Raw genomic sequence first — 144,179 nt, 5'->3', positions numbered from 1 at the left:
CACACACACACCAGGGCTGCCCCTAAGGAGGTCCGGGGCCCTGGACAAATCAGCCAGTATGGGCTCCCCGCTAACCCCCAGGCTGGCCTGGTCCCTCAAATCCCTAACCCCATCCCCTGGGCCAGCCTGATCCCCGGCATGACACACGTACACTGAAGCACAGGGTCCTCCAAAGCGCAGGGCCCAGACCGGTCACCCCAATTCACCATACCCAAGGGACGGCTCTGCATACCTTCCACACACACACCCTTGTTGTTTCAAAAATAGCCACCAGCTGATTCTTCTTGCCTCATTCCTGTCTAAAACACTCCTATGAATCTGGACCCTGCTTCAAGAAACGCTGGTTTAAAATGCTGCGTGCAGACATGGCACTTGGGCTTTGACACTCTAGTCAGCAGCTCCAGTTCAAGCCTATAGAGGAGCCTGAGGTTAAAGGCAAGCTGCCAACCCCAGTTAAAAGCCAAGTGGCTATTGGTATGTCTACACTGAAATAAAAACCTGAGTCTCAGAGCCTCAGTCAATTGACCCGGGACTGGGCCACTCCAGCCAGAGCCCAAATGGCTACACTGCATTTCTGAGCTCCGCAGCCCAAGACCTGTGAGTCTGGATCATTTGCAGCTGTACTGCAGGTCTCTCATTGTAGTATAGATGTACCCTATGTCTTCACTGTGGATTTAACCCGAGTTAGCTAACCAGAGTTAAGCACTTTTTCTTTTTTTCATTGAAGACATACCCTGAGTTTAGCAAAGCTCTTCAGGGCAGGCCCATCTCTTAATAGCCATGTATGTTCAGCGCCTGGCACAATGGGGCTCTGATCTAAGTTGCCGCGTGTATGTACAGCGCCTGGCACAATGGGGCCCTGATCTCAGTTGCCATGTGTATGTACGGTGCCTGGCACAATGGGGCTCCGATCTCAGTTGCCACATGTACGTACAGCGCCTGGCACAATGAGGCTCTGATCTCAGTTGCCATGTGTATGTACAGCACCTGGCACAATGGGGCTGTGGTAAGCATGCCAATTAATGCCAGCTGTGCTGCAAGTATAGTCAGGAGGATGCCTGTCTCCCTGGAACTGACAAGGGCCGAGTCGCTTCTGAGATGATCTCCCCCTTCCCTGAGCAGATGATGTCACTTCCCTCTTCTGTCTTTCCACTGGCTCCTCCTTGCCCTCAGTTATGACTCTAACCTTCTCATCCTTAGGATTCCTTCTCCTTGAGGTCCCGCACAGCCCCAGATCTTGTGTCCCCTGCTCCCCCTTTGCTCTGCCAATAAGACCAGCCTCAATGCTGCATCGTTTCCTCGGTGCTTAACGTGCTTACTCTCACCTTCCCCCTTGGCACGGAAGAGCTTCCCAAACCCAGTGTGCCAAGCTCCTCATCCTCTATTCTTTCCTAAAGACACACTCCTTTCACAATGCCCACCCCCACTTACCCATGCCAGAGGAAGACAGCCTCCACCCCCTTATACAAGAGGCAATGAAGTGACAAGGAATAAATAGAGCGGGGAAGGATGGCTTTATGCTTATGACACTGGCCTGCGATTCAGGGCAGAAGGGCTCAATTATCAGCTCTACTATAGACTCTGTGGTACTTTGTGCAAGTTACTCCACCCCTCTGTGCCTCAATTTCCCCCCTCTGCAAAAATGGGGCTTATTCCCTAACTCTCAGGATAAATTCGCTAACCTGTGAGATGTTCAGGTACTATGGTGATGGGGGCTGTAGGAACACAAGGATGTAATCAACATTCCAAGCAAACTCCTTCCCCTGGGCCTCCCAGTGGGCCCTATCTGTGGTTTGATCACATGGGGAAATTGACTGGCATTGCTTTATTGGAATAACTCCTCAGATAGGCACTAATCTGGAATTTATGCCTCAAGGCTGGCATTTATTCCAGGAGTGGAGTAATTATTCCAGAATAGTGTCCACCAGGGGAGTTATTCCAGCATAGCTGGAGCAGAATAATGTATCCTACTATAGCTAAGCGGGTCCCTTCCCCAGGTAGACAAGCTGTCAAACTGGGTTGGAGCAGAGACGGTCTTGTCACTCACGTTCTGCACACGCCTGAGTATGTTCTTGGTGCTTAAGAAATAGATCATTTCCCTCTCTCTGCTAGAGTCCGCTGCAGCACGTTCCCAGTAGGCAGGAGTGACACAGACGGACCCTCACCACTCTCCTCTGCTCCAGCCCAAAGATAATGGCAGCACCACGCCTTGGTCCAGCCAAAGCTCAAGAGCATCATGGGAGGTGCTGACACACAGATTCCAAGGGACCTCGCAGAGTACATCGCTGCCTGCGAGAAAAGAGTGCCGGGCACTGCCATGGCTGGCCCGGCTCTGCTGACTCGGACTCAAAGTTGGAATGTAGACATTTGGCCTCAGATGAAGTACGAACCCAAACGTCTACACAGCAACGTTGAGTCCCGCAGCCCAAGCCTTGCATGCCCGAATCAATTGACTCTGGCTCTGAGATGCAGTGCTGGAAGTTTTTATTGCTGTGTGGGATAGGAGAAGGGCCTTTTGTGGTGGTGGAGGAGGGGAGGGGGGGCAGAACACCTAGAAGAGCCAGAATATAGACAACTACACTGAACTAACACCGAGGACTTCACAGGAGCTGTTGCATCTCCTGTGCCGCAGGTGATCTCTCATGCTGTACCACATGCTCTGCAAATCCCAAGCCCCTGGGCTTCTGCAATCTAGTCTGGCTTTAGGATTTAGTCAGCCGTGGAGGGTCAGATGCTGATCTCTGTTACGCTGGGAGAAACCCTGAGGTACTCAGCTACGACAGCGAGGAGGGCCAGATAGACTCAACTGACGTGAATGGAGTGACTCTGGCTTTATTCTTTTTATTAGTACTAGAGTAACCCCTAAAGCCCCCCAACTGCGATTAGGGCCCCTTTGTGCTAGGTGCTGTACATACACACAGTAATGGACAGTCTCTCCCTGAAGAGCTTACAATCTAAATAGACAAGACCCATAAAAAGTAGGAAACAGAAGTCAGGCCAAAGTCAGACAGCAGGTCAGTTGCCAAACCGGGATAAGGACCGGGGTTACCTGCTTCCCAACCCTGTGTCCCATAATGGACCATACTTCATCAGGCTTTACATGGGGGGTAGTGGAGATTAGTGGTACTTTAACAACAATCTTTCAAGAAGGTAAGAGATTTCCTATTGAAAGGGTTCTTTAATGCTTTTCAAATGGCAGGGGCCATTTCCTTGTTCTGTGTTTGTACAAGGGGGTCTCGGCCCTTAACAGAAGCTCTTAAGCAATACAAATGTTAAATAAATAAAAATAATATTTCTTAATGAATGCTCACTCTTTTCCTTAGTGGCAAGAACATCTCATATCACTTGGGCTGACTCACAGCCCCTTAAACAGCATTATGCTCACAAAAGTGGTGATGGGGGGCGGGGGAAGATGAGGTTTCATATTTATTCTCCTTGAGAGATTTCCAGATCTGAGCTGTTCGTTTTGCAATTCAAGAGAAGATTTGGCTGCGAAGTCTCAGACAATCCAGCTGTGTTTCTCTCTCTCTCTTCTGTGACCACCTCCTATGGAGATGCTTAGAATCAGATCTGAGCCAGCAGTTCTGCAGAGGAAGCGTGAGGCACAACAGAATCTAGCTCACCTTCTAATGTCACATTGGCAATGCTGACCATATAAAACTCTTGTTTTGGTCAGTAAGCAAAGTGGAGATGACTTGATTGCATTCAAGCAAGAGAGAGGGCCCCAGAGCCTCAGTGGGTGTAACAGTATTGAAGGCATATGGATCTATGCCAATTTATTCCAGATAAGGAACTGGATTCTAAGCCGTTAACATGAGACCCTTTTCACATAACGTTTCTGATTAGAGCTGAGTGAAACCAGCACATTTTCTTATTTTTCCCCACTAAATTTGCTGACAAAATACTTGCAGTTTTGTCCTTATTCCAGGATATTTCACAACCCCTAAAGTTTTATGCTGGATGTAGTTTTGTTTCTTTTTTTTTTAATTTTATATGTTTTTTTTTTTAAGGAGTCAGGGGAAGAGATGAGAAGGGGAGTTGTGTGAAGTGGTGGGTTGTGCATTAAAAAGAAAAGGAACATTTCAAAATCTCATGCTCTTACTTTTGAATTTTTACTCAAACCAGTTGCACCTGCAAGCAAAGAAATGAAAAGAAAATTCACTTTTTTTTTTTCATGGAATTGCATGAGTTTTGCAAAATTGAAAGAAAAAACACACTAATCTCACAGGTTCTGAAGCATTCATACTTTCTGGGCAATGTGTTGCGAATCTCTGAGCAGAACCACGCTATACTGAGAAGCTCTTTCAAAATACCACCACCTCTAATTTTATTTAAATACCAATTCATTCTTGGTCGGCTGGGCACCACACCTAATATACATCACACTTCATCTGATTCTCCCCAGCCTGCCTCTTGTGCAGTCATTTACTGCCCCAATGGGTGCAAAATATTACCACTGTCATCTGATAGCATTTTACATGCACTTTGTGCTAATATAAATGAGTCAGCAAAGTGCCTGGAAATGGGAAATCCAGTCCATTTTGACGGCTCAGCTAAACCAAAGGAGAGAGCGCCTACGGTCTGGGATTGGAAGTAGATGGTTGAAATGCCAGAAGGTTTTTGCAGCCAGACGCCAGCACATGAATAAGCAAAAAAGGGCTTCTTGTAGCTGAAGTCTCTTTGCTTCCCAGCTTATCCCAGACTTGCAGCTACAAATATGGTATTAGGGTGTGTGGTTTTAAGGGCTGAGCTTCCAAGACAGGGAGGCACTGTGGGGAATTGTGAAGCTCTTGTTGTTATGAAGAGCCATTTGGGACAAGACGCTGATTAGAGCAGAGTTCTTGCAAGGGGCTTAAGCGCTGAGTGATCACTGAACACTTCAGCAACCCTATAAGACAAGCTCAGAGGGACACTAGAATGCAAATGCATGAGTCCTGCTGGCATATGAAGGGAGCCATCATCAGGGGACTAAAACACTGGTGATGGCAGAGACACGTCCTCCTTATCCCAGCACAATAGCTGCATCTGTAATCGGACAGAGTAACTCCCTACAGCTTCTCTCTTCTCGCAGTCACTCCTGATGCAGATGCTGGGCCCCATGCTGGTCTCACCGCTGTCGTATACGGGTGTAACTCCTTTGACATCAACGCCCGATTGAGGCCAGGGTAACAAAGCAGAATCATGTGTGTTCTTTCCGCCCATTCCTGCACAACCACTACCTATAACTGGGTCCCTTGGCTAGCAGACACCTATTGGAGAGTCTCTACTTAGGGAAGAATTAGCAGGGCAAAGCTTTGAGCTATCACACATGTCCTAGAGAAGGGACAGCTCACAGTTCCAATCACTGAGCTAAGGGATAACCGGGGGAGGGAGCGTGTGTTTGTTTGTTTCTTTCATTTTAAATAAATTTAACACTGGTGAAAGGTGATGGATTGACAGGCAGCCGTAGAGGTCCCCTAGATAGATCACGGGCAGTGGCAGTTTCCCTATATACTATATGTGGCTCACAGCAGGCCAGGTGGGCCCCCGTATTAAGGTCAGAGAAGTCAGTCGGTGTGGCTCAGTCAGTCCTTAGCCTCTCTGCTGGAATGGCCCAGAGAGCACACTAGACATGTGCTCTGTTTGCAGAGTTATTAATCTGTGAATGGTTAACGTGTGTTTCAATATGATCAAAACTATAGTCTCTACAGAGCAGCCCTCTGGTGCTAGCTACTGGAAATGGCTTCTGCGGTTCATCCTGCAGGGAGCCGAGCGCTCCCGTGAGTTGATGAGCATTCCTCAGTCCTCTCTGGCTTTGCTGAGAGTCAAGGGCAGTTGGTACCTTGCAGGACTGAGCCCGTCTAGGGTGAGTATGTGGAGCCATACCCTAGCTGTAAAAAAGTCATGTGACCAGGAGACACCTGGCCAGGGAGTTCTAGGGGGTCAAATGACGGATGTTACAATGCAGGTGCATGGGGGTGGAGAGTGGGTAGAAGAGATCCTTACATCCCCCCCCCCTCCCCACCACAACACTCCTGTGGAGCAGACAGCCATAATTTGGCTGCTTGTGCTCCAGAAGCTACACCCTGCAAGATGTCCCCAGAGACCCCAGCAAGAGATCAGGGCACTCAGCACATCCTGGGATGGTGCCCTGGAAGTAGAAGGTGGTGGATGACCCGGCAGCACTTATCAGCCCACAGTGCCTGCGTGTGGCCTTGCCCATATTCCCCCTGAGCACAAGCTGGTAGCTATGGGGGAGCATAGACAGTAGAACTGGCTGGAAAACCACATTTCCATCCCATGGAAAAGGTTGAGGTTTTGTAAAGAAAATACTCCTGATTCAGGGTGAAAAATAAAAACCTCAACGTTTTTCATGGGACAAAAATTTTGATGGATTCCATTTAGGGTGAATTGAAACCAATTTTTTTTTGGCTTGCCAGCTGCTCACCTGGAAAGCTCTTGTCAATTTCACCTTTGCCAGGCAGTCCAAAAATGAAATTGACAAGAGCCTTCCAGGAGGCAGTCAAGGGCAGAGCACCCCAACTCCCAGCCTCCCTGCTGCTCTAGGCAGGGAGAAAGTGAAACTGAGAGGAGCCTTCTAACTGAGCAGCCAGGGAGCCATCATTTCATTTTTCCCAATGGAAAAATCAACATTTTTCAGCACAATCAAAATTTTCCCATGTAAAATTTCCAATGTGCTAAAAGGGCGTTTTCCAGTTGAAAATCATTCCAATGGGAATGTCCTGACTTGTTCTAGTAGACTGAACCTGTCCCACAGGGCAGGCAGATGCTGCCACAAACACTGTGACCCTAGAGACATCATGCCCATCTCTGGCCTTCCCAGATATGACTCCAGCCCTGCTCAGGTGCTGGGCCTGAAACTTGGCTTTCACTGGATTCAAAGAACAAAGCAAATGGTTAAACTTTCTCTTCTCCCAACACTTTGAACTATACAGCTCAAACTAAAAATGCTGGGAGCCGGACGCAGCCTGAAAGGGGATTTGGGTTGCAGGTCTTGGAAGGAGCAAGAAGAACCAAGAGTGACAGTTAAAGGCGGAGTGCAGCCCGCGTATGCTCCTTGTTCCATGATGCACGGCAGGACTGAGGGGCAAGGTGCTGGAGGGGGAATTGTTGGAAGCAAAGGGATCCACTGAAACCAGTAGCCGGAGCAACATTTCTAAGGAACAAGATATTTTGCACATCTGGGCAATAAGGCTCTGCTCCCCACCAGCCACAGTCTGGATTCAAGCCCCTGACCTAGAGGAGAAAGTCTCTAGAACCTCTGACAGCTCCCCACTGCTGGCCTTTAACAGAACCATCAGGAGCTTTTTGCAGGGGTTTGTTTAGGACTGCCCAAGGCCCACGGTGAATCAGAGGGAGCAACTGATGGGTGGTACAGCCAATGTCTTTGGACTGGATTCAGCACCATCTTGGTCTTTCCATTGACTTAAATGGGGGTTGCATCAGGCCTTTTGTCTAGCAAACCAATAGAGCTGCCTGAGAAGATTGTGGTCTAGCACACTGCCCAGCTAGGGCAAGGTACTTTCTATTGCAACCAGTTCACCCACTCCTGTACTTCCTATACAGCTGGGGGGAGAGTGTCAGCAGCCTGCAAACTACCACTGAAAGGGGTGTGAACACAACTGAAAGGGAGGAGTAAGACAGAAGATGTTGCTGCAGCTGTGTACGTCCAGGCCATGTGGCCTAGTGGACAGGGCACTAATCGGGAAAGCTGGGCTCAATTCCTGGTCCTGCCACTGGTTTCTTGGGTGACTTTGGGCAAATCAGATCTCCCATGCCTCAGTTTCCCCATCTATTAGCTGGAAAGGATGTGACCGCCTTTGCAAGGTGGATCCTTTGGATATTTATGCGAGTGCTGGGTAGTATTAGTGTTATCGTCTTACATCCGCTCTCTTTTTGTTTTTCCTGCTTCGCCCTCAGCACATACATAAGTTATTAACTTGAAATTTATATCACCCTTCACAGCCCCTCTGGAGTCGACCCTGCTCGCGTAGGCAACTAATATACTGGAGTGGCTTGGAACAGGCGATTGGATTATTCCACTTAATTACCTACATTATATGCTTTAGAAAATTAAACATATTTGTATATTTGCCTAAGAAAAGAGAACAGTTTATAACAGGGCCATATGCAATAGCTGCTCTTCCTAAGGATTGAGGCTATGCATTATTAATTCACACAGTGCTTGTTCTAAGCATGTATATTTACCCGACATCCCAGAACAGATCTCTTGGAGCTCTCATGGCTTTGTGGAACATCAACTTTTCATGCTGAACAGCAGGTGATGTTCAACAGAACGCCTAGCAATAAATGCCTAATATCTGTTACACTCCTACATATCTACGTGTTGTGCCGATATGAGCCCATAGACAACAGGGCTGCATCCAGGAGATATGGAGTCATGGGTGAGAAGGAGTTCACTCCAAGTACAATACACACTACGTATTAATAAAGAGAGAGAAAGACACACAGGGAGCTGTACGGAAAGCAGAATTTCCATTTCGCAGGACATGATGAAATGTCCAATTTTGAAATTTCCCATGAAACAAAGTTTTCAGGGGAAAACATTAATTTCAGGCTAATAAAAAAAACATTTTGATTTCTACTTTTTTAAAATAATTATTTTATCATATAAAGTAAAATACATTGCTAAATGAAAAGTGGTTTCAAAAGAAAACATCCAAATGTTCTGGTCCAAAAAATCTTGAACATTATCAAACATTTTAACCTTACCGAAATACTTTGTTTCATTTTTTTTTTAAATGAAACTTCATCAAAAATCAACACAGGTCTGCAGAAAGCTTTGATTTTGACAAAAAGGCATTTTCCAATGATCAATCTTCCTGCCAGTAACGTGTTGACCGCCTCTACATATACACATGTATAGAATTATTTTTTGTATCACGGTCGTGCGATGACCCTCCAAGGCTAGGCTAACTGTGAGAAAAGGCAAAGGCAAACCAGGACAAAAGGGATCATTTTAAATTTTTCGAAGTTTATAAGGGAAAACCCCCAAATCGTACCAGGACCATAAATAATATAGAAAATTACCAAATACTTACTACTTATCATAATAAACTATAGGTAGTGCTGCGTGTTTGTCGCAGAGGTCGCGGAAGTAACGGATTCCACACTTCTGTACCGGCCAGCGTGGCTGACCCCAGGGCTGCCCAAGCAGCTGGCTCCGGGGATAGCCACTCTGGCCGCTGCTGGAGCAGCCCTGGGGCCAGCCTCACCGGCTGCTGCTTGGGCGGTCCCCAGGCAGCTGGCCCCAGTGCCAGAGTGAGGGTTACTACAGTAGCACCTATGGGTCCAAGCAAGGATCAAGGCCCCATCATGCCAAGTGTTTTGGATACATAGAGGATAGTCCCTCCCAGAAGTACTTACAATCTATATAGACAAGATAGACAATGTGTGGGAGAACAAGGAGGTTATCTCCCATTTTACAGATGGTGAAACAGAGGCTGAGAATTAGGGTATGTCTACAGTCCACACTGAGCCTGGGCTCTACCTCAGGTTTGACCCCAAACCCTAGTTCCGTCCACACACGAATCAGTCTGACACAGGTCAGCAAGCACTCAGGACCCTTTGTGACTTGGCTCCAAAGCCTGTCCTTTTGCAGTGTGGACGCAGCTCAACCCGAAGACCTGAGTCAGAAGATCTGCGTAGTGCTGTATGGACACATTAGCACGTCTGTGAGACTTGGGCCCAGCAACTGTAAACCCAGGTGTACAATGCAGTGTGGCTACTCAACCACGGGCTTGGAAACCAGGAGTCCATAATGCCAGGTTCCACAGACCCAGGTTTACAATGCAGTATAACCATACCCTGAGTGACTTGCTCAAAGTCACATGGGGAATCCAGGGCAGAGCCAGGAATTAAACCCAGATCTCTGGAGTCCCAGTCCAGTGCCTTGGGAACTGTTGTCTGGCTTCCAGAACAACAGATCTGGCTCCTGTATAGAGCACAACTCTACACTGTTTCTCCTAATGGTGGCTTGCACCCTCTTATTGCATGAGTAATGGACAAGCGGCAGCACTCTGCTTTGTGAAAAGCCTTATTCAGGTGCCAGCTCCTGGAAGGGAGTGAGAAGCAAGGCAGGAGTGGGGAGAAGGGTAGTTCATCCTGCTCTTTATTGTGGTTCAGTATGATGAGTGCAAACACCCAGCCCCCTTTCCCTGCGCCGTGAAGACCCCCGCTGCACTACATGGCTGAATGAGACAAAATTAGAGCTGGGCAAAAATTATTCCAGTGGAGCCTTTTTTCTGTTGGCAAATGCCGTCTGTTGAAATTGAAGCTCCCTGCTGGAACACGTCAACTTCAATGGCATTTTGTTTAGAAAATTTAGAACAAAGCATTTCGAGGAGGTCAAAAACTTCCTTCGTTTCCAAACAACTTCTCATTTCACCATTTGTTTTATGTTGTAATGTACAATAAAAAGCCAAATTGCAATGAAACATTGAGATCTGAGCCAAACAGAACATCTCAAAGGGCCCGAAAAATGCAATATTTTTAAAACTGGAATGAAAACACATTTCCCAGAGTGTTGGAAATTTCCAAGTTCCCACCACCTCTATGCAAGATAGAAGGAAAACAGCAGGCAACCAGTTCAGCAGAAAATACGGGGATGAAATCATGAGTGAGACCCAATAGGCTAAGCACACCGAGTGCGGGGGGATGGAGAGAACCATATGCACCAGAGCGATATCCACTATGTTGTATGGTCAGATTAACAAAAGGGGTGAGCTCCCAGCACTTCCCGCTGAGACTTCCCACCCTTGTCCCCACTGAAAACCAGGGGAGCAGTTGGGTGCTGAGTTCTTTTGTAGCTCTGGTCTTTGCCACCCTTCCACACACACCCCTGTGATGTTGGGTGAGTCATTTCGTTTCCCAACTGGGAATTAGGGATAATCGCACAGCCCTACCTTACAGGGGTGCTGTGAGGATAAAGATTGTGAGGTGCTCAGATACTACAGTAGTGCCGGCCAGATAAGTACCTAAGTCAGACAGCCGAATGTCATGCATACTGCCACACAAACGTGTATGCATACACAAACACACCTATGCATCCAAAAATCTGCACACCTTTGAATGCACGCATTCCTGCGCACAAACATGCAACTACAGGTACAAATACACACCCGATTGCATGCACAAAAGCACGTGCATATCAGGACACACTGACAAAAGCACACAGGTACACACGGCCAAACACAATGTACACGGACGCCGGGTTTTGTTCTTTTAATGACGCCTCCTACAAATCAGAAAGATAAGCCCAAATGGAGTGACTGCATGAAGGAAGGAAGCCTATAAGTTATTCATAAGTTCAGGCTCAAGCTCCTCTCTTGCCTTCACGCCATGACTCCTTCAAAACATATTATTCATCTTTTTTTTCCCCTCCTTTGGGAAGAGAGCTGGTAATTGTAGTAAATACATCACTGCCAAGGCATTCTCGCAGCCACAGAGCCTGCACTGTCCTGTGGGTAGCAAATGAACGCAGCAGCTGCTCTCGAGGTGCGTCATGATGGAATGACGTGCTCAGGCACGGTGATGAAGAGATTGTGATAGCTCCTCATACCACAGAGACACGGGAGGCATCGAACCCTGGGTATCATGCTAGGGCTGGGCAAACTCTACCATACGGACTGTTCAGAACCTCCGGGTGACATTCCGACCAATCCAGGCACCATGCTCAGAAAAGTTCATAGGTTTCACAGATTCATAGATTCCAAGGCCAGAAGGGACCACTGCAATCATCTAGTCTGACCTCCTACATAGCATAGGCCAGACAACTTCCTGAAATAATCCCTAGAGCAGCGCTTTTACAAAAACATCCACTCTTGATTGAAAAATTGTCAGTGACAGAAAATCCACCACAACCCTGGATAAATTATTCCAATGGTTAATTACTCTCACCATTAAAAATGTATGCCCTTTTTCTAGTCTGAGTTTATCTAGCTTCAACTCGCGTTATACCTTTCTCTGCTAAATTGAAAAGCCCATTATTAAATATTTGTTCCCCATCAAGTTGCCCCTCCGCCTTCTCTTTGTTAAGCTAAATAGATTGAACTCCTTGAGTTTATCACAATAAGGCAGGTTTTCTAATCCTTTGATCATTTCTGGAGCTCTTCTCTGAACCCTCCCCAATTTAGCAACATCCTTCTTGAATTGCGGGCACCAGACGTGGCCACAGGATTCCAGCAGCCATCACACCAGTGCCAGATAGAGGGAAAATAACCTCTCTACTCCTGCTTTTGTTTCCCGTTTACACATCCCAGGATTACATTAGCTCTTTTGGCCCAAAGCATCGCACTGGGATCTCACGTTCAGCTGATCATTCACCCTCACCCCCAATTTTTGCTTCCTAGGATATAGTCCCTCAGCCTATAAGTATGGCCTACATTCTTTGCTCCTAGATGTATACATTTAGTCATATTAAAACACATATTGTTTGCTTACATCTAGTTTACCAAGCGATTCAGATCATTCTGTATCAGTGACCTGTCCTCTTCATGATTTACCACTCCTCCTAATTTTTGCCTCATCTGCAAACTTTATCAGTGATGATTTTATGTTTTCTTCCAGGTCATTGATAAAAATGTCAAATAGCAACAGGCCAAGAACTGATCCCTGCGGGACTCCTCTAAAAACACATCCGCTTGAGGATGATTCCCCATTTATAATTGCATTTTGAGACCTAGCAGTTAGCCAGCTTTTTAAGCCATTTAATGTGTGCCATGTTAATTGTAGATCATTCGAGGTTTTTTTTAGTCAAAATGTCACACAGTACTAAGTCAAACACCTTACAGAAGTCTAAGTGTATTACATCCCCACTATTACTTTTATCAACCAAATTGTAATCTCATAAAAAATAAAATAATAATAAAAAAAAAGATATCAAGTTAATTTGACAGGATCTATTTTCCATAAAACCATGTTGATTGGCATTAATTACATCACCCTCTTTTAATTCTTCATAAATTGAGTCCCAAATCACCCGCTCCATTATCTTGCCGGGATCAATGTCAGACTAACAGGCCTATAATTACCCAGGTCACCCCATTTACCCTTTTTAAACAGTGGTACAACATGAGCTTTGTTCCAGTCCTCCAGAACTTCCCTGATGTTCCAAGACTTATTGAAAATCACCGTTCTGTGAATGTTACTGTTCCATCTCTCAGGGAGCCCAGTCCTGAGCAGTTTGCAGCCCAGAACTAAGGGTATGTCTACTCTGCAACCATGATTGTGATTGCAGCTTGAGGAGACATACCCAGTCTAGCTTTAATCTAGCCAGGTCAGGTATCAAAGCCGTGAAGCCCGGGCAGTAGACACTTCAGCATGGGTTAGCCCTGTGAGTAATTATGCATGCAGTCGCGGCTTCACTGCTATAGGTACGCGAGATAGGCAGATGACATCTAGCTTGGGTATGTTTACACGTGCTGCCATCACACCCCGTAACTGCACTGTAGACATACTCCAACATGCAGCGTTGGGTGCCAACCTGCACTGGGAACTTTTGCTGCCTCATCCAAGCACCTCTGAGCTTTTTGAAGGGGAAAGTTGGAATCTGAACCCAGATCCAGACCTTCATTTTGCAAGGGCCTTCATCTCTCCAATGGGTTAAACCAGCCCCCTTACTCTTCCCCAAATCCACATACTGTTGGGCATTCCAACTCCCAATCTGAGAGGCAGTTTAGGCCTATCTTGGTGTTAGCACAGAGATACTCACATCAGCTGCTGTTTCCTGGTTCCATTGCAACCCACTGGCATTTGGGCCATGATGGGCAGTTCATGGAGTGCTAGCCTTAGAGGGCATGGATCAAGGAGCCAGTCCCCTCCTCTGTACCAGAAACAGCTTTGAAAGGAGGCTGGTTACTGGGTCTTCTGAAAAATCTGACCATAATTATACTTAATTCTTCATCCTGAATGCTGCCTCAGCACCGGGGGATGGTCTAGAATGGCCTCTTGAGGTCCCTTCCAGCCCTACATTTCTAGGATCAGCACAATGGGCGCTCTCCTGGGAGCTTTTGAAAATCTGGTCCTGATTGTGGGTGCTGAGTCCTTCAAAAATTTGCTCTACAGAGCCTGGTTTTTAAGAGCTGCTAATCACCCACAGCCCCAGCTGATGTCCACAGGAGCTGCAGCCTTTGAAAACCAGACCCATAATGGACTAGGTTTTAGGTTACGACTGAGTATGATGTTGCTCTCCCGTGGCTGCCACACAGAGAGATAAAGGACCATGTACTACAGTTAGCTATGACCAAGGCCTGTGTTTTGGAGCAGAACAACCAGGGTTCGAGTCCCAGCTCTCCATGTGTGTTATTTATACAAAAGTTAGTTTGTCCCCTACAGGACATCTAATGTTCTATGCAAGTGCAATGGGTCGTATGAAAGGAAGAGCATGCACTGGTAGAGGAGAATGGAAGACTAATGAGGGGGTAGGGAGGAACACAGGGAAAGAGAAATGGAGCTGGGGCTTCCATTTAATTTGCCCTTAAACGCCAGGAAGGTCATTTGCCACAAAGCCCATGGCACTTCCCCAGCCGTTTCCAACAGGATTTCTGAGTGTTTGCTGAATCCTGTCTCCCTTCTTGGTTATTGCTTCCCCAGCTCAAAGTCAGCAAAATCACTTCTGTTTACAGAGTGATTAGAGCCAAGCACATTAAACACAATCAGGCCATGTACTAAAGGACACTGGGTCAGCAACCTCACTCTGGCTATAGATTTATACCTTCTTGGAATGGGTCTCTCTCTCTCTCTGTGTCCTTAACACACAACTCTGCAATGCATTATGCATGCAGGCCAGGACTGCAGGCTCTCTTAAGGAGGAGCCCCAGTGGAATGCGCTGTAAGGAATGCTTCAGAGATTAAAAAAAAAAAAAAAAACCCAGGAACTAGCAGCTGTAGCACTGAGCACATATCATTATATTCCATTAAAATTTAACTGATGATGAATCAAGTGTTCAGGGACATGATGATCTTTGAAGCACCAGAGGCTGAAAGAGAGGGCGCACAGAGTATGGGCTGGGAAGGCCTCTTCAGTATGGGCTGGCAAGGCCTCTTCTCCATTGCTGACTTATAAGAAGCAAGTGACATGACTGGAGCACCAATTTGGAGCAGGGTTCTCAACGTGTCTCAGAGACTGGTGGGTTGGCTGCCTAACCTCCCTGGCAGAGTGTCCCCCTTGTGTAGAGCACTACACGGTCTCTGTGCCACCTAGTCCCATTTACATTTTATTTTGATGACCTTAAGAGATGTAGGAGCGCTATGCAAGCTGTTGTTGGTTTTGGGAGGAGTGGGGGGGGAGACAAGTTTTGTCCATCAAAAAATGCTTCTTTCATTGGAACCAAAATGTTTAATGGAAATGTCTCAATTTGGACCAAAAAACTCAAACACACACACACTGGGGGAGGTTTCTCAGGTCCAGGGTGGAATTACTTGTCAAAACCAGAGACCCCCACCCCCGGGGGGACAGGAAGGTGTGCGAGAGAAACCAAAACACACACGCACACCAGAATAGCCAATAGGCTGGTGGATAAGGCACTGATGTCAGAGACTGATGTCATCCTTCCTCCAAATTAGGTAGGGCAGGGACTTGGACCTGGCTTCCCACATCTCAGATGAGTGCCCTGACCATTATTAGCTATTCTGGGGGTGGGATGAGGGGGAGGAGATCTCTGCGTCCCTCTCCACATTTTTTGGCAAGGTCTCAGTTTCATTCTACATCAGACTGCAAAACCAGTTTTGAATCCTCAAAATTGCTTGCAAAACAGAATTGTTTTCTGGCCAGCCCTAGGGCTAACCCTCGGGGGCGAAGGAATTTCACTTGCCTCTTACCACCATCCTTCCCGTAGGTGAAATGGGAATGATAATACTTCCCAACCTGCCTCCCAGGATGGGATATGAGGTTGAATAAGGGAGTATTTGTAGAGCCCTTGGGGGAGCTGAACTCTCCCAAAGTTTGGGGCAGTTTTGATCCGGGGTGACGTCCTGGCCCCAGTGACATCAATGGGAGTTTTGCTATGGACATCGCCGGTGCCAGGTCTATAGGGCTTGTTCTGGCAAAACGCTGAGCAGCTCCTGAGAGCCCACAGCCCTGTTGACTCCACAAGGCCCTTCGTTTTGTCGGTTGTCTTAAAGAGGCTTGGCTTCAGCTCTGAAGTGCAGGAGTGCTGGGATCCAGGGTCCATCTTTCAGCATCGTTATAGAGGTAAGGACAGGGATCACCACCGACACCTTCTGTCTGGCAGCCCACCTTGCCCTGCAGGGCATGACGCTGAGAGGATGGCAAATTTTGATGGCTAATCCCAAGAGAGTTCTCTATTGTTGTTTGCTGCTTCTGTTTCATGCTTTCCAGTTGATTAGATGTATATTTATTCAGGGATTACATAGAAGCAACAAGCCCACAGGGAGTGGACGTGTGAGGAAGGATCTGGCCCATGGCCAAGGAAACTGCAGAGAAAGGGGCTGAGGAGATAGAGTGATATTTACTGCTCTGTGCATACTCCACCGCTTGGTGGTGAGATGTGCCAGGCACTCTTTCTCCCTGTATATTTATACCCCTTTCTAGGGAACACAGCACCTGTGGTCTCCTAGCCCTTGGAGAGAATGGTGGTCAAAGTAAGGAGAAGGAAAGAAAGGTCTCATCCCCCTATGTTTATTACTCGCTTCCTAGTGTGGATCGCCACATAGACCTCTTGCCTCAGTTTCCCTATCTGGAAACTGGAATGATGATACTTGCCCTCCTTTGTAAAGCTCTATAAATTATGAGCAAGCGCTTCAGCTGGTGAGGACTGCCATCGCTCGAGTGAGGAACTGCCCTGAGAAGCGCTATGGAAGTTGCCTCCAGAGCTATTTGTAATATTATGATTTTTTTTTTAATCCTTAGAAACCTGATTTCAGAAGGCACCAGCACTCTGCCAACAACAGAACAGATCCCCAGATGGTGTAAATCAGCACTATTGAACTCAATGGAATCATATACTCAGCTGGGGTTAATTAGTGTAGCTCCATGGATGTTGATGACTCCCAGCTGGGAGTCTATATTAGTAGACTATTTGCATCGTGCCTTTCATCCCAAATGAAATGCATCCTGAACACAAGGATCGCTTCATCACCACCAAAATGCAGCCACCTCTGGAGCAGGAGATGGCAACAGATTATCAGCAGCAATGGCCTAATGTGTTTGGCTGTTGACTGGCCCTCAACATTAAGCTGAAGAATTCTACACCCCAGTCCAATGGCTTGAAAGTCAAAGGATGGGGATACCTTGGGGTGGCAGTCAGAAGGCACATGACCAGGATTCATGCCTGCAGCATGATCCAAACCTGGTTTACCTTGGTGTGACATCGGCTAGGTCATTAACGTGCCGCACCCACTTGAGGAAGACAGGAGTCAAAGTCAGCGCTCAGAACAACCTGCTCGGAAAATTGGCTGGTTCAACCTGGGGTGCGAGTGCCCGGATGCTTAGAACATCAGCCCTTGCCCTCTGCTATTCAACAGCAAAGTACTGTGCTCCTGTCTGGGGTCACTCGTCTCACATGAGGCTGGTTGATGTAGATCTGAACAAAGCCATGTGTATTCTTACTGGGACTTTATGGGAAACTCTGTTGCCACGGCTACCGATACTTAGTAATATGGCACCGCCCCGTATTTGCCATGAGAAGGCTTTTGTCATGCTGCTGGCCAAGATCTGCGAGACCAGCGACCCGCCTTTGTACTTCAACCACCCGCCTGCTCGTCTGTCTTCTAGACGCCTTTTATGGTAATTTGTGCCACACGACATGACAGTGGAATGTGCTTGATGCAACCACTGGTCAGCGATGACAGGCATTGATCACTCTTTCATCATTGACCCAACTATCTGTCCACCAGGTTTTGATCTGCCAAGGCACCTGTGGCCATCCCTGAACCGATTTCAAACTGGACAGGGCAACTGTGTGGCCAATCTCTTTAAATGGGGTTTTTATATTGACCCGTGATGCATCTGCAATCAACTTCAGACTACGTCGCATCTCCTTGATGAGTTCCCACTGACTTATTTGGTTGTTGGCTACCGGCTCTCCACCTGGCTGATGACGACGCCATGAAATGGCTGGGCGCATTGCACAAATGTTGATATATAACAGCAACGATGAGCGATGGTTTAGGGCAGGAAGCAAAGGAAGCCATCACTACCAATCCAAACCACAGCGGGAAATACCTAACCAGAAAGTAATGGTCCAAGCTAGGATTGTGGAAGATCTCTGTGGCTAACACTGCTCTTATCCAAGGTGTCACAGCAGAAGGCTGGTCAAAAGATTTCAAGCCAAACCTGTTCCCCATATCCGAAAATGAGGTTTCATCAAAATTGATGTTTTCCATGTGGGGGGTGGGGGTGGGGGTGGGGATAGATTTGGGGGAAATTTTCCCATCAGGAAAAATGGAAGCAAAACATTTCATGTCAGGTTGACGGTCTGAGTCTGCCTGAGCTACCATGTGTCTTATAGGAGTTGTAGTTCCAGGTCTCCCATTACCCCATTCTCCCCTACATGCTCTTCTCCTCAGCCAGGCTGCATCTCCCATGATGCATCACAGTCTCTCCGCGTGGTTGAGCTGCTGCTGTCTCCAGTAAAGCAATGGGGCAACTCAGGCAGACAAAAATGATCATTCACCCATAATGAAGCATTTTGGTGCAGGAATGTTCTGACATCGATGTTTCCGAATCAAATTTTTATGGAACTTTTCGTTCCTCAATAACATTTTTCTATTTCAAACTTCTCATCCCAAATGGGGACGAAAACAACTTTGGAAATATTAAAATCTCTGCAGGTCAGAAATTCCATTATTTGATCAGTTCTGCATGACTGACGACTTAGTCTACGTCTCATCCAAACTGCAGCACAGTGGCCCTGATCTTTTGCTGGGAAAATAAGTTCAACACTCAGAGGGAAGAGTGCCCCATGCTAATACTCCAATAACCTAGCTATAAGAAGTTCTTGGAGGTCTCTCATCCAGCTATTGCTCCCTTCGATTGGGAGAGATGATAGAAACATAACAGAAGAGGATAAAACTGCAACATAAAATCCTCTTCCTTTATGGCAGCTAGTTTAAAATATGGAGAGAAGAGAAGATCTGGCACTATTTCTGTACCTAGATGGTGCAGTCCCCATAGCAAGACTAACTCTTGGGTCATCTTTGGCCCCATATATGACACTGTGGCATTTAAAAAGCCTGTGGGCAAAATGACACTGAGATATTTGTGTTTATCTGAATAATGCAATTTGGGGCTGTATTCAGGTTTCCATGGGACCTAAATGTACAGCTCTAATTGTAATATAAATATTAATTAGAAAACTAACTGGCTATTGTATGTGCAATTATATATACACATTCTCCCTCTCACATATAGTGTCACTGTCCTCTACTGAATGGAATCAGAAGATGCTGACCTGTGTGTCATAGGCTTTATACTGCTCAAAGAGAGTTTCTTTTAGCTCAAGGGGCAGGGGTCTGTGCTTTTACAGTAGGACGATCCAAGTTCTAGCCTTACTATTGCAAGGACGTTCCAAGTGGCCATGGTGTGCAGCAGAGGGACCGCTCTGAAGTCTTAGATGCTACATTTCTGTAGTCATCCTCATCCCATCTCCAAAGGATGTAAAAATAGCTAGTTAGGTGTTCTTTCCTGGTCCGTCAGAGCCTAGGATTCAGATACTGACCTCGCTTGAGTGGTGAAATTGGGAGCTCAGAACCTGCTGGCTTCACTGTGATCAGCTTGGCTGTTATGGGGTCAAGAGAAACTTATTTAATAAAGATTACTCAGTACTGGGAGTGAAAGCCTTAAGAGGGCGTTGAGAACGTATTTACTCTGATGCTAGAAAAGTGGAGATAAAAACAAACAAACAAACAAAACAAAAACTAAAAGATCGCCACCACCAAAACTCAGGACCCAGTTATGCCCTGGAAATCCACAGGGGTTGCACCAGCTTTTACGCCAGGTCTGATTATGGCCCATCTTCTAATTATCAGAAAATCTTTAGTAGTTTCCAGCTACAGGATTCTTTGAGCTTTGCAGAAGGCAGAGAAAAAAAAATATTACAAAGCACTTTCTGTGCCGAAGATGCAGTTCAAGGGCTTGCGATGCATCTGTAGATTTTTTTAAATCCACAGCTCCCAGCCTTTAGCTGCCGAAAGGAGAACAACGGAGGCCCTGGGAGGCGCAGGATTCATTGGCGGGGGGAATTCCAGTGCTTTAGGACTATGCATATGGCTCCTTGCTTCCCTCCATCATCCTACTGTCCCAAGCTAATTGCATTCGCTGCATGTTCCTTCTCCCTCTCTCCTGTCTCCCCACCCCCATGTCTTTAATGGCTGGTTGTGTTATACAGCAGGCTCAAAGTGCGTGAGAGATTAGTTCTGTAACCTGTCCACTGAAGTCAGGAGAAAACTGAATGCAGTAGACGGAGGGAAAAACACAGCTCTTGTCAAGAGCGCAGGAGTACAAGCAAGTAATTTTTCTCTCCCTATTTCAGTTGGACGTTGTTGTTTACGTTAGCACAAGATGCTGTAGCCTGTCTTCCCTGCCGTGCGGCTGTATCATCAGCAAAATGGAGAGGGGAGACGCCAGGGGAAGGCGAGAGCAATTTAAATGGGATCCTATTGAACTTTCAGTAGGATACCGACATCTATAAGTTAATGGGGGAGTTGGGACTAGTCTGTTTCAAATAATTCCAGTGGGGCAGGGAGGAACAACACTGGAATAATTAGCAGCTGCTATCAGAACAGTCAGTGAATGAAATGCCAACTTCTCCTGCCTATTGAGCAGCACTTTATTTTCAGTCTAGGGTGTTTGGGATGGAATTGGATGGCAAGCACACTGCATCGAGTGATTCAAAATAAAAAAACCCTACAAAACCTAGGATTCATTTAAATGTTATCAGTTCCCTCTCACTTTTTATTTACCTCGATTTCTCCCCCCCCCATGCCTTTTCTCTTTCTGCCTTTCCTCTTCCATTTCTCTTTCGTTCTCCTTTCCCCTTTATTCTGTTCTCTTTCTTCTGTATTAGTTGCATTGTGGTAGCACCTCTAGAGCCCCAGTCACAGACCAGGACCCACTGTGCTAGGCGCTGTACAAACACAGAACAAAAAGACAGTTTCCACCTCAGAGAGTTTACAGTCTAAGGGATGATATTATTTGCATTACAGTAGTGCTTGAGGGGCCTAACCTAGGGCCAGGGCCCACGGTGCCAGGCACTGCACAAACACAAAGTAAGAGGCAATCCCTGCTTAAAGTCTCAACAGGCAAGGGATGGGAGGGGAACCAGGCCCAGAGAAGTGCGTTGCCCAAGATTGCACAAATCAGTGGCAAAGCCAGGATTAAAACTCAGGTTTCCTGACACACAGTCCTCTGCCCTCTCCACTAGGATGAAATGGAGGCAGGCACAAGGCAAATAGTGTGTCTCTGTTCAAACCTTACATACCCAGATCATGAAGTTATCCTGCTAACATGAAGAGCCCAAGGACTGGTCTACAGCTCATTGAAGTTGGTGGAAAGTCTCCCACTGACTGCAATGGGCTTTGGAACAAGCCACAAGAGCAAAAGTTAGCGTGGTGGCAGATCACCACACTTGGTATCCAACGCATGCACGTATGACGCAAATTATGAACCCAGTGTTCTACGGCACACGTTTCCAAATAACGGAGAGAGAAAAAAGGAAGGAGTTTGGGGGCATTAGCTGAGAAGTGCAACCTTTGCAACGTGCACTCAAGCCACTGATAGGCGCTTGCAAGCTTAGGGTCAGATTGGGATACCTTTTATGTTGAAAGTCCCAATAAAATCAGTGGGGATACTTATGGAGTAAGGGTATCACAGTCTGGTTATTAACAAGACTCTCCTTGTATTTTAAGTACCAATGTGAGGCAAAAATGAAACACTTACAAAGAGAACATACAGGAGGTAGGGGAAAAATTTTGCCCTGAAAGAGAAGGGCTCTGTATAGAAATGCTTATGAACCTAAAAGTGAAAAACAGTCTCTGAGATCTCAGGACTTTTCAGTTGTGAGGAAATATTATTTTCTTTGCCTGATAGTCAGGATTTCTTGAGGGTGACAGATGCTTCCTTCCGGCCCTCGTACAAAAAAAGGTTGATGATACCTTTAAAGCCTTTTCAGAGTGTGAGGTCTGCATTTGAACTAGTGCTGTAGAGTCAGATTTCACTCGACCCTGAAAGGCAGTTGTTCTATGCTCCCCAATTAGCCCTAACGGCTGGATGAAAAATGGGCAATAAAAGGCAAAGAGGGTTTTAATGAGTGGTAGATCTATTCTAGGAATTACAAAGGATTTCATATATTACTTCCAGTAATTTAGGCAGCAAAAGGTAAGCAAAAACCAGGATAGGCTCCAGATATACTAAGCTTGAAACAAACCCTTCTTCCTGTTTGAAGGTCTCTCTAGAAGAGCTTTGAAATCTGGATGGAATATGGCTACCTAAATGGTGATTTTGTTAGGTCAGCTGAAGTCACTATACAGATATCCTCTGCACCACACGAATGTTTAAAGCATAACGCAGGAAGTCTTTTTAAACATACTGCATAAAGAACTGATTTCCACGCCTTTAAATCAACATATACAGTCATACGTGCTATTGTACCTGGGAGATGGGATCTTGCGCAGAAGATAAGGAAAACTCAGGCAACCCAGGCAAAAGAACTGGCATATCCACAGGTCCAGTGAGTCCAGCCTAAAAGATGTGAAGAGGACATTAGTTCTGAATATGGTTTGTTATTTGTATGACTATAGTCATGGAACAGGACCCCATTGAGTTAAGTGTTGTACAAAACAGATGGTCCCTGCTTGAACTAAGGTTGAGAGAGTTTATTGACTGCTAGTGGTTCTGGTAACCACTTCTGAGTGAGGTCAGCACGGAGAAAAGATTTAACCTTCCAGCCTCTGGAGGGCAAGTTCTCTACCCACCGAGCTGGTACAGTACAGGTAGTTGCAATGAAAGCTTCCCCCATATCCTCAGTGCTAATGCCCCTCAGTCCTGAGCTGGAGGATGAGAGGAGTTTGGGGTCTAGGGCCCGTTGAATCCTTGGCCCCTCTGCTGAGATGGCCAGCAAGCAGGCCAGTTGCAGCGACGGTTGTTACAACGTGAACATCTTGATTTAGAGTCGAATTTTCAGAAACGGTTTGTGACTCCAGGTGCCTTGATTTTGAGCCTGGTTTTTAGAGGTGCTGAGCACCTTAAGCTCCCACTGAAATTGACCTGAGTGATAGCCGCCCAACTCTTAGAAAACCAGGCCAAAGCTGGGCAGCCAAACATGGAAGCTAAATCCGAGGGTAGTACTGAGAAACGCAGCCTTGCTCTTTATACTAGAGATGGGCCGAAAGTAACTCCCACCCACCGAGGGCTGAACAGGGCTGAACTTTGAGGCAAGCTGATTTGATGCCGAGCAGAAGAGAAGCTTGAGAGAACCTGGAGGATTGTGCCCTTGTGTGTGCCTAGACTTGGTAGTGTGGGGATGACTAAGAAACAGTGAAGTGAGTTTAATGTACAATAGACAGGCACTGCCCTATAATGAGCTGTGGCCATAGGGACCCAGAAAGAGCTATTACAATGTTTCATCCTAGGTTACTGGGAGCTCCTTAAATCAAGGCACTGACACGCCATAATACATGAGTTTTATCGTCCGTTTCTTTGCCACGCGGGTATCCACATGTCATTGACTAGACTCTCAAAGTCCTGTGCCTGCATGCATGGGGCATAGAGTGAATCCAGCATGGATTCTCTGTCGTTGGCTCCAGTGAAGGTTTGCAAGATCGGATGCATTTGTATTATTCTTGCCAAATGTTATTTCCTCCTCTCCAGCAAGTGGCGGAGGTTCTCTTTAGATGGGTGTCCCAATCCACTTTCCAAAATTGCACACACACCTTTGTATGCACACAACCCTGTTCTGTATGCAGACACACACACACACACACACACACACACACACACACAGGACACACACACACACACACACAGGCCTGCACACTTTGGGACACATGGGGCTGCATCTCTTTGCACAGCCCCAGATTTGCAATCACCATCTGCACGAAGAGCACCATGGAAATAATTCAGAAACTACCCACGATATATATTCACTAACAAAATATAAGCTAAAAATACCAAGCAACCGAACAAAACCCAGTAGAAAGAAAGGAAAGTTATAGCTGCTACTGCGTTTTCCAAGGCGCTATTTAAACACAGAAAGAGGGAGGTGCACCAGCACAGCAGTTCAGCCCTCTGGTCTGCAGAAGAACTGCCAGCACACAAGCAACAAGGGGAACTGGGATAATTACACCTTTTGTCTTCACCTGCCATGCAGTGTGCATTGACTCAGCCTGCTTGTTGGGGTTATGCTCTATCGCAGTCTATCCATCTCAGCATATGGGGTTTTATTCCCTAACACGTGCGATGCTGGAGGAGGGTTTCTTCGGAATAACCAGCAGAATTGTCATCTCAGTTTCTTTTCAAAAAGCAAACTCTATATGTTTGTTTGGGTTTTTTAATAAATGTTATCAAAGTTGCGTGGATTTAGGGCTCATAAAAGGAGATGAGGATATTTGTGTTACAGCAGCACCAACCAAAACTGGCTTGGCTTTGTGCTAGGCATTGTACAAACACACCACAAGGAGTTTACAAAGGGTGGGAGGGGAAACTGAGGCACAAATCGGCATAGTGATTTGCCGAAGGTGACACAGTAGCAGAGCCAGGAATAGAGCCCACAGCTCTGGACTCTCAGCCCAGTGTTCTAGTCACTAGTTCAGAATAAAGGTACAATACAAGTAACGCCACCTAGCTCTGCCAATGCATCGCAGCAGCATCCCCTGCTATTTCAGATCTGGGCACCCCCCCAGCTCTTCCAATAGCTTTAAATCCCACCCTACGGCACCCCTCTGCTATTCCTGGCCTAGGAGTTACACAAAATACTTACAAATAACATATTTATTATAAATGCTGTCGGATTTCTCCTCTACCCAAATATGCAAGTGCCATTCTCTCAAAGGAGCCCAGTGTCTATGGCCCAGTGACTCCACTCACAATGGAAGAGTCATTCAACTCTACACCCTTACTTTGTAGGAGGTCATAGTGTCCTTTTGATTGCCTGACTGCATGCAAGTCAGCCAGTACATCACACAGAGTTCCAAACAGCCCCATAATTTCAGTCCTTTGCTTCAGAGCGGGGTTTATTTCTTAAAACAGCCCAACATAAATCGAACACATAGAGCAGGTCCTTTCTCTTAAGGCAAGGCCTCCTACAAACACCTACTTATTTCCTGCCAGCGTTGCTCTCTAACCAAGTTGACTGCTGGCTCTTTTATCTGACTCAACCTTCAGGTCACCTGATCCTCATTCATCTTTTCCTTGGCTTCAGACCCATCATCTGGGAAGCAGCTGATTAGTCCCAAGGAAGGCTAAACCCAACTCCCTTAGAGGGCCATCCCACACGGTGACACTGATGTTCAATCAAATAGACTTCAACTTTACAGTCCTAATCAAGCTTGAGCCACTTGGGATCATTAATGATCCTTTAACACTTATCAAGTGAGCAAGGGGTATCTTCTCTAGGGGCTCAGTCAATATCCAGTTAATCTAATCCTCCCCCCAACACACACACTTCACCACCACCTGCAGTTTCAATTAAAGACAATGTCACAGTTCCAGGGTTTACTGCATCTTTGACACTGCCCCCGCATCTTCCTTGAGGACGCCTGCTTAAGATTTTAGGCTTCCCAGCCTTCACCTACCTCTCTTGGGACAGAAACCTGCAATTCTTTCCCTTCAGTCCAGGGGTTGCACACCCTCTGCATCACACTGTGATTTCCCTAGCAGTTCTGACCAGGGTCCAACACCTGTGGTTAACTCTTTCTCCAGGGGTTATAACAGTGTACACTAGTTACCAGCCGCCCTTCACAAAGAAAACTGCATTTCTTCTTCAGGCAAAAGCATTACAGGGAAGACGTATACAAAATGAACAATCAAAGAATCTATATGCATGCTACAAGCTTACCAGAGGTCACCCCGACTCCAACACAGAGCTCCCGTAGGTATCAGTCTTTCAAACCCCACAGCTGGCTTTGTCCCCTTGGTTACAAGTTAACGTCAATTTTTATACCAGGAACCAGACACCAACTGGACAGTTCAGCTGTTTCTTTATACAACTTGGGCCTTTAACCTCCAATCTCTAGGAACAATCATGGGCCTCGCCTTAGAGCATAGCATCAAAAGGATGGTTTTTTTGCATAAAAGGGATTCCCCAGGAAATCCACTTAACACTTATTGTCCTAAAAGCCCATGCGCCTCTGGCACATTTCAGTATAGTCGTCTGAACTCCTTGCTCTTCCCAGGTCTCATGTCTGTCGTCTTCACCTCCTGTCCCACACAGTTGTTGCTGCTTTGTTGTACACGGATAAATGGGTGCCACCCCAGAGTGATTCTGGTTTGTGAAGTGATTCTTGCCTGTGTACAAGGCTTGAGGTGCTCTTAGTGTGGCAATGGGACCCTGGCGGTACATCTGCTTGAGCTGGGGGACGTATCAATGTTCTTTTCCATATGGAGCCCCACAGCTAGCTGGGGCCTCTGAACTAACCCAGAAGGGACGGGGTCAGCTTGGCCAGAAGATACACTGATTCAAGACAGACAGGGCCAGCGTTCGCTTGCAAATGAAAACCCACTCTGGCCCCAGCTTACAAAGTGTTTTGGGATCCTCCAGGAGGAAAACTACTCTGGAAATCGACGATACTCTGTTATTATTATTATTAATCTATTGGGGCACGTGAAACTGGAGCACCTGGAGGACACCATAAACCACAGTTGCTTTGATGCTGTCAATGAATGCAGCTTCCATCTTTAGCTGATTTCATCTAATGGGATAACACTCATAATAATAAATATTGTTAAAAATAAAAATCTCTCTAGCGATTTGAAATCTTGGGCACAGGTGTTCAGGCTGCACAGTGCGCGATAATTGGGTGACTCATTCATTAAAGAAAATGCAATTTAAATTCTATTACATTTTTAAAAACACAATGCTCCATTTTTCACTTTAGCACCAGCATTAGCTAGACTCCCTCTGTATTTAGCAGTAGGATTTTTAGAGCGGTGGCCCAGGATACAGGCCTCCTCTCATCTGAACTCTGCTGGGGGGTTGAAATCCAAACTCAGAGCTGCAGTTTGCAAATCAGAGGCCTCTCCAATTTTTCCCCAATATCCACATTTTTAAAGAAAGGATCTTGGGAAAAACTGGAGAGGGTGTAGAAAAGAGCCACAAAAATGGTTTAAGGGCTAGGGGAAAATGTATTACAGTGAGACACTTAAGGAGCTCAATCTGTTTAGCTTATCAAAAAGAAGATTAAGAGGTGACTTTATGACTGTGTGTAAGTAATTTCATGGGACGAAAACACTAGGGCTTTTAAGCTAGTGGAGAAAGGCATAATAGTGGCTAGAAGTTAAAGGCAGACAAATTCCAAATAGAAACAATTACTGATTTTTAACAGCGAGGTGGATCAACACAGGGCTAACTGGGTGACATTCCAAGCCTATGATACATGCAAGCCCCCTCCTGGCCTTAAAACTATGAAAATAGCCCCTGGATTGATCATGGGAAGCACAATCCCAGAGCTAAACACTCTGGATCACTCACACATTTGAATTATTGATCTGAATTTTGCAACTTGAGCCCCTCATTAGGGATTTGCAGTACAAACACCAGGTTTCTGAAATTCAACTGAACCAAAGTCCCTGAAATCAGGAAAAACTCAGTTGACTCCCTTCCCCTAACGCCCCGCTCCATTCTTTTATCATTTTCTTCTGCATTTGCAGATTCCAGGTGTGACTGAAAGAAGGACCATCGGCAGCACAATGGGAAAGACTGTCCTTGAAAGGTTCTTGCTACTAGCCCCAGTCCTGAAAAAAACAAAAAGTGATCTCCGGTTTTGCGTGTGCAGTTGCTGTGACTGCAAAAAAACCAAATCCACCAGAATTGGGTACTTAGGTGCTCTGAGCCCCAGCTTGTGCAAATGCTTGTTTGCTGATGTGGTTATTGACCGCAGTTAATGAAAACACACAAAGCTGCTTGTACACAGTTTTTATGTGGCAATTTACTAGCTGGTTTGAAGCCATTTGAAAAATGTGGCCCTCCAGCCAGCTCACGATTTAAGTCCACCCCTTCCAGGACAACAGACAGTCCAAAAGAAAATGGCCTTCGTCCGCAGTTCTGGGCCCCATGGTCCTGGAGCCCTCTTGTCTCAGGGCTTTGAAGATCCTTATCTCTTTCTCAGGACCCTTCACCCCACAGTACCAGTGACTGGTAGGGGAACCCAGGCCCTCCCACTACACCGGGTTCCAGCCCAGGGACCCTGTAACAGCAGCCAAGGTCTGCTCCATTTATCTTCTTGCTGCTGTTTCCCTGGGCTTCCTCCTACCCAGCCTGTCTCAGACCTTCTCCCCCACAACCTCTCTAGGTTAACCTGTCCCAGGGCTAGGACTCCAGGACCCTCCCTTGGAATCCCCTAACAGACTCAACCCATGCATGACAAATATACACCCACGTCTGCCCTCCTTGGGCTTGACCTCTCAGTTCTTCCTGCTCTGCTCCTCACTGAATACCAGTTCTTGCCTTTCTGTCAGGACTTCCCATCAGACCCTGCTCCATCCCAGTGGTTGCTCTGGGTCTCCCCTGGCCTCCTGCCAGACTCCTCATAGATTCATAGACGTTTAAGGCCAGAAGAGACCATCATGATCGTTAGTCTAACCTCCTGTACATTGCTGGCCACAGAACCTCACTCACCCACTCCTGTAACAGACCCCTAACCTCTGGCTGAGTTACTATAGTCCTCAAACCGTGGTTTAAAGACCTCAAGTTACAGAGAATTCACCAGTTACACTAGTTTAAAGCTGTAAGTGACCCATGCCCCATGCTGCAGAGGAAGGCGAAAAACCCTCAGGGTCTCTGCCAGTCTGACACGGGGGGATATTGCTTCCTGATGCCAAATATGGTGATCAGTTAGACTCTGAGCATGTGGGCAAGACCCACCAGCCAGACACCTGGGAAAGAATTCTCTGTAATAACTCAGAGCCCTCCCCATCTAGTTTCCCTTCTCCAGCCGTTGGGGATTTTTGCTACAGGTAGTTGCAGATTGGCTACACGCCATCGTAGGCAGTCCCATCGTCCATCCCCTCCATAAACTTATCAAGCTCTTGAAGCCAGTTCAGTTTTTTGCCCCCACTGCTCCCCTTGGGAGGCTGCTCCAGAACTTTGCTCCTCTGATGGTTAGAAACCTTCATCTTATTTCAAGCCTAAACTTGTTGATGGCCAGCACTTCCTCTGCCCCATGTCTCACTACGCTAATCCCAGAAAGTGACTGCAGAGTTCCTCATTCTCTGCCTACTGTCCCCTTCTGTTCTCAACTTCCTCTGTGCACCCAGCCGGATTTCACCCTCTGCTAAGCCTTGCCCATGCTCCAGGTGCGGCGTGGTGTGTTAATTGGCCTCTCAAGCCCACATTGTCCCATTGAGATCCCATGTGGGGTACACACAGATGCTTTGCAGAGCCCAATGAATGGAATTATATCGGTGTAAGTCATGTCAGAACCAAGGCCCCAATCAGTTTTGGAAGTTTGTCAGTCAGGATTTCGACTGTCCTGTGCTGTACCTGAACCTCTTGGCATACAGTTGCCTCGCTCCGAAGTCGGTGGCTGTGTGTGCGTGGTCACAAAATCCAACTAACTGGCGTCCACTCTTGCTCTGGAGTCCTTCTGCCTCTCTTGATGTGATTATGTATTACGGCCCTGCAGAGTTGCTGGAAAGGAGGCCAATAGAAAAGAGGCAGGTTGGGTTTTACTTTGACTATTGATTCATCATGCGCCCGCTGATGTTTGCTGTCTCGCAGGCAGGCAGGTCTGATGGAGGAAAATCGCTGCTCAACCCAATCTGGAAGCTGCACCCGCTTTGGTCCGGTGCCTTTGCTCTCTGAATGGAATTCAGGCAGCTTCCTGGCGCCGAAAGGTCTGGCAAGAACTTTGTTGTTTTGCCTCTGTGTCACACTGCCAGGATGGGAAGGGGAAAACAACAACTCGCATCAGCTCCCCACTCCCTAGCAGGTCCAGGTGGGTAATAGACAAGATGCCCCTGGAAACAGACAAAGCATGAGCCATCAAAAAGCTCTCAGTCTAAACTTGGCAGCCTCCTCGCTTGAGAGACACAACCACTGAGCCAGGAGATGGAGCAGTTCACAGGCACGGGGCCTTCTGAATGGCTGCCGAATATTCCAAAGGGGTAAATTAAATACATTCATCTCAGTGAAAGTCACAATTGAAACGTTTTCACTCCGCACAGAAGTTTCCGACAATCAACCTAATTTACTTCAATAATAAATGAAAAGGAATTTTCTTTTAGAATAGCAATCAGGGATGAGCTGTTGGGTGTCTGTGGTTCCCCCCCGCCGCCCCATGTTTTTTTTTTTTAAAGCAAACTCCATTCAACTCATTCTCTTTAAATAAAGTGATTCCTTTATCTATTATTCATTTGAAATACGGAAAGAGGACGGCGGAGCATGTAGAATTGTGTAGTTTATTTCTCACTGCTCTGGGGCGGATTCAAATAAAAAAGCAAAATACTCTCTCTTTAAAGATTCGGTATGCATGGCATTTCTAGCTCACAGTTTCAGACTGTTGCCCCTTACTGTAGTGTCTGAGCAGAATCCTTTTCTGCTCTTAGCTTTTTTAAATTGGTTGGCAAGTCTTGAAGAATGCCAGCAGATTAAGGGCTAGCAGTTCTGTTTGGTGTTTAAGGGGGGTATCTGTGTAATACACCCGTTTAGCCCATTCTTGTAGGGCCTCTACGTGGATTCTCAGTATATTCCATTTCATGTTGTAAGCTGATGATCCTGGCATAGCCATGAAATAGACATGACCAAAAGTCCAAGAGAAACTCCAGCCTTTGCCACATGACTTCTCTTGGGGGACAAGCAATTTAGTTTGGAGAAACACTCAGAGGGGATGCTCTTAGGGATGCAAATTGCGCAAGAACAGGCATTTGCGTAAGACTTCTGCTACTTTCCTATTTAGATATAGCCCAGCCGCAACTCCCAAGTCCAAACAGCCCTGAACTTCTGGATCCAAGCTTTAGGGTCATCGCTGTTTTTCAAACTCAGGTCAGCAGGGATTTTAATTTCCTGCTGGCTTGATTCCCAAGCGCTTCTGCCAGACAGCAACTCTGCATCAGAGCAGGAAACCAGCCGAAAGACTCTCTGCACCTTTCCTTCTACTCCAGCCCCAGCTGCAACAGCTTCTAATGCACTATGCTCCCCACATGATCAAGCTCGTCTAAAAGAAGGATAAACCTAAATCTTCACCCAAACTTGAATGAAACATTTTTCTAAAAAAATTGAAACCATTCAGTTAGTGTGTGTTGTTGCGGCTCTTTTTTAAACCATACATCATTTCATCAGTAGATCGCGACATGCTTTACAAAGGAGTTAAGGTATCCTTATCCCCATTTTACAGATGAGGAAACTGAGGCACCGAGCGGGGATAGGACTTGCCCACGGTCACCCAGCAGGCCAGTGGCAGAGTGAGGAATAGAACATAGGTCTTCAGAGTATTAGCGCAGTGCATGATCTTCTAGGCCATGCATAAACCTCAAGTACCCTGGTGCCACCAAAGGCCTCAATTCTGCATGCCTGTAAACATGCAGGCACTCAATAGGGCCCTGTGTGGCTTCAGGGACCTGCCTCCATGGATGGTATTCCAAGATCAAGGCCTCTGATTGGCATCAGAGTGCAGAGTAACAGTCCAAGACACCAGAGAAGCTGTAGCACATCTGGAACAGTCTTTCAACCCTCCCTAAACTCTGGGGTGCTCAGAGCTTGGGGTTCTGCTGAAGTGCCCTGTAAAGGAATAACCCTTGTAAATTCTGCATTCCTCCCACTGAATACCAGGTGAAACTTCAAATAAATACCCACGATGGTCAGCCCACTGGTCCTTTGCTGAGCTCGAACTCAGCAACGTATATGCTCCAGGAGGGTGGTGTTTTAGTAACTGCTGAAAATAGAATGGCTTTTGTAGCCTATAGACTGGGTTTGATCAAGAAATAAGTAGAAATTAGGTTCTGGCTTAGCGTGGGAAACAGAAGTTGCTAGTGGAAGAAAGTTACAGACAAGCGAGAGACAGTACCATGGGAAAACTGAAGTCAGCAAGGACATGACCTGAGGTTATGTTGCCATTCTGTTTTGGTTATAACTGCTTTGAGCAAGGTTTTTAGGAATTTTCGAGAGGTTTATTAACATGCGATCTACACTGATAGTATGGGAAGGACTTTGGGGCAGATGTTAATTTAAATACTGCGTAATGTAAAGAGGTGGTGGAAATAGAATTATGGCAAGGGGCAGTTGAATGTTAATTAGTATTTTAATAAATTATAAAAGAAGCTGCCTTGCTAATTTCAGGAGATCTTCAATTAACATCCCCAGGGTACCGTTAGGTTCCAGGATTCTAAGGCTGTACTTCACTCTGGTGTCAGTGGACCGATCACCCACTGATAGGCTCTTTGAATGTAAGTATAGCTGTATTATCCTGTAAGCAGCCATTGCAGGCCTGTTTGCTTTACTGATCATTTTCCTTTTGATTATCGTTTGGTTGTAGCATTTGAAGTGTCACCTAGCAGTCCTCCGCTAAATAATTTTTCTGTAACCGGCCTAGCGTCTCGAACCTGAAAACGAAGGTGAGTTTTATTGCATCCTTAATATTAATTGGGAGCATTTCAACGTAAAGGTTACACTTTGCCCCCCAGAGAATGGGCTCTGGTATTGGCATGGATCCACTCATGCTACCCAGGCCTCTGGGGTGGGGCATCCCCATCTGGCTGCTAAATCTGCAAGGGGGCGATGGCATTAGCTGCTTTCTTTGCCTGGAAATTCCAGGCTGCTGCATTCTCAGCATCTCCGAGCAGGTTGCCAGCCCTTCCATCACATTGCTTAATGCACTGTTGGAATGTGCTCAGATTCTACAGTGACGGGCCTGGTACAAAACCCTATAGAAAAATGAGAAGAGACGAGAAAATCGGTGTCTTATCCATTTTGCATGTCATCTTGCAGGATGACTGCTGGTTCCTAATTAGGTTTGTGTCTTAGGTGGCCTCACTCTGCGCATGTTGGCATATTTCAAGCTGTCTCCTGTGGCCTTAGTGAAATGAATCCAGCTCTTTGCTAGTGTCTTTTTTTTTTTGTTAATTGCAGCTATTTCAGAGGCACAATGGACGGCTTTTTATTTTCCTTGCTTTGTCTGGTAGCAGGTGGATCCCATTATGTGCACGCTGGATACACCAGCAGAACAGTCTCTTCGCTATGCTTATGCGGCAACAGAATCCGTGACAAATGAAAGGTGCCGAATGCAAGCGGGGAGAGAGGCAAGCCTGAAAAGTGAAGCGGTTTGGCTCAGAGGTAAAGCATCCAAACCTCCGTGGTCTGCCAGGAGCTTCTCCCGCGTTTTCCACAGTAAGAACCACATCTTCATAGACAGATTGTCTCGTGGATACCTCTCCTTGCAGTCCCCAGCCCAGGGATCCCACTTCCCCTCCCATCTGCAATTGGATATTATACCTGTGGCAGTCAGAGTGACAGTTTACGGGGATGGGAACTTATTGAAGTTATACTTGGCACAGAATTAGCCAGCAGTACTCCTTGCCACAAGGAATGGTGGAGACCAAGCGGTTAGTAGGATTCAAAACCAGGACTGGCCATCGCTCAACCCACTAACTTGTGTGAAAATGGCAAATGGTTTTGTCTTCCATAGGATTTTACCTCAAGTTGAGAGCACGCTTTTTAAGTGCAGATGAGGCCCCAAAGTTGCTGGGCTGACTGCGCTGGAGCATGCAGTCCTTCTCCCCCAAACAGATACACCCAGTGCAAGCTCCCTTCTTCCAACCATCTCCCCCCGCTGTGGTCCAGTGATGCCTGAAGGAACCACCTCTAGGTGAATGATGGTAGTTGTTTCCCTGGGCTCATCTGTCCTTGGCTTCCACCAGCAAGCGAGCCAGCTAATGCTGGTTGTACCCTGGGTATGTACGATACGTTGACAGGAAAAGAGAGGAGTCTGACAAAGCATTTCACACAGGCCAGCAATCACCCTTCAGCTAGCAAAGGCTTTGGGCCACGGCTCACCTGGGCCACATTGGAACAGCTGTGACTAGTTGAAATTCCCAATCCTGCAGCCATCCCATCCCTTTGACTGGGGGCTCGCTCGATTGTTTCGATCCAGAGCCTGGGTTGCGCCTGAAAGACCTCTGTCCTCCTCCCACCCCCAGTAGGAGGCAGAACAACGAAGGGAAACTCCTCAGTAGAACCGCTGTTCTGGAGGCGCTAGTGATATTGTCCTGTAGGGAATAAGTGAAACAGTGGCACTGAGTGGATAAGTCATCCAGCTTGTCCTGAAGGATGCAAATGGGTGGAAAGGCAATGCAAGGCTCCCACCAACGTCGCTGGCTCCTCGTTCCCCCCTCCCCATCCCCTGGAATTTTCTCTCCTTTCTTTCATTCTCTTCCACATTCCTCCATTCTTCCTAGCCCCTGCTTCCTTCTGTCCCCCTTTCTGACTCCCTTTTTCAGGCTTCCTTTCTCCGCACCTCGCTGTTTGCATCCCACAGCACGTCACATACTAATCTATGCATGGGAACTGTAACTCAGCTATTGATCAGTGTTTGCGGGCTTTCTGTAAACTTTGGTTGTAAAGGTTTCATTAGCCTGCCTCACGGTCATTACATCAAGTAATGGAAAACATCCATCTTCTTCTGCTCCTCTGCGGCATCCAATGGCAATCGCTCTGAAGAGCGTTAATCAAGCTATGAAAATCATTGGCACCTTGTTCCTTTATTATGAGAAACTGTTCACGGGCTCACTTGGGATCAGAGGCCCCAGAGCCTGGGAAGGCAATGACACCTGTGGAGCGAATCTATTCTCCAGCTAATGAGAGCATCTCACTCCTGTTTCAGAAGTAGATGAGTGGTTTACACTGAACTGAGGAGTAAAAAGAACCATCAGGTCTAGTTCTCGACAGCCTGGCACTATTAATTTACACCTGTACATAATAGGTGTAAAATACTACCAGTTCAGGGGCCTGCTTCCTCATGGCCTAACTCCATTTTCAGTGGGTTTACACAAATGCAAACCTGGACCAATTCAACAGTGAATCAGGCCCCCAAACTTTCCCCTGGTGGTCGCATTTCATGCACACTTTGCACAGATGTAAGTGATGGCACACGGGGCAGAGGAATGGAGAAGTAGTCTCAAGTCTGAGCCAAATTCTGAGATTGTTACTGAGAACAAAAAGATGATTCCTACCCCGAGGGGCTTGCAATCTAAGTATAAAACAAAGGACAATAGGTGGATACAGACAGATGGTGGGGAGTACAAGGAAACAGTGAGACAATAAAAATTTGCTTCCAAGGCTCTTTGGTGGCCTGTGTGAAATGCATTGGTGGTTAGAACCTCATCTCCCCAGGGAAAGTCTACTGACCCTGTGGGCATTTGCAGCAGTCCTGCCAACTGTACACCTTTGCAGCCATCCTCCCCAGGTTATTTTAGCAGCTTCTCTCTCCCAGATTGTTAGAGTAAGAGATTAATGCTTTAATTACACTGTCTGAAAGCTACGAGGCTGAGCTTGCGGATGGTATATGGCACCAGCTCTAGCACCAGCGATTCTTGAGGGAGCACACACTAAAAATCAAGCTGGAATCCAAGTGGGGAATGAAAAAGTAAGATGGTAATCAGACTAATGTGATTTTAATGCCCGATATCTGACTGCCAGCTGGGGCCAGAAATTAAAGCTTTCGACTCTGTGAGCAGGAGATCCTGTCTTTCAAAGACTTTGAGAGCAGCCACTTCCATCCTGGGTGGTTCATGAGATTTCAGACCATAAAGCTACCAGAGGAGGCCTAAAATGGCCCCGGGCGTATGCCCACCTATACATGTGCACCCACATGCTGCCACATATCCACTTAGAGCCACATGTACACATCCCTACACATTCACATTCATTGCCACTCCCTTTTCACTTGTCCTACCTTCCCAGCTCAGAGGCATCAGATTCAGTGAAGACGGGCAGAAGGGACGTCTGATGAGATCCCCATGTCAGCTGAGCTCATGCGGCAGGAAAGCCAGGAGAGAGCACTTCTAACCCAACCCTGTCACATGCAGCGGCTCCGGCTCAGATAACTGGCCAGGGCACCAGGAACAGAGATCTATTCCGCTCCTTTTCGTTTAGTGCTAATGGAAAGGCATCAACACCCTTGGAGTTTTGGGAGACAGATAATCAGGGCCACCATCTGCACCCAGGCTGCATAGTCAGCGTAGATTTGATCTACAGTTTCCTCACCCTTCCTCTTTTATCTTCCCTATTTCTTATTCTCCTTTCTCCTCCCCATCTCTCTCTCTCCCCTCCCTCCTTCCCCTTTCATTCCCTCTCCCTCCATTCCTCCTGCTTCCTTCCCTCCTGCTTACAGGGAGATCAATGCTCTGGGAATGCTGACTAGGGAATTAAATCATGCCAGCCTGTCTGGCCGAGAGCATCTCACTAATCAGCCTGGATGACTCCCTGTTTTCCCCTCTAGATAGATAGAGAATCTGCAATGAAATTGACCACACCTTTTCCTGGGGTGCAGGCTTTTCTGGTGAACGGGGATTTGATCAGACTCGTCTTCCAACCCATTTGACTGCGTCTTGCTCACAAAGAGTAGAAACTGGTTTTCATCCCAAATCTGGGCAAGAAGAAAAAAAATCAAAGTAAATCGATTATTTATTTAATTTGTGTGGAGCAGAAAGTTCCAAAAACATTTAAGGGGTCAGGAAACATCCAAATGGTTTGTTTCAACATATCTGAAGATGTTTCCGCGTGCCCGAATCAGTTGGTTGAACTGAATCAAAACGTTTCATTTCCACTGAGTTCGACATTAATCTGTGTCCCCCAAAGCCACTGCCGTGCCTTATGAGAGCTGTAAGTCGAGAGCCTCATGCCCCCATTCTCCTCATGGAAGAATTTTTTTCTTTTAATAGAATTTTGATGGCTAATATTGATGTTTATTTGAAAGCATTTTTATTTTTTATCAATTTAAGTTTTCACAATTGTGGCAAATTATAGGGTTTAAACTTTTTAAAAAAAATTGTATTGATTTAAATGTTCACAGTCATGGGAAATTGTGGGAAGGGTGGATCAGCTAAGAATTATTTAATGCCAGTAGATACTGCGATTCAAAAAGTTAAAGCTTTATAACCATTAAAACACAAATTGTCAACATTACATGTCAAAATATACAAAGTAAATGTCCTTAAATCAAACTCTAATGAATTCTCAAGCAGGACTTTTCTTACTTTGCCTATCTGTGAGTTTTGATTATTATTGATGGAAACACTTTCTCATCAATTTGTGCATGTATGGTGAAATTAACAGTTACTGACATTTACAGATAAAAATCTAATCCTTTGAAGCCTAGCTATAAACCATGTTCCACAACTGGACTACATATCCCATGATGCACAGTGTCAGGCCAACCAACAGTGCATTATGGGAAATGTGGTACAGACAAAAATGGGGCAGGAGACACCCACACTACAACTTCCACAATAGCAGCTCAGGCTGACACCGATTAAGACTGAACGGAGCCAAAATTAAATAAAATATTCTAATTTGATTTCACAAAATGAAAGGTTTTCAGTCAGGTTGACCTTACTGTAAACAAAATATTTAATTTTGGCTTTCCTGATTTTCAATTGTACGGAACCTGCAGTTTCCGTTTAAAAAAAAGACAGAAAACTCCCAACAGCTCCACTCGTAGCATGTCCGAGGGGCAAACGAGACATTACCCAATCGGGAAAGGGACAGAGACAATACAGAAGATATGACAGTGGTATTCTACAAACCAGACTGGCAGCCTGTCCTCACCTTGGACCACTGCATTCACATTTAGTTACAATGGAAGCAGAAAATCTCCCGTGAAGGGTGCTGACAACGATTCAAGCCTTCAGACTGGGGAAGGGTAGATTGCATAGCACACCTTAGTTTGGTCACGGATGGTAATGGCCAGCCAGCTGGTTGCCTTTACCCAGGAGCGGCACCAGGGTTTTTGGCGCCCTAGGCGGGGGTCCTTCTGCGCTCCCGGTTGTCATCGGCAATTCTGCGGCGCGGGGGTCTTTCCGCGCTCCCGGTCTTCGGGGCACTTCGGCGGCGGGTCCCGGAGCAAGTGAAGGATCCACTGCAGAATTACCGCTGAAGACCCGGAGTGTGGAAGGACCCCCCCGCCGCCGAATTGCCGCTGAGGGCAGCAAAATGCCGCCCCCCCAAATCCTGGCGCCCTAAATGGAAGCGCCGGCCCTGCCTTTACCATAATACAAGGCAGGGACACAATGCAGAAGCAATGTCCAGCGGGAGCCTATGCAGAGGCAAGACAGGATATAAGATGAGCGAAACTGTGTGTGTGGTGATTGTGCCCAAACAAACGCCTTTACTCAGGCTTCTCTCATGAACTGGGTCCAAAGAAAGCAGACCAGCATTACCATAGGTCACTATAGTCAAAAATACAGGATTTCGGACTCTGAGTCTATACAGGAGCCCTAGAGCTTTCTGGCATCAATTTTTAAACATAAACAAATGCATTAGAAAAGTCGAGCTCCAATAACCTGGTGCTACAAAGGAGAAAATAGAAAGAAAGAATAATCAAGGGAAAGACTTACTGGGCTAAATTCATCCCTGGTAGAAGTCAGCCAGTTTCAGTGAGTCTAAATATTCTGCTGTAACCCAGGAAGCCTAGAGAGTATTTAAGTTGGTGGAATTCACACTTCTTTCCAGCCACCTGAATATTCATGTTACACCAATTCCGATTCTTTAACTGCACATCTGCTCATCATCATGTAGCTTACACTCCCCCCTGTATCTCTCCCTTCTAAATTAGGCTCACTGAGCCTGGCTGACGGGATGAAATTGCATGGGCAGGAGATGGAAGGCAGGAGAGTAACAAGAAATGAAACTCACGTAAAAACCTGTAAGCAATCCCCCCTTCTCTGGTTCCTGAGTGTGTACGTTACGCTGACTCCAACTCCTATACACATCAGTAAATAGGCATAAAGGAAGGTAAGTGTAAGAACAGCTGGCATAAATGACAGCAAGAGGAGAACGGGAGAACCTAATATAGCCAGCCCTGAGCCACCCTCCCACACCCAACGCATGCAAAAGGGATAGGAGGAAAATTCTTGTTGTCTGATGTATAATTAAGCCATGGAACTACAGGGTAACAGGATCAGCTCGGAATAAATCAATGAATGAGAATGACACCCGTAAAATAAAACAATCTACCAACCCTTCTGCTTCAGAGCAAACCCAAGCTAAGTGATCAGGAAAGAATCTCTTTCAGCCAGGGAAGCTCTGCCAGGGTTTCACAGCTTCAGCTGAGTTTCTGGTACCCTTTGCTGTCAGAGCCAGGACAGCGGGGCACACTGCTCTGCTCTGACAGGAGAATTATTTGCTCCTGTTCTTTCAGTTGGCAGCATCTGTTTCCTTCTGTCCCTGCGCCACCCTGGCTCTGTGCCTAGATTCCGTGGCATTAGATCACCACTGACAGGAGGTGCCCACCTCCTGGTTGCCCTGAGGAGATCACCCAGTGCGTGCAGCGCCCCCGTGGCATGGCCAGGAACAGGAAGGGAAGCATTATCATTGTCACCTCACCCACTTTGCTCAGGAGGCATTTGGCTCAGGCACTGCACCTGACCCACATTCTCCTCCTAATTAGCAGCCTGGGTAATAAACGGCAGCCGTTTATTCATGGACAGGTGTGCGTCTTTGTCAGAGGTCCCTGCTTAAATCACCCGCGCTGACTCCAGTAACAATGGTAATGACACTCGGAGCTGGCTCCAGGCTGTAAAATGTATTTCCCTGATGTTTGTTCAATATTTCCATGAGAATTAAAAACATCTATTACAGGCTGCAGGATACTAACAGCCCCCGGGGCAGAACCCAGGTTGTACCTCACTCCAGGGGCTCAGCTGACGACATGTTATACCAGTGCCGGGGGAGACCACGCCAGCCTGCTGTTCACTGCAGGGCTAGCTACTGTGCTTAGAAAGGAAGGCAGGATGGTCTAGCGGTCAAAACACTGGGCTGGGAGTCAGGACTCCAGGGTTTTAGCCTCTGCCCGAGCAGCAACTTCTTGTACAGCCTTAGCCAAGCCCCTTTGTCTGTGCCTCAATTTCCCTCTGCTGTGAAACAGGGAGCCGATAATACTGACCTCTCTTGCTGAGAGCCTGGGCTGAATTAATTAATATTTGCACAAAAGTTGCTCCGGACGAGGCCAAGATGGGGGACACACGTAGATCCAAGATCAGGTGCTAGCTACCTTGAATGCCTCCCCGGCTGCCTGTGTGCCCCTCAAACTCGGTACCGCCATCCCCACCTGATGGTGTTGGGGAGGGGTAGAGGCCATAGCAGGCTTGGGGGAGGGAGAGACTTTTTTGGACTGATCTACTATTTTTAAGAATTCCTGGGTAGGAAGGGCTGAGCCAGATAATGGAATTCCTGAACTCGATCAGCAGAGCGCCGGGCTATCGGGCATGGTTGTGAGTGACACCTAGGGTGGGTTGTTCTGTAGAAACCAGTGAGGGTCTTATGATCCACTAGCCTCTTACACATTTCTCCTTAAAGCTCCCCTCAGCTGGAATGCCTACATAACCCTGAGCACAAGTCAGGCAGCCGGGGTGCTGTGAGGGCTGCTTCCACAGCTCACTCTTGTCATAAACCGACTCTCTGCTCCCAGGTGCTCCCCACCTTTGTTATAGTCTGCTAGGGTCTCTACCCTTCCCCAGCCCCATTGGGTGGGGATGGTGGTGTAGGGAGATGGGGTACCGAGTCTGCGGGGCATACAGACAGCCTTGGAGGCCCGGGGAAATGTACTCAAGGTAGCTAGCACCTGATCTTGGATCCATTGGCCTTGTCCAGAGCTCCTTTCGGCTGGACCACGGCACAGATATTGTCTTTCATTTCACATTTATACCACAAGCTCTTAGGGACAAGGGCTATCCTAGCACAGGCCCAGTCCCTGATGCCCTGTATTAGAATAGCACCTAGAGGTCCCCGACAAGGTCAAGCCCCCACTACACTAGGTGCTGTACATACATGTAGTAAGAGAGAGCCCTTGCCCTGAAGATCTCATAATAAAAAAATATAGACCAAGGGTGGGATGGGAAACTGAGGCACTGAGAGGGGCCATGACTGGCCTACAGTCCCACAGCATGTCCGTGGCAAAGCTTGAAATAGAGCGGGGGTCTCCCAAGGGCCTTGAGCTATGAACTCATGCAATTGCAGCCTCCGTGCCGCACAGCAGCCCGGCCTCGCCCTGACTTCTGGCGGTTCGGAAATGTTGTTTTTGGAAAAATATTTATCCCGCTAATGAAGCGGAGGCAGTGTCAGAGTCCCTGGAAGGTCAAAGCCACGATTGCTGCAATCAGCTCCCTTCACAGCACTCAATGAATGGGGCGCTGATTGCAGACGCCAATCAGAGCACTCAATTTTGCCTGCCTATTTGGGAATTAAAATATAAAGGCACTTCTCCAGGCAGTGTATTTAGGGATGGTTTATATAACATGCCTCTTGTGGGCACAAGGCCAGATGGGAGAGGAGGTGGGGACACAAAAGCGGAATGTGTTTAGCTAGCTGAGAAGTGCAAGATATCGCTCTGGAAATGCACATCTTGGAGGAGAAGCTAGACGAGAGTCCAAGCAACACTGTTTGGATCCGGGTTCCAACTCCGCGCTGGAAAGTTCAGGGCCTTTTGGATCTGGGATTTGGAGTCGAGTCCCATCTCTGCTTCTAAGGACTGAATTGCTTCCAGGGGCTGCGAGCCAAACTATGGGCTGCAGTTTGGATTCCATCGCCTGGTATTTTTAATTATTATTGGTATTCCGACGTGTCTCTGCATCGTACACAAACACCGAGACAGTTGGATGATCAGCAGGCGAGAGGAGAAGTGAAAACAAACTAATCCAGCCCTGCGGAAGCCCAGATCCTCGAAGCCACAAGGCACAACTTTCCGAGCAATCTAGGGCTGTGCCTGGCAGAGGAAGCTGCTTAGCTAATGGACTAGCCATTTTAGTTCCCTCAATGTCCATTTAAATCCCCAGAAGTAGAGAGCAGCTCAAGCGACAACGTCTAGATGCAGATTTCAAACACCCTAAGGTGCAGGAGCTGTTCAGATCTGGGAGCGAGGGGCCCTGTGCAAAATCTGGGTTTGAGAGAGTTCACATCCAGGTTCTGATCCAGACTCTCTCTCTAATCTCAGCCAATAGGCTGCTGAAAAATCACCACACACGCCTGGCGGCTCAGAGAGTGCCATGTTCAACACAGTACTGGCTGGGTTTGTACCAGGCTGCCGGAGAGCCAGAGGACCAGATCCTGGCTAAGTCTAGAACCGACCAGAATTCAAAGAGGAGCTAAACTTAAATGCACAGGTGACCGCTGCCATATTGGCTGTCACGCCAGGGATCAAATCGGGGATCTCCAAGAGCTGCTACAGGCTTGAGCTAAAGAGTCAAGGCCTGTAGCTGGGGCTATAACAGATTCATATCCTCTGACTGGGCACAGAAGGGGACCTGGAATACACACTAGCCAGTGAGTTACAAACCTGTTTTCCCCTCTTTCACACCCTCCGCTCTTAGCAAGTAAGTGGTTCAGCAGGGCTGGTCATGAGACCTGGAAACTTTCCCCTCCAGCCCAGACAGATAGAACCTACAGTTGATCATCATGAAAGGAGTCCCTGCGACCCGCCCAACTTTTGCAGAGAGGTGTCCACATCACACAGAGGCCCACCATGGTCACAGCTTGCTCCCGGTGCCAGCAGTCTGAGCTCACAGAGTGACCGAATTTCCCCTGCACAATGAGTCGGGGGACCATCAAGGAAACAGGGTGTGCCATCTATCTAGGTAGATACCCCAGCACTTGTATGGCCCACACCACCCTAGGATGTGGGCACCTTACAGGCATCAATGAAATGTATCTTCACAACAGCCCTGTGGAGTAGGGGAATGTTGTCCCCTTTTAGAAATGGGAAGCTGAGTCACAGAGAAAGGAGGGTTCCTTGCCTAAGATCTCAGAGGGTCTCTGCAGCTGAGCCCAGAACTGAATGTCAAGGTCTCCTGCAGTCCTGTTCAGCTCCCTATCCACTAGGCCGTCCAACCACTGTATAGCTAGTGCTCATCAACATAGTATCTGAGCATCAGGGGGGAAAAGTGACCTAAATAAAACAGAGCTCCTCATTCTCCAGTGTCGCAGCCCAGCACCCGCTTAGCCTGCATTAAAATGCATTTTAGTCCAGCACTGAAGCCACTTTAAAAAGGACCACAAACAAGATACACTGATCCGGCTCATTCTAGTGCAGCTGGGTGGAGATCCCAGAGCTGGAGTTACGCAGGAGTGTGGTGTTTTGTAATTTACTCTCCCCTGCTTCCCTCGCAAACCAGATGGAAACTTGGAAAGTGAGCTCATTTTAGAACCAGAACAGGACCCTCATTCATGCCGGCTCTGACATTTGTCAACCCCCTTTCTTCATATCCCCGAAGATGCCGCATGCAAGACGTGCTACCCGAAAAGGGACAGAGAACACTGTCTCGTTATTACCGACGAGAACAGGCAGGGGTTGTATTCCTGGCTTTTGCCACTGACTCACTGTGTGGCCTTGGACAAACCACTGCCCTCCTCCATCCCCCCGCCCTTGTGAATGGGGCAATAATAGTCACCCACCTCACAAGGCTGCTGTGAAGTGCTTTTCTCCAAAGTCCTTGGGCAAAAGGTGCTATAGAAGCATTATCGCTATTGCTTGATGGTGCATCAAGGCCTCCCTCCTTCTAGAGGAGAAGGCAACTCTCCCTCAGAGCCATGAACGTTCCCTGTGGTTGAAGAAAGGGGTGGAAATGGACTTGTTTGCTGCAGAGGCACTTCCAGCCATGCCATTGTGAAGGAAGGAAGGACCTGGGGCTGAGCCGAAGTCTCTCTCTGAGCAGGTAAAGATCATTGACCAAACAAGCCAGGGAGCAGCTATCACCTACAACTTCTGCTGAGGCATCAGCTCTGTCTCTGGATCTAGGGGGAGAGTCAGGGAACATGTGGGGGGAAGGAACATGTTGAGCGAAATCAAAGTATGATTGACATCCGGGGGGTGGGGAAGAGGGTGTGCTGCTGGTGGCTCAGCACCCACATGGCGGATGAGCAGAAGGAGGTGCTAAGGGAGCACCTGGAAAACGGGTGACATGAATTATGGGCTGACAGAAAAAGGCCCCGCTCCAGCTGAGATCCCTAAGGGCCAATGCAGGGACAAAAGCCATCTTGTCACAAGCAGCAACAATTGTGAATGACAGCAGGCACTTCCTTCCCCTCCCGAACAATGGCCGCCTGTCATGGCAAGCCACAGAGCCTATCATTGAGCTTGGTTACGACACCGCGAGAACATCGGTCAGGCCCTGACGAGTCAGGGCAGGGAGGGGAAGCTGCTTTCGCAGCTCGTAGGATGAGGCAGTTTGGGTTTCCACCACATGGGTGGTTTTTGTCTCTTTTTTACTCCAAGGAACAGCAACGCTCCCCACTGACACTGCCCCTTAAATTCAAGGGGAGCAGAGCAGAGGTGGGTAGCAATTTCTGCCTCTTTAGGCTGGTTAGCCAATATTCAAGGTCATGCTCATTAGGCGGAGAAACAGATGATCCGAGCCAGGTCTATTCTTTGATGCAATTCTGTTTATTTACTATGACTGTACACAAAGTCCTGTTCCTCTGAACACACAAGAAATTGCAGGCAGTTTCTCTGCTCGCTATTTTTGAGTCTGTGCCTCAAGTTAGTTCTGTGCTCAAGGAGCTGTCTCTCCCTGCTCCCTCTCGGGGTCATGCTCACAACTACTTCTCTCACAGTCTGCTGGCTTTCTGCCTCTCTCACACATATAGCTTGCCAAATAGGCTCCTATAGCCCCTGTGTTTGCCACTAGTCCCAGAGAAACCCCTCAAACCACATAGTTTAGCCACGCTCAGTGCCTTGGGTAGTAGCCTCCTAGTGTTTCTAGCTATCACTGCATAAAGGAGCATTTAATTGCTCCTTCCATTTAGCCTGAACGAAGGATGTTTAGCATACCCATCAGCTTTACCTGCATCTGTGATTGTGTATAAATCAAAGACCCACTTGATGGAAGCCATTAACTCCTTCCAGCAAAACACTATTGGGGAAACTGAGGCACGGGGGGAAACAGACTTGCTTCCAGTAACTACAAGTCAACTGCAAAATCTGGAACAGAACCCAGTTATTCTTGGTCCCTAAGCAGTAGAGACAACCCTACCTCCTAAATTCACCACAGCACAAGCTCGCCTCAGCTTAGATATTTGGTGCCAGGTTTTGAAAGAAGGAGTGTATAGACTGCCCTCAGAAATGTACCTGCACCACAAAAAAAAAATGAATTTAATTAGGGCAAATGAGTGTAAGTAGGTAAGAGCTACCTCTTTGCACAGCAGACTGGATTCTATGGGCGTACATGCCCCTTTGCCTGAGTGCCCATCATAACATTGCACTCCATATGCTTTATAAAAATATGTTTATAAGTGTGAATATGATGTAACTGGAATATGCTTTATGCAAAAGGTCTCTTGTAAGGTATCATTACAAAGCTTATGATCTACTGAGTGTGTTCATCCTATTTATATGTATGTATCATTCTTGTATCTAAAACTAGAAATATGAAGTATTACTCTGAAATCCTATTGTAATTATGCAAAGCGTGGGCCATTAATGGTGGCTTGGAATCTTGATGGCTCCCATTAACAAGGACAATTGGCTGTGAATGGCTCCGTTTACTTGCAAAACTTCCTCAGTATGTGCTGGCCAGCCTTAAAAGAATGGAGCCTAGAGGTCTCACAGAACTTGTGACCACGTCACAAGATATTGGAATCCATCTTAAACCTGGTGATTTTCCATTTAGAAAGAGGGGTGGGAACCCAGAGAGAGACAAAGGAGTCCCACTTTGTGCCAAAGCTATAAAGGGGGGTGGAACAGAACAAAGGGTCCCCATCATGTTGAATCCCCTACTTTTCACCTAAGATGCCTGCTGGAACTAACAAGGTCTGTACCAGGAAAAAGGATTGGGCCCAGACTAGGTAGGAAGGAGTCTAGTCTGTGAAAGAAGCTTATTGGAGCATCTCTGAGGGTGAGATTTTCCTGTATTCAGTTTCTTAATGCATTAGGCTTAGACTTGCGTGTTTTGTTTTATTGTGCTTGGTAACTTACTTTGTTCGGTCTGTTATTACTTGGAACCACTTAAATCCTACTTTTTTATACGTAATAAAAATCACTTTTGTTTTTTAATTAATCCAGAGTAAGTGATTAATACTTGGGGGAGCAAACAGCTGTGCATATCCCTCTATCAGTGTTATATAGGGTGGACAATGTATGAGTTTACCCTGTATAAGCTTTATACAGAGTAAAACAGATTTGGGATTTGAATCCCATTGGGAACTGGGTGTCTAGGTGACTTGCTGAGCTGTTTTTGGTTAAAGTCTGCAGCTTTGGGGGTGTGGACCAGACCTGGGTCTGTGTTTGCAGCTGGCTAGTGTGTCTGGCTCAACAAGGCAGGGTTCTGGAGTCCCAAGCTGGCAGAGAAAATGGGCTCAGAGATCATCTCAGCCAGGGCCGGCTCCAGGCACCAGCTTGCCAAGCAGGTGCTTCGGGCGGCCACTCCGGAGAGGGGCGGCACGTCCAGCTATTCGGCGGCAATTCGGCGGACGGTCCCTCACTCCCGCTCGGAGCGAAGGACCTCCCGCCGAATTGCAGCCGTAGATCGCGATCGCGGGTTGTTTTTTTTTTTTTTTTTTTGGCGCCGCTTGGGGCGGCAAAAACCCTGGTGCCGGCCCTGATCTCAGCACATCAGCTGACAGTCCCAAGGGGGTCTCTGTGACTAAACCAATTACACACGCCCCTTTGCCTGAGTGCCCATCGGGTGCACGGCCCACCCACTGCTACGCTCGAGTACGGACACACCAGAGGTGGCGAATATATTAATACAATGAGCATCTTGCTTTCTGTAACAGTCCCATTTCTCCATACAGCCTCCCCGCTCTGTGCAGCAGCTATTGTTAGAATACTGGTTATACAACACTCTCTAGAAAGCTCCTATTTAAAGCTCAGCTTTGGTGACAGTGTATGACAGAGACTTTCCAATCCGTCATGTGAACAATCCTAATGCACTTCTGCTCATTCATGCCCTTTACCTATAATCCCCCAGAATATACATCTGCTCCCAGGGCCTCCCAGTGAATGGGAATCCAGCCCTGGGGTTGTGTCCTCAAGCAAGGAGTTAATTATTGGCTAACGGAGCGGCCCATCAGATCTCTTATTTTTTCCTGCCTACTTGATAACTAAAATAAAAGGCATTCAAGGCAAGACACTGGTGGGCAACTGACATACCAGCCTCGGGTGGCACTTGGTGAGGCTACGCAGAGAACTGACCCTTGTGCTCACTACATTCTGCCTAGGGGCACTTCATGTTGGTCCAGAAAGATTTGGATTATGCCCTTTTTTTCCTCATCTGAGAAAGAGACAGGTCACCGGCCACTGAAATGCAGCCACCTCTGGGGAGCAGCATGGCAGCTGTTTAAAAGTGCACATAGATGTGATGTGCCTGCTAAGGATAGGATAGGAAAAAATAATTGATGCACTGGAGATGGCTTGGATAATTTCAAAGCAGGATGTGAGGATATAAAGCTTTTACCAAAATCACTGAGATTCTTATAGCTTGACTGGACAGGACCTGGTGGGTCAGCACCACTACCTTTACAAAACACAACACAACACCAGATCACAACGGATTGCTCCTCAGCTTTCTCCTCCAGACACTGGCACTGCCAGCAGCCCCTAAAGCCACACTGGGTTGGTACAGACCCCGAGGAAGAGCGCCCCCTCCTGAGTCACCAACACCATCTCCCTGCCATGCAGCAGCTCTTATCCCACACTGCAGAGCTGGCTTAGCACTGACTAGGAGGGATTATCACATGCTGGCCCCTCAGCACCAGTGTCCCAAGGCATCACCCTGGGCCAATGGCTCAGTGCTGGCTCAGATGGAAAAGCTAATTAGCGGGCCGTAGCCCACGAAAGCTTATGCTCTAATAAATTTGTTAGTCTCTAAGGTGCCACAAGTACTCCTGTTCTTTTAGCTACACAATGCCCTGCTGCAACCTTGGCTTTCCTGGGAGTTGTCCCATCCCAACATGGCTTCACCAGGCTTAACTGGGGAGAGCTGGCGCTTCGATCGTATTGGGCTGCCAGCCCGGGCCCCTGCACATCTGGAGCCTTGACCTTCCCTCTGCCCTGCGGGGTGAATGCCATTGAACACTGAGCTCCTGCAGAAACCAAAGACATTCCCCTTGGATAGGACAGGTGGAATAGTAAAACCCCAGGACAGTAGCAATGGCTTTGCCATTGGCTTCCAACACAGAGGTGCAGCAAGGGATGCTGGGAAGGTGGCTGGGGACACTTGCACTGGAAATCAGCTCCCAGGGGTGTGGGAGTTTTGCTATTGACTTCAATGGGGCTAGGATTTCTGATTTACATGTGTGTGTTTCCTTCCTCCCCTGGTGAGAGTGTGGGCACTGGGGTGGGGACAACTCAAGGGTCCTTTTCCTGAAGCAATCTGCATGCATACAGATACCGGCTAGCCCTACACGGAGATCCTTCCTCCGGCATTCGCCGTTTTAATTAGCAGAGCTCTGCCCTGAATCTCAATGGGAGATTAAACCATAAAGAGCGCCACGCGGAAGAGCACAAGTGTCTCTTCTCGCTCGAGAAACGTGCGGAGCTGTCTGTGAAATTATTACCACTGTTTGTGTGTCCCATTTTCAGCTCCACATGCACCTCCTTGGAGCTCGCTCCACAACAAGAAATCAACTGGCAAGGAACGTTTCAAACACACAGCAACAAAATTCACGTTTGCAGACTCTAGTACCCTGCAGCTCTGTGGGATTTCAGAGGCTGGCTTTTCATTCCTTTCCCTCTCTCGTGATTACATGACAGGGCTGGCTGTGAGAGCAGGCAACTGGATTCAGTGACCAAGAGGGTCACTTACAGTTCCATGTCCTTATATTAATATCTACCCAATTGCCGGGTATTCTCCTCCTGAACTTGCACCGGGGGCAGAGAAGTGGGGAGACAAAGGTGGCTTTAAGATGTCTTTGCACTCCTGATATTCAGTATTGCCAACCCTAAGCATTTAAGAAAAAGAAATCAAGCCCCCCAAAAATCACAAGATTGTCTTAAAAATCATGAAAATATTTTAAAACAACAAAAAGAACCCATTTGTTTGGCTCTTGTTCACTGAGCCTTAAGTGTGCATGTTTTCAAGCTTTTCTCTAGACCTAGAAGTGCTAAAAACAGACATTTTTAATGAAAAATGAGATTTTCCTATATTAACATGATTCCAGGAGCTGGGACTATAATAAAGACACCAAATGTCATGAGACTTGTCATAAAAATCACAAGACTTGGCAACATCGCATCTGACATCTGCTCCGCTTCCCAGGATCCCCAGGGGCGCTGGGGAACAGAGAATAACTATTGTACAATGTGCTTCAGCTGTGCGCCCCTTGCACTGGGAAGTAGCAGGGCTAATACACATCAGCTCTGCACCATTGGAGGACTTCCTCTGTGCAGGGAAGAATTCTCCGGGCACCACTTCCCTTTTCCACCCTTGGAGAGGTGTCAAGAGGCCTGAGGGTAAGTGAGAAGCAAGCCCTGGGTATCTAACTCTCTCAGGCTGTTGAGAGTTTGCTCCCGGTCATCGGCTAGAAGTGCCTGGAGAACAGAATGTTTTAAGTTTCATGATTCTGTTGCTGTGTTCTAAATTACAGGCTATGAACGCTTGCACCAGCCCTAAGCATTTAGATAAAAGGAGAGCCATCATCTCAGGCTGGCACCAAATCAAATCCCTTTCTGAAGGTTAAAAATAAAAAAGCCAACGTTTTAAAAAGTCGACAGAAGCGAAAGCTTCGCTCTGTATTTCATGAGTCTCGGCACTTCGTGGGATTTGGCTGGCACCTGCAACGGCGGTGCCAAAAAGCTGGGTGATGGGCTGTTCTTACTGAGGAGTCTATTCCTAACTCTGCCATTGGCCCCGGAGGGGTGGGGGGGTAACTGTGGGCAAGTCAAAATGGGCTCAATGCTGCCAGCCTTTTGTAGATCTATGGCTGGAATGTAACACCTAAGTACACCTCTATCCTGATATAACATGAATTCGGATATAGTGTGGTAAAACAGCACTCCGGAGGGGCGGAGCTGCGTGCTCCGGCGGATCAAAGCAAGTTCAATATAACGCGGTTTCACCTATGACGCGGTAAGATTTTTTGGCTCCCAAGGACAGCATTATATCGAGGTAGAGGTGTATTTTTACTATGGTGTTTATTGCACAACCCAGACTGGGAGATACAGAGATCCTGATGAGAAAGCCTGTCTTTGTGAGATTTCCAGCCTCGTTTCTAGATAGCTGAGCACAAGACATTGGATGTTTGAACTTTCTGAGTTTAGGTTGTTGTTGACTGTGAGAGGGCATGCACTTTCATGAAGCTGTACACAATGACAATGCAATCGCTAGCAAACATTAGGAACAGGACCCAGGATTTTTAGTTCCCAAAACATTCTTCTAGCACTCAGGGTAAAGGCAAAACTTAGTTAGCTGGCTGTATCAGTAGGGCTTTTATTCTCTCTGTGGGGCTGTAAGACAGACACACAGAGGTATATTCAGGATCCCTGCTTGAGAACCGCTGTATTACAGCGCTGCTCATGGGCGAGTCCCTCCGAAGATAAACAACTGAGACAAAGGTCGGATGAAGGGTGAAAGAGTGCGCGAATGACACAAAAACCTGTTGAATTTTGTCTGCTTCCAGATCATGCTACCAAAGAGCCTGGAAGGCTCACAGGCCTTCTTCCAGGTAGAGTTTTGGATGGGCCAGCACTCAGTGTAAGAGTTTGATCCCAAATTAGGAACATGCCAGATTTGGCTCAGTTTTGCTAGGTATTTTTGTTTGTTTGAACGGCTCCAAGGGAAATTCGGGGGACATGTATTCACAAAACTACAAGCTTCCCACAGGGCAAGGAGGCAGCTGCATTGGAGAGCCTGGGATAGGCATTAATGGAGGGTGAGAAAAGAGTAGCGGAGCTGAACTTCAGTGGCTGCGCCAGGGAAACCCCTTAGCACTTGGAACATATGGGCTTTCTTGCTTTAGCTCCCTCATTTGTGTGGTTGGTTTGCATGAGACAGAGATCCTTTATCTTCAGAATTTCCTTTCCAGTGCACAGTGGAAGTGCCACAGCAATGCACCAGACCTGACCCACTGCATATGATTTAAAAATGGAGAGAAAAAAAAATTGCTCCAAAAACCCCCTGTGCAGCATATAAACTCCCATTGCAGGGAATCTCAATTTCAACTGCTTCCTGCAGTCTACTCCGAAGCAGGCTAAGTACCTGAATCCTAATCCGCATCACCCTCCGGATTCCTAGCTCGCCAGACAAATACACCTGATGCACCACAATCCCGACCTGCAGTACCCCAGGCTCTTCTGGCACTAGGCGTGATCCTCCCATCCTGGGTAGACAGACTCACACTAGCGCACCACAAATAGCAGCGTGGCTATGGTGGCTCCAGCCGAGATCCAGGCTAGCCACCCGAGCTCAGACCCCTGGGGTCGGGTGGGCTTGAGAATCCAAGCTTCAACGTCCAGACTGCTATTTTTAGTGCAGCCCTACAGAATCGAGCGTTAGCATGAGTCTTCCTGCTCCCAGCTGCAGTGTAGACGTACCTGAGGATTCCTTAAACCTCTAGCTTCCAGATCGTCATCAGCCCTGGGCAAGTAAATCCTGTTACCCAGGTATTCGGCCACTGAAACTGAAATTAGCAAAGGTACGTCGTGGCTAGAGCAGCCCCTGGCTTGGCATAAATAATAAAGGTAGGCTTGCCCATCTCCCTTCTACAGCACGGCCCCATTAAACTGCAGGGAGAACTGTTGCTTGCGCATTCACAGACAATGGCAGTGGTTGTTCTTGCATCAGCTCATAAATATTTAACAGAAAGCACTTTGTAACGAAGAATGTTATTAAGGCTGATGAAGTCTGGGGCTGCGAATGTGGCCATAGATCAGATGTTGCCAGTCTAGTATGTATAACCCTCCTAGATCAGCCCTGTGGCAAATCAGCGTCTTTGGGTAAAATAAATAAATAAATAAAATAAAATACCGAGCCTCGGAGACCCAGAGGGACATATGCGAGGCGTCTGAGGGATATCCTACCAATAGATCAGATCCTTGCAATCTCCTCATACAGCAATTCAGATATCTGAAAGGTGGAAGGAAAAGGCTAAAAACCAATAAAGCAGAATGTACTAGATGAAAAGCAATTCTTGGCAGCAATTATTAGCACAAACACTAGGGTTTTTTTTCCCTCTTTTCTGTAATAGCAAATTAATCTTTTTATTGCTGCTGAAGCCACACTAATTATATTTATTTGAGTGCTTTATGCATTATTGGCATAAGTTTGGGTGCTTTTTGTGGGCGGTTTCCGTGGGCCTATTTGATTTCATTTGCTGCATTTCAGTTCTGGCAGCCCCAAAGTTCGGGGTGAGACAAAGTCTGTTATGGCTGAGAGCAAACTAATCATTCCCTCTCCTATAGAAGGATGAGAAATAGCCTCTCTTTGTCACAAAGGCTGCACTGAGGAGTTGGGAGCAGAGTCGGGGAAAACTCAGAATTGCCGTGGCCTGGGAAATGTTGACATCAAAATTTGTTCAGAATCATATTATGCCAGGCCTTGACAGGATAAGACACGTCACAGTACTCGCATGTACTGCTGACATGTCACGAAATAATGCACAAATCATAAAATATATAAATGAAAAAAATAAACACTTCAAAACCAAAAGTGTTTTGAAGTGACATTTTGATTTTTTTTCCTCCCAACCAAGAAAATACTTTGTTTTGGAAAAAGAGGCACTATATACAAAAGAAAACCCCAAAAGCATATAGATATTTCTTTTGCTTTCTTTTTTTAAAATTTCCCCTCATGGGAAACTGTCGAAATGGATATGATTTTGTGATCCCCAAAAAGTTTTCCTACAAATGGCATTTTCCAATGCTCGATTGTTTTGATGAAAATTCTCCCACCAGCTGTAACTGGGAATGGATACTGCCTCTCGATTTTAAGCAAGTTTCAGTGTTCGTGAATGCTGCTGGATGACAGCCCTGGAAGCCAAGGGCCAAATTTAGTGGGGATGTGTAAGTTACATGCCAACAAGTAGGTCTAAGAGGACATCACCTGATACAATTTATGCTGAGGCACTGGGGAAAAGGCAGAGCTTAGACCAGTCTCTGAATATAGCCCTCAGGCTGAAGCCGCCTGTGAGAGGACAAATTTCCACAATATAGGAAAGCCCTTGAAGTCAATAGGCATCTTTCTATTGAGTCCAATGGACTTTGGATCTGGCCTACACTGCCCTGCCAAGGTGCCTTGACCTTGAGCCAGAGGGACCAGCTGGAAAGTGAGAAACTAAGCATCTCCACAGCCCATTCAGTCCACTCTTGCTAAGGTGCCCAGTTCCTGCTAATTGCTATCAGAGTTTCTGCATTATATCAACCCCCATCCAAGCATGAACTAGACTGAATGAGAAATAGACTGAATGCCATCAACTAATTCCACGGAGATGAGGACTAGCATTGTGCAGTGCCGGGGGTGGGGTGGGGTGGGGTGGGGGGGGGCGGGGAAGGGAGGTTTCACAGAGAGATGTTGATAATGCTCAGGACCTTTTAGGATTAGCCCCTTAACCTGGATTTGAACCAGTGTCCTAGAGGTTTTAAAAAAAAAATCAATCTAGCCCATTGCCACCCCCTTCGCTACACCAACCTCAGCTGGTACTTGACTCCCTTTTCCACAAAGAGGGTTATTTCTTTGACAAGGCTTCTACAAAGTTCTCCCTGGCTGGCTGGGACTTGTTATAGCGAATGCTGCTGATTGACCATCTGAGCAACCGCATATGAAGTGTATTTGTAAAACAAAATCAGGCCTATTAAGACACTTTACAATATGACAGAAATTAAAGCAGCCTGTGAGTTTACCGTTTGGTTTAAATATATTTTGAGCATGATTTTACTTTCCTAATGGTCAGAAGCGTAGGGCCAGGGAAACAACAGGAACTGGAGGAGGGAAGGGAAATCTGGTTTATAACCTATACTGTGTGGTAGATTCGTGGCATCTGTGCCAGTCAGTTTCCAGTGCCACAAGGCACTTTGTGAATTTAGTCTTGATCCAAACCCCACTGAAGTTAGTGCTAAGACTCTCACTGACTTCCATGAGCATTGGATCAAGACCTTGCTCCTAGAAAAGCAATCCCATCAGAGAAAGACCTTCATTTCTCTTCTGTGCTCTGGGGCTTGGGAAGGGGACAGACTGGCTGGCTTGAGGAAATAGGGCTGGGCCGTTCCATCTCTATGGTTACCTGCTCAGTAGGAACTAAAATGTTATTACAATGGGACAACAGCTTGGTGCATCCTGTATGAAATGAGCTGGTGGAGCTCAGCTCAGTTGCCAACTTTCAGGAGGTAAATAAGCCCCCCGACTTTCACAATAAACCAAAAATCAAGCTAATCCCATTTCAAAACAAGGGCAAAACAAGCCAATCTCTAAGAACCCCAACACTCTGTGACTAGATCCTCCCCAGTGTGCAGTCTGGGACTATGGTGGGTCTGCTATGCACCCCTGACTCTTTGCCCCTGCTTGCCGGGAGCCGATCAAAAATAAGATGCAACAAGCCAAACAAGCAACAAGCTACAAGCCAAAAACTAGCCAACAAGCAAATCACAAGTCAATTAATCCAAAAACAAGCCCAATTTCTGCATTTTTTTGAGTGGGATTGGCATGTCTGGAGCTCAGTCCCTCACAGCACAAAAATGACCAGTACAGTTGGAGGCCCTGGGTTGGCAGCATCAGCAGAGATGCCAAGAACTGAGCAGGACCCTCTCCCTTCAGATCATGGCAGAAGCACATGGAGAAAGCCAGCAGACACATCTGTCCCAGAGGTGTAACACTCCTAGCCACTATCTGGGGTCTCTTAAAGGAACAGTCCCCTACAATAGCTGGAAGAGCTGAGTCTCTAGTGATGTCAATGCAGCTCCATTTCACCAACAATGCATTCGTGGCGGGGGGGTGGGGGGGAGAGAGAGAAATTCACTGTTCTGGCATCTCTCTATCGCTTTTCACAGACTGTCAGTCCCACACTCTTTTACAGTGCTCCCACATGCCAGACTTACTTAGGAAGTACGCCAGCTCAAGCAGTCATTAGGCATTGTCTGTGTACTACATGCAGCTGTGCACCTTCATGCTACTGAGACTTAATCAGTCAGGATATCAAATACAGGCGGAGTGGAGAGGTGAGCGTGGATGTCACCCCTGCCGTGAAAGCTTTCAGGTTGCTTTTAAATTAAAAAAGAATAAGAAAGTTCCATTTGCTTCTCCTGCCCCCCCTGCCCCCCCCACCGCGGAAGGAGCTTCAGACGTCCAAGCAGAGAATCCCCTTCCCCTTTTCTCCCAGTTAATGGCATCACCCAAGGAAGCCTATTTCTTTCACCTTCCCCCCACAAGCCTCTGGCCAGGGCCAATTCCAGGTTTTCTGCCGCCCCAAGCGGGCAAAAAAAAAAAAAAAAAAAAAAGAGAAAGAGAGGGACTGAGGGACCCTCCGCCGAATTCCCACCGAAGACCAGCACGTGCCGCCCCAATAGCGGACGGAGTGCCGCCCCTTTGTATTGGCTGCCCCAAGCACCTGCTTCCTTAGCTGGTGCCTGGAGCTGGCCCTGCCTCTGGTGCTAGTTCCTGTCAGAGGCAGGATATTGGGCTAGGGGCATCATTGGTCCAGTGCAGCACAGCAGCTCCCTCAGGCCAGATTTTCAAAGGGGTTTAAGTACCTACTGATGCAGATAGGAGCCGAGAGGGATTTGCAGACGAGCCTCGGGAAGTTAGGGGCCTAACTTCTATTGAAGCCAAGGGGAGTTAGATATTTTCAACAAAGCCTAAGCAGATTAAGTGCCTAAGTGCCTATCTGCATTTTTAGGCAGCTAAATCCCTTTGGAAATCTGGTCCTGTGTTCTGGTGATCCCCCCTCCAAGGCCATTATGAGTTGGAGGGGGCAGCGGGGTTCTCTACCTCCCACCCATATTTTAAACTCCACAGTCCCACCCCTTCTTCCCTGACACTTGGCATCAGCTGTTCTGCACCATATTGACAGACAACATCAGTAGCCTTCCCAGGAACAGGCCACTAAGAAGCGCTCAGGAACTAAACAATCTGCAAGACGCCACGCCCCCCAACCCCATGTTTTAGAGAGCCAAGGAGTTCATCCACCATGCTCGCTGGACCCCATCCTTGAGGGGCAAGAATCCAAGAATCCATGATTCATACCCTCATGCTGGCTCTTTGGGGCCATTGTACCAGCTCTCATGGAGACCCTTAAGCCCCCATCCATGGAGAGCGGATGAGACATGGACACACTGAGGGTCTATATTCCCCTCTAGTGGTTGATCCACGTAAGAGGTTAATAAGTTAGCTACTGCTTTTAAACTCAGGACACAGCCCCTTAGTTCAAACAGCAGCGTCTCATCCTTCCAGATTGGGAGACCTCAGGGTCATCCCCTGCTGACAACCCATCCAGTGAAGGGTCTCCACATTCAGTTCATGTTTTATTTTACTAACACCCTGACTGTTTTAATTAACAAGGGAGACAGCACTGGAAGGGACATCCTGGGTCACATAGTCCAGGCCCCTGCTATCGCAGGTAACCCTGTGATACCATCCGGTTCATAAACTTCTGAAGGTGCATCATAAAGCCAGTTCGGTTTCTTGTCCTCACTGCTCCTACTGGGAGGCTGTGCCAAACCTCCCTTCTAGATAATACTAGGTCTAGATAATACTTAGTCCTGCCTTGAGTGCAGGGGACTGGACTAGACGACCTCTCGAGGTCCCTTCCAGTTCTATGATTCTCTGATCATTAGAAACCCGCTTCTAATTTACAGCCACAGTTTCTTCATGGCCAGTTTCTCCCCATTTGTCCTTGTGCCTTGAGCTTCAACAGCTCTTCTCTAACCCAGATGGGTAGCCCCCTGATGTATTTATGGAGATCCATCAGACCCTCTCTCAGCCTTTTGTTCCTTCCTCATGGGCTGATATTTGATTATAAGCTCTTCAGGGCTGGGCCTGGATCTACATGTGTTTGGAAAGTGCCTAGCACATTTTGTACACCACGGTGATAATAAATAATAATACCTAGCTCTGATACTATACTTTTCATCAGTAGTTCTCATAGCACTTTACAAAGGAGGTCAGGATCTTTATCTGCCTTTTGTAGATGGGGAAACTGAGCCACAGATCAGTGAAGAGACTTGCCCAAGGTCACCCAGCAGGCCAGTAGTGGAGCCTGGAATAGAGCCCAGGTCTCCTGAGTCCCAGTCCAATGCGCTACCCACTACCTGATAGTAGGGCGATGCCTTTAAGGGCTGAGCTTCCCAGCCAGAAAGTTAGAGCATGGATGCTGTGATGCTCCTGTTATGCACAGCCAGTGGGAACTGGACACAGAATAAAGCAGAGCTCTTTCAAGCACTTTAAGCGCTGAGGTCCAGATTTTGAAAGGAATTTATGTGTTACTGAGCTCAAAGTGCCTAAATCCCTTTTGAAAATGAGATTTAGGGTCCTAAATTTCAGCACTATACTGCTGAGCCCAGCAATGACTAAAAGCCTTTTACAAGCTAGGCCTGAGAGATCAATGACCACCACACACTAGACCATGGAACTATGAGCCTAATCCAAACCCAAAAATGGTGATGGAAAAACTCCATCAGGTTCAATGACCTTTGGGTCAGGCTCTATATTTCAATAAGGACCCCAATACCATAAAAGGTAGGTGGCAATATCCTCTCCCCAAAACTCCTCCTTCCTTCATGGTCTTCAAATAATGTATTGGTGAAAGCAATGGAGGGGGACAGGGGGAGAGAGACCCCAATGGCGGTGAGCATTTGCCCTTGAAAAGGTGAAGAACAAGCTCTCTATACCATACAATTTGGAAAGTTCTAAATGAAGAAATTACTTAATCTACCTTGGGACTGTAGCTGTTCTATAAACTGCTGTAAACAAGCCTTCAAATCCAGCTACTAAGGATTCTACTGACATAGAGGAGCCTAGGCTGAATTGACAAGTTGTCTCTGTTGCCCTTGAAACTCAATTTGCCGTTGCTCACCTCATTTCCAATTAGCACAGGAGCCTCACCGTCCAATGCTGCTCTTTAGGGGCTCCGTTTGGCAAATTCTCCACCACGGTTCTGCACACCCACTCGGGGGCCGTGCTCTCCAGCATAGTTGCAGATAAATATCGTAAAGGGGACTAATTGGAGGCACCAGGGTCCATCGAAAGGGGTCTCAGGATAAAATCCACTCCTCTGCAGAAGAGCCAACACAAGGTTTATGCAACCAGGTAAGGCTTATTTTGAGAGCTTTGCATCACATTTAAGTGCATAAGCATGGTGTTATCCCCCTGCGTGGGGGTGAAGGAAGACTATGTTGCTGCTTGGGCCTGTATAGAATACTCATAACAGATCAGAAGAACTCTTGAATTCCCTTGGCTTCTATCAAATGTGTGAAAGTGTGTGCTGATTTCACACCAAAAAATCTGCAAAATGTTCATGGTCATTTTTATTTGAAAACAGGACTTTGTTTTGTTTTGTTTAGTTAAAATGGAAAACTAAGATTTTAGTCAACATGTTTAAAAATTTGGAACTTTGGCAAAATTTTCAAAGTTTCTAACATTTGTCCGGGGACGGGAGGGAGGGGAGCGGGAGTCACTGTTTTTCAAGCAGCTGCAATCACAACTTTTCAGAATTTGAAGTTTCATCTGGAAAAAGTTTTAATTGGCAGATTTGTTTGTTTTTGTGAATGTTTTGATATGAAAACAGCCATTCTCTGATTTTTTGGCAAAAAAAGGGTAAATGTCAGACACAAAATGGCTCAGAATGAAATGGTCATTTTCTTTTTTCCTTGATATTTTACCCATTGACTGAGCATTTTTGTACACATCGCCTGCTGTCCGCAGTAGCCAATTTCTACAGAATAGGAATATTACAGAACATGATATTGTGTGTATGAAAAGGACCCCAATGGGCTCGGTGCTGTACATACACATATTGAAAGGTAGTCCCAAGCGTTTACACTCTCTAAAGGAACAAGACAAATAAAGGGAGCACAATTAGCCCCAGTTTAGAGATGGGGAACAGAGAGATTAAGGCCAAGATCCTCCAAGGTTTTTAGGTACCCAGCTATGATGGATTTCAATAGAAGCCTAAATATCTTTGAGGATCTGGGTCCAAGTGACTTGGAGAAGATCACTCAGGGAGTCTGTGGCAGAAGCAGTAACTGAATCCAGAACGCCTGGGTCCTAATCTGGGAGCCCATCCTGGACTCTCAGGATTATACTGGTTTGGAATGTTCCAACTTCTCCAGAATTTGTTGGTGGCAACATGCTTATAAAACATCTTAGGAGTTTAGCTCATCTGCACTTTGCGCCTCATGGAGCTCCAAGAGCTTTCACATAACGTCCTTTCTGGCTCTCCTGTCCCACAGCATGAGCAGAGACTAGACTATTTCTGCTTCCCAACATCCAGTCAGCCTGTTATGCTGGATGTCAGCGGACTGGAACAACAACAAACCCAAGCCTAATAAAGCATCCACAGAATGATCAGCTTAGCACAGCGACTGGGTCCTGGTGGTACAAGTTCCATCCAACCTCACTCCATTCCTCGGGACAGCCCGCAACACAGCTCCAGCTGCAGTGCTGTCAGCAATTCTGAATCCTGCCACTGAGGGCCAGATCTTCAGTCGGTGTAAATGGACACAGCTTTCACTTCAATGGAGCAGCACCCGTTTAAACTAGCTGAGGATCTGGCCCAGAACATCCAACCGTTAAAGACGCAGGTCCAGAGTCCACAAAGGCGCTTAGGTGCCTAAATCCCAGATTGAGGATCCAAAACCCCCGTTTTAGGCACCACCGCAATCCACAAAAGCCCTGCATGGCTGCCACCTAACCCTGTAGGGTCCTAAACTCACTCCGCACCTAAATTTTCAGGGTAAAAGTTCCCTAGACACCTACATTTCTGCTTCTGAGCAGGCATGCTGCTGCCTTCCTCTAGGCGGCCAGGTGCCTATGTCCCACCAATGCCCCCAAGCAATCCATGGACCGGGGAAGAGAGGCAGAGGAGAGCCCATCTCACGTGCTGGGCCCGATCCAGTAGGTGTGCTCGCCTAACTCCAAACAAAATGGCTGGGAGGGGGGGAGGGAGAGGAAGAGGAGGACTACTCCCTTATAACCTTTATCCCAGAGGTTAGGGCACTCACCTGAGAGGTGGCAGATCCCTGCTCCTCAGGCAGACGGGGGATTGAACCAGCAGGACCAACTCCAGAGCTGGTGTAACTCAGAGCAGCTCCTTGACGTCAATACTGATTTGCGCCTGCTGAGGTTCTGCCCCTCCCCCCCAGCAGTAAGCTTTAAATCCTAACCCCTCATCCAACAATGCCGTGAGAACCCAAGACCACCCACCCATCCCCATCCCTGAACATTTTCACAGGTGAGGGGGTGGTGGAGATGTTTCATCCAGGAGCGGATGATTTGGAACTTAACTTTGAGTGACTGTAATAAAGTGTTTGGATTTTTAAACATTTTTCTAGCCCAGGAGGTGTGCATCTTAGTGGCAACAGGACCCTTTTGTCTTTGTAAGCTATTTTGAGGCAAAAAAAATATCTGTAAATGACTTCCCCAAACCTCCACACAAGCTGAGCACGCAGAGAAAATAGGCTTTGCAGGAACACAGTAAATTGTTTCTGTCACACAAGGAAATATAACCAATGGAAATCGTTATGGATGAGTCATTACGAAAGGAGACCAAAAAAATTAACCTTCATCCATTTCCTTCATCTTTATGTGTGTGCGTTTGTGTGTGTGTGTGTGTGTGTGTCACAGAGGGACGACTGGGAACAGTGAATGGGCATTAGGCGAGCATGCTGGCCACAGGACAGAGGGTGTGTTGTGTATGGGAGGGGTGCGAGGGTTGTGTGAGTGAGTGGGCTGTATGGGAGAGAGGGTCAGGAGAGGTGGGGCATGGGTGAGTGTCTAAGGGTGTGGTATGTAGGGGGAGGGATGTGTGCATACTGATTTCCCAGGGCTGCTGTGACAGCTTTTCTCCCCTTCCCCACCCCGCCCCCACTTGCAGTCCCTGGCATAAGCCTATGCTGGAGGGAGAGGCTGGGTGCATCGTGCTCTGGCCCTTCTGAGCTGAGAATCCCAGCAGTCCAAAGTTGGCCTAAATCCAGCTGCTCTCATGTGCCCCACCCCACACGCCCCTCCTGTACACAACTTTTACACACACACCCCGTCAAGTCCTTCTCTCACGTCCCCAACACACTCACCTACCACACCTTTTCCAGGCACTGTCCTCTCCCCTTCCTACATCTCCTTCCATCGTAGACATCGAAGATGAAGGAAACGGATGGTACCGTTCAGAATCTGGGTCAGTGAACATGTGTGGGGTAGGGTGTGACCAGCACAAGAGAGAGAGAGAGAGAGAGAGAGAGAGAGGTGCTGTAATATCTGAAAGGAAAACACGTAGGGCCCAAAAACCGGGGTAATTTTCCGGAACAGCAACACAACCCCATTCCCTGCCCAGCCCATGTGCTGAGTTATTGCCAATGTTAACTCCCCAGCCCCAGAGTTGCCTCGCTTTCCTGTTTAAAGCCATTACCTGTGTGTGTGTGTGTTTTGCTTTGCACCTGCGTGCATTTGTTACAGCTGTAAAAATCTATTTCCAGAGCAGCAGATAATGATTCATCCAGCCACACCGTGCAAACAATGCTGCGGAAAAGGCTGCACTAAAGTGTTAAATGTTCCCTAATGTGCAGTAATTGATTTCCACGTGTGCAGTAATGGATTTGGTCACATCATGCAACAATGGATTTGACATGGGCACTGACTGATATTATAAACACGGTTAAATTATTAGTATTGTGTGCAAGAATTAGCAGTTAAATAGCGCCGGCTCCTGGGATCTGCCCTGGTTGACTAGGTCTATGTAGGGAAAAGCTGATATTTATAGGGCAGGTTAAGAATCAAGGATATGATCAGCAATTTGCCAGTTGAAAACTACTTTGGCTGCAAGTGAAATTAGTCTGGGGTTTCATCCAAGCTGTTTTTCCCCACATAATTGAGCTCTGTCCGGGAAAGGTCCAGCTGTAAAATAGTGGATGTTGCAGGGCGGGAACAAGAGCTACAGGCCGAGCAAGGGTAGGCAGTGGGGCAGGACTGCAGGAGGAAGACATGCTTGTGGGTCAGGGTTGAGGTATATTAGAGTTGCGAAAGACTCTGCAGACTGGAAAAGCAGAGCAGGATTGAGGGACAGTTGCAGAGGTGTGTGGGTCAACCCAGAACTCAATTCCTCATCTATACTGGGCCAAATTTACCTCACATTTTTCAAATTAATGGGAGGGGGGGAGTTAATTTTAAATGTATTACTTTTAAATCAGTTAAATTTTTGGAAACTTTTTTCACACATTCCGCTAAGCAATGCACTCTGCTTTGATAAGTCAGGTTAGCAGCGATACAGTAATGCACATCACAGAAGAATAGAGTCTGGCTGGCTGGGAATGGCACATACTGCTGACTAGACTGATACTATGGGGAATCGGGCTGTAGGTACCTGGATATTTGGATTTCACACCCTGACAGCCACTAACCTTGCAGGAGACAGAGGAAGGGTGAGTCACTTTCCAGTTCCACAAAAAGAAGAACAGGAGGACTTGTGGCACCTTAGAGACTAACAAATTTATTAGAGCATAAGCTATGCTCTAATAAATTTGTTAGTCTCTAAGGTGCCACAAGTCCTCCTGTTCTTCTTTTTGCGGATACAGACTAACACGGCTGCTACTCTGAAACTTTCCAGTTCCAGCAGCAAAAGGAGAAAATGCCCTGAAGATTTGGGACCCGAGCCAGAGCCAATGGAGAGACTCTGATTGACTTCAAGAGACTTTGGAGAAGGCCCTACAGGATGTAGCAAAGAGGGGAGGTTCTGCCAGGTTGTCACTGGTGATCCCACTCTAGAACTCACAGTAGCGTTGTTAAACACTGGGCATCCGTCCCCTCAGGTTGTGATTGCCCTGGGTCCCACATACTATGAGGGGCTAGACCTTCTCAGGCCTGGATAGAAGACCTCCAAAGACGAGCTGGCACAGCAATAGGTAATGCTCTCCTCTTTGAGACAGTAAAGGCCCATTTCCCCAGGCTAATGCTAACTGAGCAATGTGTTGCTGGAAGTGCTGTCTTTCGTTTGAGACATAAATCTGAGGTCCTGGCAGCCTCTGGTCATTAAAGAACTCACGGTGTTTTCGCAGGCGTTGGAGACTTAACCGCAGTATCCTGACCAAATTCCAACATGGAGGATGATTACTTTCTGCCTCTCGACATTTCCAGTGAGGTTAGGACTGGCTACATTTCCCACTTCCTGTCCTGTATTCTGCAGTGGCTCTACTCCATTTAACAGCTGCCCCATTCCACTCCAGAAGTGACTGTGTTTCGGTGGTACTACTGTAGCTGAGGGGGGATATTTACATTTGATAAGAGAGACCGGTTTAGGACCTGATCCAAAGCCCAAGGAAGTTAACAGGGAAACGCCAGTTGACTGCAGTGGGGTCTGGATCAGGCCCATAGTTTGTGAAATCCTTCAGGATGAAAGGCACTACCTATAAACATAGAACATCGGAATACTTTGTCTCCTGCACATACACAAAAATTCACTTTGCAGCAAAGATTATGATATAGTCACTAAGACACTCAAATTCTCTGATCACAGCCCAGCCTCATACAAGGGCCCTTCTCACCTGCAGCCGTGCCAGGGCAGGAGGAATTGCAGTGCTCTGAATGTGAAATAAGAGGTCTCCATTCTTGGCTGCCTTTTTATACCTGGTCTCTTCCTCAGCCAGCAGCTAAACACCTTAACAGCTGAGCCCAGCCAGCTCGGTGGTTGCAATGCCACTCTAGTACTAGCCACTAGGGGGCATGTAAGAGCAACATGGGCTCAGTCTTTAGGTCAATGGCAAACAGGTGTAGCATGTCACCCATGCAACCAAGCCATTTGCGTGTTGCTATCCATGTTATAAATACCAGCAAGGGAAGTCAATTACGGACATCAAGGGAAGCAAGAGCCAAAGCCCAGCAGCATTTCCATCAAAGGTGGACTTCCAGCTGGGGAGGAATGTTTGCTCCTTGGGTATTTACAAGGCTTGCAGTAATGTTAAAAATCTATTTTCACTCCATCTCTGCTGCGCCATTCGCTCTCTGTTGAGGAGCGATTGTGTTCCTGTCTGTCAGGGACACTGAGTGATTGTGGTGAGAAAATTGCCTTCAGCAACAGGGGATTTAAGAGGGTGCTTTTCTTGAAAGTAGTGCTCCAATTAATTAACTCTGAGGAAGGAACTGCTTTGTGTGTGTGTGTGTGTGTTTAATTTATTTGGGGGTTGTTTGTTTTCTTTTTTAGAGAGTCTTTGCAGGACGATAAAGCATAAGGAATGCATTTACCCAGTGTGGGATTAATTGGAACAGAGGAAGGAGAAATGACTAGGCCAAGTCCTAAATCCTGACCTCAGCACACCTGCCAGTAAGGGGAAATTGAAAAGCCCCCCAGACAGACCGACCCATTCGCCCAGGGGATTTCACTGTGCCATTCAGGAAAACTATTTGACACCAAAGAAGTGGCATGGTCTAGTGGATGGACACGGGCGCAGGACTCAGGACACCTGTGTTCAATTCCCAGCTCTGACAGGGACATATTTTGAGAGATTGGTCACAACACATCACCTGTCTGTTTTCCCTCCCACCCACAATCTGTCTTGTCTACTTAGACTGTAAACTCCTGGAGGCTGGGATTATTACTTAGTATGTGTATAAGCAGCATCTAACAGAATGGGGCCCTGATCCCTGTTGGAACCGCTAGGTGATACTGCAACAGAGACTAGTCATCATTTTACAAAGAGAATAAGCTACCGCCTCCATGAGTATGGCTGTCTTGCAAGTCTTTGCATGGTTCATCATCGTTCACACAAGGTTGTTGTGATTCAGCACAAGCATAGAAAGAGGCTACCTGTATGTGGTTAAGCAGTGAAGACATAGACATAGTCCCCTGTGCTCAGCAGAGGCAAGATCCATGCTGGATGACTTTAAGGGGAGTTCCATGTAAACTGCTGGGGGGAAAAATTTGGTTGGGAATGTAGGTTCTTTTGCAGGAAATGAGAACGTCCCATCCCATTGTGCTAGGAGAGAGCGGAATGATTGGAATCTCCTAAGGACCTGGGATGTCATTTTCAGATTCACAATGGGAGCTGCATATACCCAGACCCCTGAAAGCCATGGCAGTGGAGTTTATGCTGGTGGACAGTGTCTATGCCTCCACGTGTCTTTGATAAAGTTTCTAATCTGTTTGACGGGCCAAGTGTGAAACACACAGTTTTCTGGCAGGTTCTACGCTCTGCATGCTCTGATTTCCAGACAGGCTCTCCTAGGCTGAAGCCACAGCCATCACCACCATCATCTTCAATTCACTGGGGGTCTTTAGAAATATTAAATTTCCATCGGAATTCTGATAGGTGAGGAAGGTTGGTCTTGTAGATGCCACTATCTCCCAGTCAGATTCTGATGCTGCTTTCAGACCTGGGTCTTAAATCTTCACAACAGTGAATGGATCCAGACCCAGCCACATTAAGGACTGAATGTTAATCTATGAATCACAATGACAGCTGCTCTCCTCCTGGAGAAGGTAGCCCACAAAACCCAGGATGAAACACAGGAAATATTAATGGGAACAGGGCATCAACATTAGAGCTGGTCAACAAGCAAAGTTTCCATTTCATGCAAAATGGCCAACATCTCAAAATTTCCTTCCATCCCCCATTGGAACAAAAAAAATCAAAGTTTCACATGATACGCACCTGACGAAGTGGGTATTCACCCACGAAAGCTTATGCTCCAATACATCTGTTAGTATTTAAGGTGCCATAGGACTCTCTGTTGCTTTTTACAGATCCAGACTAACACGGCTACCCCTCTGGCACTATTTCAAAACAAAAACTGTTTAGGAAATTTTAAAAAACGCCATATTGAAGCACTTCCTTTTGACTTTATCATCTCTACTTTTATGTTATATTAGACTGCATATACTATAGCATAATGTTAAAATCAAACGGGAATGCTTCGACCTGACAAAAATCGATACATTCCCACGAAATGTTTCAATTTTGTTGAATCAGCATTTTCCGTTTGAAATTTTTTAACTCCCTCCAATCAAACATCTTAAGGTGAAACTTTGCAAATTTCAGTCTCTAGCTTCAAACCAGCATAATCCGTGAGGTGAAGCAAAGAAAGAGTTAATGACAGAGAGCTGCACGGAGAATGGAAAAGACTTCATGAACACTTACACTTTAGAAAATTAAATGAATCATAATGTGGGAGCATAATTATTTTAAACATTTTTCCTCAAAAAGAAAAAAAGTATCAATACTACATTCAAACTCAACTAAAAAGAGACTTGATCAATAGAAGGTTGTCATCTTCCAACTCACAGCTTGCATTTTGCAAACACCATCTTCATTTCAAATTTCTTCTGGTCATGAGCAAATTAAATTAAATAAATAAAAGGGAGCTGGCGATTCTGTTTCAGTTCTGGTTGAAAACCTAAAGGATGGAGGAGGAGGGCGAACACTGCCAGAAAAGAATGAAGGCGATGGAAGAAGAAAGAGTAGAAACAAGAAATAGAGAAGGAGTGGAACAGAAAGAGAGAGCGAGAGAACATCATTGGAAATGTTCATTCCAATAACACCTCCTTTGACACTCACTTTTCTTTCCCTTCAGGGAAAGTTCTTGTTTCATTATAGATTAACACAACAGCTCTTCTCTTGAATTTCATTTGTTGAAGATCACTACATCCATATAAATGGATTTTAAAGATCTATGCCAAGTTCTAATCTTGGAGACTAAGAGGGGGCTGCCCCAGCCCAAACATCTACACTGTAATTTTATCGTCCTGAGAATCCAAGGCAGCTGACACAGGCCAGCTGTGGGTGTTTTACTGGAGTGTAGACAGACCTTAACATGATGGCTAATGCACTCCAGCCCTTATGACGAGATAACTAGGTGTGTGCACTGCTTCCTTGAGATAATCAATGCAGTAGCTAAGGGGACCCCCAGACAACAAACTCAGCATGTAGAAAGTATTTGGTGGCGTGAATAGCAGACTCATGGGGATGTGGTTCTATGTGACACCAGCAACGAGAGCTGATCCAGATGACTAGGTGTATTTGGTCCCAGAGACATGGTTCAGGTACCCTCTTCCGGGACAATAATTCGGTGGTGATCTGCCAGCTACCATCATCACACTTGTAAAGCAACCCCTTTTACTGCTTGTTCTTATTTGTATTTGTATTATGGCAGCATTTCTGGGCCCCAGGCAAGATCGAGGCCCCATTGTGCTAGGCACTGTATGTGCATGTAGTGAAGAACTGTAAACTCTTTGGAGCGGGAACTATCCAAGCAGACCAGACAAAGAGCTAGAGAAGGAAATTATTATTAGACCCATTTAAGAGATGCAGAATGGAGGCCTGTAGAGACTTGTCCAAGGTCACACAGGGAGACAATGGCAGAGCTAGGAATTGAACCCAGGTGTCCTGAGTCCCTATCCAGTGCTCTACTCACCAGATCCGAAGCCAGGTGCAGGACAGCACAGGCCTGGGTGCCCCCACACGAGCTACCTTACAAATTCCAGCTGCTCCCTAGATTTCCTGCTAGCTGGCCACCCAGTGAGGGTGCTGGGATCTGAACCCTGACAGACCTGCAGCAAGCCTTTCCTTTGGCAATGTCCCATTAAGTAATCCCAGAGCCTTTAAATGCATCATGGTCTGACCCCTTTACCAGCACTGTAGAATCATGGGGTTAGAAGGGACTGCCAGGGTCATCTAGCCTGTATGCCTTTGTTTGTTTGTCAGGGCCAATCTCTAAACCCAGGCAGCCTGGGACCTGAAGACCTGGATTCAAGTCATGCCATTTATCTGCAACAGATTGCTGCCCATCCTGTGGGTTACTGAGAGGTGACTGGTTAGTTTGTCTAGAAAACCATCATGCTGCTCCGGGGGCCAGTAGAGCTCTGATCCAATGTCCATGCTAACTGCAAAACACCTGCAGAGTACTGGGAAGAAACTCGTTATGCAGTAGCAGGCCATATGATTTGTGCTAATGCAGAACATCCTGCCGGTCCCATATGTACGTACTAGGGGCTAGGTGGCTCGCTGAGTTAATATACAAATGTTTCACGTCGGAGTGTAAAGCCGGCTCAAATGACCAGTGAAATGAGCACGGGGGGGTCTGAGGGTAGTTGCTAGTGGGTGTTAGTTGGATGTGAACAATCAGCCCAGCATTGAGGAAGAGCACAATGCATTACAGGTGCATTGGCAGAGCTGCAGGAGGAGGCCGGGTGAGCAGTGGATGGCTGCAGGTCAGAAGCAAAGCACAGTGGCAGAGATCTATGTGGAGCTAAGGGCTGGAATAGCAGCAGAAGCAATGGAGGACCGAGCGTTGGGAAGCCAGGGAGCTAGGATAGCAGGAGATGTAGCAGATTGGACCACAACATCAGAAGGGGTTGCAGGTCAGGCTAGAGGTACTCATATGTGCAGTGAGGTCCCTGGATCAGTAGGGGAAGTTGCAGGCTGTGAGTGAGGTGCTCATTAGCAGAGCTGCTAAAGGGAGTGGACACGGGGTTGAAAAAGCAGCCGTGCTGTAGGTCAGAAGTGAGGAGCAAGGGCAGAGCGATGCAGGGTATCAGGGCTGGAAAGTGGGAGTTCATTGGCAGATGGTGGTGAGGGGGAGCCCAGTTCTGGTTCAACCTCCTGCGATAAAGGCCAGTAATAAATTCCCCGCCGTGGCTGCTTGTAGCAGGGATCCATTTGACACGGTGATGAAAGCTTCCAAGCCTGCGTCTGAACCAAGGTGGCTGGTTCCGCTCTCTGAAGCTGCTAAGAAATGAGAACTTGACTTCTTGTGCAATTTATGCCACTCTCCTGCTTCTGCAAGGATAACACAATAATAGCCAGAAGTGTATATATACCCGGCACTTTGCTTTCTATAAAGCTACTTTATCTAAAACAAGCCTCGCACTGACATTACTTAATCAATACCGAGAGATGCACAGCGATGGAGTGTGGCGTGAAGAGATTACAGCGGCAGGCGAACCGCTAGCAGTTGCAAGATTGGCAAAGGCCTTTCTGTGCCATCAAATGCATTGACAGATTGATTCTGATCTCGTTAATTGTCATTCAAGCCAGCAGGGGGCTCAGATGCCCAACTGGGAGATGTGGCACATTATACATTCTTTCAGATCCCAAGCAAGTGTGTGGGGGGGTACATTTTAACCAGAGGCAGCCCCCTCAGACAGCTTTCCAGAGCTGAGTCCCTGCGGTCTCAAGATTTGGAAGAGTTTGAAATCTGGACCTTGGGTTTGTGCTGTTTGGTCACATCTCTGCTTTTTGTTAAGCAACCACTAAACAATGACAGGTGGCACATTGTTATTAGGACACAATGGGCCAGATCCCCAAATGGGATAAATCAACACAACTCCATTGATGTCGGGGTAGGGGATACATTGATTTATACCAGTTGAGGATCTGGCTCCAGTAACCCTTTCTTGGTGCAAAAGGGGTTTCTTATATATATATAAATTGTTTTGCGGAAGAAACTCAAGTGCCTCTTGCTTTGAGCTGACCGCCACAGGCTGTCTGGCATGGCAGGGTGGGCATGGAGAGAGAGGGGTTCTTCTTTTGAGTGGTGCCAGGCCCGCAGCTCTAAAGAACAAGTGCGCAGGATGGACAACTGCAGAGCTTCTTCCAGGGACCCTCTAATGGAGAGAGGATACTTCAGTTCACACCCTGTTTTGTTACCCATGCTTCATTTAATCCAGTATAAACTGGACTCTAAGCCCTTTGGGGCAGGGATCAGTCTATCTGTAGAGCAAGGGGACTATGGACTCTCTTGGACCCGGTCAAACAGAAACATAGGAATTGCCAGACTGGATCAGACCCAGGGTCCATCTAGTCCAGTCTCCCGTCTCTGACAGTGGCCAGTGCCGGTTGCTTCAGAGGAAGGTGTATGAATCCAACAGTAGCAGACCTACCTTAGGTCATATCAATAATAAACGGCTCTGCTAATCACTGGCTGCACTGATGTGGATCAATGGTAGTTTTTCTCCTGTGGAAACCAGTCTATTGGCAACCAGACTGTTATAGCCACTATTATTTAAGCTGAGGGCACAGAACAGAAGTCAGAGTGGTGGATCTTCTATAAATTTAACCCCAATATTAGGCCATCTGGGTTTTGGAGACCTCCCTGACATCAGTGGAGCTGGGTTGATTTATCCCACAGTGTAGGGTTTTCGAGCTGAGCGAACATGAAAATTGGCTTGAAGTTTGGGGCTAAAGTTCAGATTGGTCTGACCCAGTAGGGCCATTCTTATGTTCTTATTTCTGAAGTTAAAACCAAAAGTCCATCTAGCCCAGTATCCTGTCTTCCAACAGTGGCCAATACCAGGTGCCCCAGAGGGAATGAACAGAACAGGTAATCATCAAGTGATCCATCCCCAGTCGCTCATTCCCAGCTTCTGGCAAACAGAGGCTAGGGACACCATCCTGCCCATCCTGGCTAATAGCCATTGATGGACCTATCCTCCATGAATTTATCTAGTTCTTTTTTGAACCCTGTTATGGTCTTGGCCTTCACAACATCCTCTGGCAAGATGGAGGATAAACTTTACATAGTCACTACCTATTTACCTGCCTTCTAGCCAGGGAGCTACAGGTGAATGAAGCAGCCTAACGGGCTATGGGGCAGTCTAAAGGGATACACTGATGAAGTTAAGGAAAGGAGCGTTTAGACTGATAGTCAGGAAGAACATTCTGGGAACAAGATGCAGTAGGCTATGGTGTGATCTCTCATGGGACATGGTGAAAATCACATCCCATGGGGCCATTTGGAATGAGACTGGATGAAACATGAGAAAAATGTATCACAGCCATGACAAAGAAGATTGATTAGATAGTGTTTCTCAATGAACAGTCCCCAAGATCTCCCTAGACACAGCTTAGGAAGTCAGCAAAGTGATCCATGGTATCAAAAAGGTTGAGAAACATTGGATTAGAGGACTTAAGGTACATACATAGTCCTCATCACTATAGTATGGGAGCACCTCAAAAGCATCTGAGGAAATGCCTCCACCACAGGATGGAGGCAGGTATTATGCTCATTTTACAGGTGGGGAGTTGAGGCACTGGGTAGATTAAGTGGCTTGTTCAAGGTCACACAAGGAATCTGTGTCTGAGCATGGAATCAGTTTTGGGCACCAGACTTGGAAAAAAAGATGTGGACAAATTGGAGAGAGTCCAGAGGAGCGCACCAGAAGCAATAAGAAGTTTAAAAAACCTGACCTCTGAGGAAAGGTGGAAAGAATTAGGCATGTTTAATCTAGAGAAAAGAAAAAAGAAAGAGGAGCAAAAGAAAAAAGAAGAGAAAAAAAGAGAAGAGCTGAGAGGGGACATGATCACACTTTCAAATATGTAAAAGGTTATTCTAATGAGGCTGGTGATCGTCTGTTCTCCATGTCCACCAAGGGTAGGACAAGTAGTAATGGGCTTATTTTACAGCAAGGGAGATTTAGGTTAGATATTAGGAAAAACTTGTTAACTAGAAGAGTAGTTAAGAACTGAAAGAGGTTACCAAGGGAGGCTGTCGAATCCCCATCATGGGAGGTTTTTAAGATCAGGCTAGACAAGCATGTGTCAGGGATGGGCTAGGTTTACTTGATCCAGTGTCCGTGCTGGACAATGGACAAATGACCTCTTGGTGCCCCCTTCCAGCCCTACATTTCTAGGGTTCCATAAGCCCAGGACTCCCAAGCCTCAGGCCAGTGTGTTACCCTCTAAAACATCCTTCCTCCCATCTTATCAGGGTCACTTCCTTCTCTAGCATCTCGGGCCTCAGTTTTGTGGTGGGGTTCAGCACAGGAAGGCACTTACGCCCACATGGGAACCCCAATTAAATTAACGGGGTTCCATGTGGGTACAGCAGAGCCTGCACTGATCCCCAATGACTTCAGAGTCTCTCCGCACTGATCTGAGATGAAGCGGTTGCAGCCACAGGGTCCGCTCACATAAAGTTCTGTAAAACTCAATGGGACTGCACGCAGGCATAAGACAGGTCCTGTTGCAGGATCCTATAATAGGGAAAGCACCATTGATCCCCTTGTGCCAGCCAGTCCCCAGTGTCAGTTACATTTCGAAGGACTTGTTAAATGAGTGCAACCCAGTGTGTAGACATAACCTGGCATTTGACATGGATTTAATTAAACCAATGCAAGAGGCTGTGTGGATGCTCTTATTACAGTGCAAACCAGGCCTGGCTTAAATAACTAGGAACAGTTTTAAGCTAAGAATTGCATCAATCTAGTTAAACCAGTGCAAATGCACATGTCTAGATAACTCCACTACAGCCGTGCTGGTTATCCCCAAATCCTCTCCTGCAAATGCTGACGATTTTTCCAGTGAAACCACCAAATCTTCAACAATTTAAAAAAAAAAACACCAGAAACACCAACACTACAAGGCTTCATGCTAACGTAGATACTTTTAAATCTGGTGCGAAATAGACTCTGGTTTTCCTTATACAGAAAAGTTGGGAGATAAATAGCAGATGATTCAGTAAATAACTCAGCCCATGACCTTGATGCTTATTGATTCCTCAAGCTGTTTATCTTTCTTATGTTCTCCCCAGCAAAAACAATTATTACTTAATTATAAAATGGCTTGGCTTGAGGGAGCCTTCCAATTGGCTGGCAAGCATTCCAATGGGTGAGTTAATTTATGTATACCACACAGCCCAGACTGAAACAGCTGCTTAAAATGCTGAACTGCAAACTTCATTATTTTCTTCCTAGCACATGGTGGGTTTTTTTTTTCCTCCTTATTTTAAAAATCACTTAAGGATGTTTAGCCAATCACCGTGTTTGATTGGCTGAATATTGGGAACCTACAGTATTAAATTTGACTGGAGACAGCAGATGCCTATAAACTGGGAGATGCCAACATTTTAAAAAGAAAAGGGCTGGGGGGAATGTAATAATAATTAGAGGCAGCATGTGCTAGTGAATGGGCCACTGGTCTGGGTGACAGAGGGACTTGGATTTTATTCCTCATCCTGCTGCTGACCTGCTCTGTGATCCTGGGCAAGCGACTTCATTTCCCTGTGCTACCATTTCCCCTCACACCCTTTGTCTGTTTAGAGTGCAAGCTCCTCAGGGTAGCACCCGTCTCTTAGTATGTGTAGGCACAAAGCCTACCTCAATGCTCTCAATCTCCGTTGGGGTCTCTAAGTGATGCGGTAATGCAAATAACACAATGAATACTTGGCACTTCTAGAAGCAATTTACATCTGAAGGTCTCGAAGCACTTTGCAAACCCTCATTAGTTCAGCCCTTGAGAGAAAGGGAATATCATTTTACAGATGGGGAAACTGAGGTATGGGGAAGGACAATGACTCACCCAAGGTCAGCCACAGAGTCAGTGGCAGAGCCACCAATAGGCTCCAGGTCTCACAATGCCCACTCTGCTGTTTGCTCACAAATACCTCTCTGGGCATTACGTCGCTGTCTAGTGATTGTGAAGAGGACACAAGGTACAGGAGGTCAGAGATTCGCATTAAGTTCAAGAGGCAGGAGACTGGTTCTGATATCAAGGGAGTTCTATTTCTCCCAAGCATGTGGGAAGTTCGAGCTGGGTAATCCTGGTGTCTATATCAATGGACCCACCCTATATGGCCTGGCAGAGCAGGGCCGGTCATTTCACCATCCTCCAACACGGATAAATAACATGCTGCAGATTTACACAGTGTTGGTATTTAGGTTTGACGATCAATCTACCCCGCTTAAAAAATATATATATATATATATATATATACATATAGTGCTATAACCCTATTCCAGCACTAGTCAAGACCGCTGGAGCATCACTCCTGGAAGCACCCGTGTTTTGGACTGTCACTACTGGATAATCACCCTAGCAGGACAGTTACCAGAGCTGGGCAAACAGGTCAATATTTAGACCATGAGGATACCCGCATGATATTGGGACCTCGGAGTCAGAATATCCAATATCAGCCACAGCTTCTTCCAACTCTTTGGACCCTCCGACTTGGCCTGAGCGAGGAAGGAGTAACCTGATTCCCCTCAATTGCCAGAGATGGCGTCAAACCTATATCATCCAGGGAATGCCTTGCTGCTAAATGATGAACTAGCACTCGGCTGAGCCCTTAAGGGTTAACACATTGTTAATGTAGCCTCTCACACAAGGCAGCATGAACATGAGGGAGGGGAGACAGCATAGCAGACAGAGACAGACACACACACACCTTGTGTGTGGGAGAGAGAGAGAGAGAGAGATGCACACTGCCCCTTTAAGTAAGCTGACCCACTCTTAAGTGTATTGTCTTTTTAAATGGATCAGGAAGTTGAGACAGCAGCTGCCGCCCCAAGCTCTCTCTGTCTCTCTCCATTCCTGTCCCCTCCCTGCTCTATATGGAGACGGGGTAAGCAGGGGGGAGGGGGACACCCTGACATTAGTCCCTCCCCTTCTCCCCCTGCACAGCAAGCAGGAGTTTCTGGGAGCAACTCCAAGGCAGAGGGCAGGAGCAGCACATGATAGTGGGGGGAGGAACAGCTGAACTGCCGATTGATAGCCTGCTGGGCGGCTGCAGTTCCCCGCTCCCCTAAGTTCCCTGTGCTGCAGCCGCCCAGCAGGCTATCAATCGGCAGTTCAGCTGTCCCTCCCCCCACTATCATGTGCTGCTCCTGCCCTCTGCCTTGGAGCTGCTCCCAGAAACTCCTGCTTGCTGTGCAGGGGGAGAAGGGGAGGGGCTAATGTCAGGGTGTCCCCCTCCCCCCTGCTTACCCCTTCTCCATATAGAGCAGGGAGGGGACATGGATGGAGAGAGACAGAGACAACTTGGGGCAGCAGCTGCTGTCTCAACTTCCTGATCCACTTAAAAAGACAATGCACTTAAGAGTGGGTCAGCTTACTTAAAGGGGCAGTGTGCATCTCTCTCTCTCTCCCACACACAAGGTGTGTGTCTGTCTCTGTCTGCTATGCTGTCTCCCCTCCCTCATGTTCGTGCTGCCTTGTGTGAGAGGCTACATTAACAACGTGTTAACCCTTAAGGGCGCAGCCGAGTGCTAGTTCATCATTTAGCAGCAAGGCATTCCCTGGGAAATATCCCTTCCTCTTCAACCCACTAACTTCACCACCTCAACCAAGCTTCACAATCATCATAGCTGTGAACAGTATTAAATTGTTTGTTTAAAATGTATACTGTGTGTATAGCTATATAATATAAACCTATATAATAGATTCTCTGTCCGTGGTCCTGACGGACACTGGGAAGCTGATACATGGCTTTATGGACACTCTTGGAAAGCAACATGGGCCAGTGGCTCAGGCTCCATTCCCAGCTCTGCTGTGCGACCGTGGGTGAATCTCTGTGTGCGTTAGTTTCCCCACCAGTAAAACGGGGATAATGGGTAGGAAATTCAGCACCCAGCTTCCATTGACTGTAATACCTAGGGGACTTTTGATAATCCCACCCAATGTTATTTTGCATCGTGCAGTACCTGGCAGTGAACAGGGCTATCCAGGCAAAACGTGCCCCCATGCAGCAAGTTGGCACAAAATAGAGCTGAAGGGGGAGTTACAAGGAGTGTAGGCTTTGTGCACTGGGAGACCTCCCCCTCCCAACCCCACCCCGCAAGAGCTACAATATTACTATTCAGAGGTGATGGTCACTACAGCAGGTCAGAAAAATGCTGAAGAAACATTTTTCGATCAATATTTGCCAGCTCAACAAAATTGACATGTTTCGCGGAGACTGTTTCATGGTGACAAGGTTCTGAAGAAAAACTGCTGGTTTCCTGCCCCTCGCATGGTTCCTTGGCTGCTGGACTGCCTCTGACCAGGGGACCCTAGGGCTTCTGGGGACCGGTGGCTCTGGGTCTGGCCTAGTGCTAGGGTTTCATTCCCTTTGGCAGAACATTTCACATGTTGTAGTTTACATGCTGAATGTGAACGAAACCAAATTTGAAAATATCCAAGTCGTCTGCAAAATGGAAGAACCTTTCTCTGCCCCGCTCAAGGTGACAGAGATACACAACCCAAGCAGGGGGACTTTATCCCACTGATACCAGAAGTCTTTGATTTGCTGGCTTCTTGAGCGCCACATCCTTATCAACAGCAAATGCAAACTACACCAACTTAACCAAGGGCTCCTGGGGGAAGGGAAGGGGGGAGAAGGGATGTTCCAATAGGAAGCTGAGGATGGGGGGAATCCATTGCAAAGAAGAGCAGAAATGGCTGAGGATAAAAAATGAGTGGAAACAACATTATTCACTGTAAAGAAATAGAAGACCAAGAACAATTGTGATCACAGCACGGAATGGAGAGTCAGGACTCCTGGGTTCTATCTCTGCCCCTGCCACCATCAACTCACGCGTGGTTTCGTTGCAAACCTGTCATGCAGCTCTCCCTGACCTTCGGAGGCACAGCCCAAAGGTTCACCAGATGGCGTTCTGATTTGCAATTCCAGCAGGCCAAAGCCCATTGGCTGCACTGAGCTTTAGAACAGGCCTTGGGGGAAATGGCTGGTTTTCTTCCAAGAGTGGTTTCAGAGTAGCAGCCGTGTTAGTCTGTATCCGCAAAAAGAACAGGAGTACTTGTGGCACCTTAGAGACTAACAAATTTATTAGAGCATAAGCCTTCGTGGACTACAGCCCACTTCTTCGGATGCATACAGAGTGGAATAAATATTGAGGAGATATATATACACACATACAGAGAGCATAAACAGGTGGGAGTTGTCTTACCAACTCTGAGAGGCCAATTAAGTAAGAGAAAAAAAACTTTTGAAGTGATAATCAAGATAGCGCAGTACAGATAGTTTGATAAGTGTGAGAATACTTACAAGGGGAGATAGATTCAATGTTTGTAATGGCTCAGCCATTCCCAGTCCTTATTCAATCCTGAGTTGATTGTGTCTAGTTTGCATATCAATTCCAGCTCAGCAGACTCTCATTGGAGTCTGTTTTTGAAGTTTTTCTGTTGTAATATAGCCACCCGCAGGTCTGTCATTGAATGACCAAACAGGTTAAAGTGTTCTCCCACTGGTTTTTGAGTATTATGATTCCTGATGTCAGATTTGTGTCCATTAATTCTTTTGCAGAGAGACTGTCCGGTTTGGCCAATGTACATGGCAGAGGGGCATTGCTGGCACATGATGGCATATATCACATTGGTAGATGTGCAGGTGAACGAGCCCCTGATGGTATGGCTGATGTGATTAGGTCCTATGATGATGTCACTTGAATAGATATGTGGACAGAGTTGGCATCGGGCTTTGTTACAAGGATAGGTTCCAGGGTCAGTGGTTTTGTTCAGTGATGTGTGGTTGCTGGTGAGTATTTGCTTTAGGTTGGGGGGTTGTCTGTAAGCGAGGACAGGTCTGTCTCCCAAGATCTGTGAGAGTAAAGGATCATCTTTCTTATCAAACTATCTGTACTGGGCTATCTTAATTATCACTTCAAATTTTTTTTCCCTCTTACTTAATTGGCCTCTCAGAGTTGGTAAGACAACTCCCACCTGTTTATGCTCTCTGTATGTGTGTATATATATCTCCTCAATATTTATTCCACTCTGTATGCATCCGAAGAAGTGGGCTGTAGTCCACGAAAGCTTATGCTCTAATAAATTTGTTAGTCTCTAAGGTGCCACAAGTACTCCTGTTCTTTTTCCAAGAGTGGGTGTGCGCAGGCTGGGGCTAGACTTGGAACTCAAGGGTGGCCCTGCACAATGTTCCAAAATGCTAACAGTGGACCAAAGGAGAAGCCATTCCAGGGCTATGCGGCTGGAAAGAGCCATGAGAGGAGTGACCGATTACCACAGCTCATCCCTGCCTGGCTGCCAGCGTACTGGGAAACGGTTCCCCTGTCAGAATTTGGGGTCACTTCTCTGTGCTTCTATTGATCGCGGTCTGGCAGCCTCAGAGGAATGATACAGAACAGCCTCCAAAGTGGCATGTTTTCACTCTGGATAAATGAGGGGCAGAGGTGCTCTGAGTCACATCGGCATACAACAGGCAGAAGGGAAAGTGCAGTAGGAAACTTCTTGCTTTTTGCTTGATCTCCCATTCCTTTCTTTCCTGCCATTGAGTGTCTAACTTCTAGCAAAGTCCAAGCACCTGATTCCCATTTACACTACAGCTCCTATGCGCCTCTCTGGCAGAATAAAAGGGACCTTCCGTGTAATTTCTATCCACTTTGAGACCCCCTGGCACCGTGAGAGTGGTGACAACCAAAATCAGGCCCCCAAAATCTCCTTTTAAAGACAACCTGGTGGGTCAGAGAGATTCCCAGGTTGCTGCTGTTGGTAAATTTCTGCTTTATTTTGGGAGTCACCGGGGTCTCATCACTTCCAAACCAGTGTCTATTCAAGGGCAGCTTTCCACTGCCCCGAAAAATGGCAGAAAATGGCTCTCTGGTCTAGCACTTTATCAGTCTGATACCACAACGGACTTTTTTGCAACAGCCACCTGTTTGAAAAAAGCAATACCTTCTCTCAGCACCCCCCCCCCAAATTATACCTGTGGCCTGTATTTATTTATATTGGTATGTAAATATGAAAAACAATGAAAAAAATGTCATCTCCATCTATTCATTGATCATAAAGCAGTGTTTCAGGAGATGAGAGAGAGCGAGATTTCTACATACAGGGTAACTGATCAAGCCTTGTAAGTTACAAGCTTTTATGGCCTCATATTTTACATGGAGCAGCCTGAACAATACAATACATACGCTATCCTTCCAGAAGAATGATGTCACATTTAAGAACTCTAAATGCTTAAAAAGGTTTTCATTGAGACTCTCCCGCCGTGAAGTATCTTCCAGGGCCCCAGATGTATTATTTCATCAAAAGATCAGAGAGGGGAAATTTGTAGGAGATCAAACAAATATGAATACATTAGGAGAGACAGTAGGCAAGGCTGGATACATTGTCGGATTACATACGAGTGTCAGAGTTTGCACTGGGTGGAGGGGTTGGTTTTGCTCAGTGCCCCTGGAGTGTGCATTCCTGGAGCCGTCATCTCACCAGGCCCAAAATCCCATCAGACGTCCCTGTTATTTTTAAGAACTAGGAGGGTAAAGATCAAGTTGCCGGAGACCTTGGGATGGAACCATTGCTCCATTATTGCAAAGGGGCCCATTTTGCAATGCACTGGTCAGAGACTTTCTTTCCTCCACACCTCTGCTCTTATGCTACTCCTCTTCCCGCTCCCTGCTTCACCCTCTGCTTCTGTAGCTTTTCCAATGATTTGTGGCAGTCACCAGCAAACTGCTTGTTGATGACAAGGGAGAGGGTTGCAATGCAGTGTGCAATCCAGACCAGGATTCAGGGAGCCCCTGTTATAGCAACAATAACTAGCAGGGTCTGTGTCAGCCTGGAAGTTAGAGACACCCACAGGGTCTATCTGCATCAAGCAACCTTAGTACAGAAGCCCTTTACAATGCATTACAGCCACGTCCTACATCTCTAGCATGAGACACGCTCGGAGGGGAAGGGTGTGTTCTGTGTGACAGCGCTCGGTATGTTGCCTGAGTGGGAAGCCTGCTCTACCTCCGCCTTCCTCCTTTTTCCTCTTCAGTGTGCTCCTTGGATCAGCTGGGCTGCTGAAGCCCCATCAGGAGGCAGCTGTTTGAGTGGAAATGGAAGCAGAGGTGAGCTGTCACTCAGGTCCATTGTCTGGATGACTTAATTCACAGGTGGGATTCTAATTGTTATTCATTTCTAGAGCGCCTGTCACAAACCACAGAGTACTTTACCGGCTTGCGCCGTGCGTGTCTGTGGGGGTGTCACTGGACTTCAGCCCCAGCTCAAAAGGCAGCCACCTCCGGGCTGGGAGGCAGGAGCAATTCCTGGATTCGATAGTGACTGGTGGGTCACACGTGCGGAAGATGGCTCATGGCAGCCATGCTACGCCAGGGACGGGGAGCAAAGTGAAATCCCCCAGCCCATGAAACAACCACTGAGCAAAGGTGGTTTCTAAATCATATCCCTGGTGGAGCCGAGCGCAGCTTACACTGTGCTGCCAACGTCAGGTTTGGAACTGAACTTGGAGATTAGGTTGGGGGAAAAGAAAGGGCAATCGTGTGGTTAGAGCACTGGACGGGGACTCTAGAAACCCGGGTCCCGTTGCCTGTTGTGCCACAGATTCCTTGGGCAAGTCACTTTCTCTTTGCTTCCCTTCCCCCATGGATCATTAGAATACTTAGCTCTTCAATAGCATTTTTCTCAAAGCACTTTACAAAGGAGGTGGTATCATTATCCCCCTTTCGCAGCTGGAGAAACTGAGGCACGGAGAGGCAAAATGACTTGCCCCAGGTCACCCAGCAGGCCAGTGATCGAACGCAGGTCCCTGAATCCCAGCAAAGTGCTCTACCCATTAGGGAACACTTGCATTCTCACATGCTTTGTCTATCTAGACTGTAAGCTCTTAAGGGAAAGGACCATCTCTTTGTACTAGTGCCCAGCACGATGGGGTCTGCATCTGAGCTGGGGCCTCTAGGCAGTACCATAATACAGGGCTTATATAGAGCTGAGCTCTGGTTTCATCCCATTATAAACTGGGCCCGTTGTAGAATGCCGCAAGTGACCCCAAGTTAAGTGTGGGCCCAGAGTCAGAGTCCTGTGTCAGGCCCACCTCCAGCCTCCACTCTCAGGGATGGAAATCTAGTGCCATTTCTTTTTCAACCTCCTTTAACATGCCAATGTTTCTATTTCATGGCTACCAGCCCCCACACGTTATCAACAGCTGAGCAGCATTGAGAGCCTTCTGTTCCCAGCACCTTACATCTACTCCACAACTGTTAACTAAAGCCACTTCTGCTGGGGAGAGCAGTGGGCGGACATGAATATACATGGTGTATGTACAGAAACAGACTCAGCAGGCCTCGGTTTCTCCTCCCATGCCGCTTCACTTAGGAGCAGGGAGGGACCAAGACATCAGCATTCTTCAGTCCCTCTTTAACATGGCAAGTGTCACACAGCCAAGGTAAAGCTACCACTGAGCATTTCATTTATGAATGGAACTTCAGTACCAGCTGCAACGATAGCCTTGGAAACAGATAAGCGATGTTAGTCCGCAGGACAGAGCAAGAGTGGAAGCTTCCCTCCCATACTATCCCAGCAATAGGCACTGAGCTGATGGGATGCCCCCACCAGAGAATGTTGCAACTCATGTTCTAGATGGCACCTGCATGAGTGGAGTTACACAGAGGAGCAGCTTGAAAGCTATTGATGGGAAGTGTGTAAAACTGGATGAAATTTTTCAACCAAAACATTTTTTGGTGAAAAAAAAATGCAGAGTCAGTGACAGCAAAATATTTTGCAAACGCATGTGGATTTCAGCAAATTGTTTTGGTCCAAAAATGAAAAAGTGTCCAAAACATTTGAAACATTTCATTTCAAAATATCTTAAATTCAAAATGGTCTTTAATTCGTTTTAAATTTTCAGAATTGAAGCAAAACATTTCATTCGACCCAGAACAAAAGTTGACTCTTCAATTCACAAAATGTTGGGTTTTACTTCTGCTTGAAACCATTTTCTTAAAATTTTTCATAATTGCCAGAGAACGGAACTGTGTGCTGGCTTCTAAGTCACCTTTAGGTCTATCATTCTTTGGAAATGCTTTACTTTGTTTAATAAGTTGAAAGAATTTTGTTAGGGAAAATCAGGGTGGGGGGGTGCTTTTGGATGGATTTGTCAATGCAGAACATGCTGATTCTGTTCTGAAAGGGAATGGAAATTATTCTGATCTCACCTACCCCATTGACTTCATTGGAAATACTCCTGCCTTGTGCACGTCCATTTATTGCACTGAAGTAAGCTAGAGTAGAAACAGGGCCACGAGACCGGTTTTTCTGTATCATCTGTATTTCAATAGCACCTAGACGCCCCAACCAAAATCAGGGCCCCGGTGTGCTAGGTGCTGTACATAAACATCGTACAAAGCAGTCCGTACCCTGAAGAACTCATGGTTTAAATAGACAAAGGGCCAGAGAAAGGAAATAATATTATCACTACTGTTACAGATGGGGAACTGAGGCCAGATAGACCAACAGTATGTCTATGCTGCAGGAAAAGGTGTGTTCTGAACTTGGGTCAGCTAACAGGTTAAAACAGTAGTGAAGACGCAGCAAGCTGGCTTTTAATTGAGGTGAGCAGCTCAGTTTAAACCTCAGGCTCCTCTACAGGCTTTAACTTGAGCAGCTTACCCAAGTAGCCATGGCTTCACCCTAAGTTAACCAGAGTTAGCCAACATGAGTTAAGATCATACTTTTTTTTTTTTTTTTTGCAATGCAGACGAACCCTAATGACCTGTCTAAGGCATCGAGCTCTTTAGGAAATCTGGCCCTACACATGGGAGCGCCTGCATGCTAAGCACTGAAAAATCGAATCTCAGCTGGCTTGCTGAAGATCAGATAATGAGTCTGTGACCTAGCTAGGAACTGACCTGGACTCTCCCGAGTCCCGGTTGAATGCCTTTACTCCAAGACTAACCTTCCTTTCACTCTCCCTACAGTGTTTCTGAGCCTGGCAAGAGCTGCATATGTTTATGTTACAATTCAATGAACAATTCAGACGTCCAAAACCTCTCGCAGCTGAAATGGAAAATATGCAAGGACTCCGCAAGCTCCCATTTTCAATGGGAAATTAGCTCTTCAACCAAACGGTCACAGATTCCTGGGAGGCAATGACAGCCTGGGACAAAATGTACCATTTTTGCCCCTCTCAAGCCAGGACAATGACTGACATTGATCTTGAACTCTCTATACTCCCGGGATGAACTTTGTTAGCCCAGACACATGGCAAAGCACATGTCCTTCACCTTCATGCCCCAGCCTGCAACAGGGATCCTAGAGCAGTGGAAGGAGTTGGCATCAGCCCTTCCCTGCCCACCCATGCTCTTGTGTTGAGGGGACCTAAGACACCTACATCTGGAAGATCTCCTGGAATGGGCTTGCCATAGTAAGGTTGAGTAGGCCTGTACACAACTGACCTGGCCTAACTGGACTCTCCTATCTGGCCATTCACCCAGCCTGTGGAGACCTGAGGTCTATGAGACTGGACAGGGACCTGCATTTGAAGGGGTCCTGCGGCCCATCCACACACATACCTTGCAATCCACTATTCTCATAGACTTGAAGGCCAGAGGAACCATCATGATCATCTAGTCTGACCTCCTACACATTGCAGGCCACAGAACCTCCCCCACCCACTCCTGTAATGAGCCCCTAACCTCTGGCTGAGTTACTGAATAGTCCTCACACCTTGATTTTAAGACTTCAAGTTACAGAGGATTAATCATTTACTCTACTTCCAATGAGCAAATGACCCATGCCCCACACTGCAAAGGAAGGTGAAAACCCTCCAGGGTATCTGCCAATCTAACTTGGGGGGGGGGGAAATTCCTGCCCGACCCCAAATATGGCAGTCAGTTAGGCCCTGAGCATGTGACTCAGAGCCCTCCCCATCTAGTGTCCCATCACCAGCCACTGTAGATATTCACTACTAGCTGTCGCGGACGGTTCATATGCCATTCTAGGCAACCTCATCACACCATCCCCTCCATACATTGCTCAAGCTCAGTCTTGAAACAAGTTAGGTTTTTTACCCCTATTGCTCCCCTTGGAAGGGCTGGGCCTACTAGACTCGGTCATCAGTGGGCGGCTCAGGAATCACATTCCTAGTCACAGGTGGTAGGGGATGTGTGTCATGGTTATATGCAGGTAAGCAGAACTAGGTATAGGCATGAGCTACATGTTACCACACACCTGTTCACATAGGGTCTTGGGGGTGGGGGAAAAAAATCAGCCCAGGACTGCATGCATGAAGCTAGAGCAAAATGGCAGTATTCTCCTTTCCTTCAACACTGTCCAGAAGAGGAAGAGAGCCAAACACTGATCCACTGTCTATCACCCCCTCAGGCACTTCTCCATGGGAAGTGCATATGAGGTAGATGTCAATATCCCACAGTGCCCAGTGAAGTAGGCTTAGCTCGTGAACAACCCGGGGGGTCTTCCCACAACAGATCACAGTAGCTTTTTCTCCCAGCCCTCTTAACGAGCTAGTTTTGACAATACTGAACTTGCAGTACCGAGCCGGGCTCTGCGGGTTCCTGGAGCAGGGACATGGGGAAGGAGTATTTTGCCAAACACTGTGTGAGCTGATAGAGAGCAACTTTAGCACGCAGACAGGTGGGGAGGGATGAACGCATGCGCGTGCACACAGACACATAATTCTTGCTGCTGCCCTTTCGAAAGATTCCTAAGTTGTTGATCCTTTTAAAATCCCAGACGGCTTTACAACTCCATCAGTTCCGCCCGGCCGGCCTTGGCCCCTGGGTTCACGGCTGCCATGGAGCAACAGAAAAAAGAGAAAAACCCCACGTTTTACTCCTGGCAGCTGGCTGGAAATGGCACCTCCTTCTGCCTGCTCCAAGCTCAGCAAACATAGCTTTCATCACCAGATTGTGTACATGGGGCGCCCACGCTGACACACAAAAAATCAATGCGCATCGATCCCTAAGCCAGGAATTCATAAACTCCTTTAAAGGTCAAGGATTGATTTTTCACTTTCTGTAAAAGAAGAGAGACTCCAGACATCACCCTCCCCTTCATCTGCCACGTCCTGCCCCCATCCCCACACAAACACCCACAGCACCAGAGGCACATGGATGCACACACAAACAGCCAAACATGCGCAGACACGCAAAAAGCATGCACTAGTTCCCATGCATAGAGCACCAAAGAGGCACACGCTTGTGTACAAAGACCACACACCGCAATGTGCATGCGCGCCTCCTTACTTGTCCTGTTCTCGGAGGGTTTGCAGGGCACAGGACAATACTAGTCACTAGTCCAAGGGTGAATGTTATTTGGAGAGACAGTGGTCCTCAGCGCCAATGCCCAGTCTTCAGTGTGTCTGGGGCCCTCAGTAAGCTGGGACAGGCCTAAGCAGCCATGGAATAACTGGCTGCCTGCACTGCACAAGATTTCTCATGCACCCAGATACCCAAGGAAAGAAAGAATTCAGTGTAGCTTTGCAGACCGGGTCAGTGACCGCTCCCTGCCAAAGCCAGGCACTCTTGCTGTGGTTTCTTTCTACTCGGGTGACTATTTTATTGTCTGAAAAGCCACTCGGGTTGGCAGGATCTGCTAAGCCCTTGGGAAGGCTCTTCCCGCTCTGCAGCCTGGTGGCCTGAGGAGAAGCAGCTGAAGAGGGATGAGAAGCAGGATGTCAGCCATTTTCTCATGGCCTCATTGTGATTATTCTGGTACAAATTCCTCCATGTGCCCGGCCATGACTTTGGAGCCAGCAATGGACAGATGGAAGGAACCTCCCAGCTTTCTCAGGGGGCCCACTTCATTCTGGGACAGGACTGGAGATGGGCCAGGACTCACACACCCCAGGGATGTTTGGCTTCTGGGTCTCGATGCGAACTGTGCAGCTGCCAGGAGTCAGGACAGCTTTGGGGAGTTCGGTGCGCTTACCCGGCATGGCTGGGTGCATTCACTAAAGCGGATCCAGTGTATTTATTTCAGGTTCCCTCTGATTTTGGATGTACTCTCCCTGCCCCTTTGGGAAGATATGGCTACCACGAGGTGGAGTCGATGGACCTGCAGTCTGATCCGGGTGCTTGAGAGGCAGGCAACAATCAAACTACTCTAATGCACCTAGTGCAATGAAATGAGACAGAGCTGGCCCCTCCATCCCAGGGAGTTTGCTGGCCTGGACAGCATTCAGAGAAGATCTTGCATGAATCCCAGAGCCACCAGCTCTGCTGTGTGATGAAGCAACCCCACCCAGACACAACCTGGGCACTTGTCCTCCCTTTGCCTCTGCTCTGCCTTGGATCGCCTCCAATAGCAGCAGCCGGCACCAACAGCTAATTGCTGCAAAATAGCTAGTCTCCATTTCAGGGTGCCGCTTTCTTTTGCTTTTGTAGCTGGCAAATGAATCCTTCAAGGGATTACAATAACCCTGTCCTGGCCCCGTTCCCTGGATTTCTGGCCTTGATCCCTGGCATCCCTCCCGGAAGGGCTGGAAATCTCTCTCTGTCTTTATCCCCTTGAAGTCCCTCCCCCACTCCCCCCCCCCACCCTGCCTGGCTCCAAGCCACTTTCCATACACATGGCACCATTTCCTCTAGAGCAATGGTATTCAAACTTTTTTTCTGGTGAGTCAGTTGAAGAAAATTGTTGATGCCCACGACCTAACGGAGCTGGAGATGAGTGGTTTGGGAGGGGCTCAGGGCTGGGGCAGCGGGTTGGAGTGCAGGGGTGAGGGCTGTGGGGTGGGGCTGGGGATGAGGGGCTCTGGCTGGGGCAGGGGATGAGGGGTTCAGGGTGTGGGGGGGGCTCTGGCTGGGGCAGGGGGTGGGGATGTGGGGGGGGTCAGGGCTCTGGGCTGGGGGTGCTGGCTTTTGGGTGGGGCTGGGGATGATGGCTTTGGGGTGCAGTAGGGGGCTCCTAGTTTGGGGGGGGGGCTCAGGGCTGGGGCAGGGGATTGGGGCCTGTGCTTACCTCCAGTGGCTCCCAGTCAGCAGCACAGCTGAGGTGCAGAGGCAGGCTTCCCACTTGTCCTGGCACTGCAGACTGTGCTGCACCCTGGAAGTGGCCAACAGCAGGTCCGGCTCCTAGGCAGAGTCATGCAAGCAGCTCCACGCGGATCTCGCCCGCAGCAGGGCCGGTTCCAGGCACCAGCTTACCAAGCAGGTGCTTGGGGAGGCCACTTCGGAGAGGGGCGGCACCTCCAGCTGTTCGGCGGACGATCTCTCACTCCTGCTCGGCGCAAAGGACCTCCCGCCGAATTGCTGCCGCAGATCGCGATCGCGGCTTTTTTTGTGTGTGTTTGTTTGTTTTGTTGTTGTTGTTTGGCTGCTTGGGGCGGCCAAAACCCTGGAGCTGGCCCTGGCCCGGAGGCACTTCCCCACCCCCCCCAGCTCCCATTGGCCGAGAACCAGCCAATGGGAGTGCATAGCCAGTGCTCGGGGCGGGGGCAGCGCGCAGAGCCCTGTGGCCCCCCTGCCTAGGAGCCGGACCTGCTGCTGGCCACTTCCAGGGCGCAGCGCGGTGTCAGAACGGGTAGGGACTAGCCTGCCTTAGCCAGGCAACACCGCCTATGGGACTTTTAATGGCCTGGTTGGCGGTGCTGACCAGAGCTGCCATGACCCAGTGCCTTCCATTCTGCAACCCAGTACTGGGTCGTGACCCAGTTTGAAAACCAGTGCTCTATAGGTCAGTGTGCGCACTTCACTGAAACCTAAGCTTGTTCCTTCAGATCCCATATACCTACTGCTCACCCTCCCTCTGGGATACAGCTTTCGATTTCCTGCTTGCTGCTGTCCACTTCCGGCCCCTGGACAATAGCCTTCTCCCCAGAGAATTCCTTCGCCAGTGGATACAGACCAGCCATGAAGCCTCATAGCAAGGCAGAAAGTCCATCGTTCTGCTAGGATTTTCCCAAGCAATGCTGTATGTTATTATTGGACGTGGAAGGCGACAGACACAAGGAATGCTGGTGTTGAACTTAGGTTATCGAGATCAGAGCTGGAGAGAGGCTGCCTGGCAGAGGGGATACACAGCCAGTGCTATTCGGGACTGAATTACTATCTGGCCACTGCCGGGTGACCTGTGTGCAATGAGTTTGGTGGGTCTCCGGTGCATTTCCATCTCGCTAAGGGCTTGCTCCAAAGCAAGCCTTTCCATCAACTTCAGCGGGTTTTGAATCAGGCTCATAAACCATTATAACAATCGGAGTGTCTGAAGGAAGATCGGATTCCCCTTTTACTCCAAGGGCTCAGATTAGCACCCTAACTTGGATGTGCTTGGCCTAAACCTCCCTTGGAGGGCCAGGCATTATCTTTAAGAACGTACAACTGAGGCCAAGAGATCTTCCATGACAACAAACTGATCACAACCGACTGAACTCTAGGACTGGCGGGAAAGTCTGCTGAAACTGCCCCAAACCAGATAGATAGTTGGGGGGTTTCGAGCAAGTGAAACTTTTGGCAGAAATTTCTCAGCAATTTCCAGTTTTTCGTTAGGAAAAACACAAAAAACAAAACCTATTTCAGTTCCCCCAAAAAGGGAGTCTCTTTTTTAAATTAAAAGTTGACAGTTTCAACACATAAAAGTCCCTTTTTCTGACAAGCACTACCAAGCTGCTTCAGTAGCTAGCCTGTCCCTCAAGCAGCAACTCTGTGCTAGGTACCCCCGCCTGCCCACATTGTCTCTGGCTCTGCCGTATGCCAGAGCATCACAGCTGTGTGTGGGTTCCTGCAGTCGCTTCCTTCGCTGCAGGAGATGCATCTCGCACGGCGGGGAAGCTGATTATTATGTTACTGAATGGAAGCGACTGTCAGATCTTCCACACCCTTGTTGTCAGCTTTGCAAGGGACGTTTAATGTGGATGGATACTGGAAAATGCAGAGGAATGTAAACACTGATAATCATTATAATTAGAATTCAGAGCCAGCTTCTGATCAGAAAATGGAGTTTTTCAAACCTTAGGGCTGCCGGGGTTTGCTGCTCTGCTCTGTGTCTGTTGTATAGTTGGAGCCAGATTTGAATTTCCAATGAATTCAAGGGGTTGGGGAAGGGGAAGAAAAGGAGTTTCTGATCTGGGTGCCTGGTTTGAGACTATTAATAAAATAATAAAAATATTCCATTTATAAAGTGCCCCTCTGGGTGCTATACGGTTATTCAAAATACAATCAGAATAAAAAAGAAACCCCCAACCGTCACTACAGCCATCCTACAACCGACAATACCAAAGCCAGGAAACTAACACGCATTTCGTGGCGTTAAAAAGGGCACAGGAGAAGGTCCTGCAAAAGACAATAGCAGCAATTGTGGAGGAAGGAACACTGTTGTTAAGGGACAGGGTCAGTTCCCAGCTCTGCCACAATTTTCTGTGCGACACTGGGCACGTCCCGTAGTCTCTCTCTGCCTCAATTCCCCACCAATTGTCTGCAAGTTCTTGGAGGCCAAGACTGAGTTGAACTCACAGCTAGGATCAAACTACAAACTTGCGTCTAGATGAAGGACAGACAAGTACTTTGAGTTCATGGGCAGACACTCCATGCCAGGTTAAGGGCTGGGTGGGAAAAAGGATTTTCCAGCCCCCAAAACTTTCGATATAAAAAAAAATTCCCCCATCCCAAATTGGGTTAAAAAGTCTAAATCCCATTTTTTGCCCTCCCAGTCCATTGGTTTATGAAATATTTTTATCTGGGCCAACCAAAATGTTTTGATTTGATGTTTCAAAATGTTTTTCATCTAAATTTACTTATGTTTTGAAACAAAAAGTTGTTTTTGACTCAAACAACCCTGACACTTTCTGGTTCAAAAACATAAAAATAGGATAATTTAAATTTTTTCCCAATAATTTCTTGCATCAGGAGATTTGTCAAAACCCACCCTATTTCGCAAACAAACAGTTTCAGTTTTGATGAATCAGCATTTGTGGTGAAAAAAATGTGATGTTTCATTGTTGAGAAATACCAGGTCAGCTCTCCACATGCTCACCTCCTTAATAAAAAAGGTTTGCAGGTCCTTAGAAGAGTCTCTCTCTTCCTGTTTGAATCTTGTTTAATTATTTGTAACCTGGAACAAACATTTGGTAGGTTTTAAAAATATTGTAGTATAAACAAACCCAATTGTATACATAGGGCACTGAGCAGATGGGCCGTTGTCTCAGACTGACCTTCTGGGTTCTATTGTACAACTTAAATCCAACAAGATTCAAAGGGTAAGAGAAACACTTTGCAAAAACACCTGCAAACGTGTTTACAAAGATAAACGTGGACCTTAAGCCATAAATTGTGTTTATAGAGGAAAGCCGTAAAATTTAGACCCCCTGAGTTCTCGCTCCAAATTTTCCCCAGGCCTAGGTGGATTTGGAACCAGAGTTTTGGTTCAAGCCCTTCATTGGCATATTATGGATTATTAACTTGTGCAACTGCTGTATTTCTGAGTTTTTAAACCTGTTTTCTGCTTCATTTGTCCAAAACAGAAGAGGTTGCAAATACAACTGGGGGAGAGGGAAATCAAGGACGACACATTCCAAAAAGAGATTGATTTCTGAATATAAACAGTTTTGTCTCATTGAAGGACTTGAGTTAGGCAGCAGCAGCAGATTTAAAAAAAAAAAAAAGATCCAGTGAGAGAGATTTACCTGCTTTTCTTCTTCCAGGCAAGACAGCTGGTTAGAACCAGATAAAACTCAGCAGCCTGGGTTGCAAGGGACCTGTGTGAACCTGTCTCCAAGTTCTAGTTTGCATGGGGGTCACTACTTTGAATCTGGGATCAAAGGAACCCTACATTATAAGTGACACTCAGTTGAAACAAGAGTTTTATACCTGGCTCCAGTTCAAAGTTTCTTGGCTTTGTCTGGTCCCCATCCATAACCAGGAGCGGGTCCAGGGTCACCTGAAATTCAGCTCCATAGTCACCTCGGCAAGGTTTGGATGGGGGGGAAATCATACTACAGATACAATTTAAGTGCCTTGGTAGAACTCAGGACTAGAATAGCAGGGGACACTGCAGGTCTGAACTGAGTTGCATTGGCAGAGCTGTTTTGGGGGTAGAAGAGGGGCTGTGAATAGATTAGCAAGGAGCACTCAAGAGCAGATCAGAGCAGACTGGCAGCCCTGCATTAGGAAAACGTACCTAGCACGTGCTCTCACTGTGGCCAGCCAGTGCAGTCAGTGACTTATGAGCAAGAAATGGTCTCCCGATCACAAATTATTAAGAATTTTTAAAAAGCCCAAGACGACAGGTGTGGCGCCCAGACCACGTGGGGAACACAAAGTCCTCAATCCTTCTTGGTCATTATCAACTTGTGAGTGACATCGGCAGCAAACCACCACCAAGATGGGTGTTAAGCGAAGATTCAGCCAGAGATAACTCCTCACATGGATCATTACAGGCCTCAGGAGAGTCAAAACCTCTCTCTCTCTCTCTCTCTCTCTCATGGGGCTAAATCTGAAATTTTAAAATGTTCTGGACACACAGGGCTAACGGAGTCTGCCAGACTGTTACACACCTGGAAAGCCACCTTGCCGTTTACACTGTGCTTATTAATATTTACATGGGGAATATTGCCTAGGGAAATCCCAGTCATGGGCCAAGACCTCATTGGACTACGCACGGTACACACACAGAAAAACAGATGCTCTAAGCCACGATCGGTCAACTCTCTTTTTGGGGGAGGGTGGGGAAGGAGGGAAAACAAAATTGTAGTACTTAAAAAAAAAAAAAAAAAAAAAACTATTTCAAATTTGTCAAAGTTGTATAATTTACCAAAAACTGGGCTTTCGGTAAACGACGCGGGCCTATGTTCACCCAATACAGTCACAGTGAACAAAGTTAGGTCTCCAAGTGAAAGTGTGACAATGCCAATATTAGCCACAGCACCTTCCACCCCTCTGGACCCTGGGTGTTTGGCCACCATGGGGAAAGACAATCCACATCTCCCTTCCAAATGCCAGCGGTAGCTTTAGTCCTTTAAAAGATTCTCTGTCTCTGGTCTGGTCAGACTGTGATCCCGGCAGCCTGTAGCAGAGAGTAACTGGTCAACTGCCCTGTCCCAAACCAGTTGCACTCCTGAGCCACATGGCTCAACAAGGGCCAGAGAGCTGCATGAACTCCTTTGGCCGTAGGCTAGCGAAGGCAGACAGGCAGGCTGCATGTGGCCCAGGCAGGGGATAGATATGTGGCGATGGGGAGTATACAATCCTACAGTAGGCGAGGAGGGAGCTTGAGGAGAGCTTACCATGGTGTGGATTTCTAAGAGGACCAGAGATTTCCATGACACTAACTAACTGAGATGGGCTTGACTTCAAATGCTGCATCCAAACCTTTTTCTAACTTCATGTGGAAGCAGGGGATGCAAAATCCAAACCCTGATCAGGATCTGAATGTCGGCATTAGCCTCGATCTCTTATAATGGTCTAAGCACCACACACCTTTGGAAATGAAGGCTTAAAATCCAGATCTGAATTTGGCAACATGGTCCCACCTCTAGCAACATTGTAGCTGGGAAAGCTAAAGGTGGGCTAGTGAGGGAAGACAAAATAAAAAAAAAAGTCAAAGCTCATGCTTCAGGCTAAGCTGATTGCCATGTGGGTTTAAGAAGGAATGTTTGCCTCCTATGTAGAGTTGCACAACTTACTGGGTCCCTTGTAGGTATTTTCCCCATCTTTCTCCTGAAGGATCAGGTATTTGTTACAATATATGGAATCAGTCTATCAAACAGGAGATGCTCAGTACCGAAAACTAGAGGCACACAAATCTGCTTCCACACAGTTTGAGTTCCAGCTTGGTCTGCTTTGTTTACCAAGGACCACTGCCTGCTTGGAACTCTGTGCTGCATAGAGACACCTAGTGGCTGAGTAATATATATTGCAAGTAAATGCATCCACATTATTGGAATAGCTAGCAAGCAGATACGGTACAATGCAGCATGGCAAATCCTACATAATGTTCAGAAAGCCCCCAGTCCGTCTGCTCCCAAGAGGACAAAGCATCCATGCTTTCATGTTCACAGAAAACTCAAGTTAAAATGCGCAGGAGAACATAGCGAGAAACCTAGGAGGTCTAAATATTCTCTAGCAGTTTGAGAGGAGAGAAACAACTTCTTTTTACCCCTGTGGTTTATAAATCATGCAGCAGAACTACAAGGCAGAAGATTCTGCGTTTGACTAATGCTTTCGAGTATTCCTCAGAGATCAACAGTTTGACCTCAGGATGTCAGCGTTAAATAAGACAAAACCATCAATGCTGTTTATTCCTTTCATCATAACTGTTGTCGCAGTATTCCAGTCATTACAAACAAAGTGCCTCCATCTGCGTAGCCATCTTTCCCAGGGGAGCCTATTTGCTGTAGGACACCCATAAACTTCCAGGAACAGATTGCTGTTCACAAGCTTCTTGCACATATTAAGCTGCAGCCTGGAGAGACAGAGCTCCCAGATGTGACACCTCACCAACAGCTCGTGAGAGCAGCTTTTTTTTGCAGCCCACACACGGCTTCCTGCTCACGAAAGCCAGGGCCCTGCATCTGAGAATAGCTTTTAGGAAAAGCATTCCGTGGAGTTGTGGCCTTGGATTTTGAAGCCTAGCACAGGAAAGCTGGAGATCTCTTGGAGCAGGGGTAGACGTCATGGTAGTGAGATACCTCCTGAGCCCTAGCTAAGGCTTCCATCATTGCTACTTCTGCGGAAGCCACACCTGGGGAGAATTATAGGTCCTGACTGTTCCCATCTACCGCCATGGCTGCTTAGGAATAGGAGACAGACAGGCAGTACTTTGTGGAGGACGCAGCTAGGTGATAATGACTGGTCGAGAGTAGCCCAAGCAGGAGTTTGTAGGGAGTTCTTGTATGCAGCTGAACAATCGTTTTCAGAAGGAATATTGGGTACATTTAGTAGCATGTAGAAGAGATTTATAGCACGCTATAAATAACCAGGCACTGTGCAATAAACATGACGGTAGAACTCTGCCAAGATATTTCAGTCCTGACCCACTATAGTCCGGGTTCTTTTGCAGAGGCTACCAATTCTCCATCTGCTGCACTCTGCAATGCAAACCGCTGAGGGGCTAGGAGTTGACCCAAACTGTATTTCAGTTTGTGGGAATGTTTTTTGCCTCACAAGCGTTTCAAGCTGGATCTCCATGGGATAGGTGTGTGCACCACTATCACTGCTGCAGCTTCCTAGGTCAACCTCAGTAGTCCTGACCAGAGCTTTGAAACAAGCGAAGTAGGGAAAGCCCTGGAAAGCTTTGCACAAGACCAAGGAGACAGGACTGGGGGAATTCTGGGGAGAGGACCAGTTAGTTTCATAAAAGCAGATGGTTCTTCACCTCAAAGCAGAGCTTCAATCTATGAAATTCCAGGCTCCCGAGACACACAGCAGTAGCCCCCTCCCTCAAGACATCCCATCCCTGAATAAGGTGGTCTCCTTGTTAGCAGCTATTAAAACCTCGGACGTGCTGTGGCTGGCCAGAGCTTGGTTCAAGACCAGAAGGGATCCCAGACATTTACTGGAAGGTGGAGTTGGTGTCTTGGCTCATTTACAAAGTGAGCACCGATTTCCCCGCTACATCTGGAGGTGATGGTTTCTTGCAACTGGCTTGGAGAGCAGAACGGATCTTCCTTGAGAGCTCACTGTAGGATGCTCCCACCCAGGCTAGTAAGATATGTGGAAAGAGCTAGCAGAATTTTACCTGCTGTGAGCTGGGCAACAGCCCCCATGAGGTTCCCACCTGAAGTGAGCTACAGGCAGAGTTGAGGATTCAAACTCACCTCCCACCACTTCGCCTCTGCAGATTGGCCTGAAGTTACTGACCGGGCTAAGAGAAACAAAACAGTTGCCCAGAATAGTGCAACACGAACACGCTCGACAAGCTAGGTGGGGCTACTGTCAACGTCGAAGCATATTAGTATTTGCAAAGGAAACAAAATCCTGACGAGTGTTGTAGATGCTTAGCGCTTGTTCCTGTGGGAAGCGCAGAGACACAGACGCTGAGGAACCGCTTGGGTATTCATTAGTGGTGTTGCTATCCTTGAGCAGGGCTTTAAGATCATTACACCATTACAATAAATAAGGACACTCCTGGTTTTTCCCCTACTCCTGGCCCCATCTCGGCACGCTTCCCTCATCTCCTTCAGGTGGTCTAATGGCAAGGCCAAGCAGCTGGAAATCAGGACTCTGGAGTTTGACTCCCTGCCTGGCCAGCCATTTGTCAGGTGACCTCAGGCAAACCACGGATGTGCCTCAGTTTCCCCATCTGCACAGGGGAAAGCACTAAGCACCTGAGAGACGTGGGCAGGACTTGGCTTTCACTGGAAAGCTTCCTATGCAAAGGCGCATGTGTTTTGGTATCTACAGTAGCAACCTGGGCAGGAGGAAGAGGCTGCTGCAGCCTCCCTTAAAGAGGCAGAACCGATCAGCAAAGTCTAACATGGGAAATGGCTGACCCTCCCCACGCCCCACGCATTTTGGTTGTCGTTCTCCATTGCTGAAAGCGAGGCTGTGGGGAGACAGGCAAGGGGGAGCTGCCCCCTGATGTGAATGGAAAGAACCAGCTCAGTGTGAATTCAGATCGATACTGCAGCCCTTCATTTGTTCCTAGGATGGTCTCGGGCTTATCTTGGCTGCAAGAAACCCATAAAGCCACTGGCAAGAGATTTCTTATGCTGAATGATGATCCTGTGGACTCCAAATGCCCATCTCTTCCAGAAACGACGGCTCATCTGTTACTGCCTTTATCTCCGCACCAAGAGTCTCCTTGGTTCTCCTTGAATGATGCTGTCAGTTCACAGCAAGGAGACAGGAAGGGAGACTGCCTTTAGACCATCGGGCCCCGGCTGTGCTCACGGCCGGACGAGCAATGCACACTCAGGTGAGCAGGAATGGCCCTTAAGAGCAGGAATCCGCTGACTCCGGAGAAAAGAGCGGATTCACTGAACAGCCTGCATGAAGAACTCACTGCCGGTGGGATCGTGAACGATTCACTTTGAAAAATCTTGGCCAAAAGTGACTAGTGGTTTTGGGGGGCTCAGTTTGGGTTACCTTGAAAAAGGACCCAATTTGCAGGAAGTGCTCAGCACCCGCTCTCTGAAAATCAGGCCCCTTTAAGGCATCTCAGGTTGGACACTCAAACATTGAGGCACCCAAAGTCCTTAAAACACTTTTGAAAATCTTGGGCAGAGATTGGCTATCTGCTAGCCATCATTCCTGGAATTTGATTGGTTGCTTAAGTCACATGGTATTACTTCTGCCTTCTGATTTGACGATTGAGGAGAACAATGAATTGCAATCACCACATACAATTATTTGCCTGAAAATGCACGTTCATATGGAAACTAGCCAAGTATTGGTGCAAACAACCCCCCCCACACACACACACTCACCCACCCACTAGTAATTCTGTTTCTCCACATGCACAGCATTCATTCTGGCTGACTTCTGCATTTAGATTAAGGGGGGAAATTAAAAAAACCCAAACATAACAAAAGTCATCTCCTTAAGATCACAGTGTGTGTGTTTCTTTGCTCTGCCACTGCCAGTAAATCCAAAAAAATTTCCAAATTGCATTGAGATGCGCCACCTGTGCGAACAGCAAAGAAAGGAGAACAGATATGACAGCGCCAAACAGACACGTGGAATTCAAATGAACATTTGCAAACAACATTTCTGCAGCGTTTGCCTATGTCGAGGAGATGCAGATGCTGTCTACAGTCCTGTAGCCTTATAATTCCACCTGCCCTGCCGGAAGTGCACGTATATATGTTTGAGCATGCTCTTCTCCTTTTAGACAGGAACTCAGTGTTAGTCAATGGAATTCATGCTTCAGGGCAGGTGGAATTTTATAGAGCTCAGAACCACAGTTAGCATGGCTCACTGAGGTGTCTGAAATCTTCAGGTTAAGGGGTGGGGTAGATGAAGCGGGGAGATGGTTCGTGGGCAGGCTGTTCTGCCAGGTCCCAGCCTGGGCAAGGGGTGGAGAATACCAGCTGATTTGAAGGAGGGAAACTGCAGCTAGCCCACAGAAATAAATGTTCTAGATTATGCTCCTTCCTCTGCCACTGGCCTCCTGCATGACCGTGGCAAGTCACTTCCTTTCTCCATGCCTCTGTGAAGAAATTAACATCTGTCATGCGTGTGGAGACCCTCTCAGATGGAAGTGGTGATGGGAGCATGAAGTTCTGTCATTGCAGGATAGGGCCACATTTGACATCACAAGCTGCTATCCTTTCCCCTCTGGTACATGATAGAGATGTCTACATAGAGTTGTTCCTGCTTAACTCCGTGTGCAGACAGCCTTATTCCAGCATAACAGTGTGCTAAGATAAATCGGAACAAAAGTGTGGACACTCCTGAATTATTTAGGAGCAGCCATGGCATTAAAATTCACACCCTACCTTGATCTGCATTAACTTTCAAGTGTAGGAAATATCCACTTGTCTTGGGTCCACAGGTTCGAATCCAGATGAGGGTGCCTCCATCCTTCATCTTTCCAGCCTAAGAAAACAGAGTTCCAGTGAGTGCACTTTCTGGATCTCTTAGACAAGCTTCTAAGAGAAACAAAAACCAAACCAGGTCCTGTCCCTCCTGGATGAACGCAAAATCCCAGCAGTGCCTTGCCAAATGTCTCGTTTGCTCCCCAGAGATGGCTGCATTTCAGTAGCATTGCATAGAGTTGGGTGATTTTTTTTTTCAGCAAAAAAAATACAGATTTGGTGACACCAAAATGTTTTGCAGATTCATGCCGGTTTTGCCAAAATATTTGCGTTAACTCTTCCCCCCACCCCAAAAAACTTTCACAGTCAAAACGTTTCATTTCAACTAGAAACAGCTTTTCCTTTCAAAATTTCCATCAATTTCATTCAACAATAAAAGAGATAAAATGCTGAAAGTGGAAATGAAACATTGTGTTCAAGCTGAAACGTTATGTTGATTCTTTGGACTTGCCCGTGAACCAAAAAAAACCAACCCAGCTATTCGCTCAGCTCGTGTGTTTCCTCCACAGCTTGCGAAGGACATTGGAGTGAAGCAGGGCCCTGGAAAGCGTTAAATATTACGGCGGCAGAACTTCGAAGGGAAGCTAAGTGGGAACTCAACCATAGAACTTCCACCACTGCTCTGCCCCCAAGGAGAAGAGGAGTCAGCCGCGTGACTCCGACAATTAACTTGGTCTCTAACCCAGTCCGTTTAAGGGAAATTTGCCAGCGTTAATAGAAAAAAAAAAAAGGTATTTTGGTTTTTCATCACCTGCCAAGTCACTTAAAAAATTGTTTTCCCCCTTCTCCCATTTGCACGCACGACTTAATTGCAACAGCTCTTTGACAGCAGATAGGTTCCAGTGAGCTGCCATTCCAGATGTCAGGAGCATGTTAACCGGAAAGGGCCCGGTAGGATATTTATGGTTTTAATTCCTCGGTAGAGGGTTTTGTTCTGTCAAGCGGTGACTTACGAATTGCTACTCATTTGATCCTGTATTTCCACATCAGTGACACTTTATGAAGGGCTGCTGGCTTCCCTGTACCACTGCAGATTTTACGATTCCCCAGTCTGCCAATACAGCTTTGGAAAGGGGCGGGAAGACCTGCTAAGAGAGCAGCTGGGAAAACAGGGAACCCAGAGTTCTAACCGCAGCTCTGACACCGATCCCTTGCGGGACGCCAGTAGCTCTGCTAGAGGTACACGCGCTAGCTCTGCTGGAGCGCGGGGTTAAAAATAGCAGTCGAGTCGCGGGAGCCTGGGTGGGGGCGCTCTCTGTACCCACGGGGTTGGGTGGGATTGGACTTGAGCTGCCACTGGTACCGCTGCTATTTTTGGGTGCTAGCTCAAGCAGAGGTAGCACCTCCCAGCTGCAATGTGAACCTACCCTAAGAGGTTACACAGGAAACCCAAGTGTCTTACAAGCCCTGGCGATGTTATGAATTCCTGTCATTACCCAGCCATCTCCGTTTGTGGAATAAAAATCCACAGGGCGTTTTATTTCCCCCACCCCCCAACCATAACAAATACATAAAATAAAGGGACTTTTTATTGTATTTTGTCAATAAAATTGGCACTGGAAGCACCAATTTGAAGTGCAATTTTTTTCTCCCCCCCTCCCTCCCCAGTCTGAAGGGAAATTGGCTCTTGCTGAATGCAGGATTTTGTTTTGCCGTGGTTAAATATAAATTGCTCTCGGCCTGTGTCTCTTCCCCCCACTCCTGATGAAAGACACTCTCCGGATCTTTGCAGCTTTCCCTCCAGGAGGCCTCTGATGGAGCCGCCCTCCTGAGAAACACTCCAGGCATTCTTTGTCTTTGGGGGGGGAGGGGGGAAACTGCACTGGCATACTCCCATATAGGGGTCAGACGCTTGGCTTCCCTGCTGCCGAAAAGCAGCTTGCCAGCAAGCCCCAAGCCGTGCGTGCACAGGAAGGCAGGGTGAGTAACCAGGGAATAGGGGACCGAGGAGGAAGGCGTTTGGTGCAAGAAAACACCTTTGCAGGAGCCCTGCAGGCTGCTCCCAGGTAGGATGACCAGACAGCAAGTGTGAAAAATCAGGAGAGGGGATTGGGGGGGTGTAATAGGAGCCTATATAAGAAAAATACCCAAAAATCGGGACTGTCCCTATAAAATCGGGACATCTGGTCACCCTACTCCCAGGAGAACCTACAAATGATCTAAGCCAAGCTGGAAGGGGCCTGCCAAGGGGATATGGTGGGTTCTCAGCTCAGTTCTTGACACAGCTACCACTGCAATGGACACTGCTCAGCCCTGAGCAGATGATGCAGAGAGAGAGACCCCTCCACTCCCTCCAAGAGGGAAGCAGGTGGTGACTGTTTTTACTGCTGCTCTCCACCATGTTCCTTGCTCTGCCTATATAGACAGGTCAACAGGCCTCGCATCTCTCAGCGCAGAGTTCACCCACAGATTCCAAAGCCCCGGGCACCCTGGCAGACTCAGGCTGCCCCGTTTAACTGGGAGCCACATCGTGCAGGTTAGGTCTCTACAGGGCAATACTCCAATTTAGAGTCAGTTCTGCACTCCTGGGTATGGCAGCTTCTTCAGCTGCACCCAGCCACTGAGCCCAACCTCCAGACTCAGACCAAAGTATCGCAGCCCACCGAAGACGAGACAATGATGCGCCACACACAGAGAACAGGCGCAGCCGAGGTACACCAGGGCCAGAGGCCCCTGCAAAGACAGAGCATTGATTAGGCGAGATAGAGCCAGATAATCCCACAACACATACTGCAGAGGAGGGCAAAAAATACCCCACGGTCGCTGCCAACTAGACATAGGGGGAAATTCCTTCCTGACTTCAGATACAGTGATCAGTTGTTCACTTGCTCAGGGACTAAGAACCAGCCAGCCAAGCACCTGAGAGAGAGAGAGAGAGAGAATGCTTTGAGCCCTGCATCCTGTCAGCAGGCTGGGAACTCCTCGCTACCCCCATGTCCACACTACAATTAAACCCTGCAGTTGGCCCAAGTCAGCTGACTCGGGCTCGTGGGGCTGTAAAATTGCAGTGCAGACATTCGGGCTCAGGTTGCAGCCCGAGCTCTGGGACCCCACATACGCTACGATTTTACACCCCCTCGCCCTGTCCGACCCATGAGCCCGAGTGACCTGACAAGGGCCACTTGTGGGGATCGGGGCGTAACTGCAGTGTAGATATACCCTCAGTGGCTAATTGATTACCCTAATCTTGTCCTATCTGCATGTGCGATCGTGCTGCCACTCCTCTGGCTTAGAAGGTACAATATCCTTTCAGGCCGGGGCTATTAATTAAAAGCCAGTCATGTTAATTTTAATGCCAAGTTCGAAGATCCTTACTGCATTTTAGTCAGGTAATTGCCACTTGAAAGGGGTTTAAATTGATGTCTTTATTAGACGACAATACAGGAGAGGAGTTATAAAGGTTGACATCGTATCCTTTAAATGCTCAGTGCTCATTCCCACGGCTGCCAGGGTCTGTGCCTCTGAGCTAAATCAAGAATTCCTTTTGCCTCTGAAGAAGCTAATTCCATGGCAAGAGAGATCTTGAACAGGAGACCGAATCTAGATAGGTTCTTATATCACACTCCTCACCACAGCGTCCAAGCACTTTCCAGCAGTGTGTTAAGTGATGTCACTAACACCTGGACATGTAGGAAAGTGAAAATTCTGTGTTGCAAAAGATTGAGGTTTTGGAATTTGTTTGTATTCCTCATCGGAATAAGGAGCGCTTTGAAATTTTTGGAGAAAAAAAAAAATGTGAGAGAGACTCATTCCTGGCTCTCTCGTCCTTCCACCCCTTGCCCTGAGATTTCATCCTGGAGCCCCCACAGAAACCTTCCTGGCTAAATTTTTGTAAAAAACAAGTTTTAGTTTTGACAAATCAGCATTTTCAAACCAAAAAGGTTTCCTTGCTCTAGTTATGTGTTTGTCCTCTCCCCAGGGGAGCGGGGCGTGCAGTGGAATATCTTGTTTTGGTAGGGTTCTTTCAGTTTGGTTTCATAAAGATCCATGTTGCTATTCTGGCCAATGGAATATCTGGCTGATTTTCAATGAGGTTCCTCTGAAGGGCTGAGACTGCCATGTGGGAAGGAGGCAGGGCTGCGGGGGGGCAAGTGGGGCAATTTGCCCCAGGCCCCAGAGGGGCCCCCATGAGAATATGGTATTCTATAGTATAGCAACTTTTTTTTACGGAAGGGGCCCCTGAAATTGCTTTGCCCCAGGCCCCCGAATCCTCTGGGCGGCCCTGAAAGGAGGAGGACGGCTGGGGTAACAGACAGACCTTTGGTTGGCAAGGGAACCACTGGTGATACAAGATCCATTTATTAGCAGAGGAAGACGCGGCAGGCGGGGTCTGGGTTCTGAGCAGTCTCGCTGACTGGTTTGAACCAGAGCTTGTTTGGATGCAACCCCAAAGAAGCTGGGTGCTGCAGCGACTCTGGATAAATAGCTCCGGTTTTAGCCATGTTTGTTGGGATCAATGCAGCTTCAACAAGACTTTACAGCTGGGGTGACTGAGGCACCGACAGATCATCAGTCAAAGGAGTGACAGTGTCATATCTAAAGGCTCCAGCTGGGTTCAGGGCCCAGTTGTGCTGGGAGTTATGCAGACAAAGCACTCTGCCCCAAAGAGCTTACAATCCAAAGAGACAACCCAGAGACGCCTTTCCACAGATGGGGAACAGGCCTAGAGACAAGTGACTTACCAAAGGTCACCCAGCAAGTCTATGGCAGAACAAGGAACAGAACCCAGCTCCCCTGAGCCCCAATGCAGAGGCCTCTTCCTCTAGCCAAGTACCCTGGCCTGCTTTGTATCTGCCTGTGGGGAAATAGCCCCACTGCAGCATCTGACAATACCTGCATGCTTGAGCCAGGGCAGCATCAGGAGGTCATAGTTTGGCACCCCCTACTGCAGCAGGATCACCAGGGGAAGCTGCAGCTGCCTCCAACACAGGGAGCTGAGCTGGGATGTCACCACCCCCTGGGTAAGCTTGAGACTTTCTCACGTGCCACGTGAGCAGCTGAAGTCGACATCTGTGGTGCTCAGAGCTGCTCTAGGGGCTTGACTGGCAGCTGCTCTGCCAGCATAGCACAGTGAGTCAGTGGCTTGAAGTGCCAACTAGACAAAGAGGTCCCAGTGGGCTCCCGGCTCAGAGCACAATCCATTACCTGTGCTCTGCCTTCTCTCATTCTTCTGTCGCTCACCCCCTTCCTCCGTTCCTTTGTTCTTTCACACTCCGTCTCCATTGCCTGTCTTGCATTCTCTCCCAGGCTAGTCTGCATTCCTACTTTCCCTCTTCCACATTCTCTCATTCATCCGGTCTTTTTTCTTAAATGGCCTTCCCTTATCCTCTCTTTCTCTCGTCCTCTCCCTTTCCCTGCAGAGATTAACGCCAATGATCTTTACACTCGGGGACCCTGGCAGGCTGGAATTACCAGCTGGTGCTGTTCTAGGGGAGAAGGCCCATAGCAAACGCAAATGAAGTTACAAACCACCTTTACGTGAATGCAGGGGAGGGAGGAGATACGGTATGTCTGCTAGAGGATAAGAATAATCGTCCAGAGCTGTGACTACCATGCTCCACACACACACACACACACACACACACACACCCCCACCCACCTTGCTGCAATGACTCAGCCACAGGGCTCCTCCTGACCGCAGCTCCCGGAGGCTAGAGCTGCACAAGCCAATTCTGGTGCCTACTGCATGTAGCAAGGGGTCCTCTTCTTATGGGGCATCATGCAGGCTATCTGCCTCTTTTCCCCATTCAGCACCAGGGGATGCTTCTAGGGGACATCACTGCCCATGTCTGGGAGGCTCCCAGGGGATGGAGAGGCCCGCATCCTTCACTTCCAGTGGCCTTGGATGAGGAGGAGAGGAGATAACAGGGCACTTAAGGCTGCCCTCCTGATGGCCTCACTGGAAGTGGCCCATTCCCCCACATAGCCTCTGCTCTGATTCACCAGCAAGGCCTGGTTAACAGGTAGGAGTCTCCTCATCTCCCTCAGAGAGGCAAAGGAGGGGAATTTGACTGGGCTTTTCAGACCATTTGTGGTTCGGTGCGAGTTCTGATTTGGGTCAGTTCTGATTTCCCCTGGCCCGGCAGCCCCTTTCCTAGCTCTCAGGAATGCCAGGGCAGACACACTGCAGCCAGCACCTTCCAGTCAGAGGAAGGGGAAGCTCAAGGCCATCCCCGCAACGGATGTCTCCAGTGAGCTGAGCCACCCAGTGCGGCTACCAAGAGAACAGGCAGTCAGACCAGTAGCAGCTTGTTCAGATGGGATCCTCCTCCCCCCATCTTCAGAAGGTGAACAATGCACTCTACCAGCACGCCAAAAATTCAGCGCCAACATGGCAGCCAGAGAGCTGACAGACACCTGGTGGGAGTACCGAATGCTCCGTGCAGAGGACTTGGCATCCGTCGAAAGGCGGAGAGGCTGCAGAGGGAGCAGTCCCCAGGACCCAGAGGCATGGACCAGGGCTGTGTCAGGCGGAGAAATGAATGGAATTCTTCGCAGCATGTTTCCAGGAGCAATTACTCCTGTGTGCCACCCCATCCCAGCACAAATTGTCCCCTGAACTTTGTTCTATACCAAGGGCTGCAGCTGCTTGCTGGGCTGCTAAACCGGCAGCCAAATGCTAAGCGCTATACTTAATTTGCCGTCAACTCTGGCAGATGATTACATAGGTTGCTTCACACAGAGGGGGCGATTGGGTCTAGCGGTTAGAGCACAGGGCCGGGTGACCTGAGCTCTAGGGCCATTATTTATATTAACACATTAACACAGCACAGGGAGGCCTCAACAACAAACCACCACAACATCAGGGCCCCATTGTGCCAGGCACTTGACCAAATACACAGGCAGGGCTAAGGGAGGTAAGTGAGCAGGGCTTGTCGGTGAAGCTGAGCAGAGAGGTTAAATGGGGGAAATGGACCAGGCTGGGCACTGACAAGGCCTTGACAAGAGACATTCCTGGCCCAAAGGAGCTTACAATCTAAAGAAACAGAGGGGGAGAAAGGAATGATCATCACCATTTAATAGATGGGGAAACTGAGGCACAGAGCTTAAGCTCCAGAATTTTAAGATCTTGGCACCCACAACTGGATCCAGATTTTCATAAGGGCTCAGCATTCAGCAGCCCCCATTGTGACACTCCTGGCTAGATTTACCAGACCCCAGTTCCCACTCTGCTGAGCTCCTTTGTAAAGAACTCTTCTGAAAGTCTGGTTTCTAAACCAGGAACTGAATCCAGATTTCCCTGAGTCCCAGTCCAGTGGTTAAAATGGCCAGCTCTGCCAGCAATTGTTGGGAAATTAGATCATCTCTCTGCCCTTTGCCTTCCCCATCTGTAAAATGGGGATCGTGATCTTTGAGCTCTATGGATGAAAAGCACAGAGTGTTATTGCTAATGAGACCCTTTCAGATAAATATTGTTTAGATTTAAATGTATGCACTGCCTCCAAGCCAAAATCCTCGATCAGAATACCCTGAACTTTGTGGAAATTCAAATGAGGCCCTGAATCCAAACTTTGCAGTTCATCCTCCTCTTTGAACCTAGGTGTATAGGCAGAAGGCAAAACTCCCGGCAGCTCAGAGTTTGGCTTAGATTCAAACATGCGTTCAAAATTCAGATACTTCTCCAAAGCACATATGAATTATTTAAACCTCTCGATTCCGTAACACTGGAGTGGAGAGTCCAAGGATCTTGGTAAGATCTCTTGGTCCAGCATCCATATGTTCAGAAAACAAGAATTCCATTTGGCAAAAGATGTTGAGGTTTCAAAATTTGTTTTCAAACCACGTTAGAAAGAAAACGAGGCCTTTTTCCACAGAAGAGGCACTCACCCTTGATGTGGGAGACTCTGGTTCAAATCCCTGTTCAGAATCAGGCCCCCTGCCCTGATTGAATGCCAACTTCACTAAATTCTCTTACCGTTTCAGCTGAATCCGGTATTCCTCTCCATGTCCTTTCCTACATTTCCTGTGGGCTGTGAAACAACTACCATGTTCTGCCCCAGAAGTGGCTGCATGTTAGCAGAGCAAGAAGCAATCCCTGAATCTCAGCTGGATTGCCGTTTAACTCTGTGAAGAACTCTGGGGCCCATGGAGGAGCTTTGATACCCTGTATGGCACATAGCAGAGAGGGGGGGGGAGCAATTTCTAGGATTATTACTCATTATGTCTATTAGTTTAATAAAAAAGCAACTTGAAATTAACAATGTATTAGAGGAGATTCAGACCTACATTCAAATCTCTGCACGGAATTAGGCAAACTGCTTCCTGCGTATCCCAGATGAGTCCTCTCACCACCAGAATATAGAGTCAGAGTCTTGCTCTCTCAGTCACTCCAGTTAGAGCTGTTCCACTTTGTATAAATAATTAAATAGTCATTTGCCCAGAGAGGCAGAGAGAGACAGAGACATGTTTCCGTGGAAAGTTTTGTTTCTTGAAAAATTGGCATTTTCCAACAAAAAAATGTTCAGTCTAAAGATACCCAGCCTGCTCTACCCTACTGGAAATACCATGGCATGTTTCATTGTACTATATTATTTAGCCACTAGGTATCTGTGAGTATAGAATTCCAGTAAGGGTGTGGTCTCCAGTAAACCAGTATGCAAAGTTGGAACTCAAGCTGTGATGAAACTTTGCCTTAAAGTTATAGCTATTTAACTTCCATCTCCTGTTTAGGGAGACTGATTCAATACATCATGAGGACAGGAATGGCCAGGTTGGAGTATTTTGGCACTTTGGTTTTCTGACCAGAGCCTGGAAGGTCAAGGCAGCAAAAAGGAAAGAAAGGTTTTGAGCTAAATCTTTTCAGATTTCAATACAGGTTTCATGTGGTTTGACTGAAGTTTTAGGCTGAAGGCTCCAGGAAAGAGCGATTTTTATTTTAGCCACACTAGTTTGTTTACCCTTATTCAGTGGTTCTATTTCCTTGATCTCAGAAACCTTAATGGGACAAAGGGATAGCAGACAGCTCCCCACAGCAAACTGGCCTTTTCTTATATACGAATTACAGAATGGTGATTAGGAGAAACCTCTACCCATCCTGAGCTAACACAGCATCTCCTTTTGTTGGCAGTAGTAATCGATTGCTTAGCTTTGCTCCATGGGCCAGCCACTGAGGGCATGGCATGATCACACTAGTCAGTGCTTCCCACTGGTTAGATTGAGAGGAAAGTTGGAATCGAGACCTCTAGGGAAACCCACAGGTTGCAGGGAGCAGTGCTGGAAATATCCTGAGTTTATATTGAACCAATGTAGCGATAGGAGGTGCCATCTCCTCGGTGGAACATTAAGCGGAGGGCTGAACGACCAATAAAACCTCCCCGGGTCATCTGCACACAGATAGGGTTGTTAAACCCAGTGGCCTAACCAAATTCCAGCCATCTGCCTATCTAAATAGTTACCCCTTTAGTGTCAGTATGAGGTACCCCTCGTGTGACACCGCTCTGCCGTGTTACTGGCATATAATGGCTGCTGCGCTCCATCCCAGAGGTAGCTGCAAGTCAACATGACTAAGCGATGCCTACATCTGCAGTCTATAAAGCACTTTGGGATCCATCAGGATGAAAGAAGCTATATAAATTGAAGTTGTTATTATTGTTATGGCTCTGGTTATGAAAGCCAAGAGAACCAGTTTCGGGAGAGGATCATCATAAATCACCTTTTTACAGTAGTCAGTTGAGGAGGCTTTACCAGAAGCAAAAGGCAGTACTTGAATGGGAGACTGCCAAAGACCCCCTGCCACAGGAGCGGGTGCTGGCAATTCAGTAGATGGCGCTCCTCCCTCATGTCACTTATAAGCCAATGCACCAGCATATTATGAGGTGCCGCCTCTTGCATACAACATAAAATGGCGGCATTGATCATTTGTGGGTGTTAAAGATCTCACAGCACTTTCTGCAAGAGCACGGGGGTTAGCCTCAGGCCCTTGTTAAATGCAGTTTCAATTGTGTACACTATTCATAGAATATCGGGGTTGGAAGGGACCTCAGGAGGTTGTCTAGTCCAACCCCCTGCTCAAAGCAGGACCAATCCCCAGACAGATTTTTACCCCAGTTCCCTAAATGGCCCCCTCAAGGATTGAACTCACAATCCTAGGTTTAGCAGGCTAATGCTCAAACCACTGAGCTATCCCTCCCCCTATTCTTCACATCCTTTCCTAAACTTCCTGTGGGCTGTTAAACGGCTACCGTGTTGTACCCCAGAAGTGGCTGCATTTTGGTGGCACAAGAGCGCACATCACCTGGATTTCAATTTAACTTTCTAAAGAGCTCTGGGACCCATGGTGGCACTCCGATACCCCATGCAGAGCGTGGCAGAGAGAGAGAAGACATATCTAGGGTTAGTCCTCAGTGTTGTGTCTATTATGAGTTTTAAAAAACCCAAAGCAAAGTGAAATTAGCAACAATTTATTCGAGGAGATTCGTGATCTGCGGAAACACATGATCTCCAAACTAATTAGGATCCATCCTGGGCCTATCAATTCACAGCAGTTTGCTAGCACCCTTCAGCACAGTCATCCCTGACTGATACATTAAAAGGGAGAAAACCACACATGAGATATAAGAGGATTCTCCTTCTTAAGTGTTTAAAGCCTATTACCAAAATAGGTGTGTAATGTTGCCATTACAAATATAATTCTAACACTTTCTGATTCTTCCCTCCCCACATTACTCTGAAGTGTGTAAGCTATTATGGAACAAAAAGAGGCCACCTTTTAAATCTCATTCACTCCAGCTCCTGATGGATGTTTTCTCCTCTGAAGCTCAGTTTCACATAAAAGCATCTCGGTGTGGTGCTGTAAATCTGCTCCAAAACTTGGTCTAAATTACTAGTTTACTGCTCAGAGTGGTTAGTTGGTAAATATATTTTTCTAAACGGCATTTGAAAAAATGGTGTGAAGTTGTTGGTAGTGGCATAGAATTAACACGGCTTCTTCAAAGAAGCTTTTTGTTGTGTATTGTCCGTTGCTACAAGAGTGAAAACTAGAGCAGGGCAAACAAAACATTTTTCAAAATGTTCAGTGAATCTAAAAGTTAAAGAAAACAATAATCATAATAATTTAAGACAAATTAAACATGTTGTTTGATCCAACAAATATTTTCGGTTTGGATTGTAAACTTTTTTTTAATTTTTAAAATTAAAGGGACTTTTGAAACAACTTTTCATTTCAAATCAAAAAAACTAAAACATTGTTTCAAAAATGTTGAAATTAATCATTTTGAAGTGTTTTTATTTTTGGAATCTTCCCCCCAGCAAAACAATTCAGTGGAATTGACACAAATTCACAATGTTGTTCTGTCACCAAATCTGCATTTTTTTGGCCACAAAAAGTTTGGGTCAAAAAAAATTTCACACAGCTCTAGCCCAAACACAGTATTTATCATGCAACAGTCAGAACAGTTTGTCCCTGTGTAGGGTCCCTCATAGTAGAGAAGAAGCAGGACTCTGATGTGATGAATATAGAGGAACTCAGCTGCTGGACACAGACCAAACCTTGGTTCTCTCTGGCCTTCCAGCTGCCATATTGAGTAACACGGCCTATTCTGCTGACTGTCAAACTGTCTCCACCAGAAGCTCTCAAAATGATTTATAGATTAATGCAGTAAACCCCACAGCAAGCAGGGAAATTCCAACTCTCACTTATACATGGGGAAACTGAGGCAGCACAGGGAGTGACTCGGCTGAGGTCACACCGCAAGTCAGGTACAAAATTGGAAACAATCCAAGAGTCCGGACTCCCTGTTCTAACCACTAGTCCACAATGAAACAAACATACGCACATGCCCAAGGTACAATGCCTAGCATAATGGGGCTATGACCCTAAACTAGGGTGTCCAGATGGTGCCATATTAGCAATGATACATAATTATATCTCCAGCAGATGTGACGGTGACTGTTGTGTCAAAATACAGAGCGCTGGAATGGGATTATATCCTTCCCACAGTGCTCGAGGATGGAAATAGATCTATGGATAACACCGCATTTCTTCTGCACAGCAGCACAGACCTCTACCAGTACAGCTAAGGGGGCAACTCCATCAGCTGGTAGCAGCAGCAGGTAGTTGCACTCTAATGGACCAATCATTAGAGGATGTTGTGAGACACATTGCAAAGAAAAGCGGTAAGTACCAGTACTACTTGAGGTGGATATTTACCCTGTCCTCTAACTACCCCGTACAAGTGCCAAAAATACCATACTCCACTTAGATAAAGCAGGGGGTAAATTCCCAGAATAGGGGATAAACACCCTGCCTCCCATATGGGGAAAGGAGTAAATACTGACTTGCAAGTATCCAGAGGTAAATAGCAGCTGTTAGAGGTTTCTTGCACCTGCCTCTGAGTAGCTGGTACTGTCCACTGTCAGGACAGGATACTGAGCTAAATAGACCTCACTGGTCTGATCTGATCATGTCTATGTTTTATCCAGCACGACGGTAAGTATCCACCTGGCTTCCCAGGATAGACACCACCACCCCATACACACACAATGGCGGGCAAGTTCCCAAGCCACCCGCTCAGGCTAGGAACAAGAACACCTTGTCTACCCACCCACCCTCAGCCCTCGCTCTGGCAGGCCATAGGTATAGGGCATACCCTGATCCTATCCCTCATACGCTGGATTGCCCTGCTGTCGGACGCACAGAAATGCTACTTTGCTTTGCAGACAGAGATGAGCTTCTGCAGACAGCTCTACGACCTGCAGGCTGGACCTGAATCAGCAACTAGGGCCCCTGTCTGCAGGCACCTGCGTCTTCCCAGGAGTCAAAACCTCTGCAGCTTGCCCCCTCTCTTCTCTCCCCCGCCCCTCGCCATTTAAATTCCTGCAAAGCCTTTTAAAGGCAATGCTCCCACAGCTGCCTATAGCAAATAGTTCTCCTTTTCTTCCCTCCTCCCTCTCATGTGCCGAGTCAGCTATTCCAGAGGCAGCATTTCCTATCAGTGACTGACGGGCGACACTGCCTCCAGCAGTGATGGCTGAGCAGGCGTGGGAGGCTGGCAAGCAGAGCAAAGAAATTAACAAGCCTCAGTTAAACTGGAGCCTCTCTCAGGCCAGCATGGTGCTGCATTCGAGCTGCTAGCCATCTCGTAGCTTGCCAGCACAGGTTCTGATCCTACTAGGTGTCTCACACCATTATAATAGTGCTTTGGCTTTCTCTTGTGCCTTCTGTAGCGTCCCCCGCTACAGAAAGAAAATAAGGCGGACTCTGCCGTCATGAATACAGAGGGAGGCTGCTGGATACAGGTAGATCTTGCTGTTCTCTTGGGTTTTCCAGGTCTCTAACTAGCCCAGTTTATGCTGCTGACTGTCACCTCTTCAAACACTTTACAGAGTATTCCATTATCCCCACAGCAGGTCAGGTGAGATCGATTATCCCTTACAAATGGGGAAACCGAGGCATAGCACTGGGCAGCGACTTGCCTGACATTGCACTGTCCAAATCAGGAGTCCCATCTCCCTGCTCTAACCATTAGACCACACTGAACAAAAGAAAGCGGAGCGCCATCACCAGCAAGAATACTCCAGTACCCCGGTGCCATATTCCTGCAGCATACTCAGTACTTAAACGACAGCCATTTGGTATCATCTCACCTTTGGCTCTCAGACTTCGACTGCCTTCTTGTACCAATAATCAATATTGATTTTTACTGCCTGCGTTATTACCCCATTTGGGAATCAATTTTCTTGTTTTCATGGAGATTGTGGTTTATAGCACAAGCCCTCGTTTTAGCTCATCACAGAGTAATTATCTTGCCCCAGTGGCAAATCACGGTGCTTATATTACACCGAGAAATCATTGGGCTTCCCTCCCTCCCACCTCGCCGCAGACAAGTGGTTTGGTTTATTATTGCAGAGCAACTGCAGGTTACTGAGCTGCAGGAGAAAGCCAAGACTGCAGAGCAATGTGCCCCCTTGCAGACCTATTATCTGGGGGCCAGGTCTGTCATGTAGCCAGCTCCTAGCCCTCAGGTGCACATGCCCCGTGGCGCTCAGCCTTTGTCCTGGGACGGGAAATCCTGGGCAGAACTCTTCCTTCTTTTCTTGGCCTTTTGGACCTTTATCATGGTGAGAAAACAACTCCCAGGGGATAATTAGAGCGAGGAGGAGAAGTTCTTGCCACAGCCCTGTCTGCAGGGCCTGAGAGTGGCATTCCTACCAAGGGAGCTGGCGATTCCAGGCCCTGATGAGGAGAAGAAGAGACTGTTCCCCTTTTTATTCCCAACCCTGCTTCCCTGGAACCCACCCAGGTAGGAGTGGGATGGGTTGATGCCAGGACTCACCTCTCCTTCCTGATGGTACGGCAAGACTCTCCTGCTTTAGCTTCCCCTGTTATTGCCCCATCGGAGGGCACAGGCTGGCCTGTAGCTAAGACATCCCTCATGCCTAGTAGCAACAAGGCCCATGCTTGGTGTGGCTTGTTTGGAGCTCTTAGGAAGTGGCAACAGCTTCCTCTTTCCCAAGGGGATTCACAGACAGTCTGAGGTGGTGAAGCAAATGGGCACATTCTGGGGAGAGGCTGAGCCCAGCTGGGACAGATTGGAAGGGCCACAGGTGGCTAATCAGCAGCAGCTACCAGGGAGCAGAGATCATTAAAACAAAACAGGGATGTTCCCTTCTCACAGGCAGATGCAGGGATCTGGCAAACCTGCCCTCCCTTCCAGAGCACACGGGGTCTCCACTCTGTCTTTCCCTCACCCAAAATTTCTTCCACATCTAAGCAAGAAGTCCCTTCCCTGAAGTCCAGGGTGCTCATGTAACATGCTCACCCACTGTGTGCTGTATCCTCTTCTGATGGAAGATAACAGTCAACTACTATTGCCAGCTAATGGAGTTATCCCTTTAGCTTAAGCGGTAGAGGTCTGAGCTGTGGCAGTCCCGCATTCATGCTCTACTCATGATCCATGCAGAGGGTTGTTGTATTTGGATCCATCTCTAATGCAAACCTCTGGATTCCTTTTAACTCTGCCCCTTAACACTAGACCTTATCCTTTCCACAGAAGGCAAAGAAGCACCATTGTTAGAAAGCAACCCCTCCAGTGCTCAGACATCGCCAAGCCTATTACAGCCGCTGGGTAACCCACTCCGAGGGACCTGCTTTGAGAGTGGGGCTTCCTGACCCCTGCACCCAATTAGCAGAACAGACGATGTGGAACGCGCACTTGACACTGGTGTGATTTAATGATAATAACCGGGTTTCAAATATTTATTACAATGGCTGTTTTTAATAAATATTTCATGAATGCCAATTTTTTCTCTCCCCCTCGGTTGCCAGCTTTGTGGGCTTAATTTGCCTTAATGAGGAAAAAAATTGCTCTGATAAATTGCTTCCTTGTAAATGCACAGGAGGTGAGAGAGGTGCCCTCCTGAAATGTTAGTTAGGAGCAGCTGAGTGCCTGGTGAGGCTTTGGCAAGTGGGCTCCAACCTCTAGAGCACAGTGGACCGACAGGACCTTTCTGTCTATTCAAAAGAAATATCTGCTAGCAAATTGGGACGCCGTGTAGCCTAGTGATTAGGGCACGGGGCTGTGCCTCAAGAGAGCCGATGTGATCTGACCTGTTTCTGCCCTGATCTGCTGTGTGACCTTGGGCAAGTCACTTCCCTGTTCTGTGCCTCAGTTTCCCCTCTGACCCTTTGTGTGTCCCTCTATTTGCATTGTAAGCTCTGTTGGGCAGGCACTGTCACTCACTATATGTTTGCACAGTACCTAGCACATTGGGGTACAAATCACTCTAAGAACTCCCATACTACTACTAATTATGCGGCTAATTTAATTTCTTTGTTCTTCTTTGGCAATGCTCCAGGGTCTGTTATCCAGGGATCCCACAGTGCCTTACAAACATTCATTCAGCCACATGACAAACCTGTGAGATAGCTAAGGTTTGGAATCAAGTATCAGGGGGTAGCTGTGTTAGTCTGTATCCACAAAAACAACAAGGAGTCCGGTGGCACCTTAAAGACTAACAGATTTATTTGGGTGGAAGCTTTTGTAGGTAAAAAACCACTTCTGCATCTGAAGGTTTGGAACGGCCTCCCTTTTCTCATCATCGTCATCATGCAGACAGGGCCGGCTCTGGCTTTTTTGCCGCCCCAGGCAAAAAAGCCTCCCGCCGCCCCCCGCCTCTGGAGTGCCCGGAGGAGGGCAGCGAGCCCAGCCGGGGCTCCACTCTCCCCGGCGGCCAGAGTGCCAGGAGGAGGGCGGAGAGCCCAGCCGGGGCTCCGCTCTCCCCAGTGGCCAGAGCACTGGGGGGAGGGTGGCGAGCCTGCCGCGGCTCCGCTCTCCCCAGTGGCCAGAGCGCCGGGAGGAGGGTGGCGAGCCCGCCACGGCTTCGCTCTCCCCGGCAGCCAGAGCGCCGGGAGGAGGGCGGCGAGCCTGGCCGGAGCTCCGCTCTCCCTGGCGGCCAAAGCACCAGGGGGAGGGCAGCGAGCCCGGCCGCGGCTCTGCTCTCCCCGACCGGCCAGAGCGCCAGGGAGAGGGCGGCGAGCCCAGCCAGGGCTCCGCTCTCCCTGGCGGCCGGAGCACCGCGGGGAGGGCGCGAGCTCAGTCGCGGCCCCGCTCTCAGGCCGGAGCACTGCGCCGCGCCGCCCCCCTCCAGGTGCCGCCCCAAGCACATGCTTGGTGGGCTGGTGCCTGGAGCCGGCCCTGTATGCAGCCAGTTCTGGGGTGAAACTCAGCAGCTGTTTAACACCCCACGACACCACTGCACAACAGTTTATTTTTCATTAGTATTTGTGATTGGTTTCTGGGGGTGTCTCTTACGTTCAGATGCTTTTTTTAAGATAAGGCCCCGAAGATCTTACAATGGGAAGTGAAGAGGAATCCTGCACCCACTTTTAGGCAGGCAGAGTGTAATTACCCAGCTAGGAATTTGGCCAAGGCAACAGGGTTAACACTCCTATTTAATGTAAAGCACCATGACATTTTTAAAGCTCATAAACAGTTGTTTTATATAGATCAGTGGTTCTCAAACTTTTATACTGATGACCCCTTTCAAATAGCAAGCCTCTGAGTGTGACCCTCTCCCCCCTTATAAATTAAAAACACTTTTATATATTTAACACCATTATAAATGCTGGATGCGAAGTGGGGTTTAGGGTGGAGGCTGACATCTCGTGACCCCCCATGTGATAACCTCATGACCCCCTGAGGGGTCCCGACTCCCAGTTTGAGAACCCCTGATATAGATCATCTGAATGCCAGCACAGCTCCCCCTTGGAGCATGCTGGGGAGTTGATTTAGAGTCAACTCAGTGGGAAAATGTGCCTAAGGACCAGAGCCTGCAAAAACACATCTAATTTTTGCATACAGTGAACGTGTCTTTGCTGGATCAGCATCTAAGGCCCAGATCCTCGGAGAAATTTAGGTTCCTAACTCCCATTGATTTCAATGGCACTTAATTGCCCAGATACCTTTGAGGATCTAGTCCTAAATCACAAACACCACTCCCTGCACCACTGACGTGTCATTGGACGGGTCTCCTACCCAAATAGTGACCTGGCCGCCTAAGCCTGCTTGGTTAACGTCGAGAACCCCTTCCACTTACTGCACTCTCCCGTCGCCAGCATCCCCATTCGGATCTCCCACATGACATTGGCGCTGGTCGGCTGCTGGGCCAGGCTGCGTCAGGTCAGCCTTGCGCTGAATTTTTAAACAAACCCAACTGAGGCATCAGGACGCTCAGCCCTCAGAATAACTACAGAGGAGGGCAGGCGAGAACAAGAAGAAAGAAAGACGCGTATTTCCCCGCACCCCACTCCACGTGGGGCGAAGCAGAGAGCATTTCCTTTGGAGCTGGGCTTGGGTGCTCGTGTGCGTTTATGGGCTGGAGCCCTGGATTAATACATACAGAGGCTTAGCATTAAAAGGTATTGAACTAGCAGCTTTACTGAACACATGCAGCAGGCCTGGAGCTTTACACGGGACAAAACTACACACACCTCCACACCGGTGCTGGAACTAGGGGTGCTGCTGCAACGCCTGCCTTGAAGTAGTAACAACAACCTAAATACATGGTTTCCATCCCCAGCCCCCCCATTATAAAAACTGTCCCTGCACCATTGCACCTCCAGTGTCCTGCCTCAGCAGGCACTGGGGTTGCTAAGAAGCCTGGGCGGTGTTCTTCGGGCGGGAGCTGGCTCCACTTTGGTTGCTCCGAAGTCCTGTTGAAGATGATGGAGCAGCTCTTTCTGATGGGATGAGCCCACCTGTCCTTCCTCCATGGCAGATCCCAGCTGCCACGGGCGATCAAAGGAGGGACGCGAGGTCCTGTTGCGTGTTATTCCTTCTTTCTAAGCAGAACTGAAGCTCATTACAAAAACGTGGCTGGCTTGGCCTAACTCAGCAAACAGTAACCGGGTTTCTCTTTTCCTTGGTATTTATGTTTTGTGCAGACATGGGAGACAATTAGAGGCTGTAGAATCAGCAGTGCCAGGGGCAGGGCTTTCATGTGCGCTCTGCTCGGGGACTCTCAGGAAGGGTTATTACCATAGTAAGCGTCCTTTGCTCAGCTAAAAAAGCCCAGTTGTGTCCCTCACCTGCAAATAGGAAAACCAAAGGGGAGGTGCAACAAGAGCCACAAAAGAGGCAGCGTTTCGCTTTGTCTTTCGCTGCATTTTAATGCTAGCCATGTTTACGTTTCTCGTTCCTTAGTTTTATTTATTCATTTAAAACAAAAAGCAAAAACTTGGCGCTCGCACACACTGAAGGGGGATGTGTCAGAGGGTGTGTAAGAGACCCACATACACAGACTGCAGGGAGAAGTTGCACTAGGGAGCGTATACGCACACATGCTGCTTGGAGAGATGGAGATTCACACAAGGTATGTCTACACAGAAGTTAAACACCCTCAGCTGGCCCGGGTCAGCTGATTCGGGCTCGAGGGGCTGTACATTTGCTGTGCAGACGCTCAGGCTGGAGGTTCCAGCCCGAGTCCAAATGTCTACACAGCAGTTTTTAGCCCCGCGAGCCTGTATCAGCTGAGCAAGGCCAGCTGTGGCCATGCCACCGGTCTTTTATTCCAATGTAGATGTACCCACCAGGGTCGATGGGGGGGGAGGGGAAGCCGGTACATATTACCGGAGCCCGGAAGGGGTCCGGCTTCCCCAGCTTTCCACGCCCCCCCTCGTCGCCTTACCGGGGCCCGGTGGTCCAGAAGGGGGCCCGTGGCCTGTCTTCCCGCCCCCCACCCCCCCACCCCTCTCAGCCCTGTTTAGCCAGTCTTGCTAGGGGACCCGAACATTTTTTTTCACTGGGGCCCGAACCCCCTCTCGGCAGCCCTGGTGCCCACAGACACATTCTAAGAGAGACTGTGCAAATCACCCATACTGGAGAAATTGTCACACACTTATCTGGGAGAAGTTTTGAAACACACTCACACCCATGCTGCTGGGAGAGACGGGGGAAAACATATACACTGCTGGCAGAGGTTTGGAAACACACGTCTTCAGGCAAAGACCGTGTGAACCACACACAGGGAGCATGGGAAACGGTCTCACACACCTCCCTGGGGCAGATTTTGAAACACGTTCACACCCACTGCTGGGAGAGGCTATAGTGAAGATCTGCTTCCCCATCCCCTCAAAATACTTGCTGTTCCATCAATGTCTTAGATCCCCCCCCCCCCCAGTTTCTGTTGTCCCCTGGCTCTGGAAGGGTCAGTATTTTGTACTTTGACCTCTCTGTCCCACATTAACTTCACCAGGCTGGCAAAACCCAAAAGGAACAACAAACAAAAGGAGTTCATCTCCATCTCCTCTGCTCCAGCTGTTTCTGGCAAGAACAGCCGCTACATTATTATCCTGCTTAAGCTCCAAACAGCATTGTGTGGAATCCACCGTATTTATCATATTCTCTTAAAGAAAACCCAACTCCCACAGCCAGGAGGAGTCAATATTTTTATGCAGGCCAAAACACTGAAGTATCTCTAGATAGGAGAGAATTCATCTTTTTGAGTCAGCGTCAATAAACATGAAATTTGGATGAAAAGCAGAGAGAAAATGCTCACACCAGCTCTAATACTGAGTCTAGATTTTGTGCACAGTTGTTAGATAGATGCATTCTGGGGCACTCCCTTCTTTTCAGCTCCACCTATTCTTTTCAGCCCCACCCATTCTTTCAGACCCCTCGTCCAACAACAGCTCAAAGCCTGTGGCACTTGCCTTAACTGGTGTGGCTGATGCCTGGTCCAAATTACAACTTGCATGCTCCTCTTCAGACTTGTCCTGTGCTAAACCAGACGTCCATCATTATTGGGCATAACGGGTTTGACGTGCAACATTCAGATCAAGGTCCTCAGGCCAGATTTTGAACATCCCCAAAATTTGAGGGTGTTTGGATTTTGGGTTTCAGTGGTGGAGCGAAAGAATAAAACCCTAATTTGTGTCATTGCGAGTCTCCAATGGGAGTTTTGCCAATGTCTTCAATGGAAATAAGATCAGGCCCATAGATATTTGGGCACATCATGAATGGTTGTTATAGGGAGGTCAAGCAGTTGGAGTGAGAACTTAAAACAAGAACTCTTAGGTTTTAATTAGAACTATTTGGACTATACAATTTCCATCCACCAGAAAATTCAGTTAGTTTGACTTTTTCCCCCCTACCAAAATAGGACAAAAAAAAATCAAACTATTGAAAATTTTGGCAGAACTAAAAGTTCTAAAACATTTCAATTTGGAAGTGTGAAAATGAAAAATCTCAACAATTTCAATCAAGTCAAAGCATTTCCTTTTGAAATGTCTAAAATTCTAAATACAGTGTTTTGAACTGACATTTTGGACATTTCAAAATGTCAGTTCAAAACACTGTATTTAGAATTTTCCTGTCAAAATGGGAAAATTTGGTCAAAATCAACATTTTCCTGTGAAAGATTGTAATTAAATATTTTGTTGGGATTTCAACCAGATCTAGTTTTAATTCTAGCTCTGCCACTGACCTATTGCATGACCTTGGGCCAGTCACTTCCACTATATGGGCCTCTGTTTTCACATTTGGCAAACAAGGATATTAATACCACCATCCTCACAGGGATACTGAGAGTTGCAGTTAATATTAGCAATGTGCTTTGAGAGCATAAGAACGGCCATACTGGGTCAGACCAAAGGTCCATCTAGCCCAGTGTCCTGTCTTCTCACAGTGGCCAGTGCCAGGTGCCCCACAGGGAATGAACAGAACAGGGAATCATCAAGTGATCCATCTCCTTTCGCCCATTCCCAGCTTCTGGCAAACAGAGGCTAGGGACACCATCCCCGCCCATCCTGGCTAATAGCCATTGATGGACCTATCCTCCATGAACGTATCTAGTTCTTTTTTGAACCCTGTTATAGTCTTGGCCTTCACAACATCCTCTGACAAGGAGTTCCACAGTTGACTGTGTGTTGTGTGAAGAAATACTTCCTTTTGTTTGTTTTAAACCTGCTGCCTATTTATTTCATTAGGTGATCCCTAGTTTGTGTGTTATGAGAAGGAGTAAATAACACTTCCTTATTTGCTTTCTCCACACCTGTCATGATTTTATAGACCTCTATCATATCCCCCCTTAGTCGTCTCTTTTCCAAGCTGAAAAGTCCCAGTCTTATTAATCTCTCCTCATACAGAAGCCATTCCATACCCCTAATCATTTTTGTTACCCTTTTCTGAACCTTTTCCAAGTCCAATATATCTTTTTTTAGATGGGGCGACCACATCTGCATGCAGTATTCAAGATGTGGGCATACCATGGATTTATATAGAGGCAATATGATATTTTCTGTCTTATTATTTATCCCTTTCTTAACAATTCCCAACATTCTGTTAGCTTTTTTTGACTGTCACTGAACACGGAGTGGATGTTTTCAGAGAACTATCCACAATGACTCCAAGATCTCTTTCTTGAGTGGTAACAGCTAATTTAGACTCCATCATTGTACATGTATAGTTGGGATTATGTTTTCCAATGTGCATTACTTTGCATTTATCAACATTGAATTTCATCTGCCATTTTGTTGCCCAGTTACCCAGTTTTGAGAGATCCTTCTGTAGTTCTTCGCATTCTGCTTGGGACTTAACTATCTTGAGTAGTTTTGTATCATCTGCAAATTTTGCCATCTAACTGTTTACCTCTTTTCCCAGATCATTTATGAATATGTTGAACAGGACTGGGCCCAATCCAGACCCCTTGGGGACACCACTATTTACCTCTCTCCTTTCTGAAAACTTGACCATTTATTCCTATCCTTTGTTTCCTATCTTTTAACCAGTTACCAGTCCACGAGAGGACTTTTCCTCTTATCCCATTACAGCTTAGAGCCTTGTAGGAAAAACACTATGAGAATGAAAAGTATAATTTACCTTGTGTACATGGTGCTTTCTAGAATACCTTAGACTTAACCTCCTTGGGGCAGTCTACTACTCTGTGTTTGTACAGTACCAACCACAATGTGGCCCCCATCTTGGTTGGTCCCTAGAAACTACCATCATAAACATCAGTAACACAGCTGGTAGAAAATTTTCTGATGGAAGAGTTTTCCATCAGAAAATGCTGATTCTGCAAAATCAAAACATTTTGCAAGAATGTATCGATTTTGTCAACATTTTCATGGGAAATTACCAAAATGTTGTATTTTGACTATTATATTTAAAGTTGAAAAAGTCAAAGTGAAACGTCTCAGCCTTATTGAAACAAAATGTTTTGGCCTTATTGAAATTAATGTTTTCACTTTATTGCATTTCATGAAAAATTCTGAGATTTTGACTTTTCATCCCCATTTGAGAAGAAATCAAGTTCTGAAGGCTCAGAATTTCCCATGGGATGGAAACTGTCAATTTCAAACAGCTCTAGTCATTAATAATAATAATTTAACAATCAAGATCTTTGCCTGTCATGTGACCAAGACATGAGCAGTCAAGAGGAGTGGTTGAAGCAGAAGCTGGGTCTCATGGTCAGAGGAGGAGCCAATAGCCAGGAACTGGTGCCCAAGGTCTGAACCGGCGTCAGAGGTGAGAGCTAAGGGTGAAAGCCGAAGTCAGAGGCCAGGAATCAGAGCTGAGCATCAAAACTGCATTACCTTGAGTGATACAAGGCTAGCACAGGGCTGGAACAAGGCTGGAGTCTAGCAGGCAAAGGATCTATCGCAAACATGGGCAAATGCTTGGCGCTGCCACTAAACGGCTGGTTGAAGAGCTGGTCTGCTGATCCTTCCAACCAGGTGGTGTAGCCCATTTGGAAGCTTACTACAGACCAGCTGAGCTTGTTAGGTTGCCCAGAAACTGGCTCTGCTGCAGATCCCAATACCTGACATCGCCTGGAAGGATTTACAGTGTAACAGCCAAATCCAGCAGCTTCCCGGCTCTATCCTCCTATGTGTTGTCTTCTGGAAAACACAGAAGACCCTGAAGTCCAGACAACTTCAGTAGGAATAGAGAGCACTCACTTGGCGTGCTGTAGGAAGCACTCTGCACCACACAGGATCAAATATCATAGAAACGGGACAACGGTGAGGCCACACGTAGATGAGATTATAGGAAGGCAGTGGGAATCCAAGACCTGATTTCCTGAACTCTTTCTCAGCTGTAGGGAGCACCTCAGGGCTGTGATATTTCTGTCTCACAGGGTTAATGACAGGTCACCTTGAAGCAAATGGGAAGAGGTCGGTGCTGATATTTTTTTGCAGCTGGAGGACATGATTGAAATTTTCTGCCAGTGAAGCAAGATAATTATCTTAACAAGATACTTTTTTTGTGCGTGTGCGCATGTTGGGGGGGGGGGGGGGGGCTTTATTTTATAAACTGCATTTAGATCCTAATCTTATGGCAAACAAGCCACGGCATCTAAAAATAAGGTATTATGGGGAAATCAATATTGATTATTAGGAGCAAAATTGCTGTATATGAGGCAGCGGAAGCCCTTTTAAGATCCAGGGGGGAAAATAGGATGCTTAAACACTAATAAAATAGGATAACATTGACGATAAAACACAATACTGTAGTTTAATCACTGAGTCAATAGAATGTTTGGGTGACATTTATAGCATTGTCCTATAAACAAACACATACCATTGACAGAACGTTTCCAGGGCCTTAGCGAGGGACAGAGATTCAACTTCTGGAATCTGTGGCATCTCAGCCTTTGCAACAGCCTTGCGCATGAATCATCAGGGGTTCGGATCCCAGATTTTGAGCTCCATACTACAGCTCTCCATCCCTTGAGCAAAAGGAGTAACTCCATCAGCTGGTAGCAGCAGTAGACTGCTATCCCTGATATGGACCAACCACTGGTAGAAGACATCACACCACACACACTGCAGTTGTGTTACATCTGTTGAGCCAGATGCAAACGTGATGAGCCAAACCCAGCCCTGGTTGTCATCCGACTGCAATAACTCAAGGGAGATGCAGCTTCCAATATCCCTCTCTTTCAATATGCCACATCCCTTATAGGACAGTCTCTCTGCAATCTGACAGTCCCATGTAGGTATGTAGTGGTTGGTGTAATTATGCTGGTCCCAGGATATTAGAGAGACCAGGTCGGTGAGGTAATATCTTTTATTGGACCAACTTCTGTTGGTCTGAACCTGTCTCGCTAAGTCCCAAGTAGGTGCATCCTAAACGAGCTACAGCAGAATTCTAACACCCCTTCCACTCCCCCCGAGCAGTGGAAGAATGGAGCGCCCTCTGCATGCCCCCGACACTCATTACATTTGTATCAATGGCCTTCCACCTCCCCGCTATGCTGCGAAGATTCAAAGGCGCGGACCTTTGCAGCACGAGCGAATGGGTTTTGTCACTATTCAGTGTGTTACAGGAGAAAGCATAATACATTCTGGCAGTCAATCGAATATGACATGATAATGAATGTTAACATCATGTGCGCCCCTTTGCCAACAGAGGGGAAAGTCATGTTAGATTACAGCTAAACACGGCGGCGGTGTGAATTCCATTTGCCTGCCTCTCTCTCTCGCCTCCTCTGCTGCTCCCCACCTCAGCATTTACTCACTTCTCAGTTTGAGATACAGTCACTGCTGTCAGGGAATCATAAACCCAGCACCCACCTGCAGGGAACCATTAGCGTTTGCTGAGCTGCTTTCTGTTGGGCTACTTGGTGCTCCAAGAAAACAAGAGATGGGCCAAAACCAGAACCTTGCAGTAGAGTTCCTCTGAATTTTGGGGGAAGAGGGGAAATCGACTCCCTGGTTTTGGGTCTGGGTTGGATCCAAATCTCTTTTCTGGTTCTGATGGGGCTGAAATCATGGAAGGAACTTTCCTTGACTCAGCTTGCTGCTTCCCTGATAAAACAATGCTACAGGACTCTGCAGGAATGGCCCTAAAGTACCGGAGCACACGATACTGCCTCTACAGCATAAGAGGCTATTAGGGAAAAATGCTGTGAGGTAGCATTTATAGTAAGGTTGGCAGTCTCCCCTCCTGGCAGGGCCGGCTCCAGGCACCAGGCAACCAAGCACATGCTTGGGGCGGCACCTGGTAAGGGGCGGCGGGGGGAGCGCGGCGCGGCATTCCGCGGGGAGGGGGGGCGCTCCAGCGGCACGGCACTCGGCGGGGGGGCGGCGCAGGCGCAGCGCTGGGGGGGGGGGTTCCGGCAGCACTTGGCAGGGGTCGGGGGCGGGCTCTGGCGGCGTGGGGCTCGGTGGGGGGGCGGCGCAGGGCGCGGCGCTCGGGGGGGGGTGTTCCGGCGGCGCTCGGGGGGGGGGTTCCGGCGGCGCTCGGCTGGGGGGGAGAGCTCCAGCGGCGCGGCGCTCGGCGGCGCGGGGCGCAGTGCTGGGGGGGGGCACGTCGCGGCGGTCGCCGGGGGGCGGCGCTTTTTTTTGCTGCTTGGGGCAGCAATAAAGTTAGAGCCGGCCCTGCCTCCTGGACCTGACCACGCCTGAATCTGCCTAGTTTAGGAGCTGTGAAGAAAGCATGAGAAGGTGATTTTATTTAAGAGAAAGGTGCCTGTTTACTGAAATAAGCACTAACCCTGAAAAGATGGCGGGGAGAGAGAGACCCTAGTGAGCCATCAGCTGCTGCATAAGTTATGGAACATGGATGCTTTATGGGGTGATCTGCATAATATGATCTATTACTGGGGAGATAGGTTCAAAAGCCCTCTGGTAAAATACCCTGCACCCTGTATTTCAGACTTGTTTCTCTTCAAGCAATAAAGGAGAAAGGAAAGCAAAAAGTCCTTCCATCTGGTTAGAGCCAGGCATGTAAAAGTGTTTTATGTGACACTCCAGTTTACGAGGTAGCTGCAGAGACCCCCCCCAGATCTACTTCAGAAACCCACCAAATCCCCAGACTCGCTGCAGAGACACACTACTCCCATAGCAAAGCCCCTGTTGCAGGGACAACAGACGCTCAACACCGCATCCGGGTAGGATGGTCCCCAAACTCAACTCTGAACATTCCTATTGAGGCCGGGAGATTGAAATCCAAATCCAGACCTGAATTTTGCAACCAACCCTAACTGTATAATGAATTAAACCAATCCCCCTCCCATCCCTGTTCCTTTGATCCCACACTTTGGGATGTTTGAAATCCAGTTCCTCACTTGGCAGCTGGAGCCCATCTCTCTAAAAGCAGGAGCGTGGGCTCAAGAGGCGTTTAATGGTGGGAGCTTTCTCCAGCCCCATCCCAGCCACCGCTTGCAACTCAGAGCTGATTCACTGTGACAACTGAGTGCTCCAAACCTGTCCCTTTGCACCTGTGCAGCGCTGGGCTGCGGGGGGGGGGGGGGGGGGACGAGGACGACAACGCATGCTGGGCTGTGCAGTGCTAAGAGTGAGGAGAGCCGGGAGTCTCTTTGCACAGCCTGTCAGCCACACCTGTGCTTGCTTTATTTATCACTGTCTTGTTCTGGCTTCCTGCAGTTATATTTAGGGCACGTTAAAGAAGCAGTTGAGACGATACAACAAACAGCAGCAATCAAGTGGCTGTAATGCAAGCACTGTTCCAGGCTCTGAGCTGATGAGGCTCGGCACTTAACCACTAATCGGGGACGGTGGCTTTAAAGGATGGGATCACAGTCCACGATCACAAGGAGACACTCCAGCACGGACGCCGCAGGCCCGATTCTGATTGCGCTCACCCTGGCGGGAACCAGGAGGTGTTCTGCCGACAGCCACCAAGTCACGACAGCTTAAAAGCAAGGCTAGCAAGAGCAGCAGCCGGTCCTATCTCACTCCTAGCAGCTGTAGAGATGCTCCTGCTGTGGCTTGGTGCCTCACAGAGCTCGTTATGGTGTAAAACGCCTGATCCAATGCCACTGAGGTGAAGAGAAAGATGCCCCCCGAATTCAACGTGCTTTGGATCAGGCCCTAAGAGAGGGCAAAATCCAACTGTGCTGTGATTGCATTAGGGCCTGCAAGCTAAGCAGAGCTGCGCAGGTTCAGTATGTGGTGAAAAGGGAAACGGCCACCCAGGGAAAGATGCGCTGTCGATAGCAGAAACTCCCACGTTGGAAACCCTCCCTCATCTCCTCTTTGCTCTCTGTGCCCGCTCCCTTCTGCTTCCTGGGCCGTGATTTCCCCATTTGTAAAACAGAGTATATTATTTGGCTAGGTAGCAGTTCTGCAGAAAAGGACCTAGGGGTCACAGTGGACGAGAAGCTGGATATGAGTCAACAGTGTGCTCTTGTTGCCAAGAAGGCTAACGGCATTTTGGGCTGTATAAGTAGGGGCATTGCCAGCAGATCGAGGAACGTGATCGTTCCCCTTTATTCGACATTGGTGAGGCCTCATCTGGAATACTGTGTCCAGTTTTGGGCCCCACACTACAAGAAGGATGTGGAAAAATTGGAAAGAGTCCAGCGGAGGGCAACAAAAATGATTAGGGGTCTGGAGCACATGACTTATGAGGAAAGGCTGAGGGAACTGGGATTGTTTAGTCTCCAGAAGAGAAGAATGAGGGGGGATTTGATAGCAGCCTTCAACTATCTGAAGGGGGGTTCCAAAGAGGATGGAGCTCGGCTGTTCTCAGTGGTGGCAGATGACAGAACAAGGAGCAATGGTCTCAAGTTGCGGTGGGGGAGGTCCAGGTTGGATATCAGGAAAAACTATTTCACTAGGAGGGTGGTGAAACACTGGAATGCGTTACCTAGGGAGGTGGTGGAGTCTCCTTCCTTGGAGGTTTTTAATGCCTGGCTTGACAAAGCCCTGGCTGGAATGATTTAGTTGGGGTTGGTCCTGCTTTGAGCAGGGGGTTGGGCTAGATGACCTCCTGAGGTCTCTTACAACCCTAATCTTCTATGATTGGGCCCATCTCTAATCATTCATAATAAATGATCATCTTGAAGTCCTTCCTCTCTTTTGCCACAGGATGAATTCCCACTGAGGTCAATGGAATCACTGCCTAGGTGAGACATTTAGTAACAAAGAGCATCAACTACATGAGCAATCTGGAGAGGATGCCCGCTGGGAGTAACTCCACCCACCAAAGCAAAGTAGCCATTTAAGAGTGTCACACCATCAGACCAAACTGCCATTGGCTGATCGATCGTGAGGGCTTGACATGGTTACTTAGCAACCTCGGAGAGATGATTAATCCTTTCATGGGATTCAGTACTGCGGGGGACTGATCAGCTTTCACTTTCTTGTTCATACTCTGTGACAGAGGTCCAGGTTGGATATCAGGAAAAACTATTTCACTAGGAGGGTGGTGAAACACTGGAATGCGTTACCTAGGGAGGTGGTGGAGTCTCCTTCCTTGGAGGTTTTTAAGGCCCGGCTTGACAAAGCCCTGGCTGGGATGATTTAGCTGGGAATTGGTCCTGCTTTGAGCAGGGGGTTGGACTAGATGACCTCTTGAGGTCCCTTCCAACTCTGATATTCTATGATTCTATGATTTGTACGGTGGCAGCACTGGGAGCCCCCGGTCACAGACCCCATTGTGCAAGGCACTAGTACAGACGCAGAACTGAGTGACAGGCTCCACCTCAAAAAACTCACAATCTTCAGTGCGAGACAAGAGACAACAGGTGGACACCGTTTGGGGGGAGCACAAGGAAGCAATATGACACAAACCCAGCTCAACCCTACTTTGGAAGGGTCCGTTGAGATGTAAGCACTTGTCTACTTGGGGAAATCTACCAGCATACTGATACCACTAGAGTTAGACCAGTATAGACCACTCTTATCCCAGAATAAAAGCGTCCACACGAGGAATTATAGCAGTGTAATTAGACCACTATCATTATGCTGATATGTTTCCCCATGCAGGCAAGCCCTGATGCTGGTGAGAAGGAAGACTTCTCTGCTGGGGTCTCCTCCTGCTTCTCCATTGTTAGCATTAGCTCTTCCTACCGATTCCTCGTCTCCAACTGGGTTATTTGTTTGGTGCCCAGGGTGGGGTCCAGGCAGCCCAGAGAGAGTACCGAGCCTTCTGTATAGTATAGATAAATCCACCACTTGCTTCTTCACCAGCAGATCTCAAAGCGCGTCGTGCCCTTTTGAGTACTTGTCAACTGGCCTCTAGCATTCCCCAGACCCCCAAGCCTCAGGGGTAACATGTAGGAGAGACTTCCCCTAGGAGCACATCTGCTGGGCTGCCAGCCTTGGAGCAGCTGATGCCTCCCAGAGAACTCTGTCAGACGGCTGTGTTCGGGGACGGCCCACGCCAGATGTGTTGTGTACTGCCAGCTGCTCCTTCCTCTCATTTTTATGGATAGATAAATTTGCAAGATAACTAGAGATGGGCCTGAAGCAAAACCCCAACCACAAACAGCCCGAACTCCGCCGGTGAGCACACAGATTGCATCGCTCCCCATTCTCCACGCCTGGTGCAAAGACAAACGGGTCCCAGGGGGCACACTGCCACTGCAGGGGCCCACTAATAACTACTCATAGGCAACCCACTCGTCTCACTGCAGACGCATTGATTGTGTTGCAGACCCATTACAGAGACGTGCTGCTCACATTGCAGCGACGTCATCCGTACTGATCCCGTCACAGAGACATACCAGTACGATGCCGGCTCTCAGGAGAGTCAGCTAGTCTCATGAGGGCATTTTGCCCCTCATATCAAATTGGTGATCCCTCAGGCTTCCTCCAGCATTTTTTGGTGAGTGGGGTGGGTCTGGCCAGCTCCATCCTTCTTTATCTCTGTGTAGGGATCATGCCTGCAAAGGGCTACCTCAGCTAAGAGTAGCGACCCTGTTTAGCAGCAGGAGGTACTGAGCTCACTCTGGGCTCTTCTCCTGCCTTCCATGTGACATGGCATGTCCCTCCCCCTTCAGAAACCGAGACATGGATGGTCAGGTCTATGGTCAGAGGTTACAGCAGTGGAAGTCAGGTCTAGTGGTCAGCAAGGTGGCATTTGGGCCAGGAACCGGAGCCAGAGGTCAAAACCAGCATCAGGAGTCAAGAGTGGGATCAGAGCAAGGCAAGCACAGGGGCGGGAGGTAGGCTGGAGCTGCAGCAGGCTAAGGCTTGGGAAGTCTGTCGCTACCATCAGGCAGGAAAGAATTCCCTGCCGTGAAGTCACACTGGGCAAACTGAGCTGTTGCGTTGCCTGTGAGGCTTATATACCTGCCCTGAGAGTCACCAGACCAGCTCCTTGCTTGTGGATTGGCTGGAGCTCAGCACAGGAATGACTCATCACAACATGGGGCTTAACCAGGCTCTAGTTCTGGGGTGACTCAATACCTCACACCCTGCCGAATACGAGCAGCAACAGCCACTGTGGTCCACGGGCCAGATTCTGCAGTAGAGTGACTCCATTCCAGCCAGTACTCTCCCTGCATGCCATCTTGGGAGACTCCAGCCCAAAGCTCTTATCACCTTATCATTGTCTAAAGACAAATTAGCTCCTCCCATAAGTCCATCCACTTCTGTGCTACAGGAGAGACAACAGAAGGGCTCTGCATCTCCAAGGCTAGTTAATTAGACTGTGGGGACGAGGCTAGTATGAATCTTTAGGGAGCAAAGCTGAAGGTGACTTGGACCCGTTCTGGATATGTGCTGGGACTTGGGCCAGGTAGAATCATATGATCTCCTGGATCACTTTCCAATGTGCCCTAAGTTCCCAGACACCTAAATGCTCTCACAGGAGCTTGGGCAGGAGGTCACAGTCTGTCTTGATTGGCTCAGACTGCTCCAGGGTTGGACCCCAATAGCGTTGGTCCTGCTGTCCCAGGCCTAAACCCACCACCCTCCGACATGTCTGCCAATGTGCCTCAGTCCTGACCTGCAGCAAACTCTTTTATTCCACTCCTGGCCCTGCCAATACATCCACGTCCCATCCTGTGGAACCCACTGCTGTTCCAGTCCCGAGCCTCCACCCCATGCCCTCACCAAGCTCTGCCAGTGTATTTAGTTCTGCCCTGCCGCACCACTTACGATTCCATCCCTGACACCCCCAGGGCTCTGTCCAGGCATCTCAATCCTGTCAGGTAGTTCTCTGCCCTCCCCCTTTTTGTTTTTTCTCCCCGTCCACAGCCACCTTTCTCAATAGACACACCTCAGCCCTGTCCTGCAGCACCTCCTGCTATCCTTCCCGGGCAGTGCACACAGCTCTGCTAATGCCTCTTAGTCCTGTTCAGTAGGATCTCCTGGGCTGTTTAGCTTTCTGCCCAAAGACCACCAAGTTTTTCAGGGGACCTTGACCCTGACCTGCTTTTATTCTCGTCCTGAGACCACCCCCTTCCCAAACACACACACCTTTCTCCTGCCCATGTGTGCTCATGCACATCCTGTTCTTCCCACGTGCACCCACACAATCTGCTCCCCCACATGTGTGCGCATGCACGTCCTGTTCTTCCCACGTGCACCAACACAATCTGCTCCCCCACGTGTGTGCATGCACATCCTGTTCTTCCCAGGTGCACCCACACAATCTGCTCCCCCACGTGTGTGCATGCACGTCCTGTTCTTCCCACGTGCACCCACACAATCTGCTCCCCCACGTGTGTGCATGCACGTCCTGTTCTTCCCACGTGCACCAACACAATCTGCTCCCCCACGTGTGTGCATGCACATCCTGTTCTTCCCACGTGCACCCACACAATCTGCTCCCCCACATGTGTGCGCATGCACATCCTGTTCTTCCCACGTGCACCCACGCAATCTGCTCCCCCACACATGTGCGCATGCACGTCCTGTTCTTCCCACGTGCACTCACACAATCTGCTCCCCCACACGTGTGCGCATGCACGTCCTGTTCTTCCCACGTGCACCACGCAATCTGCTCCGCCACACGTGTGCTCATGCACATCCTGTTCTTCCCAGGTGCACCCACACAATCTGCTCCCCCACATGTGTGCGCATGCACATCCTGTTCTTCCCACGTGCACCCACACAATCTGCTCTCCCACGTGTGCGCAAACACACACAAACATAACCTGGCCTCCCTACATCCAAAGAGACACCCCCACGCTGCTCCCCTTCATACACACACACTTCCGCTTTGAGACTCTGGACACGCCAGGCTACACCAAGGGAGTGGAAGATTAAGTTTTACTCAAGCTGCCATCAGACCACATATGACAACCGCCTGCCCTGCCAGGCCAGCACTGGAGTCCACCTGTGCTTGCCGGCTCAGCAGGCGTGAAGGGGCCGCACGGAATATAAATGGACTCGTTCACTTAGCAGGAGGCAGGTAATTTCTTTTGTCCCCACTGATGCATTATTGATTGTGATGAATGTCAGAGCGGGAGCCTGTTCCAAAAGCCATTAAACAATAATTTCATCTCCGGAGGGTAATTGATTGTCAGAGGGAGCAGGGTTGCCAGTTACAGGGTGGCGGTGATGGGGAATGTTTGCGTTTGGGTGCGGACAGGGGGAGCGCTGGGGAAACGTCATGATTTATTCATCGCCTATCGAGAGCACTTTTCAGGAGGAAAGCACTGGTAATGAGAGGCTGACCTCCGCCGAGCTGCTGGGCAAGGCCAGAATCAGCCTGGTCTAGGCTTGGGCTGGGCGATACACCTCAGTCATGCCCTGCAGCTGCCCTTGTTATTCCAGTCTGTGGTCCACACACTACATTGCTTTTCAGAGACATCTTATATCCTGGGCTTCTGCTCTGTTAATGCGCCTTGCACCTGACCTGCAGTAACATTGCTCTGCTAGTCCATTCTTAGTCTCCCCACACAGCTCTGCCAGTGCACTTTATTCCTGACCTGCCACTGCTCTACAGCTCCTGTCCGATGTGCTCCATGCTGCTCTGCGAATACATCTCCTGCCTGATCTATAACCCTTCTAGTTCTTGGCCTTCCCTTAGCAGAGACTGCTAGTTAATGCCAAATAGGGTGGTAGTTATTATCATCTCCATTTATAATTTGCATTGCAGTGCTCCCAGCAGCCCCAGCACTCTCCTGTGCTAGGCGCTGTACAAACACAGGACAAAAAGGTGCTCCCTACCCCAAGGAGTTTACAGTCTAAGCAAAGGACTGCGATGACGTTTAACCATTACGACACTAACCGGCCTCTCCTTTTGGATCGCTCTGTTTTCGGGGGCCCAACCGGTGACACATTGATTTGCAAAGGTGCTGAGCGCCCACAGATTTCAGTTAAAGCCGCCGGTGCTCAGAACCTCTGCAAAAAAGGCCCAAGATGCCAAAAATCGAAGCACCCAAATTACAGACCACTTGGATGCCTTACATTAGATTTGAGGCCGGGACTCAGGGGCCTCCGGTTAGTGAATGAGCCCCTTAGTAGCCCCTTTTAAATGAGACGATCTAAAACAAATTGACCAGTACAGTGCTTGAAGGTTGATGTAGCCATTTTAACATATCCAAATATTTCCCCCGAGCCACTGCCACTGCCTGCTTTGGAATGAACAGCTAGAGTCAGACGCACAGGGTTATCGTGTATCCTGCAGTAGCACCCACACCGTGCGAGAGGCTGTCTAGATCTATACGAAGGCACAGTCCTTGCCTCAAAAGAGCTTACGGTTTAATGTCCCGACGCAAGATTCGGGAGAGCAACTGGTGCATTCACAGGATAAACTCAACTGGAAAGAGATTGGATCTGGGGGCGCCACGTCTGGAGTATTGCGTTCAGTTTTGGGCCCCCCATTACAGAAGGGATGTGGACAAATTGGAGAGAGTCCAGCAAAGAGCGATGAAAATGATCAAGGGGCTGGGACACAGGACTTATGAGGCGAGGCTGAGGGAACTGGGCTTGTTTAGTCTGCAGAAGAGAAGAGTGAGGGGGGATTTGATAGCAGCCTTCCACTACCTGAAGGGGGGTTCCAAAGAGGATGGAGCTCGGCTGCTCTCAGTGGTGGCAGATGACAGAACAAGGAGCAATGGTCTCAAGTTGCAGTGGGGAAGGTCTGGGTTGGATATTAGGAAAAGCTGTTTCATTAGGAGGGTGGTGAAGCACTGGAATGGGTTACCTAGGGAAGTGATGGAATCTCCATCCTTAGAGGTTTTTAATGCCTGGCTTGACAAAGCCCTGGCTGGAATGATTTAGTTGGGGTTGGTCCTGCTTTGAGCAGGGGGTTGGGCTAGATGACCTCCTGAGGTCTCTTACAACCCTAATCTTCTATGATTGGGCCCATCTCTAATCATTCATAATAAATGATCATCTTGAAGTCCTTCCTCTCTTTTGCCACAGGATGAATTCCCACTGAGGTCAATGGAATCACTGCCTAGGTGAGACATTTAGTAACAAAGAGCATCAACTACATGAGCAATCTGGAGAGGATGCCCGCTGGGAGTAACTCCACCCACCAAAGCAAAGTAGCCATTTAAGAGTGTCACACCATCAGACCAAACTGCCATTGGCTGATCGATCGTGAGGGCTTGACATGGTTACTTAGCAACCTCGGAGAGATGATTAATCCTTTCATGGGATTCAGTACTGCGGGGGACTGATCAGCTTTCACTTTCTTGTTCATACTCTGTGACAGAGCATATAGGGGGTGGCGTGTATGCTGTGCAGAATGTGTGCGTGTGTGCACGTGTGCATGTGTGTACTGATGCCAGAAAAGGGCAGCAAAGAGTGAACTGGGGAATAAAGGCAGCCTGATATCTTTTTCAATGAACTTGGAGAGAAAACCCCTCTGTCTGAGAGAGAGAGAGCAAGTTTATCTGTCCCTCTACACAGTGCGTGAAAGGTGGATTTATCATGGGTTTCTCTCTTTCTCCTTCTCTCTCCCTTTCTTTATTTGGCAGTTCATTATCTTGTCAGCTGGCTCCTCCAGAACTCTCCATCACTCCCCTCCTGTCATCTCCAACACATACTGATGGATTCCAGAGCCGTCAGTAAACATTGGGAGATCTGTGCCTGCCCATCTCTGGTATTTTACACACTGTCTCTGGCTGAAAGACACATCTAATAAGGATTCTGATGGGTGCCAGCTGCAGCCTCCCGCAATGGGGTCTATATGTTCCAGTTCCAAGGTGCCCCTTGTATAAGGGGTTTAACAATGTAACAATTGGGCCTTTGTCTTCTGTGTGCCGTTAGAGACAGGTGGCCATTTTGTGTGTAGTTCCGTGCAGATTGTTAGAGAAGGCATGAACTCACACACAGAAACGCAGTGCTCTTCAATGGAGACTTTACTTTGGTTCTTTCTTGAGTTGTCTGCTCTTTTAATCTAAAAATAAGGTTGTTCTGGGTGAAAATTTTTGCTCGTTATTTGTGCATCGAAAACCCCCACAGTATTGCCAACACCAAGCATTCAAGAATCATGGATTTGGCTCCCAAAATCATGAGACTGGCTTCAAAATCATGAGAATTTTAAAAATAACATTGGGGTTGTTTTTATTTGCCTTTTGGCATGATAGCTTTTAGAGTTCACACTTTCAAGGTTCCCTCTGCAACTATGAGGCCTGGAAACCTACTTATTTTTTTAAATGAAAGCCGAGCGAGTGTCTCCTAACCACATGACTCTGGGCGCTGGAGCTTTAAGAGATGCACCAGATATCAGGAGTCTCACAATTACATCAAGAGAGTTGGAAACTGTGACACTGGCAGACCAGGTGCCAGCTCATGCCAAGCATCACTGAACACTTACAACTGCATAGCTGGAAACCAGTCTCGCTTACCTGTGTGTTAGCATTCTCAAAATAAATATTCGATATTAAGTTGATAAGAATGTGCTTAGTGTTTTATAAAATGCCTGTAGGATGCTGCATGTATTGTTCTCACTCAATCTACCCCAGGTTATCATATAAAAGCAAACATTTGCATTGTATATACCCCTTGCAACTAAGTAACCCATCAAACCAGAAAGAAGCCTTGTGTAGTGCACATGATGGTCTCGAACAAGAAGATGTTAAATCCTGTTAATTAAAAGCAAATAAGCCATTGTGCGAGATCTAGGATCAAAGATTTTAAGTGCATTCCTTCCCATGTACCCCCGTTCCCCAAGAAGAAGAGACCTGTGTAGGAACTGTTGCTGTCAGCTTGGTTTCTGTGAGAAGCTATAAATATGGACACACGAAAAAAAATCTTCATCTCTGGACTGTTTGGATTCTAAGAGGCAGAATAGCCAAACGAGAAGATGGAGATCCCCAGAGTTACTATGGGTAGCCCTAAAAGACTTCTGGGAAACTGGCAGATCACTTCATCTCTTTTACCTTGTGAAATTATAGACTGTGACCCACCTGTACATATATTTGACCTGCTTTAACTTCTCAATAACTCTCATTCCTTTTTCTTAGCAAATAAACCTTTCGTTAATTTACTATACAATTGGCTACCAACATTGTCTTTCGTATGAGATCTGGGTTGCAAACCAATCTGGGTGAGTGATTGGTCTCTTGGGACTGGGTGTAACCTGAATGTTTTGTGATTTTTGGTCTAAGTGACCATCTATCTAATAGTTCAGCTTGCCTGAGTGGCAAGATAAACTGGAGTGTCTAAGGGGACTGCCTCTGATTCCATTACGAGACTATAGTAGTATTTTGAAAGTTCACATTTATTACTGGGTTGATGAAAGCTAATTTGAACACACCACCAGTTGGGGTGTTTGCCCTGCTTTTTGACAGTCTGCCCTGAGGTCGGCACTCATGGTCACTTGCTGCCCAAGACAGCAGAACAGCAACGTTGAAAATATCTTTTAAAAAAATCACGATCCTTTGTTAAAATAGCTCAACAGTCAGCTGTAGTGGATTGGATCATTAACCAACACATGATACAGGAAATTTGGCTCAGATATTTTAAAATAACTGTTATGTTATTTGCACTACAATCAAAATCAGGGCCCCATTGTGCCAGGCTCTGCATAGACACATGGGAGAAGACAGTCCCTGCCCGAAAGGGCTAACATCTAACAAGGCGGGGGATAGGGAGCATTATTATCCCCATTTTACACATGGGGAACTGAGACACAAATGGTGGAATCTTAGCTCCACTGGAGTCAAGAGCAACATTCGTCGTGATGTCAATGCAGCCAAGATTTCACCCAGCGAAATTAAGTGACTGTTCAAGGTCTGTGGCCTAGCCAGGAATCACGAGCTCTAGGCCATTTCTTTAACCACGAGATGCTCTGGTCTCTCTCCTATTTATCTTGCTAAACACCAAGAAGGTGCAGATTAGATCTTATGAAATGTCTTGGCTGCAGATGGACAGTTACTGGTTTTTAATTTAATTTTTCGTTACATTTCCAAGGATCAATATAGCCATTTGAATAAATGATACAATATGTAAAACAACAGATGCCGTACAAAGAATACCAGTAGCAGAACATACGGCGCCTTGAAGCTACACCGTCCATGCAGGAATGAGTAAACTAGGGGAGCAAGAGGTCATCAAAACCAGGATATAAACGCATTGCTAAGCCATACTCCATAAGGGTTGTGGAAAGCAACTTTCGAATAAAGAAAGAGGAAAAGAATCCCAACTTCAAAGCCTTTTCTGTTTTCAAAGCGTGGTATGAACAACAACCGATTCACTCCACAACACCCCCTTCCTGATAGGTCCCAGTATGATTTGTATTATAGTCACAACAGTATTACAGCAGGTTAAAGCTAGCTCGACTATCTCAGCTCAAGCTGCCATCACACCCTGTGATTACAGGAGAGAAATGCCCAGAAAGAGAGGGAGATTTCTTTGACCCAAAGAATTTACAATCTCAATAGACAAGAAAAAGAGTGGGAGAAAGGAAGGATTATTATCCACCTGTCACAGATATGGAAACTGAGGCACAGAGTGATGCGGGACTCAGCACACTAAACCGGGGCTTGATTTCCAAAAATCATGCATGGCCATAAGTGTTACAATTGGAGCTGCTGAGTACTTGAAACTCCAGCTCTGAATGACTTGCCCAAGGTCTCACGGGCAGAGTCAAGCATCTAATCCAGATCTCCCGAGTCCAAGTCCAGAGCATTAACCACAAGGCCATGCTTCCATCCCCATTTTACAAAGCATGTGGATAATACCACAAACCAATGCCCCAATTCCCCACTACCTTGCATCGTTTACCCCCATGCAAGTGAATACCTGGCAATGGAAGCAAGTGGAGACTTCTGATCAGGTAGCACTTGGCATCCACTTTGCACAGGGCTAACAGATCACACAAGGGAGTGGAAAGTAAAGACCCGAACCAAAGGCAAAGCTGAGAATACAACTCTTCAGTCACTGTCTGCCATGCTGGTGTTCAGTCTATATACATTTCCTACGTACTCACCTCTCCAAGAATGGACAGCCTGCTGCCTGGTTTAAGAAATCAAAGCTTGAGGTGTCGCTAGGGTGTAGACTTCACGGGTGCTTCTAACAAACTATCTGATGTTGTTCTTTCTCTCTCCTCCTTTCTGCACCACTGGAGAGGTGTTTCTGAAATGAATAAAGATCAAGCCAAGCGCCGGCTCCTTTCTAAAAGATGAGGAGATACATTCCCACCGACATTCGGCGCTATCAACATTTTATGAGCTTTGGAATCCAGTTAGTTACTCGATATTTTACTTAGCTCCGTGTTAGATTTAAAAACCTTGACCTTCTCTGACCATGTATCTGTGTTACATTTTATTCAGATCTAGTCGGCAGAGCGTGCCAAGCGCCGGGTTATTTATCTCCCTGTTTTTATTGTGAAACTGTTCTTTCTCATCTGTACTATTCAAAATCAATGAGAAGATGGGGCTCCTTTAAATAGAAGCTCAAGGGCTTTAGTTCAAGTCACTAAGAAGCAGCCACACATATATAAGGCAATAGAATGCCTCTCTTACCCAGCAGAACGGCTGCAAATCAGGACAGGAAAATGAACCTCCTCCTGCTCCTGTTTAAATGTAATAGCAAAACTCCCTTTAGAATACTAAGTTGCTTTTCATTTGTATTATTATAGTAGCACTTACGAACCCCAATCTTGGACCAGGACCCTGTTGTGCTAGGAGCTGTATTCAAAACACTGTAGGAAGTAAGATCAGTATCATTGCGTTCATTTTGCAGATGGGAAAACTGAGGCACATGGGGTGAAGTGACTTGCCCAAGGTCAGTGCTGGGAACTGAGCTCTCTTGACTCTCATTCCAAAACCCTAGCCAGGAGCCCACACTATCTGCCACTATGCTTAGGTACTGTGAACAGAACAAGGTTCTGAAGGGAGAGGGAGCTGTCAAATGAACCAGTTGAAATGGTTCAAGAGATATTTGGGGGAAAGAAGGGATGCTACTGGATGGGATAGTCCCATGGTCCTAGGGTCTGGCTCACAACCTGCAGGCCAGCTGTGGAGGCCTGAATCCCTCGCATAGATTTTAAGGCCAGAAGGGATCAGTGCGCTCATCTAGTCTGACCTCCGGTATAACACAGGCCAGAGAACTTCCTGAAATAATTCCTAGAGCAGATTTTTTAAAAAAAACATCCAAGCTTGATTTTAAAATTGCCAGTGATGGAGAATCCACCACAACCCTGACCCACTATTCCAATAGTTAATTACTCTCACTGTTAAAAATGAACACTTTTTCCCAGTCTGAATTTGTCTAGCGTCAACTTCCAGCCATTGGACCATGTTATACCTCCTCTGCTGGACTGAAGAGTCCATTATTAAAGATGTGTTCCCCATGAAGGTACTTATACACTATGATCAATCACTCCTTAACCTTCTCTTTGCTAAACTGAATAGATTGAACTTTCTGAGTCTATCACTGTAAGGCCTGTTTTCTAATCCCTTAATCATTCTCATGGCTCTTCTCTGAACCTTCTTCAATTATCAAAATCCTTCTTTAATTGCAGACACCAGAATTTGACACAGGATTTCAGCAGCAGATGCACCGATGCCAAATATAGAGTTAAAATAACCTCTCTACTCCGACTCAAGATTCCCCTGTTCATGCATCCAAGGTTTGCATTAGCCCTCACGGCCACGGCATCACACTGGCAGCTCATGTTCAGCTGATTATCCACTGTGATCCCCAAATCTTTTTCGGAGTCATGGCTTCCCAGGATAAAGTCCCCCATCCTGTGAGCATGGCCTACATCCTTTGCTACCAAAGCATTCTCAGGCATCAGAACACTGCATCCTTCAATGCACCCTGGCAACATAGTGAGATGGTGCCTGAAGACACAGGGAGATGATTCTGCTACCCCTTCCATTCAGATACAAATATGATAGTAAACACTAATTAATCCTCCTTGACACTAAGAGAGTTGGCTGGGTGTGTGGTTTCCAAAAAGAATGAGTTTCCGCTCTTCATTTGTTAGCATCACACACACAACACATACAGCAACACACATCATTCACACACACACACACACACACACAGTAGACAGCACTCACACACAAACAGAAGAATGGGGTTCTATTTCAATTCCCTCTGTGCTTATGTGCAGTTTCACACACAAACACCACACACTACACAAATAAGGCCTTCTTTGCACCTACACATAACTGTAAAGAGGGTGCAATTCTCTCCTATGCACAGGGCTAGCACACACCACCCCACAATGCTCACAAAAACACATACATAACTAGAGCTGAGCGAAATTTTTCAGCTAAAACTTTTTTCAGTAACACCAAAACTGAAACATTCACAAATTCATGTCGGTTTTGCCAAATTGTTTCAATAAAAAAAGAAAATAACCCTAAAATAAACTTCCAAACAAAAATTTAGAAACATTTTGTTTTGACATTTTTTAAACACAAATTTTAAAATTTTTGGTTTGAAATGCCTTTTTATTCCAAATTCCCTTTAATTTTATTTTTTTAAAATATAAAAACATTAAAAATGGTCAAAATTGAAACAAAATGTTTGGATTTTGTTGAAACAAAACATTTCAGGCATTTCATTCACACATTTCATTATATATATGTAGATATCTATAATTTCGATTGGCCAAAAATTTCAAAACAAATTTTTGGTTCGACCCAAAATGATGGTTTTTTAGCTTTCTCAGAATGGCTAGTGAACTGAAAAATCTGTTCTTTGCGCAACTCTTCACAGAAGTCCACACCACTCAGACCTACACCCACAAGAGTCGCTCAGTTCTACCATGGAGCTGCTTGGAACATGATCTGAGCTGTTACAAAGGCTTCCAGACCTGAGTCCTCAGTTAAATCTCTCAGTATTCCTCAGGCAAGCCCTGGGAAATACAGAGAACGCTCATCTTAACCCCAATCTGCTTCCTCCCCTCTGCTCCTACGTAAAGTAGTAATAGCTAGAGTGACTGTGTTCTAATAAAGAAAATTGATTTACCTCTTTTTGTCCTTTAACAAACTCACAGGCACACCTATCGCGAATGATTTATGCCCACAATTTGCAAAATTATTTCTCTATTGATTGCCGTGGATGGGTTTGTTTTCTTGGAGGTTTCTAATTGAAAGACTACTACTCAGGTGGGCAAATTAATCAGTCTTGTAAGATTGGCTCCCCTACAAAGGGATGTCGGCTAATGCACAAGCACACACAGGGATCCTGGACTGGATTCAACCTCCTCCCCCCATCTATGAACATTGAGCAACCTTCCCCAAGCATAGAATTCGCCTCTGAGCAGAAGGGCCATCACCTCTTCAGTGCCACTAAGCTCTAGAGGTTTGATTTTCAGAGTTTCTGAGCATGCACCAATCTCACTGACATCAATGTCATTTATGAGCAAACTCCTGCAAGATTTTGGTGCTGTAAACTCCAAACCCAGCTCATCTTCTCAAACCCTCTCTTGAATTCCAGCCTGGAACAAATCTAGACTCAAACAGCACATCTGCCACCCTTCCTAAGTCAGGATCTTTGGTTGTGTGTCTCATCTGAAAGATGGAACATCCAGCAAAGGTGACTTCAATGAAACAAAGGACAAGCTATACAAACAAACAAACAAACAAACAAACAGAGAGAGAGGCTTTAAAACATTTTCCTATCCTGAATCAGGATGAAAAATCGAAATCTCAAAACATTTTGCGAAACAAAAAGCCAATTTTTTTATTTGGGTCAATCGAAATGTTTCATTGGATAATTTTGACACATTTCATTTCATGTTAGTCTCTAAGGTGCTACAAGTACTCCTTGTTCTTTTTGCTGATACAGATTAACACGGCTACCACTCTGAAACATTTCATTTCAAGTTCAACCATTTCTTTTTACTCTAATTAGCTTAAATTTGGAAATGAAAAGTAGTATTTTTTTTTGCTGAGAAAATGGCAAAATGGGACATTTTAACACAGTCAACATTTTTTTTCTAAACAGAAATTCAATTTAATGGACCCTTTCCGGCAAAAATTCAGTTTTGATGAATAGACATTTTTCAGCTAAAAATGTTATGTCCAAAAATTTCCCAGTCAGCTCTACTTATAACACATAGGACAGCATCCTATCCTGTAATACTCATGACACAAAATCATACACAGGACAGCAAGGATGTGGGATTCATAACATAGGGTTGTGATCCTCTGAGTGGTTACTGCTGCAATATGGCACAAAGTGAGCCCTGTATGGACTGGACAAAGGATGTGGGACATGAGGTACCAAATAAGGGATCTTCCTCCAAATAAAGGACGTCTCAGCAATATAAGCAGTAGGTTGTTACCTTTTACATTAAAGGAAATTGTCTTTTATCTCTATACCTGCAGCATTACAATGAAGATTTCAGTCCCTCTAATCACAACAAAACCCCTCATTTAAGCTCCAGACCTTCCTAGCCATCCCGCAGTCACATCCTTTCAAGTACCCATTGTGCTCTATATTGAATTCCCCTCCAGCAAAGGGGACATTCTCCCCGAGACACAGATTGAGCATCTGTCATCAGAGACAGGGACGTCTAAGGCACAGACCATCCAGAATCCAGATTTCATGGGCTTATGCCGTCCCTTAAACCCCTCCTTCCCGTCCACCCCATTGGGGTGCCATCAGGTTCAGAACCAGAGTTATGGGAGGGAAGTACAAGGGTCCTATTCTCCCTGGATGAAATTCCGCCTTGGGGAGAAGGGTTTGCACAAAGCCCAACCTCACTTTGACCCAATTTTGAAGGCAGAGGTGGTGCATCACAGGAAGTGGTGGTACCAGAAGTAAAGTTCACCTCCTATGCAGGATAGGAACTCAGTGATGGCCTTCAAAGGTCCCCAGTGTTTTCCTTATGTGGTCAGTCTGAGATGTCCTGTATGTTTGTCCCAGGTCCCTGGGAGCCTGAAATAAATACTCTAAGCCAGTGGTTCTCAACTTTTTCCATATGGGAACACTCCTGTCTAGCCAGAACACACTACCCCGGCCTATTTAACAATATGGGAATGGTAGGAAGGCTACAACCACCTGAGACCTGCTCCTCTAGGAGTCATCGCCCCTGGGTAAGAACCCGTGCCCTAAATCTTATCAGTATAAAGCCACTAGTGGCTTCAGTGAGCATATGGCTTCCAACTGGGCATGTAGAACTGATTGAAGCACCCAAGGTGTAATGGTCTCAAGTTGCAGTGGGGGAGGGTTAGGTTGGATATTAGGGAAAACTTTTTCACTAGGAGGGTGGTGAAGCACTGCAATGGGTTACCTAGGGAAGTGGTGGAATCTCCATCCTTAGAAGTTTTTAAGGTCAGGCTTGACAAAGCCCTGGCTGGGATGATTTAGTTGGGGATTGGTCCTGCTTTGAGCAGGGGGTTGGACAGGATGACCTCCTGAGGTTCCTTCCAACCCTGATATTCTATGATTCTATGGTCCTGTCCCAGGATGAGCGTGGGGCAGGTTATTCATGAGTGGCCTGTACTCACTGTGGTTGTTTCTGAAGTCCTGGTCAGGCGTGCAGGGGAGCAGGATCTTTATCTATAGAAGACAGGTTTGTTTGTCAGCAATTTAATTGATGAAACTCCTGCAGGTGTCCAGTGGTCCTAACCCCGCGCTCTGCCCCTCACACCCACAGATATTCACAGATTACACCTGTTAACACCCTGGACACCCTCTCCTCATCGCGGGTGTCTTTGGCTGCCACCAGATTGGGGCCCTTTGCTGGTAAAGCTGGAACGTGCCTCCATGGCTTGTAGCATGGGCTGCTGACCTACACTGGAGATTTCAACTTTGTGTCTGCCTCCCTGCAAATTGGGCTCATTCATGCACCAGCCTGGTTCCCACTGCTCCCTTTGAGAGCAGAAGGAGACAGATTGCCTTGGCTAATCCCGCTGGGGATAGCAGCCACTGGCAATGACACACACGCAGTTCTGCTTCTCACCATGGGCAGCATGCCCTGTGGCAGGCAGGCAGCCCCTGCTGTGGTGAAGGCCAGCATGGACATTCCTCTCCCTGCTAAGGGACTGGCCCAGCGCCCATCCAAGTCAGCGGAAAGATGGATGCTGGACGAGGCCTTAGAGCAGCTTTTAGAATCACAAAGGAGCTCTGCAACGGATTTAGGCCACCCAGTCTCTATTCACAGCCTGAGCAGTGTCTCCTGCTCTTGACCCCTCGCCCCTACCCCTCACATGCCTAGGTATCTAGTGCTCTAGTAAGATGGGGACCCTAGGAGACACAGGGTGTGACCTTCCCCTGCAGCCTGCACACACGCTACCAACTCCCCGGCCCTTCCCTGAGGCTTTTTCTTTCCTGAATGAGATATGCACACAGCGATGCGATATTCAATTACAAAACAAATAATGGGATGGCTTTTATTTGAGTGCCAAATGCTGGCCGCTATCAGAGAGGAGACACCAGGCTCCATGGCCCGTTGGGCTGTTCCGCTCTGGCAGTTCCTATCTAACCTGTAAAAATCCAGGAAATTGGATTGGTAATGGGATCAGGAGCCTTTCACCTCTAGAACAGCCGTTCAAATCCAGCCCGAGCTGGCGAGGGAAAGTCATTACCAATCCGATGGCTGTTTGGCAGCCCGTGTGAAATGAGTTGGTGGGTTCATGATGACAGGGTATGTGGGCAGCTGGTATGTAGGGACTCTAGGCAGCACAGCCGAGAGCGAGGGAGCCAGAGGGAACCCCAGGGTCTGCCTGAGTCCGGCAGCCTCACTACAGAATCTCCTTTAAATTCACGACAACTGAGTCCTGCCTCTTCTTCTGCTAGGACGGATGCTACAACGTGGCACTGTCAGCCCGAGGGGTCTGATTCTGACCTCACCTGTCAGGGTACAGGGCTAGCTGTTCCTCTCTGGGTGCACCGCCTTGTGCCTTTTGCTCTCCTCGAATGGAATTCTAGAATTCTCTCTCTCTCGGACCAGGGCCTGGCCTACAGCACCCTGACTCAGCAGGTCCAACAGGGGTCAGCACCTGCCATTCTTCCTTATGGGAGTCAACTCTGACCTCTCTGGAAAGAGAAAGTCTGTTTTATCAAGGGCTGTCTTTTTGTTCTGTGTCCGTACAGCGCCTAGCACAATGGAGTGCTGGCCCCGAACTGGGGACTGGATCAACCGAATTAAGGATATGTCTATGCGGCAATAAAAGACTCGCAGTGTGATCACGACTGGCCCAGATCAGCTGACTCAGGCTCGTGGGGCTCAGGCGAGGGGGCTATAAAATGGCAGAGTAGGTGTTTAGGCTTGGTCTGAAGCCCGGGCTCTGAAATGCCACAAGAGGGGAGGGTCCCATAGCCCGGGCTCCAGCCCGAGCCTGAACGGCTACACTGCAGTTTTATCGCCCCACAAGCCCAAGGCAGCCGACCTACGCTCTGCATCTCGGTGCCAGGGGCTTTTGTATCACACTGCATACATACCCTAAGGCAACTTTAATTCAGAATGAGGGTGTTCATACAGGGGTTTAATGAGGCATAGCTAATCCATTTTAAATTCACACCTTTAGTTAATTCAGATTTACTCTATGCCCGGATGTAGACAAGCCCTCGGTGTGTAAATTCCAAGCATTTCAGTGCATCAGATGCTTCCAGTGTGAACCTCTTTATGATCTGGAATTAAATATACTGGGTAGTCATATGGTCCCTGTCATCATGGTATCTGAGTGGCTCCCAGATATTTATGGATTTATCCATACCTTTATGCAAGTTCTGGAGTTCTGTAACCATCTCCATTCTGCAGAGAGCACTGAGGCACATAGAGATTAAGGGCAACTTTTCAACTGTAGCTTAGGGTACATCTACACTACGGGGGGGGGTCGATTTAAGATACGCAAATTCAGCTACGTGAATAGCGTAGCTGAATTCGACGTATCGCAGCCGACTTACCCCGCTGTGAGGACGGCGGCAAAATCGACTTCTGCGGCTTTCTGTCGGCGGCGCTTACTCCCACCTCCGCTGGTGGAGTAAGAGCGCCGATTCGAGGATCGATTGTCACGTCCCGTCGGGACGCGATAAATCGATCCCCGAGAGGTCGATTTCTACCCGCCGATTCAGGCGGGTAGTGTAGACCTAGCCTAATTGACTTAGGAGCCTACATCCGATTTTCAAAGGTGACTTAGACCAGTGATTCTACAACTTTTGTCCTTTCAAACAGCAAGCCTCTGAGTGCAACCCCCCTTATCAATTAAAAACACTTTTTAATATATTTAACACCATTATAAATGCTGGAGGCAAAGCGGGGCTTGGGGTGGAGGC

The 144,179-nt window shown here is 47.5% G+C and overlaps 1 long non-coding RNA gene across 2 annotated transcripts; it reads right to left on the bottom strand.

The window, feature by feature from the left end:
- Window positions 1-22,587: 22,587 nt before the first annotated feature.
- On the bottom strand, window positions 22,588-136,142 carry LOC135976088 (uncharacterized). Of its 2 annotated transcripts, none has more exons than XR_010593307.1 (4): window positions 135,925-136,142; window positions 97,295-97,394; window positions 36,659-36,771; window positions 22,588-22,720 (listed from the first exon to the last, which is right to left on the bottom strand). It is a non-coding gene; the product is annotated as an uncharacterized LOC135976088 (long non-coding RNA). The 2 variants fall into 2 exon arrangements; XR_010593308.1 differs by lacking the exon at window positions 135,925-136,142 and adding an exon at window positions 111,667-111,880.
- Window positions 136,143-144,179: the final 8,037 nt, after the last annotated feature.

This window comes from Chrysemys picta, chromosome 16 (assembly GCF_011386835.1).
Source record: "Chrysemys picta bellii isolate R12L10 chromosome 16, ASM1138683v2, whole genome shotgun sequence".
NCBI lineage: Eukaryota > Metazoa > Chordata > Testudines > Emydidae > Chrysemys > Chrysemys picta.
The sequence above is the reverse complement of the archived record's forward strand: the minus strand, read 5'-3'. Positions and strand labels throughout refer to the sequence as shown.